The 119,267-nt window shown below is 44.5% G+C and overlaps 2 protein-coding genes across 3 annotated transcripts; both read right to left on the minus strand.

Annotated features, from left to right (window-relative positions):
- Window positions 1-1,676: 1,676 nt before the first annotated feature.
- CMTM4 (CKLF like MARVEL transmembrane domain containing 4) lies at window positions 1,677-67,943 on the minus strand. 2 transcript variants are annotated; one of them, XM_055305987.1, is made up of 4 exons: window positions 67,691-67,943; window positions 12,362-12,538; window positions 3,950-4,048; window positions 1,677-2,355 (listed from the first exon to the last, which is right to left on the minus strand). In XM_055305987.1, the coding sequence occupies exons 1-4, from the start codon at window positions 67,787-67,789 to the stop codon at window positions 2,191-2,193; spliced, it is 540 nt and encodes a 179-aa protein (XP_055161962.1). In that variant the 5' UTR covers window positions 67,790-67,943; the 3' UTR covers window positions 1,677-2,190. The 2 variants fall into 2 exon arrangements, with proteins under 2 accessions (XP_055161962.1, XP_055161961.1); XM_055305986.1 differs by having other exon boundaries at window positions 67,604-67,942.
- A 21,236-nt stretch (window positions 67,944-89,179) lies between these two features.
- Window positions 89,180-115,554, minus strand: DYNC1LI2 (dynein cytoplasmic 1 light intermediate chain 2). Its single transcript, XM_055306207.1, has 13 exons — window positions 115,415-115,554; window positions 115,223-115,296; window positions 113,175-113,291; window positions 107,900-108,130; window positions 102,175-102,344; window positions 100,663-100,756; window positions 99,515-99,650; window positions 97,239-97,350; window positions 96,364-96,423; window positions 95,389-95,430; window positions 94,875-94,992; window positions 93,452-93,568; window positions 89,180-92,146 (listed from the first exon to the last, which is right to left on the minus strand). Exons 1-13 carry the CDS (start codon window positions 115,519-115,521, stop codon window positions 92,046-92,048), a joined length of 1,479 nt encoding a protein of 492 aa, XP_055162182.1. The 5' UTR covers window positions 115,522-115,554; the 3' UTR covers window positions 89,180-92,045.
- Between the last annotated feature and the right edge of the window lie 3,713 nt (window positions 115,555-119,267).

The raw sequence follows: 119,267 nt of genomic DNA on the forward strand, positions 1-119,267 counted from the left end.
TATTGCAGTGACTTGAGAAAACTTGGGCAACAATCCTGCCTGAGTGGTATTCTTTTTTTCAATCTCACTTCAAAGGCGGCTTTTTATTGAGGCCAAGTAACATGATTCCCAGCAGATTTCTGATAAAGTTCAGGGTGGTCCTTCCATGTGGGCCCCACTGAATGCAAGCTGGAGTCTTTGTGACCCTGTTTCTAACTGGAACTCTCAGAGGGAGATGAGCCCATTTTTGACTATGCAGACACACTCAGCAAATGCAAAATAAATACATAAAATGAACAGATATAAAATCTAGATGTCACAATCTCCTCAGAAGTCACTACATACTCTAAGTCTGCGAAGCATGATTAGTGCTGCCTCGCAACACACACGGGAGGGGGCTCAATCGGACCGGTGTGGGAGCAGTGGGGGGAGGGGTGACCACCAGACCTGCGGGGCTCTGCACCTGCAGCCCACCAGCCCGCCGCCCCCGACGCAGACAGGAGCTCACACCTGCCACCAGGGCTGCTGCTCCTGGAAGGAACCACAACAGAATTGAGATGGTACCAGAGGGCTGGTCCAGGGGGCTAAGCCGTCGCCCCAACCCTTCAGACACGGATTCACCCGCCTAGCAGGGCTACCTGCCCTGGGAAATCAGGCGCTCTCTTCCACAAAGCGGGCGATGCCACGCACGGGGGGCCGGATGCTTTCCCAGCCACACTGCGCCCAACACACACTCACGATCTCTGCCCGACAGCGCCCGGCTGCAGCTGCCATCAGCCACCACTAGGCGAGGTCCTGGGGGATCCCTGGGCTGCAGGCTCGTTCCCCCAACAGGACGGGTTTCCTCCCTGGGGACAGCTGAACACAGAATAGCAGAGCGAGAAGGAGGTTTGTAAACATTAACAACAGTTCAGAGAGCGAAAACCCCACAACTTAAAACATTTTTCCCATGACAGACACAATTGGTCTCCCACAGGAAAAATGCAAAGAACAAAAACACTACAGCATCACAGGGGCTCGTTTAACATGTCCACCACATAACCTTCATGTTCTCAAGCTTCCATTCGAAACCTCACAGAACTAGAATCTTTCCCCAAAACTTCCAAGATCCATGTTCATAGCTATGACCCTGAGGCACACAAAAGCTACAATCTGTGCCTCCCGAAACATCAGTGAAAGGATGTGTCGTGGTGGAAATTCAAGTATTTTCAAATCCTGGACAAACCTACTCAGAATCACTTTAGAGCTGTCCTCAGGCATTCAACACTTAGCACACATCCCTAAAGGAGAGGTGTGTCCCGACCTGTGGTCCACGAAGCCAGCAAACGGGCAAGCATTCTGGCTGCTGGAATGGATTGTATTTTTTGTGTGGCTTTTACCTGAGAAGGTAAAATTGCAGGAAGTCTGCAATTTGGCCTCCAAGTAGTAAGGGTGGGTAGAAAGCTGGAAAACAAGGTGGTCCCATACTCCTGGAGGAGAATGTGGGATTCGGGGAGGTGAAGCATTTGAAGAGCCATCGAGTGATTTCTCAGCAGGGTAGGAAACAAAAGGCAACCTTCCCACCTGGCAGCAGTCCTGCCAGGCCGCCCCAAGAGGACAGCAGCTCTTCCCAGCCCCGTAACGTCCAGACCCAGCAAACAGCTCCACCAGCACGCCGGTTGCCAAACACTCAGCATCTCACGGCGCCGGCGTGTCGCAATGCCCCAGGCCTAGAGGACGAGGAGCAGGGGAAAGTCCAGGCAGCAAGACGACACGCCGCCCTGGGGCTCGCAGGGGGCCTGCCCAGCGATCGCTGCTGACTGCTCATTCCTTGCTTTTTTACCCCTCCCGGCAGCTCCCATTAATCCAAATTCTTGACTTGTCACAAAAACACATGACAGGGTGGCTCAGAGTCAGATGTGAAGCCTGTGCTCGGGGACAGTGAAGACCTAGAAGAGACGCGGCAGCCAGGGAGGCCAGCTGCCCCCACAGCCGCCAAATGCTGGGCAATCTGCAGGCCTCTCCCGCCCGCCTGTCTGAACAGCGGGGTACAGGGGGCTCCCTGCCTCACGGACCTGCCACCAGGGCCACTCTGAAAAACTTTCCCAGAATGAACTTTTACCAAAGAGGACAAAATTCAACTTAATCACAGGAAAATCTGACGTGATGAGGGAAAGAAAACTTGGTTGAAAGGATGGGCATGAGGAGAGGGAGGAGGGCTCCGGCAGGTGCTCATGTGTCCAGGCGCTGGATCTCGGGGCGACCGTCCACATCTCTGGACTCTGTGCGTGCTCGGATGTAGTCACTGGCGCTCTGCTGGTGGACACTGACCCTCCACTTCTGCACTGCCAGGAATGTGTTCACCGCATACACCGCGGTTGCCAAGAAGCCAAATATCTACAAAACACAGGCACCAGTTAGTCCTCAGACACGTCAGCTGTCTACAGGGTGTCTGGGCAGGACCTGCCCTGCGCAGCTCACGCTGACCCGAGCTGTGTGCAGCTCTTCCAGCTGTACCACGACGCCAGGCCCACTGATATCTGGCTGTCAGACGATGGCCAAGTGTGTAGTTAAACATGATCCACATAAAGTCCTGCCTGACCTGAAGACAGCCTACGGCTTCTTTTGAAGTGTTCTGGATCTATTAAACACACACAGACACATACAAATCATGGGTTTGCCTCTTTTTCATGGCCACTGGTCCCAGATAAGAAAGCACAACGTAGCCAAAATATTATATAGACAGGGAATGAAGGTCTCATGTGTGAAACCCTAATCAAGCCACGAGGCCTGACGTTCCAAATCATAGCCCCCGAGCTCCCGCCTGCTGCCCGGCTGCCTCTCCCTTGGGCAGCTCCAGGTGGGCAGCTCTGGGGTAAGCAGCAGCAGAAATTTAATGATTTGCTAATGACTGACCGATCTACTGAGTGACACTTGGGAGAACAGCTGGTTTAGTGTTTTTTACAAACCCTTTAAAGTGCCCTTCCCCATCGCAAAAGTGCTACACATTCGTTATAAATACAGAACAATACAGAAATGCAAAACACAGAGAATCAAAGTCTACATGACCTGGTTCCCACCCTACTCCCAAAGGCATTCTTCCTTGAAAAGCAAAAAAAAAAAAAAAAAAAAAAAAATGTCATTTGACTGCTAAATGGTGTCAAGACCGCACTCTTCTTAAGACCCCACACTGACAGGCCCTTAAAAAAAAAAAAAAAACATTGTATTTATTTATTCATGAGGGACGCAGAGAGAGAGGCAGAGACACAGGCAGAGGGAGAAGCAGGCTCCCTACAGGGAGACCGAAGTAGGACTCAATCCCAGGACCCCAGGATCACGCCCTGAGCTGAAGGCAAACGCTCAACCACTGAGCCACCCAGGGGCCCCCAGATAAGGCTCTTAAAAGCAACTGTCAGAGACATCCAGGGCTCTGCTGGAAACAGGCTAAAGGAGTGATTCCCAACTTTAAGTGTGTACCTGAATCACCTGGAAGACTTTTTAAAACATATTTCTTCTGGTTCAGGGGCTCCTGGGCAGGGAAGTTGGTTGAGTGTCCAACTCGGTTTTTGGTTCAGGTCATGATCTCAGGGTTGTGGGATTGAGTCCCACGTCGGGGTCCACACTCAGGGCAGAGTCTGCTTGGGACTCTCTCTCCTTCCACCCCTCCCCACTGTGCTCTCTAAAACAGATAATTAATCTTAAAAAAAAAAAAAAAAAAAAGGAGGGAGGCATATTTCTGATTCAGTAGCTCTGGGGGAGCCTGGGAATGGCATTTCTAACAAGTTCCTCCACGATGTGGAGGCTGCTATTCTGGGGACCACAGTCCGAGAACCACGGCCCTGAAGGAACTGGGCCCGCTACTGGCTCGGTAACAACATCATTAGCAAAGAAAAAGCTGAAGAAGAATGAGCAGGACACACACTAGGGGACAGAGGAGGGTGAGTCAGAGTGTACAAATCAGCCTGTGTTTTAACCAACTGAGTTCACTTACCACGGCAGCAATTTCTGCTCCGGTTTTGTGGTTTAAAGCAGCCAATACAATCGAAGCAATAAAGAAAAAGAAAGTGCTGAGTCCAGTGTTGACCAAATCCTAAAAAAAAAAAAAAAAAAAAAGGTAAAGTCACTTGAAAAGAATTATTTCATGCTTTGCCCTAAAAGCAACTGAAGGATTTTCAAATATGAAGGACAATATCCAGCCTCTCTGATGGCCCCACATTTTAGTCTTGATGCCCAGGGGACTGGACCCATGAAGAAAGGCAAAGATGGTATCAGTGTATGATGCTACTTGGTGTATCACCACAGCAAAATTCACACTTTAACCAACCATGCTGTCGTTTCTAAATTAATTATTATGGAAACCGAAACTGCTAACCCATCAAGGACATGCACATTAATTACCACTTAGGGTTCTACTGTCACCTTTAAGAAATACATTCAAATCACCTTGGCGTGGACAATGCTCCCCAGGAGTCCCGAAACTTGAAACTGGTGAAATCCCCTCCAACATCCCCTTGTTCATGTGTGACATTACAAGCGCACGGTTTTCAGACTTAGAGAACACACTTAGCCCGACCTCATGTTCTTTCTCATGCATGGTCTCTCAAGGATCTATGTGCCTAAAACCTAGAGGATTTTCTCCTTAGCTTTTTGAAAAGCAAATGCAGTCACATATGCAATGCTTCCAATATTTAACTCCTGTCTTAGCTGTTGGGAGGAACGTAGCACAGTGATTAAGTGTCACAGCCTGACTGGGTGCTAGCCAACCATGACTTGGGACAAGTCCAACTTCACTTCTTGGGTCTTACGTGGGAAGAGTACCCCTGCCCACAGAGTTGTTCTCGGGGTCAGGTGGAGCCACCCATGTGAAGAGCTAAGCACTGCACCTGGCTCACAGGTAGGGGTCCCTCTGCATGTTTATTGATGCTTCTGTTATTACCTATTTTTTTTCTTTTTTTTTTTTTATGATAGTCACACAGAGAGAGAGAGAGAGAGGCAGAGAGAGACACAGGCAGAGGGAGAAGCAGGCTCCATGCACTGGGAGCCCGACGTGGGATTCGATCCCGGGTCTCCAGGATCGCGCCCTGGGCCAAAGGCAGGCGCTAAACCGCTGCGCCACCCAGGGATCCCGCTTCTGTTATTACTAATGTGACAATGCACCCTGACTGCCTGGGTCATACCAGGGTCCCTCTGGTATGTATTTCCCTCTACAAGGGAAAACACAATCCCGGTGCAGGCTTCTGCAGGCGCTCATGGAGAAAAGCAAGTACCAACTACAAAGCTCTGACCATAAACGTCTGCCAGCAGGACAGTTTTTAGCTGTGACCAATGGTAAATAAGCAAAGACAAATTTCTCACAAATTCAAACCCAGAAGCATTTAGTTAAAATGCTCAGTCCTGGGTAAGGTGCTGTAGGGATAAAGAAGAATATAAAATGAACTTTCCAAAGACTATTCAGAAATGGGGGAAAATTTTATGACACAGTGCTGAAGCCAAACATCAAACATAATTCTATGTACATTAATGGTGACTACGTAAAAAGATAAATTTGGTCAAGGGCCTGTATGCATCAAAGGTTTTAAAGAGGTTCACGTTGTTTGTCTATGATTTCCACATTTGGAAATTCATCTTAAATATCATACTCGTGCAAAAAGGTTCAAGTATATGAGGATGTTTGTTACAGAACTTAAAATAGGAAAAAAAAAAAAGGTAAGCAAACAAAATGCTCACCAACAGGGGATGTGTTAAATAAAAATGGAATACTATGGGGTCATTTAAAATAATGATGTAGTTGTACATTTAACACGGAATAAACTTAAAATAGTTTAAGTGAAAAAGCATGATTCTAATGGTTCTACAAGGTCCTCCCTCCTCACACATCACAACCTACACGCAGAAGGGAAATCTAGTCTATCTCGTCTGGAAGGTTTCATCAAGTATGACAAGTGGTTACCCCAGTGGGTTGCATCGCTCGAAGGGCTTTTTAACAGCTTTACTGAAATAGAACTCATATGCCTGATAGTACACCCAATTAAAATATACAGTTCAATGACCACGACTTATTTTAGAACATTTTCGGCACTCCCAAAAGAAACTCATTAGCAGTTAATTCTTCATCCTTCCCCTAATCCGAGGCAACTACTAAGCTGCTTTCTGTCTCTCTGCGGATTTTCCTATTCCAGACACTTCATATAAATAGGAGGAGATATTTTGGGGTCTTTTGTGACTGCCTTCTTCCACTCAGTATGAGACTTCTAAGGATCACTCATGTTGGAGCATGTATCGATGCTTCACTCCTTTCTATTACTGTGTCGTATTCCATTGTATGGATGGGCCACATTTTGTTTACCTTTTCATCAGTTTTTGGACTTTCCAGTTCTTTTGAGCAGCTGTATTAGGAGCTTACAAGCTTTTGGGTAGACATATGCTTGGGTAGACTCATTTGTCTTGGATAATCACATGATTTTATTTTGTTCTTTTATTATTATCTGTATCTTCCAGTTTTTCTCTAACAAACATTGCTCTGCTCTGCACAGCTCAAAAGGCTGAAAAGTGGAAGACAGCAGATACTCATCGGCATCACCTACTTGAGCTCCTTGTCCATGAAACAAAAGTCAAGGCTCTTAGGTTCATCATTCACATCATGGGAAACACACACACACATGCCCTCAGGCTGGGCTCTGGGAGTTTTTAGTCAACAATGGTGCTTATTATTATTATTTTCTAACGCTTTACCTGGGACATGTACTCGATCAGCCACATGCTTTCCAGCCTGCCACAGCCGTCCCCGTTCCCTACTGTCTCATACCCGCCACCACTTTATGTTTCCTGTCTGGTCCCTAGAACACCCAAGGCTGCAGCACCTCCTTGTGCTCAGAGATGAGAAGGAAAACCACCCTCACATACACATGCCCACAGGTGTCTCCTTCAGTGTGAAGCCCTGGAACTCCAATAACAGATCAACAGGATGTGGCCTAGAGGGTGCAAACCTGAGGCCGACTGGCCACAGCTAGCCCACAGACAGGTTTGACTTGCACAGCATTCAAAACAAATGTGGACATGCCAACATTTAAATACCAGAAGATTGCACACAAAAAACTAACTTCTTTAAAAAAAAAAAAAAAAGAAAGAAGAAAAGAAAAAAGAAAAGAAAAGAAAAGAAAAGAAAAGAAAAGAAAAGAAAAGAAAAGAAGAAGCTTCTAGATATACTCTTGAAAAGCTGTTCCAAGAACACCCTGAAGCAACTGCACAGTCAGCTGGGGCTGAGGAGGAGAACCACCTGCCCCGTCTCCCCGTCTCCAGTCGTCTTCTTACCTGCCCAGCCCCAGCAGGCCAAGTCCGCAGCCCTGCTCCAGCGCCAGAGAATGGGCCACCCTGCAACGGGCCCCACGAGTGGGGGCCAGTGGGCACCCACACCTCTCTCAAGGCCCAGCTGGACTCTGGCTTTTTCTCTGAACATCCCCCTGCCAGCCCCCTCCAGGCTTCTGCCCTGAGGAATCTCCTGCCTCCGGTCTGTTCTCTGCCAGGCCTCCCACGAACCTGGATCTCACGGAGCACACTTACCAAGGGCAGGCAGCTTGCATTGACCTGCCCTGGGCTTTCAGTTCCCAAGCCCTAGCACACAGCGGGTGTTCAATACAGGTCTGCCAGACTGAGCACAGGTGAGACAGGTAAACAGGTTCAGCCCCGGGCTGTCACTGCAATCGCTCTCAAACCACTGGGGTCTGTGGCTGGCTCTGGTGTCAGCTCTACACATGGATGACAGGGGGGCAGTTCACGGCCACTAGTCCATACCGTGCACGGACTTGTGCTCAAATGGCCCTAGTATCAAAGGGACAATCATACTATGACGGTGGTGCCAAATACCATCCATGGAATCCCTATTGTGCCAACCGTGTGTGTGTCTTTATAGCATCACCAATCCTAACCTGATTATGATCTACAATACATTATAGAGCAGGAGACGTTATTTTGTTTTACTTTTAGGGGTAAGGAAACTGAGTCCCAGAAAAGATGAGCATGGTACGATAAAGATTACGTATTTGGTCTTTGTCCCCAGTTCCTTGGCACTTCCTGAGTGATAGGAGCGTCTTCTGGGATTCATAAGGAACCCCTCTCAACCATGCCTGAGTTTACGCTAATGAAACGACTCCCTGGAGCCCCTGGATAGTTTCAGGGTAGGAGCTGGTTACCGGAAAGTCCAAAACCAACCAGGCTGCTAGAGGGCTGGAACTTTCAGCCCCACCCCCACCAACCCTCAAGGAGAAAAGAGGGGCTAAAAATTGAGTCTAAACGGTTAATGAATTTAATCAGTCGTGCCTACATAATGAAATCCCCCATGAAAACCCCCAAGCAACAGTGCTCATGGAGCTTCCAAGCTGGTGACTACACACCTATGCTGAGAGGGCGCTACACCCTGACTCTGAGGACAGAGGCTCCAGATCGTCGAGACTTTTCTGGATCCTGCCCTATACACACACACCTCTTCCATCTGCTCCTGAGTTGTACCCTTTACAACAAACTGGTAATCACAAGTCGAACACTCTGCTCTCGTTCTAGAAGTTCCTCTAGAGATTTACGAACCTGAGGAGGCAAACCTGCAGTTGGTGCAGATCACCTGGGAGCCCCATTTAGGGCTTGTGGGACCAAGCCCTTCTCCTGGGGGTCTGTGCCAACTACAGTAGTCAGTGTCGGAACAGAGCTGAATTTCTGGACACCTCGTTGGTGTCAGAGAATTAGACAACTACTTGGTATGGGAAAACACAGATGCGATGTCAGAAGAAAAGACATACATTTAGTGTGAAAAGTGGTGTCAGAAAACACTACACCATGAGTCATGGCCGAGGCCTTAGGGCTCTGCATGTGGCCCCTCTGGGTGACCCAAACTGTCCCAACTCAGCACCCAACATGGGTTCTTGATCACGAGAGGTCTGTGGGTTGAGCAGGGGCCACCGAGGCACTAAGAAGGAGCACCGAGGAGGAAGAAGAAAAGCCAGGGACAGTGCGATGTCACGGCAGGCCAGAGTGGAGAGCACGGTGGGAAGGACAGAGCACTCCGTGGCAGTTCGGCTCCCATGTTCAGTGTGGGGAGAGCTGAGGAACAGCTAGGGGATCCAGGAACAGGGACGTCAGGCCTATCTCTTGACCCAGGTGGTAGCTTCACAATCTTGATCATTCTTCAGTCAACTGTACATTTTTTATGACTTTATCTGAATAAGCTATATTTGACAGTAAAAGGTGAGAAAAGAGAGATGGGGAGTCGGGACATAGAGAAGGTCAAGGTCCCTCCTTGTTGGGAAGTTCAGCTAAGCAGTCGTGACGGACTCAGAGAACCGGCTAAGGAGACTGGGAGCCCCTGGTAGGCGTTCAGTGGTTAGCAGGGGCTGGAAGAAGAGAGGGATGGAGTAAGGGAGAAGGCCCAGGGCACTAGCCACGGTAGACATGGGTGGGACACAAGTGTACGAGCCCCTAATACATGGAGAAAACCAAGCACCGCAGGAGGAGTCCCACAGATTCATCAAAAACAAACAAGTGAACCCAGAGCTATCAGAATCTTTCTGCTGGCATCAAATAATGCTTGTATGAAGTATGTACTTTGTATCCTCCTCCTTATTTACCCTTTTCCAGGAGTACTTTTGTCAACATAGGCTCCTGAAATGACCATTTTCCTAACTCTATGCCAATCACATCCTATTTCACTCATTAGTTGGCTCTACTGAGGACAAAATATTCTCACCATGTTGTTAGAGAAACACAACACGGCCAAGGCCAGTCCTCTGTAGCGACTCCATGAGCAATGCCCAGCCCCAAATAACTCACTTTTTCTCTTCTTCAGAGAACAGATGACCTGAGAACCCCTCAGTAAGTACCATCTCCTCAAGTGCATGAACTCACATACGCTTCTGTTGAATAAGCATACACCTTCATCTACCCCAAAAGTGTGGAAATTCTGGAAAGGATCCCAAAGGATTGAAAGTGTTCTCAAGGGACCACATCACACAGGCGTCTGCCCTACCCAACTCCATCCAGAAGAAAAGGACATATGTTAACTTTCCAGTGAAAAAGATGCACTTCAGTATGACCAAATAATGTGGTAGTCAACATGTAGAAAGCCTTTCGTGTTTAGAATAGAAAGATCAGAACTCCAGAAAGCTCACTGAGGAGGTATTTCTGGGGATAAAGGGCTGTATGAATTAATTATTAAGCTGCAGTATGAAGTCTTAACAGATTTATAGCTGTCAAATCAGTAGATAAGACTGAATTAAGGGAGTAAAGCCAAACCTGGCAGTAGTCTGTAGGGGAAACATGTGGTTGATAGGAAACAACGGCCCCTTGCTGGCAGTAATATTAGTATCTCTCAGACTGGCAGCAGCGCACACTGGCTTAAGGTCCCCTTATATACACTGTCTCGTTTCATTCGTAAAACAAGCCTGTAAAATACTATTGACTCTACCAATGGTGGCCTTCAACATGAGGCCCTAAGTGACTGACCTGCCCAGGGTCACACACAGCCCTTAAGAGCCACCTTGCACTTGAACCCAGACAGGTCTGACTCAAAGCCCTCAGTCTTCACCTTCCCGGCAGCCAACTCTATGTCAGGTAGGCCTTCCAACACTTTGCATTTTGGTTGGAGGAAGTCTAGAAGTTGGAGGAAGTTTATGAGGTTCTCCTATGCTGTCAACTCTGTGAGCACTTTTTTAAAAGATTTTATTTTTAAGTAATCTCCACACCTAACGTGGGGCTCGAACACACAACCCCTTAGGTCAAGAGTCACACACTACCAACTGAGCAAGCCAGGTGCCCCGAGAGCATTTTTTTTTCGAGAGCATTTTTTTTAAGGGAAAACACAAACTTTATCTCAAAAATAGTTGAGGTGCTGTGGGGCACCTGGGGAGCAGGTGGGTTGAGTGTCTGGACTCTGGGTTTCAGCACTGGTGGTGATCTCAGGGTCATGAGATCGAGCCCTGAGTCATGCTCTGTGCTCAGCAGAGAGCTCTCTCTCTTTCCCTCCAATCCCCTGACCCTCTCTCTCAAATATATAGTCTTAAAAAAAAAAAAAAAAGAGATGATAAAATCTGTCACAAAACCAAGACAAAACCAACTGAGTTTTCAACTGACATCAGCTTTTCTAGTTCAGCTCTGCTTTTATTTTCCCTCCTAGGAGTTTGAGTAACACACAGAGTATTCCTTCAGGAAGGTCCACTCCTCTCAGTACCACGCCACAGGATCACCACGGGAGTGGCCCCGTCAGGCAAGGTGACCAGCTCCCCCTCCTCCCTGGCTCCAGCACACACGGGCCACACTTTCCATGGTGGGGCACACACCCAGCACTGGGCATCAGGAGAGGAGCATGCTCAAGGGTAGGTGGTCTGCAGCGCCCCCTCTCCTGCCACCCTGCACCCTCTCAGGAGTGGCGGCTCCACGGGGTTCTCCTCCCACAGGCCCGTAAGTGTGAGGCAGCTGACTGTGTTTTCCTGTGACTTCCCTGATTCCCTTCCAGCTCTTGCACATGCTTATTTGTAAAGAAACATCAAGAAAACCGAGCACTATTAAGTTTCCTTTCCCATTTAGCAGGGTAAGGAAAAGTGACACGAGTCCAGAAGAGGGGCCGGGGAGTGACCAGCCCTGAGCTTCCCACGCCCATCTGAGGGGAAGGCTGTCAAAGGGGGTTAAGAACCCAAACCACTGAGAGCACACGTTTCCACTCGGGACTCTGATCAAACCACCGAATCCTCCGTGTCCTCCCAGTTGCTTTGAATGTAATGATAATCCTAGGCTTTGCGAGTCACTGGCATTTTCACTTGTATTTCCAATTCTTCCTTTTTTTTTTTTTTTCAAATTTTTATTTATTTATGATAGAGAGAGAGAGAGAGGCAGAGACACAGGCAGAGGGAGAAGCAGGCTCCATGCACTGGGAGCCCGACGTGGGATTCGATCCCGGGTCTCCAGGATCGCGCCCTGGGCCAAAGGCAGGCGCCAAACTGCTGCGCCACCCAGGGATTCCCCCCCCCCCTTTTTTTTTTCCAATTCTTCCTAAAGAGATACTTTGTAAATGGCTTTTGGGCCCAGGGTGAAAAATATGCAAATATATTAATTTCATTTTCTTTCCAGATTCTGCAAACATCAATATTACCAATCTTCTCAGAGGATCGTAAAATGGAAATAACATCTTCAAAGGGGTCAAAATAATTCTTATATGATGGTTCTCCCACTAGGGAAGATTCAGTTTACTTTATCTTTCATTCAACCCAGCAAAGACATTTAAAATTTCACTGTTGAATTACAATAAACTGAGTATCGGGATGAACCAGCACCAAACAAGATGACGGAGAGATCCCAGCTTCCCTCGGGGCTGAGTGGCACCTAGTCCTTTCAAAGTCAGAGACAGGTGGTGACTTGTACTCACTGTCAGGTTCCAGTTGATCTGGGGGATCCTCATGTGCAGGTTCAGACTGAACAGAATCAGCAAGACTCCAGTTACTACAAATGCACTACAGCTCACGAACTCAAAAAAGTAGAGGCCTTCACACGGGGAGCACTCCATGATGGTCTCTATGCAGATGAACGCAATCAGGGCCAAAATCTAGGAAGAAAATTGGAAACACACATGTGCGTGTATATTTAGTACACATCCGTGGACATATGTGCCTGCCGCGTTTAAATAAAACCCACCACCACCACCATATGTGGCCAGTTTTCCTCCGGGGATGGAAGGATCACTGTCAGGAATATGATCTGATGAAATTCTTATGGAACAACAGGTAGAGGGAGGCCTTAATGAAAGGATCGAATTCCTAACGTGAACACCTACACCCTAGCACAGCCCCCCGACACCGTGCGGGTGCGGGTGCGGCTCAGCCCTCGGGAGGAAACAGACAGGACCAGCTCATGTGTTCAGTTCTTCCTCGGCCACTAGTAAGTGGACACTGCCAACACACGTTTCTAATTTCTAGTCCCTACCACAATTATGCCCAACACTGAGAGGGCAGGGTCCCAACAGCGTCCATCTATGCCATCTGCAGCTACCCTGGTGGTTCGGGCAGGGGGCACGCAGGCTGAGGACTTTGAGACAGGGCTGGGTATAATCCCCTCTTCTCCCAATGACAGGCGCCTAAAAATGAGGTCCACCTAATTAATTCGCGAGCTGTGCTTTTTAAAAGTTATCACTAGACTTGGCCATAAAAAGTCAGAATGGCAGTCTATAAAAACATTGGAAAAAATGACCAATAATGGCACCAATTTGTTTCTAAAGGACCACAGTAACATTCTAGCACTATGTCCCAAGAGATCAGAGGTCACGGTCAAACAGGTATCAATGGAAATTACCAGGTGAGCTTTTAATTTTTTTATTTATTTTTAAAGATTTTATTTATTCATTCATGAGAGACACACAGAGAGAGAGAGAGGCAGAGACACAGGCAGAGGGAGAAGCAGGCCCCAGGTAGGAAGCCCGATGGGGCACTCGATCCCGGGACTCCAGGATCATGCCCTGGGCTGAAGGCGGCGCTAAACCATAGAGCCACCTGCTCTTTTTTTTTTTTTTTTTTTAAGATTTTATTTATTCATTCACCAGGTGAGCTTTAAAAGGAAGATTTCAGGAAAAGGAGGAGGCCCAAAGGCTGAGTTAATGACCCAGCGATCAAAGAAAAGTCAGGTGGTCTTGCACCTAAACCAGATCAACCTTAGGCTCCGGGCCTCTGCTCTAGCACTGGTCTAACCAAACACCTCGCAGCCCACCACATGCAAGCCTGGGCCAGGACATGGGCCAAGCCCCCACTGCAAAGGTCCAGGCAGTGTAGGCAGGTGCTCTGTGGTCCTAGATTTGGCTTTAGAGCCAACACCATCAGCAGCACCAGAGAGCCGGCTAGAAGTGCAGAGTTTCTGCCTCTCCTCCTTGACCTATGGAGTAAGAATGATTGCTTTTTGGTTTTGGGGTTTTCTTTTTGACAAGATCCCCAGATGATGAAAGTGTGGGAAACATACAAGGCACGGGCTGTTCTGTGGCCCTCCTCTGCCTACTGGAGTCCCACGCATGTGCCACTCAATGCCACCTCCTCCCCATGCCTTCCCTGATTGTCTCTCTCCCTGCCAGACATGTTTCCATCCTCTCCCAGGAAAGCTTGTTCATCTGTGATTACATTCTACCCCTTTTTATAATTGTCATTATGCCTCCCTTTGCCTCCTGAACTTTCTGAGGGCAGGGCCAACCCACCCCTCTCCACTCCAGGTACCAAGCAGAGGTACTAGCACACCACCAGCAAACAGGGGGATGGAGAGGGGCCACTAAAAACCCAGACCCACAATTGCTGACATGCTTGGCAGGGTCTCCATGTAAAAGGCACACAGGGCAGGGCAGCTCTGCTCCATCCATTATCAGTACTTCCGCACAGCAATCATAAAAGACACCTCTCCTATCAAAACAAGGTTCACACTTTTATTTTAAGTCAATGCATTAGAGATAGGGGTCTTTAAGCACACACTTTGTGCTTTTCCTAATGGCTCTTGAAATTTTCTATAGAACCAGAGACTTGAATTCTCCATCTGAATTACATGCCTGACTTGCAATCAATTCACAAAGGAGCAGTTCATATAAGGGAAACTCCTAAACTTTTTCTTCCCCTGTAATTGGATATAGTAATCTTGGGCAAGAAATAACACACTGTACTGATGAGTTACAAATGTTTCTGGTATGCTAACTTCAACCATATTTGTGTGGGAAGGTAACACCTACATTCTTAAATATTAAAATGAAAACAGTTTAAGAATATGCAAATCTAATAGGCCTCTCAATACAGCAGTGAACGAAACAAAAATCTGCTCTCTAGCTCATAGTCTAATGAAGGAGAAGCTTTTAAAAATTAAAAGTACAGTATGCTAGGCAGTGTGAAGTGCAAAGGGGGAAAAATCAAAGCAGGGCAGGAGAATGCAATGTAACTAGGGCAAAGGTGTTTGAAATTTTAGGAGTGACATGGAAGGCCTGAGAATGTTCTAGATTTATTACAAAGTTTATTACAGTCTATTACAAAGGACAATCAAGTGAAAGAGAACTTCAACTGCCTCTATTCTGACCTCAGGCTGTAGTCTGAGTTCTTTCAAGCTTATCCCTCAACTCAGGAAAAATACCCTGCAGCAAAGCATGCCCCTGATGGAAACCGAAACTACCCCTTCAAGCAACAGGGACTGCCCAGAGCCAGCGAGACCCCGTGGGGTGACCCCAAGACAATGGTCAACCTGACCTTTATGCCCCAGCTGCTTGTACCTACAACCTTTGGCCCACATTTTCTTTCTCTCTCTTTTTTTTTTTAAGATTTTATGTATTTAAAAATAAAATAAATAAATAAATAAATAAATAAATAAATAAATAAATAAATAAATAATAAAAAAAGATTTTATGTATTTATTCATGAGAGACACAGAGAGAGAGGCAGAGACACAGGCAGAGGATGAAGCAGGCTCCATGCAGGGAGCGGGACTCGATCCCAGGATCCCGGATCACGCCCTGGGCTGAAGGCAGACACTCAACCACTGAGCCATCCAGTCATCCCTGTCCCACATTTTCCTCACATAAACCCAGAAACATTTTCGGTACTTGAGAAATACCTTTGAGATGCCAGTCCTGTCTTGCTGGTGTCAGCCTCACTGAAATAAAGTCCTTTCTAGTTTCACCACCACTCTTTGGATTTTGTCAGTGGTGAGCAGACTAACCTGGTCCGCGGGGAACCCTGGAGCCAGGTGCTCTTGCACCCTGGTTACAAAGGGATATACCTGAACAGCCTATGAAGAGACACAGGAAGCAAGGTCCAAAGGGGCCTCCGACACAGGAGCTTCTGTCCGGGAGTCTGGAACGCACCACCCTCCCCCGCACGGAGATACATTTTGGTTTACCGAACCCGGGCGTTCAAGTTTTTATAGAGCTCAGTCTGTAGCCCCTTCCCCTTCCAGAGATGAGTGGGGTTGAAAGCTCCAACTCTCTGATCACACGGTTGGTTCCCCTGGCAACCAGCCCCCAGCTCTAGTGCTTAGCAAAAGTCCTCTCATTTACACAAACTCCGATGTGGCTGAAAGGACGTTGATGAGAATTATCAAAAGACACCTCTTATCATGGAGGAAATTTCAAGGATTTTAAGAGCTCTGTACCAGAAATGGGATGAAGACCAAATATCTATTTTCTTATTATAAATCACGATATCACAAGTATTCATATGTAAACAGAGATCCAGACAGAGATGCATAAACACCCAACTATACACATACAATAATTTAATCAGTTCCCATTCGATAGGCATTCAGGCGGCTTCTAATATTGCTTCTAATAAGCAGTACACTTTTTTGCCTCCCTTTTGACACAGTCAATATCAAATTTTCCTCCAGCACAGTGAAGGCTGACTAACAATTGTTGCTTAAGTAAAAGCTACCTATTGACCAAAAAGAAGAAAATAAGGGTTCAAAGTTACACTGGAAGCCAACTTCAAGGCAAACAAAGGAACACTCGTAAAACAATCAATGTGATTCATCATATCAGCAAGAGAAAAGCCAAGAACCATATGATCCTCTCATTAGATGCAGAGAAAGCATTTGACAAAACATAGCATCCATTCCTGATCAAAACTCTTCAGAGTGTAGGGATAGAGGGAACTTTCCTAGACATCTTAAAAGCCATCTACGAAAAGCCCACAGCAAATATCATTCTCAATGGGGAAACACTGGGAGCCTTTCCCCTAAGATCAGGAACACGACAGGGATGTCCACTCTCACCACTGCTATTCAACATAGTATTGGAAGTCCTAGCCTCAGCAGACAACAAAAAGACATTAAAGGCATTCAAATTGGCAAAGAAGTCAAACTCTCCCTCTTCGCCGATGACATGATACTCTACATAGAAAACCCAAAAGCCTCCAGCCCAAGATTGCTAGAACTCATACAGCAATTTGGTAGCGTGGCAGGATACAAAATCAATGCCCAGAAATCAATGGCATTTCTATACACTAACAATGAGACTGAAGAAAGACAGATTAAGGAGTCAATCCCATTTACAATTGCACCCAAAAGCATAAGATACCTAGGAATAAACCTAACCAAAGAGGGAAAGGATCTATACCCTAAAAACTATAGAACACTTCTGAAAGAAATTGAGGAAGACACAAAGAGATGGAAAAATATTCCATGCTCATGGATTGGCAGAATTAATATTGTGAAAATGTCAATGTTACCCAGGGCAATCTACACGTTTAATGCAATCCCTATCAAAATACCATGGACTTTCTTCAGAGACTTAGAACAAATTATTTTAAGATTTGTGTGGAATCAGAAAAGACCCCGAATAGCCAGGAGAATTTTAAAAAAGAAAACCATAGCTGGGGGCATCACAATGCCAGATTTCAGGTTGTACTACAAAGCTGTGGTCATCAAGACAGTGTGGTACTGGCACAAAAACAGACACATAGACCAATGGAACAGAATAGAGAACCCAGAAGTGGACCCTGAACTTTATGGTCAACTAATATTCGATAAAGGAGGAAAGACGATCCACTGGAAGAAAGACAGTCTCTTCAATAAATGGTGCTGGGAAAATTGGACATCCACATGCAGAAGAATGAAACTAGACCACTCTCTTACACCATACACAAAGATAAACTCAAAATGGATGAAAGATCTAAATGTGAGACAAGATTCCATCAAAATCCTAGAGGAGAACACAGGCAAACACCCTTTTTGAACTTGGCCACAGTAACTTCTTGCAAGATACATCCACGAAGGCAAAAGAAACAAAAGCAAAAATGAACTATTGGGACTTCATCAAGATAAGAAGCTTTTGCACAGCAAAGGATACAGTCAACAAAACTCAAAGACAACCTACAGAATGGGAGAAGATATTTGCAAATAACATATCAGATAAAGGGCTAGTTTCCAAAATCTATAAAGAACTTATTAAACTCAACAGCAAAGAAACAAACAATCCAATCATGAAATGGGCAAAAGACATGAAGAGAAATCTCACAGAGGAAGACATAGACATGGCCAACATGCACATGAGAAAATACTCTGCATCACTTGCCATCAGGGAAATACAAATCAAAACCACAATGAGATCCCACCTCACACCAGTGAGAATGGGGAAAATTAACAAGGCAGGAAACCACAAATGTTGGAGAGGATGTGGAGAAAGGGGAACCCTCTTGCACTGTTGGTGGGAATGTGAACTGGTGCAGCCACTCTGGAAAACTGTGTGGAGGTTCCTCAAAGAGTTAAAAATAGACCTGCCCTAGGACCCAGCAATTGCACTGTTGGGGATTTACCCCAAAGATTCAGATGCAATGAAACGCTGGGACACCTGCACCCCGATGTTTCTAGCAGCCATGTCCACAATAGCCAAACTGTGGAAGGAGTCTCGGTGTCCATCGAAAGATGATGGATAAAGAAGATGTGGTTTATGTATACAATGGAATATTCCTCAGCCATTAGAAACGACAAATACCCACCATCTGCTTCAACGTGGATGGAACTGGAGGGTATTATGCTGAGTGAAGTAAGTCAATCAAGGAGAAGGACAAACAGTGTATGTTCTCATTCATTTGGGGAATATGAATAATAGTGAAAGGGAATATAAGGGAAGGGAGAAGAAATGTGTGGAAAATATCAGAAAGGGACACAGAACATAAAGACTTCTAACTCTGGGAAACGAACTAGGGGTGGTGGAGGGGGAGGAGGGCGGGGGGTGGGGGTGAATGGGTGACGGGCACTGAGGGGGACACTTGACGGGATGAGCACTGGGTGTTATTCTGTATGTTGGTAAATTGAACACCAATAAAAATTAATTTATTAAAAAAAAAAAGGCAAACAAAGGGACGCCTGGGTGGCTCCACAGTGGGGTGTCTGCCTTTGGCTCAAGGTATGATCCCAGTTCTGGGATCGAGTCCCACATCGGGCTCCCTGCTTCTCCCTCTGCCTGTCTCTCTGCCTGTCTATGTCTCTCATGAATAAATAAATAAAATCTTAAAAAAAAAAAAAAAGGCAAACCAAGAATCAAAAGTAATTCAACTTATAAAAGTTTTGCAGGGGCACCTGGGTGGCTCAGTGGTTGAGCATGTGTCTTTGGCTCAGGTTGTGGTCCCAGGGTCCTGAGATTGAGTCCCAAATCAGGCTCCCCACAGGGAGTCTGCTTCTTCCTTTGCCTATGTCTCTGCCTCTCATGAACAAATAAATAAAATTTAAAAAAAAAATAAAGTTTTGCAATAGACAAATGTCACAATGTAAAACAGCACAGAGATATTTAAAAAGATACAAATAAGTAACAGTTACTGCTTTTGCTAACTGGAGGATCATGCATGTCCTTGGACAAAGAGCCCTTTCCATGGGGCACCTACCAAGGAACCAGGAATATTTTCATAGTTGGTAAGTAAGCTGATATTAAATGGTTGTCAGGTTTCTAATTATGACTGACAACATCAGAAAGCAGGAAGGGAAGGAGAGAAAAAGATTTGGCTGATTAAGTTACTATTAAAACTTTTTAAAATTTCATAACACCCCATGTTTCTATCGGTGGGAGTGTTAAGCGTCAAGACCCTTCTGGAAGGCCCTAGTAATCAATCAGCAGCGCTGTTCACCAGTACTCCTCGCTCTCCTCCTTCCAGGCACACCGCAGGGTTGGAGGCTTGTGATTAAGAGATGTTCCCCAGGCAGATTTATTCTCAGGATGACAGACTTGATGCTCAGAACTCCCGACCTGCAGCTCTGGGTTCCTATCACAACTCCTTTGGCCAGGTGGCGATGGAATAACAATGGGAGTTTTGGGGATTCGGCTCACTGGAAGCTGAATGAGAGACAGGTTACACTTGGGTTCAACTGTCACCTCCACCCATAGTTACTGTACAGAGTTACATAGTTGTACAGTTGTACATACTGTACATAGTTACTGTAGCTTTCCCACTGCAGAAATGGCTTCCAGATATGCTCTGAGCTGACTCGATGAAGAAGAAATGAGCCCTAAAACTCACAAGGCAGATCAGGATTATATTCAATAATACAGAGTATGCAATTATAAACACACTACATATTTTCTCCCTTTTTGGTGGAAATGAAATAGAATTGATCAGCTGTTCTAGGATGTGTATGGCAGAGGCCTGTAGCAGTATTACCAAGCAGGAGCACACGTGTGTGAGAGACTACAATTCATGCATCCCAGTGAGTCAGATGGCATCTGATAAACCTTGAACTGACAAAGTTGGAAAGCCCCTCTAAAAAAAAATGGCACACAAAACTGCCTCCAGTGCACTGAAACAGACTGAAGAAATAAATGTGCCAGTGACAAACTGCTACACACTCATCCATAAATTGATGCACGTTAGCATAACAGCACGTTGATCGCAAAGTGGTGTTGCTCAATACCAAACAGTGGCAATCTAAGATCCGAATTGTTCTGGCGTATACCTACATTTCAGACTGATTGTGTAGACTTTTTCGGTATTAAACTGATCGTACCAAAAATTCAAATATGACCTGTATTAGCGTAGGCCAAAAACAAAAACATTTTTTAAATTCGTAATTTTGTGTGTTTCTCATTAAAAGTACTCACTCTCGGGATCCCTGGGTGGCGCAGCGGTTTAGCGCCTGCCTTTGGCCCAGGGCGCGATCCTGGAGACTCGGGATCAAATCCCACGTCGGGCTCCCGGTGCATGGAGCCTGCTTCTCCCTCTGCCTGTGTCTCTGCCTCTCTCTCTCTCTCTATCATAAATAAATAAAAATTTAAAAAAAATTTAAAAGTACTCACTCTCATACCTAGCTTTCTATTTTTAATTTTACATATTTTCCCTTAAAGTGGGCCTCCCAAAATCACATCAGTCTCAGGCCACTTAAAGCCTGGATCTACTTCTGGGTTTGGGTAACAAAAAGTCTGAGTGGGTGAGAGATCTGTTACTCTTGGCAGTGGCCGGCAGGCAAGCTCCCTTCTCCCTGCCACATGCCAGCACTACTCCAGGAGCAGGTGGCCTGAGTACGGCTCATCAGAGAGGAGTGTATTACGTGCCAGAGAAGGAAGCCTCTCTTGTGTTAAGCCATTGAGATTTTAGCTTTGTTTGTTGCTACAGCATAATCCAACTCATACTCACTAGAAAAGAGCACTTTTGCATACTGTTAAATTTCACAAAAAAAAAAAAATTCACATGTCCTAGGTATCTAGTACAAAACTGCCAATTTTATGGGAATATGTCACTCACTCATAAAGACACCAGACCCAAATTGTTTTATAAACTTACTAGATTGTCAAAATAAAGATGTAGAGATATTAACCATGTTATTTATAATTTTAAAACAAAAGAATAAAATATCCGGAATTTCATTTCAGGAATCCATCTGTGTGGTAGGACTATGGACATTTTTTTTTAAGGCTTCTTTTATTTTCCAAAATGTCTACAATGAGTATGTGTGGTTTAAAAAAAAATTAAATATTCTCTATATTGAAGCATCCAGGTTTATTATGAGTTAAATGTTAGTGACCTCTAAGAATCCATCCTTATTTGTTTTTAAACTATTCATGAATATTTTAAAGTGACATTGAAAGCTCTAATGGAAAATGAAAGTCACTCTGCAAGTCCATGTTGGTCCCATTTCTTTATCAGAAGAGTTCATCATTTCTAAAGCCTTCTTGCGAGCATAATCCTATTTCCTGGCTGCCATTGCACTCTTACGAGCAGAGAGTGGGCACAGTGTTAACAGCCTAGAGGCCAGCATGTAATAACTCTGTGATGGCAAGGACCCCGGAAGAAACTGTGACCCTAATATCTATGAGGACATCTTTGAAGATGAGGCAAAATCCAGGATCCCTGGGTGGCGCAGCGGTTTGGCGCCTGCCTTTGGCCCAGGGCGCGATCCTGGAGACCTGGGATCAAGTCCCATGTCGGGCTCCCGGTGCGTGGAGCCTGCTTCTCCCTCTGCCTGTGTCTCTGCCTCTCTCTCTCTCTCTGTGTGTGACTATCATAAATAAATAAATTAAAAAAAAAAAAAAAAAAGATGAGGCAAAATCCTAACCTTCCTTCAGCACCAGTTTCTTAATGGATCTAATGAAACTTATTTAAAGATACACATGTAAGCAAAAATCACAATATTGAAAAATAACTTTAAGGAGCCTTAAAATCACCAGATGCAAAAATGACTGTCCATATGAAGACTGAGGATCTGCAGTGACTGCTATGTGGCCGGACAACTTCTTCAGCGACCCTGATCTCTCTGCACCTGGAAGTGGGCTGGGCTTAGGGTGTCAGTACCCACACAGTGAACACACCCCATTAGACACACAAAGACAGATAACTATCCATGTACAAAGGCTTAGTGTCCGGAGAGGTATTGAGGTTTAGGAGACAGAGGGTGGCTGAGGGCTTGAGAAATCTTTCCAGAGGGCACTGGACTCAGGCTGTCTTAGAAGAGAAACAGGAGAGAGCCCTGTGAGGTGGTGCCTGACGTTCACACTGAGATTCTTGGTTTGGGGTCACGTGCAAGGTAGGCACAGAACCTGGTCCCTGACCAAAGTACCTCAGTTTTCATATTTATATTCCCATAAACGGTGGGTCCTGAACTTTGCTGACCAAAGAAGAGAACAGCTATTTAGACACCCTTCTGAACTAATGCTCAAGGAAGCATGCAGAAATCAGCCTGGTTTATACGCTGGGAAAATATGTGTCATGCTGTTTAAAAAAAGTTTTTTAGGGAGGTGCCTGGGTGGCTCAGTTGGTTAAGTATCTGACTCCTGATTTGGGCTCGGGTCATGATCTCAGGATTGCAGAGTCGAGCCCCACAACAGGCTCCTCACTCAGCTGGGAGTCTGCTTGGGATTCTCTCCTCCTCCCTCTTTCCCTCCCTCCACTCATACATGCAAATGCTAAATAAAACGTTTTGGGTTTTTTTTTGTTTTTGTTTGTTTTTGTTTGTTTGTTTTTAAAGAAAAGTTGGGATGCCTGGGTGGCTCAGTGGTTTAGGGCCTGCCTTCCACCCAGGGTGTGATTCTGGAGACCCTGGATCGAATCCCATATGTGGCTCCCTGCATGGAGCCTGCTTCTCCCTCTGCCTGTGTCTCTGCCTCTCTCTCTCTCTCTGGATCTCTCATGAATAAATAAATATAAATAAATAAAGAATGAAAAGAAAAGAAAAGAAAAAAGTTTCGTTAAGTTTGAAAACTAACCAGTCTGGCCCTGTCAGCGGCAGAGAGGCGGCCCTCTGCAGTGGGCCCCGCAGCCCCGAATCTCTGGGCTTCCTCCCGTTAGGCCCCAGACTATTCCCGTCCTGACCTATCCCTGGTTTTGGGGTACCCGGGGCACATCGACGTAGGGACGGTTATCACAAGCCTCACAGTGAAAAATCCGGTTTCCTTTATTCGACGCATGGCCTGTGTTACCTGAACGCGGAGGATTTTTTTCCCTGAGCGCTTCTATTAACCCCGCAGAAAGCTGGGCCGCTCAGCGCTGAACCTGGTCAGGCGGCCACGCCGTGCGCCACGGAAGGTCCCCGGAGCCCCCTCCCCCGAGGGCCTATCACAGGGGTGATGCGCACAGCAGCGGGGACCTCCGTGCTTCAGAACCAGACCAAGCTCTCGGCAAGTCCTGCGCGTTCAAAACCGTGGAGTGTGTCTCTCTTCCCAGTGAGACTGAAAAGGTGCTTCAAGATGGGACAGGGCCCATCCAGCCTCGCGGACCCGGCCACTGAGGGCCGCGGGGGGCCGTGGAGGGCCGCGGGGGTCGTGGAGGGCCGCGGGGGGCCGCGGGGGTCGTGGAGGGCCTCGGGGGGGCCGCGGGGGGTCGTGGAGGGCCTCGGGGGTCGTGGAGGGCCTCGGGGGGGCCGCGGGGGTCGTGGAGGGCCTCGGGGGTCGTGGAGGGCCGCGGGGGTCGTGGAGGGCCTCGGGGGTCGTGGAGGGCCTCGGGGGGGCCGCGGGGGTCGTGGAGGGCCTCGGGGGGGCCGCGGGGGTCGTGGAGGGCCTCGGGGGGGGGCCGCGGGGGGTCGTGGAGGGCCTCGGGGGGCCGCGGGGGTCGTGGAGGGCCTCGGGGGGGCCGCGGGGGTCGTGGAGGGCCTCGGGGGTCGTGGAGGGCCGCGGGGAGGCCGCGGGGGGTCGTGGAGGGCCTCGGGGGGGCCGCGGGGGTCGTGGAGGGCCTCGGGGGGGGCTGCGGAGGCCCGCGGGCGGGCGAGCGCAGGGGGGGCGGACGCGGTGCCGCCCCGAGCCCAGCCTCCGCGCCCAGCCTCCGCGCCCAGCCTCCGCGCCCACGGGCAGCACGCGGCCCCCCACCGTCTCGCCGCCCCGCGCGATGGGAGCTGCTCCCCGCGGTCCCTGCAGCCGCCCGGAGCAGCAGTGGGCCGCGCGGAGGGCACGGACCACGCGAGGATGCTCTCCCGCCCCGCGCTGCGCAGGGGCCGCTCGCGGCCGGACACTGACGCCCACTCAGGAAGCGGGCGGTCCGAGGCCCCGAGGCTGCTGCTCCGCGTCGTTCTCCTCCACCAGGTCACCAGGTCTACCCCGCCCCAGCTGGTGTAATTCCTCGTCGGGGCCCACACTGCGACCCGGGCAACCAGGGCCACCGGGGCGCTGGCAGAGCTCGCAACTACATTACTCATTCTCAGAGGGGCCTAACTGCAGTAACATCTCAATTTTTCTCAGAAAAGTAATCCACGAGTCGCTCCTCTCAAGGGGGCCATCCATCCCCTAAGGAAAGTAGATTCAAAATGTGTCCCTCCAGGGGCGCCCGGGTGGCTCAGTGGTTGAGCGTCCAGCTTCGGCTCAGGGTGTGACCCCGGGGTCCCGGGATCGAGTCCCACATCCAGCTCCCCGAAGGGAGCCCGCTTCTCCCTCTGCCTGTGTCTCTGCCTCTCTCTGTGTCTCTCATGAATAAATAAATAAAATCTTTAAAACACTAAAAATAAAAAAAATAAAAATAAGATAAAAAAAAAACAAAAATTTAAATTTAAATTAAAAAACTAAAAAAAAAAAGTTTCCCTCCACTCCCCTGAGACAGTAGAGCAATGAGTAAAAATTTTTTTTGGTTCTCAAAGGAGCTAACTGCCATGCCACGGGGTGTGAGCTGTGGAGTTGAGAGAGGTGGGGAATTAAGAGAACCACCTGCTCTGGAAGGGCAGAGCTGCCCTTAGGCGCTAAAGCCACCCAGGCCCGCAAGGAGCACGATTCAGACAGAAGAATTAGGTAAGCGAAGGAGCCAAGGGGGCAGGGGCAAATAAGTGCCTTATTGTTGAGAAGGGAGAGCACAAAAGGGGGAGGCTGCCAAGGACTCAGGGCAGAAAGAAGAAAACAGGGGGCCAGGGGAGGTAACCAGCAGCTCCACCAGGTATGCCCCACGGGCAGCCACATTCCGGGGCCAAAGGCTTCATTTTCGTTTGCAAAGGACAGAAAGCATCAGGCTGTCACTGCTCCGGGGAGCCGTCGGCCTGGTCTGACCCAAGCTTGGCCCACGTTACAAGGCCAGTTTGACCAGGGCTCCGGACGTATTTTCCAAGCTGGGTTCTACTGTGCAAATAATTTTGCCGTTCTGAAATCCTAAAGCCATACGTAAGTTAGGAGCTGACTCAAGGGATTGTATTTCAACCTCTTTTTTTGGCAAGACTCTCACCTTTAACATAAATTATTATACTAACAGCGTAAGCGAGCTCGATCACACACACACACAGTAAACCCACAGGTCACTTGTACACAATGGCTGGCCACAGCATACCACAGTCTCAGACAAATTAAAACAGGCTTATTTTTGGATATCCAACTACGTAGAGCACACAAACAGTGTTCCCAATGAAGTGCAAAACATTTTCTTTCTTTAAAAAAAAAAAGTTTAGAAAAACTTATTATGTGGTTTGATGATAGAATTGCGCATGACTTCAGAAAACCACAGGACGGTCAGCATCTTTCTTGCCAAAAAATGCCCACAGCATTTTCCTGCAAATGCCACCCTGCCCCAAAAGCTACATTTTCAGACCGTTTAAATTAGTAATGGAGCAAAAACAACGCACATGTAGCGGACACAGGAAATAAGCCGCCTTCAAACGATACACATGTGAAGATGGTTAACTATGCTGCTGGCATTCGACTTCCTTTCCCCACTCCTTTTCTCATGTCCTTGCTTCATGGATGAAGCTGAAATCCCAGGAAGTGGTATCACATCCCTACATGATTCAAAAGCAAAACCTGTCCCCTTTTCTGTCTCTCCCTTGCTTTAATTCTCAGGCACCTCCCCACCCTAGCGTCCCTGACAAACCACTTTTAGCCAAATACAAAGGACACTGTTTTTCTCATTGAACAAGAAACGAGCAGTCCAAGGGTAGCTTTTTGCTAAAGATTAATTTAGGCCACAATAGCGAACTGCATATCCTAAGAGGCCAGGCGGCAGCCCATCGGAAAACCCAGCACAGCCCCAAACCCCAGAGCCTAATAGCCCCAGAACCCCTGTATCATCCACCTTAGGGAGGGTCCAGGAGGAGAGGAACCTACTTAAGTGGTCAAATCCATGATCCCCAGGCCCTTGCACACAGATTCAGGGATAACCTTTCAGCAGGCTTTGTAAATGGTCTCCCTAGCTCCAGAGACAATAAGGATAGTGGCCTTCCTAAGAAATTCAACATTTGCTGAGCACTTCTACTATGGGTCAAAGGATACAGTCACTGCCACAAACCTTCTCTCATCTTATTTAATCTTCATTCCACTCTGTGAAGAACACATGATTGGTTTGCTTGTTTTTTTATAAAAGATTTTATTTATCCATTCATGATAGACACAGAGAGAGAGAGAGAGAGAGAGAGAGAGGCAGAGACACAGGCAGAGGGAGAAGCAGGCTCCATGCAGGGAGCCTGATGTGGGACTCGATCCCGGGACCCCAGGATCACACCCTGGGCGGAAGGCAGGCGCTAAACCGCTGAGCCACCCAGGCGTCCCTGGTTTACTTGTTTTTAATCAAGATATAATACACATGCCATAAAGTTCACCATTTACAGTATACAATTCAGTGGGTTTTAGTATATTCAAAGTTATGCAACCATTACATTATGTAATTCCAGAGCATTTCATCATCCTAAGAAAAATATTGTTTATTTGTTTGTTTGAGGGCAGGTACGAGAGAGAGAGAGAGAGAGAGAGAGAGAGAGAGAGACTCCTACGCAGGCTGCACATCCAGGAGCCTGACCTGGGGCTCAGTTTCACAACCCTGAGATCATGACCTGAGCCAAAATCAAGAGTTGGATGCTTAACCGACTGGGCCACCCAGATGCCCCATGGAACATGGGTTTTTAATCCCCATCCTATTGATGCAAAAAAAAAAGGGGGGGGGAGATGTTAAGCAACCCATTCAAGATCACAAAATCTCCAGCAGAACTAGGTTGAAACCCATCCCTGAACCTTTTACAGCACTGGTCACTGTGAATCACCCCTCCAGCCACCCTTGGCCTCCGCTGCTCTCTTCCCATCCTGCCTCCTCACAAAAGGTGGAAGCTCCCCCAAGGCTGTGGTTCTGCTGCTTTCTCATCAAACGTGTGTACCCAACAGATTCCCCTGATCCAACTCCTACTTCCACATGTGCTTCTCTCGTCTGAACTTCTATGTAAGCTCCAGATCCAGGCTGTCACACCACTGGCCCCCACAATGGGCATCCCTACCTAAATATCCCCAGGCATGCACAAAAATCCCCTTCCTGAATCAGTTAATGGCATCTCTGGCCATTAGCACAGCCACTTGGCATAGCAGTTCAAGAGCTAGGACTCTCGAGTCTCACAGCCCTATGTTCCGATTTTAGCTCTGCCACCTAGTTCTACAGCTCTAGGCATGTTATGTCCTTCTCTGGGCCTCTATTCATCCATCAGTAAAATGGATGGGGACAATGCTTATCTTGCAGGGTTGCTGCAAAGATCAGCTGTAAAATCCTTAGCACTGTGCCTGGCACATAGTGAGTGTTGAGTGACGAAGAGCCATTGCCATTACAGTGTGAAAGGTGCAAGAGAACTCAGACTGCCTTCACTGGCTGAGTCTGGTGAGGAATGAGCACATGCTGGTATGTATCAGAATGTTCTTCCTTTTGAAGGCTAAATAATATTCCACTACATGTACATACCACATTTTGTTTCTCCATTCATCTGTCCGTGAACACTTGGATTGCTCCCACCTTTTGGCTATCATGAATAATGCCGCTGTGAATGTGAGTGTGCAAATCTCTGTTTGAGCCCTGCTTTCATTTCCTTTCAGTGTACACCCAGAAGTGGAATTGCTGGATCATATGATAATTCTACTTTTAGTTCTTAGTAATCAAAAATTTAAGCATAAAAGAGATGAAAGTATGAAAATCAAAATCATAAATAAAACCCTTAAATCATAAATTTGAATGAGCTTTTTGCTTAAAAAAAAAAAAAAAAAGCTGTATTCACTGAAAAGACCTAGACATGTAAACCCAGTAATAGTGGGCAACCCTGGTGCCTGGACTGAGTCTCTAAGAATTATTTTACACTAACAGGAACAAAAACATCTAGGAGAAATGACTGATTTCAAGCCTGGGGCAGGACACACACAAGATAAGCCTATGGGAAATCAAGTACACTGTCGAAGACTACTGAGGTTTCATCAGAAGGTCACAGGAGTCAACCTGGAGGGGCTCCCAATGGCCAACAAGACAGTACAAATAGATGTATGTGTGTATAAATGTGCACATTTGAATAACATTCAAATCTTGGTTTCTAAATACTATCATTTTCCAATGAAAGGAACCAGGGTTCCTTGGAGAATTCCAGGGCTGAGGCAGAAGAATCTAAGATGAGCCTGGAACTCTCGTGTCTGAGAATGAAGGGAGCATATCTGAAGAATATCTTCCAAAGGGACTCCCATTGGCCAAATCTGGGACAATTTGGGCATCAAAATAAATAATAATTATTAAATAATAAAGCCCATGAATAAGGGGACCTGGGTGGCTCAGTGGCTGAATGTCTGCCTTCAGCTCAGGTTATGATCCCAGGTCCTGGGATCGAGTCTCGCAGCAGGCTCCCTGCTCAGCAGAGAATCTGCTTCTCCCTCTACCCTTCTCCCCCTGCTTGTGCTGTCTCTTTCTCTTGCTCTCTCTCTCAAATAAATAAATAAAATCTTTTAAAAAAAAGTCTGTGAATAAAAACATGAACCCATACTGACATAAATAAACAGGGAAGAAGAAAAAATTCTTCCTTACAGTTGAAAATCTAACTAATAAATATAGAAGAAATGACAGATCCATACAGTTGCCATTTGGCAACCATCACAACACTTGATTCAAGCAAGAATCATCAATGGATATTAAAACTAATGAGTGAAAGTTGAGGAGTTACAGGATATTTACATACTCTAAAAGTATCTCGCCACAGAAATACTAATTATACCAAAAAAATAGTAACTTGAGAGTGGAGAAGCCAGGCAGACAGCACTTTAACCAAGTTAAGATCCCCGGTAAGAGAACAAATATCTACGTCATCTGCCTCGGATAGGAGGCAATGAAAAGAATGCATCATTATTTCTGTGGTATTCCTGACAATACCACAAAATAACCAGAATCCAAACATGAGAAAACGTCAGACTAACCCAAATTGAGGGACGCGTTACAAAATAACTGGCCTGTATTCCTCCAAAACGTCAATGTCACGAAACACAAAGGCTGAGAACTATTCCAGACTCAAGGAGATTAAAGAGAAATGACAAATGAATCCAACATACGATCCAGGATGCTCTTGTACTACGCAGAACAGTTCTGAGACAACCAAAGAAACATGAAGAAGGTCTACAGTGTAGCTTCAGTATTCTATCAGCGTTCATTTCCTCACTTTGATCATGGTACTGTGGTTTCATAACATGGTCTTGTCTTTAAGGTCACTGAAGTATTTAAGGATAAACAGACGTCAATTCTGTACTACAAAAGACTTAAAAGACTCAAAAGACTAAAATAAATTTTTTTAATTTTTAAAAAGACTAAAATATAAATATCCACATACATATGAGTATGTACACATAAAGAGAAAGGATAATGTGGTAAAAAGTTAACATTTGGAGAATCTAGGAGAATGTATGGATTACTGTGTACTACTCTTGCAACCTTTGCTAAGTCTGAAATTATTTCAAATTCACAAGTCTTTTTAAATGACCACAAAATATTGAAATACATTAAACACATAAAAGCCATGAGTTTTCAATGGACATTTCAAGGGGGAAAACGCCACTGTTCACCTTTGAGGGTTGCTAAAGCATCAGTTTGTATTAGGAAAGCTGAGAAAGGACAAGAACCAAGTAGGTTCCTTGCTTGTCTTTCCCGTACAAACTGTATTTCAAGGCAATGAAACGGATGAAGAATCCTTAGAGAATCACAGCCAGTAAATGCAGAAGGAAAGACGGAATTACAAAATCAACAGTTGGTAATGGATCTGGCCCAGAGTTTCTCAGCCCACCTGAAAGCTTGAGGTTAACTTGGTAGGATTCAATCAAAAAATATTCTTTTTTTGCCTGCCAATTTATTTATTTTTTATTTTTTAAAGATTTTATTTATCCGTTCCTGAGACACACAGAGAGAGGCAGAGACACAGGCAGGGGGGAAGCAGGCTCCATGCAGGTAGTCCGGTGTGGGACTCGATCCTCGGACTCTGGGATTACACCCTGGGCCAAAGGCAGGCACCAAACCGCTGAGCCACCCAGGGATCCCCTTGCCTGCCAATTTATCAAAACCATCCTTCTAGCTCTCATTTGTGCCACCCTCCACTAAGGCTTTCTCTGGCTCTTGAGGCACCTAGCTGGCTGGGTGTAGAGCGTGTAGCACTTCATGCTGGGGTTGTATAGGTTGAAGTCCCACACCTGGTGTAGAAATAAAAAATAAAATCTTGGCGGGGGGCCGGGGGAAGCTTCCTTTGGCTTACTCTTATCTTACCTCACTCAGACTTCCTGTAGCTCTTGTTCTAACCACTGGTTCACATACTTGGTGCACATGAGGATCTTTTCAAAATTCTGATACCAACACCATACTCCAGAACAGTTTCCCAAACTCGGCACTATTGACACTTTGGACCAGATAATCATTTGTTCTGGGGGCTGCCCTATGCACCATGTGATGTTTAGCAGCATTCCTGGCCTCTACCAGCTAGGGGCCAGAACTCGATCCAAACTCTGTGGTGGCAACAAGAATGTCTCCAGACACTGTCAAATGTTCCCTGAGTGGCAAAATCTCCCTCCTCCAATCACCACTGATCCAGGTTGTGATCATCATAGCTGTTAGGCTATTAAGTAAAAGGCCAATGAGGAATTTTAAGCAGCTGGATCAGGCTCAAAACACTTGTACCCACCAATCAATCCTAGTGTCACTAGAAGTGAGATAATCAGACACTACTGCCTCCTGATGTCAGTGCAATAGGATGTACACAGCAGCACCTAAAAGCTTTCTTACCATCCCCCAAAATCAAGCCTCCTCAGTCAACTAGTTTACAGGAATTGGAAGAGTTAGAGAAGCATGTTAAATTTACACTGAGGAAGGAGCTCATCAGCCAAATTCAAAATGTGGGCAATTCGACACAACAAATTACCTCATCTCATCAATAAATAAACAGCATAAAAGGAAGAGGGGCTGTTACAGATAAGAGAGATTAGGAAACATACTGAGTAGAGGCAATGCGTGGATCTTGCTTAGATCCTAATGCAAACAAACCCAAAAGGCACTTTTGTGATCCCTGAAGAAAAAAAAAAACAAAACACATACTGGTTATTAGATAATGTTAAGGAACTATTAATTATTTAGATATGATAATATGTGAATGTATCATTTAGGGGAAAGGTCTTTAACTGTTAGAGATGCATACTAAGTATTTACAGTTGAAATGCTATGGTATCTGGGACAAGTTTTAAAATACGGACAGCCAGGGTGGGGGTAGTGGTTTAACGCGACCTTCAGCCCAGGGCGTGATCCCAGAAACCAGGGATCGTGTCCCACATGGGGCTCCCTGCACAGAGCCTGCTTCTCCCTCTGCCTGTGCCTCTGCCCGCCCCCCCCCCCACTCTTTGTGTCTCTCATGAATAAATAAATAAAATCTTAAAAAAAAAAAGTAAAATACGACAGCCAGAAAAAGGCAGGGGGTGAAGGGGAGTTGATAAAAAGAGACCATAAAATGTTCGTTAACTGTTGAAGATGGGTGAAGAGGATATGGGGATACATTATACTATTCTCTGTACTGGGATGAAGATTAATTTTATGTGTCAACCTGAGTGGGCCATGTGGTGCCTGGATTAAACACTGTTTCTGGGTGTGCCTGTGAAGGTGTTTTCAGGTGAGATTAGCATTTGAATCTTAAGTAATCTCTGTAAAGTAGATTGCCCTCCCCAGTGTGGCTGGACACCATCCAGTCCACTGAGGGCCTGAATAGAACAAAAGGGTGAGAAAGGAAGAATTCGCCCCTTTCTTCCTGCCCCACTGCCCAGTCCCGTCTTCTCCTGTGCTTGGGTTGGAGTTTACATCATCAGCTCTGGGCGGATAGTGCTCTGAATTACATTACTGGCTTCTGGGGATCTCCAGCCTGCAGACAGCAGATCACGGGACTTCTTAGCTTCCACAGTCACGTAAGCCAATTTCTCACAATAAATCTCCTTTTATATCCTACTAGTTCTATTTCTCTAGAAGCCTGATTAATACAACTAAGTTAATGTCTGTTAAGTTTCCATAATAAAAACCTTAATTTAAAAAGAATGTCAAAAAATAAAATAAAAAAAAAATAAAAAGAATGTCAAGGGCAGCCCCAATGGCTCAGCGGTTTAGCTCCGCCTTCAGCCCAGGGCATGATCCTGGAGACCTGGGATCAAGTCCCACGTCGTTGGGCTCCCTGCATGGAGCCTGCTTCTCCCTCTGCCTCTGTCTCTGCCTCTCTGCCTCTCTCTCTCTCTCTCTCTCTGTCTCTCATGAATAAATAAAATCTTTAAAAATAAAAAGAATGTCGAGGGCACCTGGGTGGCTCAGTTAGCTGGGCTTCATCTGCCTTTGGCTCAGGTCACAGTCCCAGAGTCCTGGGATGGAGTCCCATATCAGGCTCCCTGCTCAGCTGGGAGCCTGCTTCTCCCTCTGGCTGCCACTCCCCCTGCTTGGGCTCTCTCTATATAAATAAATAAAATCTTCAGAATAGAATAGAATGAAATGAAGTCAAGGGATTTATACCCAGAATATACAAAGAATTCTCCAATCTTTACAGTAAGAAAACAATCCAATTAAAAATAGGTAGAAGACACCTCATGAAAGAAGGTACATAGATGGTGAATAGATACATGAAAAGATCCTTAACATCCTTAGTCACTAGGGAAATGCAAATTAAGATCACAATGACATACCACTTCACACTCACCAGAATGGCTACAATATAGAAAATGGCAATACCTAGAGATGTGGCAAATGCAAACTTGGGGCACGTGGGTGGCTCAGTAGTTGACTGTCTGCCTTTGGCTCAGGTCATGATTCCCCCCACCCCCACCCATCAAGTCCCACACGGGGCTCCCTGCAGGGAGCCTGCTTCTCCCTCTGCCTGTGTCTCTGCCTCTCTCTCTGTGTCACTCATGAATGAATAAATAAAATCTTAAAAAAAAAAAATGCAAAGCCACTAGAATTATTGGTGAGACTGCAAAATGGCATGAAGCCACTTTGCAAATGGTTTGGCCAAACATATACTTAGGCCATATGGTCCAGTAATCCCACTCCTAGGTGTTTGCCCTAGAGAAATGAAAATTATGATCAGACAAATACCTATATGTAATGTACAATCTAAGTGGCCTTCAATGAATGGATAAGCAAATAGTGGTATATACATAAAATGGAATACTATTTAGCAAAAAAAAAAAAATCAAACTATTGATACACAGCAACATGCATCATGCTAAGTGAACAAAGCCATACTCAAAGGCTACAACATTGTATGGTTTTACTTATATGACATCCTGGAAAAGGCTCAAATATAGGGATAGAAACAAGATATATTGTTTGCCAAGGGCTGGATGAAAGTGGAGGGAATGATTAACAAGAACATGGCAGCTGAAGAAAATTCTGAGGGTTGGTGAAACTATTCTGAACTTCGATTGTAGAGACGGACAAATGACTACCTATTTGCCAAAACTCACAGATTGGTATACTTTAAAAAGTGAAATTTACTGTATTCAAATTAAAAATAAAACTGAAACACACAGGGCAGCCCGGGTGGTTCAGTGGTTTAGCGCCACCTTCAGCCCAGGGCCTGATCCTGGAGACCTGGGATCGAATCCCACGTCAGGCTCCGGGTGCATGGAGCCTGCTTCTCCCTCTGCCTGTGTCTCTGCCTCTCTCTCTGTGTCCCTCATGAATAAATAAATAAAACCTTTAAAAATAATAATAAAATTAATTAATTAATTTTGAAACAAGCCCCTAAAATGATAAACAAACTCTTCTGGTAAGCTTTTCCTGAGCCCTCCACAGTTAGTCTTTCTTCGTCCAGGCTTCCCCATGATGTCCTCCAAGCAGGGTGCCCTGAGCCTCATTTCCTCCTTAGCCATTAGCCTCTCCTGCTGACTGAGGTGAAGGAGGAAATGCCTCCAATGGGCCTTGCTCCTGTGTTTACACGTTTATTGCGTGGTGGTGCCTGCCTCAGGAATTATGTCTATCTGGTTTCCTGCTCTATCCTCCGAACAGGCCCTCAGTAAACAGCTGGTTAATGACTGACTGACCAATGAGAAATGAACAGGTACCTAATAAATGACCATTAAACCATACCCACAGGTAACTGGACACTATCCAAAGGGTGATAATTAATATTTCATGTCGGCTTAGAACACAGGTTCAAGTGAAAGGCTTTTGGGATGGCCATTGCCCATGTAAATTTCTAGAAATTATTTAGCAGAAAACATGCAAAGCTGGCTTATCACTTGCCATATGTGTGGATAACAGCCTTGGGATTGTTAATACATAAGATAATAAGCTTCAAAATTATCCTAACAGGATAGAGGACCAGGCCAACACAAGGTGGACTCTAGCATACACTTAAGGGTCAAAGATTTAGCTACAGAAATAAGGAGGAGAGCAGATGTGATAAAAGCAGTCAAGTGAAAACAGAATTTAGGTGATTTTAGGGGATGGATATCAGTCACATTAACGCTAAATGTCAGTAAAAGATGAAATAAAAGACTTTAATTTTCATGGCAGGGTTGAACTGAGTCATCATAAATCTTTTCTCATCTTGGACATTCCATTTTCACATCTATAGGCTGCAGTCTGTTCGTTGGTTTGAAAAGATACTAAGACCAAACTCATTTAAATGTATATTTTTGCGAGGCGCTTGGGTGGCTCAGTTGGTTAAACATCTAACTCTTGATCTCAGCTCAGGTTTTGAACTCAGGGTCATGAGATCAAGCTGAGTATGGAGCTTATTTAAAAAAAACAAGGGATCCCTGGGTGGCGCAGCGGTTTGACGCCTGCCTTTGGCCCAGGGCGCGATCCTGGAGACCCGGGATCGAATCCCACGTCGGGCTCCCGGTGCATGGAGCCTGCTTCTCCCTCTGCCTGTGTCTCTGCCTCTCTCTCTCTCTCTCTCTCTCTCTCTCTCTCTGACTCTCTATCATAAATAAATAAAAAATTTAAAAAAAATAAAATAAAAATAAAAAAAAACAAAACAGGAGGGATGCCTGGGTGGCTCAGCAATTGAGCATCTGCCTTTAGCTCAGGACATGATCACCTGTCCAGGGATTGAGTCCCACATCGGCTCCATGCAGGGAGCCTGCTTCTTCTTCTGCTTGTGTCTCTGCCTCTCTCTCTGTGTCTCTCATGAATAAATAAGTAAACAAAATCTTAAAAAAAAAACAAAAAACACAATACAGGAGTGCCTGGGTAGCTCAGTCAGTTAAGCATCTGCTGTGGGCTCAGGTCAAGATCCCAGGGCCCTGGGAGCAAGTCCCACATCAGGCTCCCCACTCAGGCGGGAGGCTGCTTCTCCTCCACTTCTGCCTGCTTCTCCACCTGCTTGTGTGCGCTCTCTCTCAAATAACTAAATAAAATCTTTTTAAAAATTAAATAAAAATAAATGTTTGTGATTCCCTGCACATGCCAAGAATATCCAGAGTGATAGTTTAGACATTTCCTTACTTCTAAAACAGAAATAAACAGAAAAACAAAAACACCACAGCACTATGATTTATCTCTAGCCTCAGCAGGCCAAGGTCCCTGTAGCCTGCGAGCTAATAGCCTATTTGCTATACAAAATAAAAATAGGGCGCCTGGATGGCTCGGTCAATTAAGTGTATGACTCTTGGTTTCAGCTCAGGTCATGATCTCAGGGTCATGAGATTGAGCCACATGGAGTCAGCTTGAGATTCTCTCTCTCCCTCAACTCCTCTCCACCCCCACTCATGTGTGCTCTCTCTCTCTCTCAAGTAAATAAATAAATCTTAAAAAAAAAAAAAAAAGAAAGAAAGAAAAGAAAAAAAAATTAGAAAGCTTCCAAATAACACAATTTGGGAATTCCAGTTCTAGTTAAAGGAGTAAGTACAGTGCACCCTGTCCCTCTCACTGAATGTGGCTATAAAATCTGGAAACAATCCATGCAACAACTACTTCAGGATGCTGAAAACTAATCAGTAGTAGGCAGATGAGGGAAGAAGACCAGAATTCAGAGTTCACTGAACCAGCGGCCAGTTTCCTTTTTTTCCCCCTAGTTTTGCCCTACTTGAACTTGAGGCAACCTCAAAAATCAGAAAAGGGAACCAGGTGTGGACAGAGAAAGCACCAGGCCAATCCCTTCAGTTCTGGCTAGAGAAGTGCTCAAGGGGATTCTTAACACTATAAATGTTGGGGAGGATATCCTGTTTTTAATTTTCCTTAAATTTTTTTTTCCTTCATTCTCATATTCCAGATTCCAGGCAATCCTGAAGTGACAGAAGCAGCTGCAACAGCAGGAGCCCATAGATGCCTTCAACTCTGAGGAAGGGAACCTTTCCCATCTGATCTGAGAAAACAAGAGTTCCAAGAGGAGTGAGTTCCACTTCTTTTTCCTTTCCCTGTCCTCCTACTGCTTGCCACTGGGTGTGGGTACAGCTATGAGAAGAGGACAATAGCAACTAATGTGCCAGCTTTCTGAACAGGAGCCAGGAAAGGAGGGTGAGGGGAAGGCTTCAGGGAACTGGAACTGAAGCAGGTAGCAGAAAGGGAAAGCGATCCATAGTCGCTTGTAAACTTGGGGGCTCACCCCAAATTGTACATGTGTAGACATGACCTTAAATAGCACAGTGAAGACTTTTGAGAACTGAACTATGTGGATCAGGTCACCACACAGGTCTCAGACTGACCCCTGGGTAGCACACACAAGGGAATGATCCAAAGAGCATCACAAAGGCTCTGAAACAGAACTGATATGGAATCCTCAACCCCACAGAATGCTGGCTTGCCACCTGAATCCAAGCAGGCGGACAGCCTTCTAAAACAAACAAAACAAGGATCAACATTCTTCATAGGATTTAAACAAGACCAGAGTCTCAAAACATAATAATCAAATGTCCATGATATAATCCAAAATTACTTGGCATACAAAGAACCAGGAAAATCTCAAATCACATGGAAAAAGACAATCAACAGATGCCAGTGCTGAAATGACACAGTGCTGGAATTATCAGGTTACAAACCAGCTATAGTAAAAATAATCCAAGGAAAAGGATGGATGAGTACTCTTGAAACAAATAGAAAGTCTCAGCAAAGAAATTGAGATATAAAGAACCAAGGGGTGCCTGGGTGGCTCAGCTGGTTAAGCATTTAACCTCTGGTTTCAGCTCAGGTTATGATCTCCTGGGTCATGATATCCAACCTGGTGTCAGGCTTCATGCTCATCAGGAAGTCTGCTTGAAGATTTTCTCCCTCCCCCTATTCACACATACATATGCATGCTCTCTCTCAAATAAATAAATAAAATCTTTTCTTTTTTTTTTAAGATTTTACTTACTTATTCATGAGACACAGAGAGAGAGAGAGGCAGAGACATAGGCAGAGGGAAAGCAGGCTCCCTGTAGGGACCCCAGGATCACGACCTGAGCCAAAGGCAGATGCTCAACCACTGAGCCACCCAGGCACCCCAATAAACAAATCTTAAAAAAAAAAAAAAAAGAAGAAGAAGAAGAAGGGATGCCTGGGTGGCTCAGGCAAAGATGTCTGCCTTTCGCTCAGGGCATGGTCCTAGTGTTCTGGGATCAAGTCCCACATCCAGCTCCCTGCATGGAGCCTGCTTCTCCCTCTGCCTGTGTCTCTGTCTCTCCCTCTCTGTGTCTCTCATGAATAAATAAATAAAATCTTTTTTAAAAATTAGATGTAAAGTATTATAAGTATGGATTTCAATTAAAAAAAAAAAGAAAAAGAAAAAGCAAGTGGAAATTTTAGAACTATAAAACACAATATCCAAAACAAAAAATTCATTGGATGGGCTAAAAGCAGAATAGAGCTGACCAAGTAAAAGAACCTCAAGATAAATCAATAAAAATGACCAAATCTGAACAATAAAGAGAAAAAAATGCACAGACCTTCAGGGACCTATGGGATTATACCAAAAGGTCTATTTATTTCTGTCACTGGAGTCCCCAAAAGTGGAGGAGAAAAAACGTGAAATCAAAACAAGCATTTGAAGAAATAATGGCCAACAACTTCCCATGTTTCACAAAAGACATAAATTTAAAGACTCAAGAAGCTCAGCAAATCCTAAACAAAAAAATTAAAGAAGTCTGTGCCTGGATACATCATAATCAAAATGCTGAAAACTAAGAAAAAAATTCCTAAAAGCAGTCAGAGAAAAAACATGCATTCTACATAGTGAAACGATGATTTAAATGATGCAGATTTATCATCAGACACCATGAAGGCCAGAAAGAAAAGGAATAGCATTTTTAAAGTACTGAGAAACAAACTGACAACCCAGAACTCTATATCCAGCAAAACTATCCTTTAGGTTTAAAGGTGAATTAAAGACATTCTTAGAAAAAAAAAAAGAAAAAGAAAATTGAGAGAATTCACAGCCAGCAGACCTGCTCTGAATGAAATGCTAAAATTTCAAATCTTCAGGGAGAATGGATCCCAGAGGAAAACCTGGAATGTCAGGAATAAAAGTAGCACAACAGCAATGGTAAAAATCTGGGTAAATACAATGAACAATTTTCTCAAGTTTTTAAAAATATGTATAATAGTTAAGAGCAAATTTCTTTTAAGATTTTATTTATTCATGAGACACAGAGAGAGAGAGAGAGAGGCAGAGACACAAGGCAGAGGGAAAAGCAGGCTCCCTGCAGGGAGTCTGATGCAGGACGCGATTCCAGGTCCCTGGGATCACAACCTGAGCCAAAGGCAGACGCTTAACCACTGAGCTCCCCAGGTGCCCCAAGAGCAAAATTTCTAACATTGTTTGATAGAGTTTCAATGTATTTAACAATTAAAATGAGGGAAGAGGGTAAAGAGGTAAATGAACCTATGTGATGGTACTTATTTTACCTGAAGTAGTAAAATAGTAACTATAATTAGACTGTAAAATGCTATGAAGTAATTCTTTATATTCTTAGAGCAAACACTTTACAAAACTACTGAAAGATATATACAGTCAAAATTCAAATCAATTATAATGAGACACTAGCAAATATACCAATAATCCAAAAGAAGAGAGGAAGGGGAAAACCAAGGAACAAAGCATAAAGGGAACAAACACAAAATAAATCAATCAAAACATACGATTAATAACATTAGATGTAAACAGTCTAAACATACACTAATTAAAGATGAACATTGTCATAATGGATTTAAAAAATAGGATCCGGGATCCCTGGGTGGCGCAGCGGTTTGGTGCCTGCCTCTGGCTCAGGGCGCGATCCTGGAGACCCGGGATCGAATCCCATATCGGGCTCCCGGTGCATGGAGCCTGCTTCTCCCTCTGCCTGTGTCTCTGCCTGCACTCTCTGTATGACTATCGTAAAAAAAAATAAAAAATAAAAAAAATAAAAAAAAAAAAAATAAAATAAAATAAAATAAAAAATAGGATCCAACTATATGCCATCTTTAAGAAACTCCCTTCAAATATAATAAGATATGTAGGTTAGAAGGAAAATGATGGAAAAACATATGCTATCCAAACACCAATAAGAGAAAGCTGGAATGGTATATTAATAACAAAGGACATTCAGTGCATAGAAAATTACCAAGGATAAAAAGGGAAATTATATAAAAAATAAAAGCTTCAATTCACTAAAAAGGTATAATAATCCTAAATACATATACAATGACAGAGCCTCAAAATACATGAAGCAAAAACTGACTCAGATGAGAGAAGAAATGAACAAATATAGTTGAAGACTTCAACATTCCTCTCTCCATAATTGATAGAACTAGCAGACAAAAAAATCAGCAAGAATATAGAAGAGATTATGGATCAAAGATTGAGACATAAGATGTAAAACAATAAAACTCTCTTTTTTTAAGATTTTATTTATTTATTCATGAGAGAGAGAGAGAGAGAGAGAGAGAGAGAGAGAGAGAGAGAGAGAGAAGCAGGCTCCATGCAGGGAGCCAGATTCAGGACTCGATCCCAGGTCCCCAGGATCAGGCCCTGGGCAGAAGGCAGCGCTAAACCGCTGAGCCACCTGGGCTGTCCCAATAAAACTCTTAGAAGAAAGCATAGGAGGAAAGCTTCATGGCACTGGGTTTAGCAATGCTTTCTGGGCTATAACAACAAAAGCACAGGAAACAAAAGCAAAAAACAGATAAATTGAACTACATCAGAATGTAAAACTTCTATACATCAGAGGATACAATTAATAGAATAAAAAGACAACCTAGAGGATGGGAGAAAATATTTGCAAATTATATCTCTGATAAGGAGTTAATATCCAGAATACATAAAGAACTCCCAAAACTCAACAACGGTAACAAACAACTAGATTTAAAAATGGGCAAAATAAATAAATAAATAAAAATAAAAATGGGCAAAGGACTTAAATAGGCATATTTCTCCAAAGATATACAACAAATGGCCTCCCAAGCACATGAAAGATGCTCAGCATCACTAATCATTAAGGAAATCAAAGCCACAATGAGATGTATCACCTCCTACCCATCAGGATGGCTACTATCAAACAAAACAAGCAAAACAAAACATAGAAAATAATAAATGCTGGGGTACCTGGGTGGCTCAGTCAAGTGTTTGTCTTGAGCTCAAGTCATGATCCTAGTGTCCTGGGATCGAACCCCACATTGGACTCCCTACTCATTGGTGAGCCTGCTTCTCCCTCTCCCCCCTGCTCATGCTCTCTTGCTCTCTCTCAACTTATTAAAAAAAAAAAGCTTAAAAAAATCAAAACTGCATGAAGTATGTCAATTATAATTCAACTTAAAAAAACAAACTGACATAAAGTATGTTCTTTGACCATAACAGAACTAGAAATTAATAATGCAACAGAAATTAGAAAAATCTCCAAACCCTTGGTAATTAAACAACATATTCTTGAATAACTGATATGTCAAAGACAAAGTCTTAGGAGAAATTAGAAAATATTTTGAACTGAATGAAAATGAAAGTACAACTTATCAAAAACTTGTGAGATGCAGCTAAGTGCTCAGAGGGAAGCATGCAACACTGGATGCTCATCTTAGAAAAGAACAGAGATCTCAAATCAACAATCTCAATTTCCAACTTAAGATTCTTTTTCTCCGAGGATGGAGACCAATGTGAGGCTTGAACTCTCAACACTGAGATCTAGACCTGAGCCAAGATCAAGAATCAGATGCTCAACCAACCGTGCCACCCAGGCACCCCTTAAGAAACTTTTCTTAGAGCAAGGTAATTCTAAAGTGAGTAGAGAAAGGAAATAATAAAGACCTAAAATCATTAAAATGAAAAAATAGGGAAATATCACTCAAACAGAAAACAGGTTTAGTTCATAAGCCAGATGGATCCGGAAGCGGGGGGGAGGAAAAAAATTACCAATTACCAGGAATAAAAAAGAAGCTTTATCTATATATCCTCACAAACATTAAATGAATAATGCAGAAATACTACAAACAATTCAATACACATAAATTTGGCAGTGATAGGGATCAATTTCATGAAAGCCACAAACTGCCAAAACTCATCCAGGAAGTACAAGACAACCTAAATAGTCTAATTAATCTATCAAATAAATTGGATTAGTAGTTTAAAAACTTTCTAAAAAATAAAACTCCAGGCCCAGAGGGTTTTACTGACAAATTCTACCAAATGTTAAAAAAAAGTAATCCCAACTCTACAAAAATCTCTCCCCAGAAAATAGAAAAGGAAGGAATACTTCCCAACTCATTTTATAAACCCAGCATTACCTTGATAACAACCAAAGACAGTTCAGGAAAAGACAGCTAGACCTATATTCCGCATGAACACAGATACAAAAATCCTTAGCAAAATATTAAGAAATCAAATCCAGCAATTTGTAAAAAGAATAGTACATCACAACCAATCGTGATTTTATCCAAGAATCCAAGACTGGTTCAATTTTCAAAAATCAACAGATGTAATCCATCATATTAACAGCTTAAATAACAAAAAACACATGATTATGTCAATGGCTACAGAAAAAACATTTCACAGAATTCAACATTCATTCATGATAGATGCTGCCAGCAAACTAGGAAGAGAAGGGAACTTCCTCAACCCAAAATAGAGCATCTACCAAAAATCCATAGCTAACATACTTAGTGGTGAAAATGTACGCTTTCTCCCCAAGGAGACCAAAGCAACAATCTCTACTCTCATCACTGATATTCAACATTGTACTGGAAGTGCTAGCCAGGGCAAGAAAAATAAATAGAAGGCATACAGGCTGAAAAGAAAGAACAACTGTCCCTATTTGCAGATGGCATGATTGTCTATGCAGACGATCCCATGGGAATCTCTAAAGTTGCTCCTACAACTGAGTTAACTAGCACAGTTGCAAGATACAAGGTCAATACACAAAACCAATCATATTTCTTTTTTTTAAGATTTTATTTATTGATTGATGAGAGCCAAAGGCAGATGCTCAACTGCTGAGCCACCCAAGCGCCCCACTAATATTTCTATAGCCAAGCAATAAATCACCAGAAACCAAATTTAAAACAATAACAACAAAAATATATTTCAGTTACAAGGGCTGAAAAGTATGAAGCACTTATGTATAAATCTAGCAAAATATGTATAAGATCCACATAGTGAAAAACACAAAACACTGAAGAAAGAAATCAAAGATGACCTGAGGGGCACCTGGGTGGCTCAGTGATAGAGTATCTGCCTTTGGCTCAGGTCATGATCTGGGCTCCTAGGATCAAGTCCTGCACTGGGCTCCTCGAGGGGAGCCTGCTTCTCCCTCTGCCTATGGCTCTGCCTCTCTGTGTCTCTCATGAGTAAATAAGTAAAATCTTAAAAAAAAAAAAAAAAAAAAAAGAATCAAAGATGACCTGAATAAGTGGTCAGATGTACTACATTCATGGATTGGAAGATTCAATCTAGTTACAATGTCAATTCTCGACAAACTGATCTATAGGTTTAACACAATCCCAAAATCTCAACAAGATTTTTTAATAGAAACAGTTGATTATAAAATTTATACGGAACTAAAATAGTCAAAACAATTTTGAAAAAAGACCAAGGTCCACACTACTTGATTTAAGAATTACTATAGGGGGGGATCCCTGGGTGGTGCAGCGGTTTGGCGCCTGCCTTTGGCCCGGGGCGCGATCCTGGAGACCCAGGATCGAGTCCCACGTCGGGCTCCCGGTGCATGGAGCCTGCTTCTCCCTCTGCCTGTGTCTCTGCCTCTCTCTCTCTCTCTGTGTGTGACTATCATAAATAAATAAATAAATAAATAAATAAATAAATAAATAAATAAATAAATAAATAAATAAATAAATAAAAGAAGATCGACTTCTAAAAAAAAAAAAAAGAAGAAGATCGACTTCTAAAAAAAAAAAAAAAAAAAAAAGAATTACTATAGGGGTACCTGCGTAGCTCAGTCAGTTAAGCGTCTGCCTTTGGCTCAGGTCATGATCCCCAGGTCCTGGGATCAAGCCCCATATGGGGCTCCCTACTTAGAGAGGGGAGTCTACTACTCTCTCTCCCTCTGCCCTTACCCAACTTGTGCTCACTCTCTCTAACGCTCTCTGTATTTCTCGCTCTCAAATAAATAAAATCTTCAAAAAAATTACTATAAAGCTATAATAATCAAGACAGTGTAATATTGATGAAAGGATGTACACACAGATCAATGGAACTGAGTCAAGAGCCCAGAGAGAGACACACACAAATATTGCCAACTGAAAGAATAGCCATTTCAACAAATCGTATTGGAACAGCTTCATATCCACAGGCATACATATGAACATCAACCTACATTTTTCACCTTGCATAAAAACTAACTCAAAAGGGATTATAAAAAGGGGATTATAGATCTAAATGTAAAATATGAAACTATAATTCTTAGGAGTAAACATGGGGAAAAAAATCTTCATGACCTGAGATTCTCAGATATGACACCTGAGGAACAATCCATGAAAAAAAATTGACAAACTGTGGTAGCCCCGGTGGCTCAGTGGTTTGGCATGGCCTTCAGCCCAGGGTGGGATCCTGGAGACCTGGGATCGAGTCCCTGCATGGAGCCTGCTTCTCCCTCTGCCTGTGTCTCTGCCTCTCTCTCTCTCTCTCTCTCTCTCTCTCTCTCTCTCTCTCACACACACACACACACACACACGAATGAATGAATAAATAAAATCTTAAAAAAAATTGATAAACTGAAATTCATCAAAATTAAAAATTTGTTCTGCAAAAGGCATTGTTAAGAGAATGAAAACAGAAGGAGTTAAAATATTTACAAGTCACGTATCTAACAAAGGCCTTCCATCCAAAGTATATACAGAATTTTCAGGGCAGCCCGAGGGGCTCAGCGGTTTAGCGCCGCCTTCGGCCCGGGGTGTGATCCTGGAAACCTGGGATCGAGTCCCACGTCAGGCTCTCTGCATGGAGCCTGCTTCTCCCTCTGCCTGTGTCTCTGCCTTTCTCTCTCTGTGTGTCTCTCATGAATAAATAAATAAAATCTTTTAAAAACAAACAAAAAAATAAGAATTTTCAAAGTTCAATAGAAAATAAAATGTCCAATTAAAAATGGGCAAAAGACCCGAACAGATTCTTCACCAAAAAGAATATACAGACAACAAATAAACACAAGATGTTTGACATCGTTAACCATTTAGGGAAATGCACATTAAAAGCAAGCACTATGAGAGGTCACTATACACCTATTACAGTGGCTTTAAAAAAAAAAAAAGACAATAGTGCTGGCCGGGATACAGAGCAACTCATACACTGCCAGCAGAATGCAAATATAGTTACTCAGGACAACTGTGTAGCTGTTTCTTAGACAGTTAACATATAGTCACCATATGATCAGCAATTCTGATACTCCTAGGTATCAACCCCAGTGTAATAAAAATCTATGTGTGCACAAAAACTGCCTATGAATGATCATAGCAACTCCATTCATAATCCCTAAAAATTGGCAACAACCCAAATGTCCTTCCACAGGTAAATGAATAAACAACCTGTGGTAACGTACCTACAATGGCAAACTGCTCAGCAAGAATAAGGAACAAACTATGAATAAAACATAGAATGAATGTGTCTCGAATGCATTGCTATGAGTGACAGTCTCGAAAGGTTGCACACTCTGTGATTCCACTTACATGGCATTCTGGAAAAAACAAAACTACACTGATGGGGAACTGATGAATGGTTGTCGAGGGTTGAGTGTGACTACAAGGAGGATGACAGTTTTGTGGGTTGGTGAAACTGTCGTGTCCTAATTCTGGTAGTGGTTACATGAATGTATATATGTGTTAAAAAATTGTAGAACCGTACACTGAAAAAGTCCATTTCACTGTATTTTAATTGAAAAAACAGAACACGTGGAGACCATCAAAATCGTTGGCATGTGCCCAAACCTCCAGAGCTCAAACTTCTGTCAGTTTTCTTATGCTCTAAGAAAGAAAATGGTGTGTGCTCCCTAGTTAAAAATTTTCTTGCTGATTTAATTCAAAACCATAATAGGACAAATTCTAACTTAGCCTTTTTTTTTTTCAAAGATTTTATTTATTTACTTATGAGAGACAGAAAGAGAGAGAGAGAGAGAGAGAGAGAGAGAGAGAGAGAGAGAGGCAGGCCAGAGACACAGGTAGAGGGAGAAGCAGGCTCCATGCAGGGAGCCTGACGTGGGACTTGATCCCTGGTCTCCAGGATCACACCCTGAGCTGAAGGCGGCGCTAAACCACTGAGCCACCCAGGCTGCCCTTAGCCTTTAAATGCTGTTTTTCCAGATTTAAAATATAGAATAAAAGCCTTCGATCTTGCCATTCAGGCATTAAACAAAACAAAAATAATTTAAAGAAAGAAACAAATCCGGGCACTCAGTTAAGTGTCTCCCTTCAGCACAGGTCATGATCTCAGGGTCTTGGGATCGAACCCCATGTTGGGATCCCCACTCAGCAGGGAATCTGCTTCTTCCTCTCTTAAACAAACAAACAAACAAAAAAACAAACTTTAAAAAAATCCATTAAGAAAAAGGATGAAACAGATCAATTTCCAAAATGGCAACCAAATAGCAAGCCAGAGTCTACTGGATAGGGCCAACCAGAGACAGTCTAAAGCATCATGAAGCATATGCTCAGATAATAGCTGTTTTTTTGGACAGAGTGTTAAATGCTCACATGTTCAATGTTCAGAGTGCTAATATTCAGATGGAGTATTTTATGGAGTCATAAATATATCCAAAAGCAAGTTATGGAATTGCATGTGTAATACCCCATTTCTCCAAGTGTGTACAAAGGAGCAAAGTCTACAACAATCTATACAATCTCATATTTTTAAATTTATTTTGTAAAAGATTTCATTTATTTATCTGAGAGCGAGCGAGCGAGCACAAGCAGGGGAGAGGAGTGGTGAGAGAGAAGAAAACTCTCCGCTGAGCAGGGATCCTACACAGGGCTCGATCCCAGCATCCCCAGATCATGACCTGAGCCGAAGGCAGTCGCTTAACTGACTGAGCCACCCAGGCACCTCTGATCTTTTTTTTTTTTTTTTAAACAAAAGATACAAAATAAACTTATTTTCTGATTAAGGTTTTTTTTTTTTCATTTTGGAAAACAACATGCAAGTTAAAAATGTGGTATTCATATCACAGATCAATTCACGTATGACTTAAGGCTGTGTGCTTCTTGACATAAAGGAACTTTGTCAGCCTCATTCAGTACCAGATCCCAAAAGACACTTTACTAGATGGGCAGCTGGAGAATGAAGAACAGAAATATAGAAGGCTTCTTGAGAGAAGTGGTCCCTTCTCTGGCGTCTCGAAATAAAGAAGGAAGAGGGGCTCAGGCCAACGGCAAAAGTGCTCAGATGGGCGTGAATACGGTGAGCAGGAGCAATGGATCCTGACATGGAACAAAGGCAGGGGGGCAGAGCCAGGGGAGACCAGGAATTTCAGAAGAGGTACGAAGGAAGGTAGAGTTGAAGGAAGGCGTGTGACGGAGAGTAACAGTAGTTTCCTAGGACAAGGTACACTGTCTGTGCTCACACCTGCCTCAGAGATCTAACTCTTCCATCCCTCTCTCCTCCCCGGGAGAAGTGACCCCAGACTGGCTCCTTACACACAGGTGTCATGCTCAGGACCCCGAATGCCAAGAGGTGGCCAGGCACCCTTAGTTTGGCCTGGCTGGGAAAGCCCTACCCAAATAAAGTCAGCGGTAATCAGGCCCATCCGATGCTCTTGCTCTCTGCCATTCAACCGCAGTCAGCAAGTCAGTGGCAGAGAAAGCAGACAGACCTGGGGTGAACATTTTCAATGACCTATCAGAACTGGGGCGCCTGGCTGGCTCAGGTGCTAGAACATGCAACTCCTGAACTCAGGGTTGTGAGTTCAACTCCCATGGGGGGTGTAGAGTTCACTTAAAAATAAATAAATATGGGGATCCCTGGCTGGCTCAGCGGTTTAGCGCCTGCCTTTGGACCAGGGCATGATCCTGGGGTCCCGGGACTGGAGTCCCGCATTGGGCTCCCTGCACGGAGCCTGCTTCTCCCTCTGCCTGTGTCTCTGCCTCTCTTTCTCTGTCTCTCATGAATAAATAAATAAATAGAAGAAGAAAGAAAGAAGAAAGAAAGAAAGAAAAAGAAGAAAGACCCCATCAGAACATATTTATAATAGGTCTAACCATATCTCTAGCAGAAAACCACATGACTGCAACTTTCCTAAGCATTCTTTCATGATTCTTCTGACCTCTAAGAGCTGCTTTTTGCGTATGCAATCACAGAAAATACCTAAGTGCACACACCGCAGAGCCTGAATGTTGCCCTGCTCCTGTGCGCGGCCGTTTAACAGTGAAATGTGGGTTGTCCCATGAGGGCCTCTCACTAGGGCATTCCTGACAGCGGAAGATGGTTTCCCACTGCAAACAAGTGAGGCCGCAACGTTCTCAACATGCTCTCCCTTGCAGCCTACTCACTTTAAAACAGTATTTTCTTCAGCCAGTGTTCTCTCTTGGAAGCAACCAAGCAGAGCGTCCGCTTTTATTAAGTCAACTACCTTCCTTCACCATGGTTTTTGACTTCCCCTCGGGTCCTGGACCAGACTTGCTCCTGGAATTCTTTTGGGTCCTTGGCTATGGGAGACGGACCCAGGTGCCACATGCTGCCCTGCACGGCGGGGTCACGACGGCCCCTGGGCCCTGCCAAGTTTTGGGGCCCAAGTTCTGAGGCTTGGTCAGTGCTCTGAAGTCCCCACCAGCAAAGCCCATCGGACTGTACCTGTCCACGAGCAGGCCCAGGTGGCAGAGGCTGAAGCACTCGGCAACCTCGGGTCAGAAAGACGCCAACATGAACCTAGGCAGAACTCAGTCCTCTTCCAGATGCGATTTGTTCACAGTCCAGTCTATGAAGGGAGGGCACGGGATGCCCTTGACTGGGCGGCTAGAAAGAAAAGCTGAGTCCCATATATTCAGCTCAAGTAAAACCCCCGAGATTCACGAGGCCCTGCCGCTTGGCTCCCCAGGGTTCCCTCCAAGGCCTGGCTTACCCCTCTTGCTGCAGACCCACAAGAACCCCTGGGTCTGCTCCTGGCAACTGAGAGCTAACCAACACTGCAGGGCTGGGTGCAGCCTTGGGAGCAGCCCACCCAGCCAGTCACACAGGCAGCTCGGTGCACCCATCCCGACGGGAACTCCTAGACGGAGGCTGTATCAGGTTATCTCCACCAACCCCTACTACCCATCACACATCATCAATTGTTTGACAGATGCTCTGAGCGGGGCTGAAAATTTTTAATTTCAATGACATGGGAGCTCTTGTCAAAATGAGTCAGCAAATTACCTTTTCATCTGTCTTCATTCATTCAGTCATGTAGTACTGAATACATCATCATCTGCATACCTCACAGAGGACCACACAAGATGCTGGGAGGCTCTGCATACACATGTGCTTATTAATTCAAAATAAATCCATTTAAAACACTGTATCTGGAAAATTGAAGTTAAAGTTTACATTTTTTTGCTCTATTTGGTCTTATTTAAAAATACACGTTCCCATCTAGCTTAATATCACAGCTAAGCCGTGTTGCAAATATGTTTCCCAATTAAATAACCGAGACATACACTGCTGCATATAGTACTTTTGTGCCAGTTAGAAACAGATCTAGTCTGGGTGTGGGCTTGGCCTGGTAAGAGGACAGCAAATTAAAACTGGCACGCGCACACACACACACACCCAGGGCTGATCAATTGGAAAGAGGCAATCTTCCTCCCGAGGGGGGCACTGCCCAGGGCCAGGGCATGTGTCTTGGCAAGCGCAGCATGCAGGCTGGATCTCAGCCCCGCTAAGCTTCTCAGTTAGATCTACTGTGCAGGACACAACCTGCCCAAATGTACAAAGTAGCTCTGGACAATGGAGATTTACAGCAGGACGATGAAGACTTTCTTTGTTGCTCCAGGACAATAATATTGCTGAACCAATCTGGCTAAATCCCATATATGGCTGGTCTTAATAATCTGTGGGTTAAGTATTAAGAAGTTAACTGTTGCAGTCAGGGTCATGATCTCATGGGTCGTGGGACAAGTCCTGCGTCTAGCTCTGTGCTCAGAGCAGAGTCTGCTTGGAACAAACTCTAATAAATATATTTTTAAAAAGAAAAGGAGTTTACTGTTGCAAACAGGTACAATTTATTTTAAAATTTTTAACTTTGTTTTCATTTATATTGATCTGGGCTGAGACACAATGGCAGATTTTACAGTCCATCAAAAAAAAAAAAATGGGGATCCCTGGGTGGTTCAGCGTTTTAGCGCCTGCCTTTGGCCCAGGGTGTGATCCTGGAGTTCCGGGATCAAGTCTCATCTCAGGCTCCCTGCATGGAGCCTGCTTCTCCCTCTGCCTGTGTCTCTGCTTCTCTATCTCTCTGTCTCTCATGAATAAATAAATAAAATCTTAAAAAAAAAAAAGTGCTGCAGTCCTCTTACAGAATTCTGTAGAACTAGAAACAGAAGGGGCTCCACAAAGCACTGACCCTATTGGGCACCCCCAGACTTACCTCAATCTGGTAATTTGTCATTCTTTGTGGATTTCACTCATTTAGTTAGCTTGGTAGCCCCTGGGGCCCCCAAAGTCCCACCCCAACAGCTGAGGCTTTTCCAAACCATCTAGTAAAGGTGAGGCACATGCAGTGTCTCCTCAACTATCTCACCAAAACCACCTTGAGCACCACAAGACCAGTAACACCCTCATTACTCCTCCAACATTCACCATCACACATTTCAGGACTGTGCAAAAGAGCCATGCGTGTGTGTTCTGTTCCTCTGTGACAAATGGGGGGTCTTTTTTCCCAGTTTCAGCTCCAAAACCATACTCCAAAAGAAGACAGACCAACTTGCTAGCAGATTTTCCTAATCTCAGTTTATTATCAGAGAATTTAAGGGATCAAAAGGCAATTTTATTTCTACCAACATTTGGGTTTTGTTATAATTCAAACTTTGGAGCCACCAAATAAACTGCATGTCCTAGGACGTTCACTTAGGCAGTTTGCCTGGGCTGGTTAGGTAACCTCCACCTTATTGTTTTTTTAAGATTTTATTTATTTATTCATGAGAGACAGAGAGAGAGAGAGAGAGAGAGAGAGAGAGAGAGAGAGAGGCAGAGACATAGGCAGAGAGAGAAGCAGAGAAAGAAGCAGGCTCCACGCACGGAGCCCAATGTGGGACTTGATCCCGGGACTCCAGATCACGCCCTGGGCCAAAGGCAGGTGCTCAACTGCTGAGCCCCCCAGGCATCCCAATAACGTCCACTTTAAACAGGACATGGCAGGCAAAGACCTGATTTGTCCTATATCGGCTTTACTGAACTACTGGCCTAAAAGTGCCCGAGGGTATTTACTACTCATCCTCTCCCCCATAATCACAGAAAGGGTAAGAAAGATCATCGGAATTCAAAGAGCTGTTACACAACGGTTTTCACAGAGGGGAAGCAGCTAAGTCAGGAGGAAAGAATGTCAGCCTGAGGCTCAGGTCCCAGGGCCACCAATAAACTGGGTAGCCACAGGTAAGCCACAACTTCTCTAGGAGTCAGATTCATCACCCATAAAACAGAAGAGGGGCACACACGAATGGCTTCAAGTTCCTTCTAGCATAAAATTCTGCTTTTTCTGAATCTTAAGGTGTTTTGAGCCACCTTGAACCTCTATTATTGATTTATATATCATGCTCTCACCTACCTATGGATTTAAGTGTATCTATCTCTCTCCACCAATTCATATGCTAATGATGGTATCTAGAGATGATGCCTTTGGGAGGTAATTAGGGTTGATGAAATCGTAAGGATGGAGCCCTCATGATGAGATTTAGTGTCCTTTTAAGAAGAGAAAGAAAGATCTCTCTCTCTCTCTGTCCAAGCATGCACAAAGAGGCCAGGTGAGCACACGCAAGATGGCTGTCAACTACAAGCCAAGAGAAAAGACCTCAGAATGAACCATATTGTAGGTACCCTGACCTTAGTTAGCCCAGCCTCCAGAACTGTGAGCAATAAAACTGAAGACATACCCTCAACATGAATTAGTTGTTTTTAATCTCTTCCTGGATCTGGGGTTGGTTCCAAATTCACTAATACATCAAATTGAACTTGGATAAATTGGTAAGTGCTTACCAAGCAACCGAGTCTTTTGGCTTGCAGGTGTTTATAGACTTATTACAATAAACTGTAAGTATACCCAAATCCGTTCAGAAATTCAGAGTGTCTGGCTAGGTCAGTCAGAGGAACTTGAGACTTGATTTCTGGGTTGAGTTTGAGACCCACATTGGGCACAGAGATTACTTAAATAAATAAAACTTAGGGCACCTGGGTGGCTCAGTCAGTTGGGCATCTGCCTTTGGCTCAGGTTGTGATCTCAGGATCCTGGGACTGAGTCCCGTATCGGGCTCCCTGCTCAGCAGAGAATCTTCTTCTCTCTCTAATCTTCTCACCTGCTCATGATCTCTCTTAAGAAAGAACATCTTCTAAACTAAATAAATGAAACTTTAAAAAATAAATTTTAAATAAATTTTTAAAAGGAATGCCAGAGGGGCATCTGAGTGGCAGAGTTGGTTAAGCATTTAACACTTGGTTTCAGCTCAGGTTGTGATCTCAGGGTCATGAGATTAGGCCCCACACTGGGCTCCGTGCTCAGCTCATGGAGTCTGCTTGAGATTTTCCCTCTCCCTCTGATCCTTCCGCTCATTCTCTCTCTCTCTCTCTCAAATAAATACATATTTTTTAAAAAGAAAAGCAAGCAAGCAAGCAGAAAGTCCGGAGAATGAGGGACACACATAGAATGAGCTGGTATTTCATCCCAGGGCATCACAGGATATCACAGGACACCAAGCAGAACAAAGAAAACCCAGTGGGAACGGCAGGACCAGGAGGAAGGGTAGGGGAAAGGAGATAGGGAAAAGGATATAGGACCCTCCCTTACCCCAGCCCACTCACTGCTGGGGTATCTTCTGGCTGGGCAAAGGGCTAGAGTGCCTTTGCAGTATCAATGCATTACTGGGGAGAACGAGGAGCTTCCAGCCAGGATGAGGTGGCTGACCTAGGTAAAGAGAATCTGAAATGCAAGAGTGACTCAACTAAAACCTAGCTAGATGAGTGAGGACCTGTGGGTGCGAAGGAGAACAGCTAGCATTCACTGGGTGCTTCTCTCAGGCAGGTTCCACACTAGGCACTTTCCATTCAACCTCACACCAACACTGTGGTGGCAGGTAGTCCTCTTACCTGTACTGCTTGCTGCTCTGGCCTGACTCAGGCCTCTAAAGACCAGGCTGAGGACTAACGGGCATGGCCCTAAGTGTAGGTGATCAAGATCTATTTCTCTGAATGAAAGAGACCAGAGAAAAACAAAAAAACAACAAAGAAATCCAGAGTGCAGTACAGAAAGCCGTAAGGGATGCTCTTCCAGAGACCCCACAGCGCAGCTGGAGGAGGGGAGGACATGGAGAGAAAGGGAAAGGGCCTAACATGCATGGGCTGGATTCTTAGGGACCAAAAGGGTTAGTGAGTATTTTCAATGCAAGAATGGGCCTTGTTAAAATATAACTTTCCAAGTTATACGATTCTATGGGATTTGTGCCTTTTATGGCCTTTGATATATTCTGCAACTCTATTAAGTTGTACAAAACTGATACACAGTGCAAATGATTCTTGTCTTTAGACAGGCAAATTGTCTGGTGGAGAGACAAGTGATCCAGTGATCCCCCTCAAAGCCAAAGTTGTACCTGTTTTGTTTTGTTTTTTAAGATTTTATTTATTTATTTATTCATGAGAGACAGAGAGAGAGAGAGGCAGAGACACAGGCTGAGGGAGAAGCAGGCTGCATGCAGGGAGCCCGACGTGGGACTTGATCCTGGGTCTCCAGGATCATGCCCTGGGCTGAAGGCGGTGCTAAACCGCTGAGCCACCCGGGCTGCCCCATTCTTTTATATTTGTATGTCCAGAGATTAACAATTGTTTTAACCCCAAATACTTTGACATGATAGCTCAAGCAAACAGGAGGATAATCAAGCCTTGATTTTTACCTGTCTACCCTTCCTCCACCAGCAAACAGCCTCCAGCTTCCTCACGACTTTTACTGGTTCTGATCTCAGAAATTCCTAAATTTCAGTGGTAATCCAAGGAAATAAAAGAGAGGGCCTAAGAGGCTCCCTTTTATAATGACACCAACACCTCTCCAGGCTCTGACTGAGGTGATCCATTCACTGTGGAAGAATCGGGAACCACAGGGCCTGTCCAGGCTGTCTCACCTACCAGGAGCAGCACTAGCAGAAGGGAAATAGAAATGGACTAAGTCCCTGCAGGATGGGAAAGATGAATGATGTTGGAACAGGCCTCAAAACCTGCCTAATGGCTACAGAAATACACACACACACACACACACACACACACACACACACACACACGAGGGGGTTCCAGGTATGGTCTCTGAAGGTTGGCTGCATAGCTCCCCTTAACTAGCCATGAGGACTGTGAGTGAGTCAGTGATATCACAAAGCCTGTTCTCTCATCTGTAAAGCATCTGCTTCCTAGGACTGCTGTGGACGTTAAATGAGAGAACACATGTAAAACACTGAGCAGTCTGGCACATGGTAAATGCACAATAAATGTTAGCTTAGATAGTTTTCTGACTGAGAATGAACTGAATATAATGTAAAATAAAAACAAGGACTATAATAAAACATAATTGCCACCTATAAATCCCATTTCTCCCATCCTTTCCACTCCCATTGCCAAGAGGCCAACTGGGTCTTCATTTTTCACCTGAATTACTCAATATCTCCTATCACCCAGCTGGTCTCATCTCATCCTTCTCAAAGCCATTCCTCACCCCCTTTAACCTAGAGACAGCAAGGAGAAATATGAGAACCACACAAGTGATTTTATTTTCTAAAAGCCAGATTTTTTAAAAGTCAAAAGAAACAGGCAGAATTTTTATAGTATACTCAATTATATCCAAAGTATTATTTTGACATGTAATTAAGATAAAAAAATTGAGATTAAAAAAAATCTTTTAATTTATTCATTTGAGAGACAGAGCAAGAGAGCTCAAGCAGAGGGAGGAGAAGCAGGCTCCCCACGGAGCAGGGAGCCTAACATGGGGCTCGAGCCCAGGACCCCAGGATCACGACCTGAGTCGAAGGCAGACGCCCAACCACCTGAGCCACCCAGGCGTCCCCAAAATTGAGATATTTTATATTCTTTCTTTTCCTGTTACAGCTTCCAAATCTAGCATGTATTTTACACTTACGCACATCTCAATTCATACTATCCACATTTCAAGTAGCCTCAGGTCCAACCACTCCTCATCTCTTTCAGAAAATCCAAATTCATTGGTGTAACAAATCAGGCCCATTCCAACCTGGGTCCTCGTCCCCTTGCATACCTGTGCCGGGGCTTACCCCTCCTCCTCACCTTCCCTCCTTTGCTGGGATTTGCCTCCCAACTCCCAGCACCAGGACCACAGAACACACCACACCTTACGCTGGCCACTGGCTGGCTATTCAACACTCAACTTGTGAAGTGCCCGTTCCCACAAGGGCTCCCTTGCCAAACTGTCCCAAGCCTCTAGGAGAGAGTCCTTGGCTCTGGTGGCAAGAACAGTTTGTGTGCTTTTCCACTCCATACCAAGCCTCACTCCTAAGCAGGCTGTGAGCCCATCGGAGGCAAGGATTTTAGTCCTGTTTATGCATAACAGTCCCTGACCCAGCTGAGGATTCCAAATATACATAAAGCACACATTTTTTTTTTAAGGGGAGAATATGTTAGGACTTTCACCATTTAGCTACTGCTCTTGATCTAACTCTACAGTCATTCAGCCAAGTCTGTAAGCATACACATGTACCAGGTTTGAACCACAAATGGTTTAGACAAAGTAGGCAAGCTGAAGAAGCAACTACCGCTGGGACAGCCATTGTTCCTGGGGCTTGCATTGTTGATTTTTTTTTTCATTGGCACAAAAATCTTTTAGCCTTAAACTGTTTTTCATAGCTGTGCTGGAATAAACGGGAAACCACAAAAATGAAGGCTTCCACTGCGCCAGTCATCAAATTGTAGTGGTAAGAAAGAAGCCATCCAAAACTATCCACATCTGATTGAACTCTAAACATTTTAAGTGTTTATTAACCCATATAATTCCCAAATTTAACCAATCATTTGAAATGCTCAAAGACAAAAATTCTGGGTTTCAGTATTTCCTATGGCCCCCTCCAGCCTCCAGAAGATCCAGGCCTCCCTGCCCAGGGCCCCATGGAACTGCTGTTCTTTTATTTTAATCAGAGAGCTTCACGAAGACAACCACTAGGACCCTCAGCTTCAATCCTAGTTACAACTTTTTCTTTATACATGTTAAGTGTCTGCTCTGAGGGCTCTCAAAGGATGCTGACTTGGAGGATCCTGAGCGATCCTCCCTCTCTCAACATGTTTATCAGAAAGTAGACAACTTCGATAATAATCGGAGAACCCCTGGTTTTCATCTTACAATTTCCTAAGCTAAAAGCTTGGCAAGGTCTCTTATGGTTTCCCCTCCTTTTACAAAAATCTGCCTCCTAAGCAAAAGCTTCTGTTTCCTAGTAGCAGTAGATACCCTTTTAAAACTCATGGTTTAAAAAAAGAAAAAAGAATTACAGTGGCATTTTGTTTCCATACTTTTCTCCCCAATATTTTCCACTCAGAACCAAGTCCAGAAGCTTATTTATGAATACACAAATATAGGTTATTTTTCCCTTGTAGAGTCTATGTTTTCAAATAGTTTGACCTTATAAGCTACACTAAGTAATACTCCCTTATTTTCCTCTTTTTTATTAAATGGGTATGCATATGCAACGGGCTGCTCAGTGTCTTGCTATGTGCCAGGCACCTTTTTTTTTTTTTTTTTTTTAAGATTTTATTTATTGGGATCCCTGGATGGCTCAGCGGTTTAGTGCTTGCCTTCGGCCCAGGGCATGGTCCCAGAGTCCCGGGATCGAGTCCCACATCAGGCTTCCTGCATGACACAGGACTTGATCCCAGGACCCTGGATCACAACCTGAGCTGAAGGAAGATGCTCAACCACTGAGCCACCCAGGCATCCCGCAGGCACTGATTCAGACCTTGGGGATATAGCAGGAAACAACACAAACACTGCTACTGTCATAGAGTTGAAGTTCTAGTTGGATGGTAAAAGCTACAAATCAAAAATGAGCAGAGAGGGGATAACGAGTGGTCAGGGAAGGTCTCTTCTGAACAGAACAGAAGAACAACAGTGCTGAAGAACAGAGCTAAGTGACATTTTTTTGGCAGAGAGCAGAGGATGGCAAGAATAAGTCTCAAATGCAAAGACTCTGAGGCAGGAGTGTTACTCAAAATGTCAATCAAAGCTTCTGATCAACATAAAATAATCAGGACCATAAAACCAATCCAAAAATAAATTGGCCTGATTACTATTTAATGCAGTTATATGAGTCTTTTGGAAATATAATTAGTACCTAGCCCCATAGTCTCTCAATCCCCCATTTCTACGTTAATAAACTCTAGGGCTCCCGGGAGACCCCACTCTGAGAAACAGTGACAGACAAACACCACTATTTCACATGTGGACACAAGACCGCACATGAGAGATGCTGAGATGAACACTGGCCCCCCCCTTGAGTGAGAATTTTTCACACAAAAATCTTCCCCATCAAGAAGATAAATTGCAAAAAAATAAAGCAAAGTTTCCCAAAGGAGGTATTGCTTTCTCGATGCTGTACCCTTCCCCTCATCTGTCCCTTCTTCAGCCAGCTGCAGGCCTGCTCCAGCCCTGGACCACTTTGAACGGAGCCTTTGAAAGTTTAAATTGGCTTTCAGCCACCACACAAGATGCTGAGGCCATCCCCTTGTCTGGGGGTGCCTTGTTCTTTCATTCTCTACTTCTCCCGGTCTATCCTTCTTCCTCCTGGGCCCTCTGAAGTCCCACCTCGCCAATGAATCCAAATCCCAGCTCATCTCGCCCTGCTTTTTACTTCTCTCACACAAACACACAGCCTGTCCCCCGGGATAATCTCATTTTCCAAACAAAAAGATCAGGACCCGTTGTTTAAGTACATGGGTACTTATGGGAATCACTCTAATTCCAATGCTTGGAAGAGCTCATAATTTCAAGCAATCTCAGGGTGCCTGGGTGGCTCAGTTGGTTAAGTGTATGCCTTCAGCTCAGGTCCTGATCTCAGGATCCTGAGATCGAGTCCTGCATCAGGGCTCTCTGCTCGGCGGGGAGCCTGCTTTTTCCTCTCCCTCTGCCTGCTGTTCCCCCTCCTTGTGCTCTCTCTGCCAAATAAATAAATAAAATCTTCTTTTAAAAAGTAATATCAATTTTTTTAAACTTAAGATGTACTTCTATATCATCTGATGGGACAGCACAGGACATTGAGACCATCTGGAAAAATCCAGGATCTGTGATCACAGTCACAGGCCTTTCACTACAGCTCTATTCTCTAACAAACAACTCAATTTTCCATAGAAATCGGACATTATCCTACAAAAGGATTTGAAGCTACTTCCAGCAACGAGGATACAGAGGCAGTGACAGCTGAGGGGCCGAAGGCCAGAATGCTGCCATTTCCAGGTTATTTCAAGAGCATATGGAGCTAGCAGGACCACTGTGCAAAACAATCAGCCTTGGCTGCCACACAGACCTCAGCCCTTTGTGCGGTGGACTACACATGGGCCATAGCTCAGGTACTTCCAGAACTCCCTCCAGGCTGGAAAGATGCCTCTCCTGAGCATCCAAGTCAGCATCCATTTTACCAGGAGGGAGAGCATCACATATTGGGCAGGGCATATCCACTCCCGTCTTACCTCCATCCTCTGAAGTGCCATAACCTGGGAAAGGCTCAGACAGCTTTCCAAATATGAAAAAAAGGTCCTCCTCCAGGGCCATTGAGGAAGAATTGATTTTGCCCTGTAACTCTGGAGGATCCAGAAGGTCTTACTGCTTACTGAGCTCACTGTTCCCCAATGGTAAGTACTTGGGGGTCAGCATGCTGGAGAACTCAGACCTTCAGGCATATTGTAGAGAAAGGCTGACCAAGAACATAGTTTTTTTAATCTTCAGAAATTTAATGATACTGCCCTTTTTTCTTTTTACCAAGGAGATCTGTTTTATTTCTTAGTATGACTTTCCTGCCACAAGTAAGCATCATTCTACTTTTAAAATCATGCTTCCAATACTTGCCACTTCCTGGTTTCCTGGGCAAAGATTAACTAATATTATCTCAGTTGTGACAAGCTTTTTTTTTTTTTTTTTGCATATTTTTTATTGGAGTTCGATTTGCCAACATATAGAATAACACCCAGTGCTCAACCCATCAAGTGCCTCCCTCCATGCCCATCCCATCCCGCTGCCCACCTCCCTTTCCACTACCCCTGGTTTGTTTCCCAGAGTTAGGAGTCTGCCCTTTGATCCAGTAAAAGCATTCCTTAAAATGAGACAAAAAATAGTAACAAATCAAAAGAAGGGTGCAGGACATTTACTGAGCATTCTTCTTCACAGCCAAAAATTGGAAGCCATGGTCCTATTGAGCCTTTGGAAGAGAGAAACTCCAAAGATTTTTTCATTTGATCTGTCATACTGAGATTTCTTTTTTCCTCATTCCTTCCATGTTATAATTTTTTTAAATGGAGATATAACTGACATATAACAATTTATCAGTTTCAGGTGTACAAAACAATGATTTGATATTTGTTTATATCGGGAAATGATCACCACAATAACTCTAGTTAATATGTGTCACCATCGGAGATCCCTGGGTGGCTGAGTGGTTTGGCACCTGCCTTTAGCCCAGGGCACGATCCTGGAGTCCCAGGATCGAGTCCTGCGTCAGGCTCCCGGCATAGAGCCTGCTTCTCCCTCTGCCTCTCTCTCTCTCCCCTCTGTGTCCATCATAAGTAAATAAATAAATCTTTAAAAAAAAAAATATGTGTCACCATCGTGGCTCAGTCGGTTAAGTATCTGCCTTTGGCTCAGGTCATTATCTCAGAGTCCTGGGTTGATACCTTCATCAGGCTCTCCCTCTCCCTCTGCCCCTCCCTACCGTTTGTGCGTGCTCGCGCTTGCTCTCTCTCTCTCTCTCTCTCTCTCACTTGCTCTCTCAAATAAATAAAATCTTTTAAAAAAAAAATGTGTCATCATCCATAGCTGTAAAATTTTTTTCTCATGATGAAAACTTTTAAGATCTACTCCCTTCCACCTTTCAAATAAGCAATACAGGATTATTAACAATAACCACCATGCTATAGCACATTACAACCCCATATAATGTTTTTACTAATAAAATGAGGGTAAATGCCTCTCAAATGAAAGAAATTTTTCCTTTAGCAAATAAATAAATAAAGTGCCTGCTATCATGCAGAATGCTTGCGTTTTTCTAACAGGAAAAGCTATTGAAAAAATGTTTAAGCTTTAAGTTTTTTCAAGAGTTCTTTGTTATCTTAATCATTCTCCCCAAGGGCCTCCAAATTACAAGGTAAGTAAAAGTAAATTAAAGGTTATAGTCAGTATATTAGCGTTCAGGTTAAGATATGTTAAGGTAGAGCTAATAACAGCTAACGTTTTAATAATTTTTGAATAGAAGATATTTGCATGTGGCATACAATTCAAAAGTATGAAAAGTCATACAGTAAAACTAAGTCTCCCTTCTACCCTGGCCCATCAGTTTTCCCAACTTGTGTCATTTCAGACATTATATATTCTATAGTGCCAACATGTTTGTGACACTTTGTTCAGGATTTTGTATGCTAGGCTCATCAGTGCAGGTAGTACTATCAGTCCCAATTTATATGTGAAGAGACCTGCTCGTGGCATGAAGTGAACAACTGGCCAAATGTCTTCTCATACCATCAGAACCTGTCCCCATCTTCCCACTCCCCAACACACACACACACACACACACACACACACACACACCTTTTTTTTTTTTTTTTTTTTTTACACACACACCCTTAAACAAAGGTCACCATTGCTTTGCCTGGCTGATTTGACTTTCCATATAAACTTAAAAATCAGGGGCACCTGGCTGGCTCAGTCGGTAAAGCATGGTACTTTTGTTTTGTTTTTTTGTTTTTTTTTTTAATTTTTATTTATTTATGATAGGCACACAGTGAGAGAGAGAGAGGCAGAGACACAGGCAGAGGGAGAAGCAGGCTCCATGCACCGGGAGCCCGACGTGGGATTCGATCCCGGGTCTCCAGGATCGCGCCCTGGGCCAAAGGCAGGCGCCAAACCGCTGCACCACCCAGGGATCCCAGCATGGTACTTTTGATTTTGAGGCTATGGGTTTGAGCCCCCACAGTGGGTATAGACATTACTTAAAAAAATAAAATCCTTGGGGAATCCCTGGGTGGCTCAGTGGTTTAGTGCTTGCCTTTGGCCCGGGGCATGATCCTGAGGTCCCCAGATAGAGTCCTGCATCAGGCTCCCTGCGTGGAGCCTGCTTCTCTCTCTGCCTATGTCTCTGCCTCTCCCTCTCTCTCTCTCATGAATAAATAAAATCTTATAAATTTTGTTTTTTTAATCTTATAAATTAATAAATAGATAAATAAAATCCTTTAAAAAAACCACAACAATAACAACTTAAGAATCAGTTTGTCTCTACCTAAAAAAATCTTGCAGGGATTTGGGGATTGTGTTAAACCTACAGACCGCTTTGTGGAGAATACAAATACCGTGCCTTCTAAACCATGAACAGTCAATAAATAAAATCTTAAAAAAAAGAAATATGATTGGTTTTGTGTATTGACCTTGTATCTTGCAACTGTGCTAGTTAACTCAGTGTGTAGGAGCAACTTTAGAGATTCCCATGGGATCGTCTGCATAGACAATCATGCCATCTGCAAATAGGGACAGTTGTTCTTTCTTTCCAGTCTGTATGCCTTCCACCTATTTTCCCTGCACTGGCTAGCACTTCTAGTATAATGTTGAATATCAGTGGCAAGAGCAGAGATCACTGCTTTGTTCCCCATCTTAGGGGGAAAGCTTTCATTTTCACCACCAAGTACGTTAGCTATAGATTTTTGGTAGATGACCTTTTTTTGGGTTAAGAAAGTTCCCTTCTCTTCCTAGTTTGTTGGCAGCATTTAGCATGAATGAAAGTCGAGTTCTGTGAAGCATTTTTTCTCCAGCCATTGACATAATTATGTGTATTTTGCTATTTAAGCTGCATATGGTGGATCACATCTATTGATTTTGGAAAACGTAATCAATCTTTTATACTTGGGATAAATCACAATTGGTGGTGCCTTACTATTCTTTTTACATAATATTGCTGGGTTGGATTTCCTAGTATTTTGTTGAGGATTTTTGTGTCTGTGTTAATGAGAACAACTGGTCTGTAGTATTCTTTTCTTGAACTGTCTTTGTCTGGTTTTATAAAATGGATGTGTACTTACACTTTCCTGAGGTCTGGGATGATAATTTTACTATTTTGAACATCATAAAAGTTAAAAGAGTAGTTTTAACTTTGCCTTTCCATTAGAATTAATTTGCTTTTAAGTCCTTGGCCCAGAAGACAACTTCCAAAGCTAACCATAATTTCCTAAGTAAAAATTAGACTGTTTTACAAGGAGCCACATTAAGGCAGATATGAAAATCCAGAGCAGTGAAACCTACTACTTCACCTGCAGGCCCTGTCATATCCTCCCCAAGAGCAGGAATGGTGAGGGGCTGTGTCCAATTGGCTTGAAGTAAAATAAAAGATAAGTCATTACTCAGCCCTGAAATGTAAATACTCCTGTTTGCCTTTGAAATACATAGGAAAGCACCTATCAGACATTGACTTCCTAGTTCCTACAATTCCTAAAATGCCTGGTCATTATTACCCACATGATACTATAGAGGAAACCAAGACAAGGAGAGGGTTAAGAGATTTTAAGATCAGCAGAACTAAAATTTGAATTTAAACACCTCCTATCACACAATTTGGTCATAAAAAGTTCTAAACAAAGGCAATGTTTAGAAAATAATCAGAAGGTCAATCAGGCATGGGAGAGGCTTAAGAAAAGGATCTGAGGCAAAAGGACTCCCTGAGAGGTCTTTTTAGAACTGAAATGCTAAGGGTATCTCTTGAGGCCCAGCTGGTTAAGCTTACACATCTGCCTTTAGCTCAGGTCATGATCCTGGGACCTGCTTAGTGGGAGTCTATTTCTCCCTCTCCCTCTGACTCTGCCCCTCCCCTCACTCGTGCTTTCCTCGCTCTCTCAAATTAATTAATCAATTAATTAATTAAATCTTTATTTAAAAAACAACTGAAAGGCTGAATCTCTTCTTGGCACTTCTGAGAACGCCCATCCCCTAATTGAGGGAAGTAGACAGATCTGCTGGGTGAGGAGCAGGACAGCATACAGGAGTTGCACACTTGCACAATGGCCACTGAGAAATCGAAACCCTTGTAAGTCTCTTAAGCTTACAAAGTCACCCAAACCATCAGCAGGCTGCCAAAGACCACAGAAATGTCCTTTGACTCAAGGTCGCCTGCTCTGTAGAACTCAAAATGATGTGTTCAAGGAAGCAGTAAATAGCACCAGACTGCCTGGGTTCAAACCCCAGCACTACCACCACCGACTAGCCATGAGATCTTGAATGAGACACAAGCTGTGTGCCTCAATTTCCTCATCCATAAAATGGGGGTAATAACAGTAGAGTAAGCTCTCATTAAATGACACCTGCTGTTATTATCATTCAAAAAGTCTTGGCCAATCCAGGGCCTGTCCTCTTCTGACCCTGTCCCTAAATCATGGTATAAATGACAGTATGCCATTCCCCAAACATCCATCCCCCCAACCCAAGAGCAAAAGACTGCTTCGACCAAGCTGAAGAAAAAAACCAAAAGGCCTATATTAACTATTTCATTAAATGATGTTTGGGAGCTAAAAACCAATAAGCACTCCAGAATCCACATTCATAGGAAAGAAGTATTTACATCAATAGCTTAAACCAAGTCTTTTTCCCCAGAAAGAAGTATATCTTAATGTTTTATATAACTAGGAGACATTCTCCCCAACCAAGAGACAGGCATAAGTTCCATTTTTAAAAATGTAATCTATGAAAATACACTAATTTTCATATTTCAGATTAGTTTTACTATCAAAAACATTCCATTTAAAATATCAATTTAACTTTTAAATTACTAGGAAGTTGGGGTGCCTGGGCGGCTCAGTCAATTAAGCGACTGACTTTGGATTTTGGCTCAGGTCATGATCTCAGGGTCGTGAGTATGTCTTCGGGCTCCAAGCTCAATGCGGATCTGCTTCTCTCTGTCTCTCCCTCTTCCTCTGCCCCTCTCACTTTCTCTCTCTCTCTCTCAAAAAAAATAAATCTCTAAAAATAAATAAATAAACCACTAGGAAGTAAACTACCTTTAACTCAAATATATAATTGTAATTTGGGGGTGGCAATTTCATCAAGTTTCTTTAAAGACAGTAAATATTAATTAGCAACAATGATAGCTACATTTTATTACACACTAAGCACCTAATATGCTAAGTGCTAATTTCTACATCACCTCATTCTCTTAATCCTTTTAGGAGGTATAGGCTCTTTTTATAGAAAAACCTCAACCCTGAGGTTGAGTATTTATGGTTCTGATAGAGAACGGACTGCTAGCACCTGTATGAGGCTTTAACATTAAAATGATGTAGAAAGGAGGATGCCTGGATAGCTCAGCGGGTGAGCGTCTACCTTCGGTTCAAGTGTGATCCCAGAGCCCGGGAATCAAGTCCCACATTGTGCTCCCCGCATGGAGCCTGCTTCTCCCTCTGCCTAGGTCTCTGCCTCTCTTGCTGTCTCTCTCATGAATAAATAAATAAAATCTTAATAAAATAAATAAATAAAATAAAATGGTAGAGAAAGGTGAAGTCCAGAGGGTGGCTCAGCCAGTTAAGCATCTGTCTTCAACTCAGGTCATGATCCCAGGATCCTGAGATGGAGCCCCACATTCAGCTCTCTGCTCATCAGGGAGCCTGCTTCTGCTTCTCCCTCTCTCCCTGCTCATGCCGTGTGTGTGTGTGTGTGTGTGTGTGTGTGTGTGTGTGTGTGTGTGTGAGAGAGAGAGAGAGACTCTCTATCAAATAAATAAATAAAATATTAGAAAGAAAGCAAGCTAAGTCTGAATTACTGGGGGAATCCTGTTAAACTGCAGATTATGATTCAGAAGGTCTAGGGTAAGCTCTCTGATGCTGACAATGCTGCTGTTCTATGGACCACACTTGGAGTAGCAAGGATCACTACAGGTTTTAAGAGGCCACAGCCACAAAAAAAAAAAAAAAAAAAAAGTCCATTAAAAACTAAAACAGAAAACTCACATTTTTCTCGAAAACAACACATTAATACATATAAGCTCTAATATAAGAATTATAACTTATCCATATTTCCTGATGGGATTCTAAGCTTTGTAACATCTTAAAAATATCTTCATAATGACTTCTTGTTTAAATTTAGAGTCCAATTTCTTGGAGCTTTGTGGAGGGTTTCCACCCTTCCACTAATAACCCTGACTTATATCAAGGCTGAGAAGCCAATACATGATAGATTGTTTCAAGTTGTCATACTTTTCTTTTTTAAAAAAAGATTTTATTTACTTATTCATGAGAGACACACAGAGAGAGAGAGGGGCAGAGACACAGGCAGAGGGAGAAGCAGGCTCCATGCAGGGAGCCTGAAGTGGGACTCGATCCCAGGTCTCCAGGATCAGGCCCTGGGCTAAAGGCGGTGCTAAAACGCTGAGCCACCCGGGCTGCCCTCAAGTTGTCATACTTTTCAAGGAGGTCCCTTTCTTTCACTCATCCACTCATAGCATCCTCTTGCTGCTTAAATTCAAACACTAGACAAATGGCAGAGTTACGTGAGATTTCAGGGGCTGGGGCCCCAAGTTTCTCCAGATGAAAAGCAAATTTCCACAACCAAACAGCACCTTACCAAAAGGCAATGACAAATACCGCCGGCTTCCATTTCTTTCCTTAGGTGACAAAGTTCCAGCTATGAGATGGCAATTAGCACTTTATACAAACTGCTGATTTTCATTCTTTTACCGGATCCTTTGAGTGGCAAGTTCTATTTACTTTCAAAAGTCCACAGAATAAACAAAGCAAGGTACTTGACGAGGCCCTATATTCCACCTGGGGACCAAGTTCACGCCTTGCTCTTTTTTTACTCATTTCTGGTTATCCGTCCTGTACTCAAACATTGGCTAGCTGCCTCTTTTAAAAGGCAGCTATACACCATCACCACCCTCCCCGCCCCCCTCCATTCTCTTTGCTAACAGCAATGCCTAACTACAGAACCAACATATCCCTGAGAACATTCCAGCTTACTGGATAAGGTCAGTTTAAAATTCTAGATAGGGATAACCTATTCCATTTGTCTTTCTTTAGAGCCCTTCAGAAATATCCTCTGGCAATCAGCGGAACAAGATGGAGAGGGAGAAAATAGCCTATGATTCTGCAATTTACAAACACTGAGACCTTTATTTAAAGGGTGTCCACATTTTATATTATTCCCAAGGGATGTTTATCCATGTACTCAAGTAAGCGTAAGCCCAGTGCTTGGAAGAAACAGAATGTACATACATTGCAGCCGCATGCAAATGGCTTCTCTGGCTAAGAAGGCTATGAAGTTTTGCTGCCGGGCCTCAGAGGAAGGCCTACCTGTGGCAGGGAACGTGGGGACACAGTCTTTTTCTGAACTGGAGCATGCCCTGTCCACAAGAGAGCTAAGCAACTGCCCAGAGAGGCCTATTACAAAACCATTCAAGAGGGTCAGGGCTGGCAGGCCCCAGCCCCGAATACCCTGGAAGCTGAAAATAAGAATTCTGAGAAACGAGCCCTACTGTGGACAAGTCTGACAGAAAGTTCTCTGTTTCTGCTGCCTCCGAAACTGGCTGCCCTCCTCGAGTGATTGAACTCTGGGTACCAACTGGGCAATGCCGGCCACTGTGCTGGGGCAGAGGATTCAGGGATGCTGGCGGGGTCTTCTAGGTTAATCAGGGAGAATCCAACCTCGGCGGCATAAGCTGGAGACTCTGGGGGGCAGGTCTGGGCGCCCCCAGGCATCTAGGCTGCAGGGCTCCGTTCAGCAAACGTTTCCTGAGCGTCTACCGTAAGCTCTGCACTCGGCTGGGTGCGAGCCACGGTCCCCCGTGCTGGAAGCAGACACTCGAAAGGGCCTGGGGGGGCGGGGGGCAGAGGCTGTGCGGGCCCCGGAAACCTGCCACACACACACCGCTGTGCCCAGGGCCACCCGGGGGCGCCGCACGACCTCCGCGCCGGGCTCCGCCGGCCCCAAGCTCCGCAACCAAAGAGGCTCGCGACGGCGGGGGCGGGAGTGGAGGGGCAGGCCCGGGGGCAGGTGCTCAGGTAGGAGCACGCGGCCGGGGCTGCGGGGCTGCGGGGCTGCGGGGCTGCGGGGGCTGCGGGGCTGCGGGGTCCCCGGGGGCGGCCCAGGGCCCCGCGGCGGGGAGCGCGAGGAGCGGCCGGGCCTGCGCCCCCGGAGCGCGCGCGGGGCGGGGAGCAGCCGGCTAGGCCGCCCGCCCGCCCGCACCTGGGCCCCGCCCGGACCTACCACTTGGGCGACCTTGAGGCAGCCGAGCGCGCCGCGCAGGTAGTCGGGGTCGCAGCGCAGGCCGGCCAGCCCGCGGCGCTGGCTCACCGGCTCGGTGGTGGGCTGGTACGGGCTGCTGGCGCCGGAGATCATGGAGGTGCTCGAGGCCTCGCCCTCGAAGCCGTCCAGCTCCTCGCCGCCCCGCATGCTGGCGGCCGGCCCCGGGGCCCGCAGCTGGGGCTCAGCGCGGCCGCCGCATCGCCGCCTCCTCGGCGCCCGCCGCCCGGCTGCAGCCGCGGTCGGTCCGCTCGGGCTCGGCTCCCGCCGCCTCGGCAGCGGAAAGGGAGGGAGGCGGGAGCAGGCGGAGGGGGAAGGAGGCGGGAGCCGGCGCGGCGAGCCGGGAGGGGGCGGAGCGAGAGCCCGGCCGCCGGCCGCTCGGCGGCGCTCCGCGGCGGGGGCGACTCGGAGGCGGCGGCCGGCGCCTGGGGCGGGGGCGGGGCCTCGGGGGCGGGGCGGGGCCTCGGGGGGCGGGGCGGGGCCTCGGGGGGCGGGGCGGGGCGCCGTCCGCTCGGACCCCGCCCTCACCTGCCCGTGCGCGGGGGCCGCGGGCGGGGGCGGGGCGGGGAGGGTCGCGGGGACCTGCTCCGCGCGGCCTCAGTGCGGGTCCCGGAGGCAGCGGGGGTCCGCGCAGGTGGGCCGGGAGACTTCCCCGTGAAGACCGAAAGGTGCCGCGCGACCCCCTCCGCTGCGGACAGTGCTGGTCCAGGGTGGGCCCGACCAGAGGGGGCGACGGCTCTGGGCTCCCGCCCCGGAGCCGACGCCGGGAGTGGAAGAATGAGCGAGGGGGTCGCTCCGCGCCAGGTCTGCGGGACCGACGCGCTAAAGGTCCGTAACTCCCAGTGTGAGCCCTGGATCCCCCGGCCTGACCGAGGAGGGGCGCCCCCACGTTGTAGACGCCCCCCACACACACACACCCGTAAGCAACGTTAGTTGCCTCGCAGCTGAAAAGATTTTGCGAGCTCTGTCTAATCGTCGTCAGGTTAAACACAGATTTTTGTTCTGACGGGCATTAATCAGGGACCAATTTGCAATTCAAGTGTGAAGGCTAATTTTAAGCTGAAGTAAAACACTGACTTTCTAAGAATTGTCGCTTCGGTTGGTATTGAACTCTCACACACCGCACATATGCAGAGCTTCCAGTGCTCCAGGCACTGAGCAAGACGCTTGAGGGAGATATTGTTCCCATTTTACAGAAGGGCAGATCGAGGCTCAAAAGAGGTAGTAGCTTGTCCTCAGCTTGCCCCAGCTTTTCATCACACAATATAGCCTAACATGTAATGTAAGCAGGCTGGTGAACTCCAAGCTAAGATGCAGTAAGCTCCATAACTAGAAAGATTTCCTGAGCGCCTGGGTGGCTCAGTCGGTGAGCGTCTGCCTTCGGCTCAGGTAGTGATCCCGGAGTCCTGGGATCCAGTCCTGCATCAGGCTCCCTAAGGAGCGCCTGCTTCTCCCTCAGCCTGTGTCTCTGCCTCCCTCTGTGTCTCTCATGAATAGATAAATAAAATCTTTTAAAAAGAAAAAACTAAAAAGATTTCCATTTAAAGGGCTTCCACTCTTAGGTTACCAAAGATGGGAAAGACGATCTCTCATGCTCTATTCAACCAACAAATCTGTATTGGGCACTTACTATGTGTTAAGACATATACTAGGAACTGGAGATAGACTGCCAGGTAAAAATGACAGGTTGGATATAGGCTTTGGCCTTTGTTGTCTCCCAATATCCCAGTAAAATGACAGTGATGGAGATATTTGGGGTGGGGAGGGGGAGCATAAAACCACTGGGACAAAGAATGAGAGCCAAGGGCAACAAAGTATTGGAAGCAAAATAGCAAATGGGCAAGTGATAACTGACAGCAGACCCAAGAAAGCTAAGCCCTAAACTGGCACAGGGAAAAGCTAAACTACAACGTAGGTTATATCACAGAACAAAAGGCTCCAGAATGGGCAGCACCAAGCACATGTAGAAGTGGATCACTAAGGCACAGTTTAGGGCAGGGGTACCATACTGAAAATTGTGTGTGTGTGTGTGTGTGTGTGTGTGTGTGTGTGTGTGTGTGTATGCTGAATAATGGGAAAGCAAAAGACTTAAAAATTCAATAGAATGATTAAAGAAGGGGCGCCTGGGTGGCTCAGCAGTTTAGCACCTGCCTTCAGCCCAGGGCATGATCCTGGAGTCCTGGGATCGAGTCCCACATTGGGCTCCCTGCATGGAGCCTGCTTCTCCCTCTGCCTGTGTCTCTGCCTCTCTCTCTGTGTGTCTCATGAACAAATAAATAAAATTTTAAAAAAAGAAGAATTAAAGAAAAGGAAATCTTATGGGAAGTATAGCCAAAAGACAAAGACATTGGAAATAAGAAAAAAGAAAATTAGAGGAATAGTACAACAGAATAATAGAATAGTAAGACCTGCATAAAATTAAAACCAAGAAAATGGAGGAAAGAAACCATTAGATAATAATTGAATAACATTTTCCAGAACCAAAGGACATGAGTTTTGGACAGTGCCCAGGACAGTGAATGAACGTGGACTCGCACCCAGGCGCACGGCACTGGCAAGGAAAAGATCCTCAAAGTTACAGAGAGAAATACAGCAGGTTTCACTATAAAGAATCAGGAATCAGAAAGGTATCAGACTTTTCTACAACAGCTTTGGGAGCTACAAGGAAATGAAGCAAACTCTCTTCTACATCCTGAGGAAAAATTACCCCCACCCTGAAATCTGGTTCCATCTGGAGTATCAATCAGGTATGAGAGTTGATGTCTCTTTTGGAGAACATTATGTTCTCATGCAGAGAACTCCCTTTGTCCTTTTCTCCCAAGGCTGCTGGAGGACACCACCAGAACAAGGATTTAAACCAAGGAAGCAAAGGACAAGAGATCCAGGAAAGAGTGGCTGCAGCGTAGAAAGAGGTGGCAAGGATCCCAGAGTGAGGGGGGCAGAGGCCCCCATACATCAGGGCTGGGAGTCAACCAGCCCAGATTGGAGCAGCCAGAGGCTTTGAGAGACTTCTTCAAGATGGAAATTAATATGATGAATATACAGAAAGAGAGATGCATAATTTCAGGAAAGTTTTGAGATAAGTTGGGGATAAGTGCATGGAGAATTAAGTGAATATTCATATATATTTATTAACTGCAGGGAAAATAAAATGATGCATAGAAAAGTATGGTGAATCTCATGGCTCAGCTGTCAATAATCTTTGCATAACTATAATAATGTGAACAATGAATGCTGATCTAACCAGAAGTAACCAGACAGGATGTGTGCAGGTGTGATAGAGAGAAGGGGAGGGTACGCAAGAGATCTAAATACTCATCATCTATCATGAGAGATCAGTAGATGCTTAAAACTGAAAAATCCAGAGGTAGCAGTATATGCATGTTAATTTAAAATATAAAGATAAGGGGACGGGTGGCTCAGTGATTGAGCATCTGCCTTTGGCTCAGGGTGTGATCCTGGAGTCTCGGGATGGAGTCCCACGTCGGGCTTCCTGCATGGAGCCTGCTTCTCCTCCCTCTTCCTATGTCTCTGAGTCACTCTCTGTGTCTCATGAATAAATAAATAAAATATTTAAATAGATATAAATATATTAAATATAAATATTTATATTATTTATTAAATAGAAGTAAATAAATCTTTAAATATATATTTTATATATATATAAAGATAAGTACACAAATAATCAGTTGAAAGTTTCAAAGTGTTGCTTCTGGGGAACAGGAAATTTAACAAGGGTTCTAGGCCTTGTAGAACTATCTGATTCTCTCAACTATGTGCACATATAACTTTAACAAAAGTAAAAACTCGTAGCTGACTTAGTAGATCCTGTGACTCTGGATCTTGGGGTCATGAGTTCAAGCCCCACATTGGGTGTAGAGATTACTTAATAAAATATTTAAAAATTCTTCAAATATCTAAAAATAAAAGCTAAGTTAAAAACCATTTTTTAAAAAGGAACTTGAGAGTCAGTGGTGAGCAAGGCAGATACAGTCCCTGCCAGCATGGATGTGGAGAGCAAGTATTGAAACCTATAAGTGTAACAGAGCATGTGCTGAGTATTGTTCATGGTGCTATGGGAATTTCCAGCAAGGATTTCATTGAATCTCTGGATCAGAATTTCAGCTGAGATTTGACATGTGAATAGCAGTTAGCTAAGCAAAGAGATAAGGGTTGATGGAAGTGTGTTCTAGGCAGAGGGAACAAGATGTGCAAAGGCCCAGAGACAAGCAAAATCAAGGCATAGTGAAGAGGCTCAAACGCAGAATTCATGGGGAGGAAGACACCAGACAAGACCTGCAGCTGGAAGGAAGCCTCTGGCTGGTCCCTACGGGAGTCTGGTAGGCCGTGTGACAGGGTGGACTCTGAACAGAACAGTGCTAAACCGAAGTGTCCCGGGGAGGCCTGACTTTTAGAGCTTACTCTGACTTCATTGAGGGAGAAGGATTGAGCGGAAGCAAGATTAGAGGCTTTCTCCAGTACTTATTAACTGTTCCCTGGTCCTGGACACTAGCCTAGGTTTATTTTTAGTTCTAGGGACAGACTCAAAATTTTTACTTCTGGTTTTTAACAGAAGTTAAACAGACTTCCAAAGGATGTTGTTAGGATCCCACATAGTAATGGTAGGTAAAACTTGGTATTATCGTGCCTTCCTCAGTTTCAAATTGTAATGTATCATGAGTCTGTGGCTGTAACTGTGTCTCCAAGTGTCTATCGGTGCTGAGATCAAGATGAGGATGATAGAGAAGTGGGCAGCCTTCTGACAGGTTCCTAGGTTTCAAGGTCTGATTCACATATCCAGGGCTGACTCAAGGCAATCAGACTCAGAAGAGCCTGATGGATAAACCAGATGTTACTTTATTAATTGCTGTCAGTGGATAGAGACTCTGCCAGCAATCATAATGCTGATTCATATCTCAATCCCTGAACTTGTCCTGAAAGAGCTTCTTGGAGCATAGCATCCTTCAGTATGGGCTATTCCCCAGAATCCCACGGCTCGCTGGATCAGGCCTGGCCTGGCCAAAGTCCCTCAACCTCTCATTTAGCCCTGAGCTTATTTCCCTCCGGGGGCAACCACGTCCAAGTCTGGGGGTCTCCTCACTCTAGCAACCCTAGCACTCTAACACTCTGGCACCCCTCCACAAACACCATGATTCCATGGACTCTTGAAAAGTTCTAACCTCAAGAGCATTGGTCCTACAGGGACTTCAGATTCTAAATCCCACGAAGGACTGGGAGCAAAGCACCTTCCTGAATGGTGGTCCCTGGTGCTCTATACCTGGAGGTGGTGCCTGTGTTGTTGAGGCAAAAGGGAGTTCACATTTCATTTCTTTCTGAGGCCTCTCCCTAGTGCATCTCTGTGGGTGCTGAAGGTGCGGGTAGCTTTTCCTGTAACTTCAATTAAGCAATAGATCTAATCTGCATTTAATAAGCTCAGTAATTGTAGCAGGATCTCTGGAGACCTCTCCTTCAAACAAAAATACAGAGGGTGGTAGGGAAATAGAACGGTTCAAGCATCAAGTATATAGTGGGGAAGATGAATTCAGTTTATCATGAACAGTGATCAGTGTTTAACATCAAAATGAACCAAATGCCCAAGAAAATCTTAACCTTTACTGTCATATGACTAACAAGTTAGTTTGAAAAGATTTCACTTGTAAGAGGCCTTTCAAGGAAGAGTATCCATACAAATTCCTTATGTCTGAAGGATTAGACTCGAAGATGTAAAAATAAACAACCCACTTTTGCGTTCGAAAGCAGCAGATGCCCGTGTCCTGCGTGCGGGACTGGCGGCTCCTCCAGCCTGCATTCCCACACGCCTGGCGACGCTGGGCCTGGGTGAATTCCAGGCGGGAGCAGTTCAGGGCTTGGAGTGAACTGCTGCTTCTGAAAAAACTGGTCTCTTCAGCCAGAAAAATGCTCTCCAAGTCTTCTCTAAAAATAGTACTTGCTGGGATTTTCCAGTTTGACATTCCTGCAGCTCCTACCACCAAGGACCACGCGAGCCAATCCATCTGTGCCTCTTCCCAGAGACGCCGCCGGTGGAATCCCCACCGCCCCCCCCCCCGTGGGATGCCAGTTTGAAGGTCCTGCTGCCGTCAGCCCCCGAGGGCACTTGATGATTCAGGGAAAGATTTACCTGCTCAGCATCTGCCTCGCTTCTCCCTGGCTGCCCTCCACCTTCTCTTCTCACGGCAGAGGAGGGGGAATGGTTTTCTAGGGAAGGGAGAAAGTGTGACCATAAGGAAATGTGGGTGCTGTCTTCACTTGCCTCCAGTACCCATGGCCATGCCAGGCCCGAGGCTGACTGCAAACTGGGAAACTCGGGGAGCTGCTGTGGTGGCCAGGGGGCGACATACATAAACCAAACCTTTGCCGATGGTCCACTTCCACGTGCCAGCCAGTGGGCCACGTGCTGCAGCCTCAAGGCTCTCACAGAAGAACCGTGGGGATAGTGGGACCGAAGTGGGCATGCTTGCTTCTGTCTGCCTAGCAGCCACCCCCCTGCTTCCAATGACAGCATCCCCGCCTTGTTCTAGAACTACTCCTTTTCCATACTGACACCCACCTCCCACCCCCCAGGTGATGCCCACCCAGGAAGAGTCAGGCCCCAGACCCAAGTATGACCCGTCATGGTCCCCTTCTACCCTAGATTGGCTAGGGAGAGCTTGGGACATGAGTCAAGCCAATGAGACTCCTACCCTCGAACACCGGGCTATGTATGGGAATCACGCAAGGGGTAGATTTTTCAGGACCCCCTCCAAGACTCTGATGCTTAAGCCCAAGGTGGGGACAGGAATCGGCTGCTGCAGATCTGGGCAGGGCTGCCAGACCAGGATGACCGCCTGTGGGAGGAGAGGGCAAGGGAAGCTTCAGGGAGCTAAGCTGGGCCTTCTTTGAAGGCTAAATAGGGATTCACTCAGAACCATATGATCCTACCAACAGTTCTGCCTTCTTGAAACAGCCTCCTTGCCTGGTATATACGGCCGCAGGCTCTCCTGATTTTTCTCCTACCTCTCTGGCTGCTCTCTCAGTCCTCTTCATAGGTTTGGTCCCCGGAGTTCAGGGTTTCTCGGGGTACTGGCTTCACCACCTCTCCTGACTCCACACCATTCTCCTGAACTCCAGCCACTTAGATCCACTTGCCCACTAGACATTACCCTTGAGGGTCCTGAATTCCATGAGGCTAAAACGTAATTCATAATCCCACTTGCTGGCACCCCCACCCCCAACCCTGCAACCCTGCCCATTCCTCTATGATGCCAATATGAGGAAGAGGAGGAGGAGGAGAAGGCATTTTTTAAAAATTTAATTTAATTTAATTTTAATTTTATTTTGAGAGAGACAGAGAGCAAGAGAAGGGGGAAGGGCAGAAGCAGAGGGAGAGAGAGAACCTCCAGCAGACTCTGGACTGCACATAGAGCCCAACGTGGGGCTCAATTTTGTGACCCCAAGACTATCAGCTGAGCTGAAACCAAGAGTCGGACACCCAACTGACTAAGCCATCCAGGCACCCTGAGAAGGCATTTTAGAAATACATTCCGTGTGCCAGACACTGCTCTACTTGGTTTTCATGTATTAACTCGCTTAATCCTCAAAATAGGCCAATTAAGAGGGCTAACTCCTAGGTATCCTGTAGGGCTCAAGCTAGATGCCCAACTCATCGGGATCACCTTCCTGAGTCTCCAGGCTGGGTCAGGTGCTCCTGCCCTGGCTTTCCCAGCCCCTTGCATCAAAGTATTTACCCATCAGTCTTCAGCCCTTCCAATGATCCCCGTTGTATCCCTTGGGCCTGGCCCAGGGCCAGACTTGGGGTAGGCATGCAAGGAACCATGTGAGGAACACAGGACTATATTCACTGGCTGTGTCATCTCAGACATGTTAACATCTGTGGGCCTCAGTTTTCTTGTGTGTAAATTTTGTTTTAAGATTTTATTTATTGGACAACCTGGGTGGCTCAGCGGTTTAGCGCCGCCTTCAGCACAGGGCATGAACCATGGAGACCTGGGGTCAAGTCCCGCGTCGGGCTCCCTGCATGAAGTCTGCTTCTCCCTCTGCCTGTGTTTCTGCCTGTCTCTCTCTGTCTCTCTCTCTGTCTCTCTCTCTCTCTGTCTCTTGTGAATAAATAAAATATTTTTTAAAAAAATTTATTTATTCATGAGAGACACACAGAGAGAGGCAGAGACATAGGCAGAGGGAGATGCAGGACTTGATCCCAGGACCCCAGGATCATGACCTGAGTCAAACACAGATGCTCAACCACTGAGCCACCCATGCGCCCCTCCTATGTGTAAGTTGAAAAGGGTTTAGTATTGTGTCTGAGACAAAATAGATACTCTGCAAATGTTCAGTCATTGTTGTCATTATTCTGAACAAGCAGGACAAGGCATTCTGGAAAGAGGAGCTAGCCTAAGCAAAGGCCTGACAGAAGGGCCTCAGGGGTTCAGAAAGAGGTGAGCAGTCTGAGCTTGTGTTCAGACGGGGAGGGTTAAAGGGTATGTGAATGGTAGGGGCAGGGACGGATGGGCAGGGAAGGTTGGGAACACGTTCTGAAGGCCCCTGCACTCAGAAGAGCCATCAGAGTTGCCCTGGGCTCTTTAAGCAGGGCACTGACATGATCAGATTTGGGTGAAAACAAAAAGTAGAGATGAATAATTCAAAGTCTTATCTTCTCTATCAAATGGGTAGCAGACTCTGTTACCTTAAATAATGTATAGAGCCCTTTATTTTTATTTATTTATTTATTTATTTTGTATAGAGCCCTTTAAAAGTAAAAAGGTCTCAGAGCCCTCAAGAGGCCATCTGCAGATGCCTAGGGAGCCCCAGGCCAGTTTGGGGAAACCATGGTACAGCCAGAAAGCCCCAAGAGTTCAGGGAGCCTGATTCTTGAAGAGGGGGCTGGAGGTACCCTGGATCTGTGGGCACCTGAGCTAAGCCTCAAGTTATGGACAGGTCCTAGGCAAGTGGTCAGAGTGGGCAGGAAAGTATGATAGAACAAGCCAAGGGCAGAGTCCAGGAAGCCAGATTAGAGGAGGGAATGAAGTAGTAGCTGAGGGACAGATTTACTAAAAAAGTGGGGGTGGAGAGGTTTTAGGAGCTATTGTCAAAGGCATGAATGTTACATTGCTTTTGCTCTTTAGCTTGTATATGTGGACAGACTTGAGGGTTGTTTTAATTAAATGTGTTTACTTAGTGGCACCTGGGGGGCTCAGTTGGTTGAACATCTGACTCCTGATTTTGGTTCAGGTCATGATCTTGCGGTCATGGGATCGAGCCCTGCATCAGGCTTCACACTCAGCGGAGAGTCTACTGGAGAGTCTCTTTCTTCCTCTGCCCCTCCCGCTGCTTGCAAGAGTGCTCACTCTCAAATAAATAAATCTTTTTTTTTATAATGTATTTACTTGGAAACAACTTCAAAATTAAAAAAAAAAAGCACATAAGTACAAAGAACTATTTTTTCCCTCGACTATTTGAAAGTTAAGTTTCCAACTAATATCCCATCACACCAAATATTTTAGTAGCACATTATGTCCTACAAACAGGGACATTCTCCTCCTTTACCAGAATACAACCATCAAAGCCAGGGAATTATTATTGATATATTTCTATCATGTAATCCTTGGATCCCATTCAAATTTTGTAGCAAAGTGATCCCATTAAGGGTCATGTGTTGCCTTAGCTGTCCTATTTCTTTAGTCTCCTTCAGACTGGAACAATTCCTCAGACTTGTCTTGACTTTCACGACCTTCATACTTTTGAAGATTCAACCAATTATTTTGCAGGAATGTCCTTCAATTTGGGTTTCTCTGATGTTTCCTCAGGATTAGATTCGGGTCATACATTTCTGGCAGAAATAGCCTAGACGCGATGTTGTGTTCTTCTCAGTACAACGTATCAGGAGGCACATGATCGCTCTCTGTCCTGTTACATCAAAATGATGTTCATTTTGATCAGTAGATGAGGCTGGTCTACCAGCCTGCTCCACTGTAAGTTACTCTTTTTACCCCTTGTAATGAACAAACCTGAGCGCACAAATAAATATTGATCACAGTGGATAATCCTTTGAATAAATCATATAAATTGAAATGTTGGTGAAGAATGGAATGTTGTTTGTGATTAAACTTCCAATTTATATCAAATATAGACTCATGATTTCCTATTTTTTATGGGTTATAATCCTTTTACAATCTTTTTTTTTTTTTCTTTCTCAAATTGTGTCTCATTTGACTATGGATTCCTGTGGGGTCTTTTTTACTTTTTTGACATGTCTCCCTATTTGAGCCCTTCCTGACTTTCTGGCACAGATCTCCCAAGCTCACTTACACTTTCCCTGCACCAGCCCTAGAATCAGCCATTTCTTTAAGGATCCCCAATTTATTGTATCGAATACCATTGTATTTAGAAACCAAAATCTAGGCATGAGCTGTGCTCACTTGGACTGTTGCTGCTCCCAGGCCCTCTTGGTGCAAATGGCTAAGGACTATACATATGTATATAAACACACACATATGCGTGCCCATTGATATGTATCTGTGTGTGTATTGAAAACCATAAGTTCACACTAATATCTCTAACTCCAATCCAATATTCTAGCTTTTTTTTTTTAATATTCTAGCTTTTTTAAGAAAGATTTTATAGGGTGCCTGGGTGGCTCAGTTAGTTGAGTATCTGCCTTTGGCTCAGGTCATGATTCTGGGGTCCTGGGATCAAGTCCCACATTGGGCTCCCTGCGGGGAGCCTGCTTCTCCCTCTGCCTGTGTCTCTGCCTCTCTCTGTCTCTCGTGAATAAATGGATGAAATCTTTAAAAATAAATAAAGAAAAAGATTTTATTTGAGACAGAAAACATGAGTGGGGGGGAGGGGCAGAGGGAGAGGGGTAAGCAGAATCCCCACAGAGTGGGAAGCTCAACCGGGAAACTATTCCAGACCCGCGAGATCAAGACATGAACCAAAGTCAGATGCTTAACGAACTGAGCCACCCAGGCGCCCCTCTAGTTTTCTCTCTTTCCAATATTTGTTACTCCCTTCTCTGGCAGTGAGAAACCTGGCTATTATCTTTCATGCATTAATTTACATGGTCAATGCCCCTGTATGTAACCACTTTCCAAACTCCATCACTCCCGTCCCCGCGCAGATGTTCTTCTACCTACCGTATGACCCACACTGGGCCCTTCCTCTCACGTGGAGACTCACTTTACTCACTTTATTGGACTGATAACCAGAGTTAGGCCAGCCCCCCATGGGTTTGCTGACCTCACCCCACTTGGGCTCTCTCTGAAGCCCTAGGCTCATCTCTTCCTATAGATTCCATCTTCACCCTGAGAAGAATGAGAAGGGTGTTTTAATGCCAGGCCATTCCCCCATCCTCACCCATAGGGACATTCTCTTCACACTGTTCAGCTTCCAGAAACGGGCTTTGGGTCACCATAGCTTCCCACCCCAGTCCCAACCACCTACTGTGCTCTGCCCACCTAAAGACTTTAGGGTCCAATCAGTGGGGAAGAGGAAAAGCACCAATGATTTGGGGTTTTATTTTGAACAGAGAAGCTGCCAGTTGTGTGACACGTTGCTTGCCTTGATGGTTGCTCCCAGGAGACCACCAGTCCTGGGGGTGCAGAGCCTACCTTGTTTACCTCCCCATCATCAATATCTCAAGTGTCACCCACTCATGCCCACGGTTCCTTGGAAGATAGCAATGGTTGCTGAGAGGCAGGGGAGGCCCCCAGAGGCCACATACCTCAAGCACGTATTCGAAAGCCCACACATGCAGATGGCGGAGAGCTGCCTTGCCCAAGAAATCAAGCAGTTGCCCAGGTGATGGAATTTATAGTGTGCTGAAAGCTTGTCTGCCCTAAAATAGCTCTCTTGCTCACTGTCTAAACTAGCAATTTATTTCTTCCTATTTAAGGCCTGGTGTTCAGCACTGCCCCCAGGGGCTGGGGAAAGTGTACAGATTAGGTAGAGGAAAGCAGCCGGGCAGCAGCAATGACACTTGGATTCGCAGTCCCCGCTCTGTGACCTTCTGCGTGACAGTGACCAGTAACTTCGTTCCCTGGCCTTTTTCCCCCATCTTGAAAGTGGTGATCTCAAGCACTAAGGTCTCTCTCTCCCACCAACAGTTCAGGGCTCGTTCTGTTTCAGGACCATCTGCACACTTGGCCCTGCACGAGGCATTTGCCTCAATGCATCCAGGCTTCCCATGAGGTACGAGCTGGATTCTCCTCACCACTTTCCAAATGAGGATGCTAAGATTCAGAGAGGTTATGTGACTCACTTGTCCACAGCTACACAACTCTCAAGTTCCGGAGCCAGGACTCAAAACCCAAGCCTACCTGACAGCCCATGTGTCAGGGCTGGGGCTGTGGGCTATGTTTCTCCTTCTATGTCGGAGCAGTTCCGGTTCAGCTCAATGCCAGAAATACTTACGGTTCCAAGCGTGGGCGAGAACCATCTGGCAGAGAGGCTGGTTTGAGGCTGTGTTTGGTGATGCCTCCCTTGAGGACTCGGAGCCAGGAGAAGCGAGGCATTCGCTGGATTGCCCTTTGCACCTGCGACCCCACAGCCGCTGGTAGTCGCAGAAACCTGCTCCCAGGGGCAAAACCACCCAGGGGTGTTGCTATTATGGCAAACCCACCAATTTACAGATGCTGGTTTCCCCAGGGGCAGGGGAAGTGAGAAGGAAGAGCAGGTGGGGCAGGACAGAGGAAACTGAGAGACACGCAGAAGTATCACCTGAGTCTAAATTCCAAGTCATAAAAATAGGGATCCTGACCAAGCCTCAGTAAACCCCACAGGTGAACGTTCTCAAAGGGCATTCTGTGGGACGGAGAGGACGTCCGTAGTCACAGCTAGCTGGGAGGGCTCACAGTTGAGCCCTTCTGAAAAGTCACACCTACCCAAGTCATCCATGAAACAAACCAAATAATGTTTAATCTCGCCTTGAGTCTTCCAGTCCCACTTGACCGCCTCCAATGATATGCCCAGAACACAGTGGGAAACCTAGACTCGGGCTTTCATACATGGGAAGGGAACGTCAAGAGCAAGGCTGCCCAGGGCGGGGCAGAGCCTGCAGCAGGCTGCGGGGCATTCTCGCGCAGGTACAGCAGCGCGAAGCAAATCCCTCCTCTTTGGTCCCTTCTGTGCTGCCCCGAGAGAGAACATGCCCTCTAGATGGGTTTTCAGGGTGCGGACCCCCTAACGGTAACTGGGACCCCTGAGATACCGTCGCAACATGCACATATTATCATTTGTATACAAAGTCTAACCAACCACAGTGTTTAGTTTCCTATATATGCCGAAGTCTGATTCCAGGCTAGCGTTTGTTGGCTGATTCTGGGTACGTAAAAAATGGATTCACAGTAAAATGGCGCCAAATATTTTAAATATCAGGGACAGATGTAACATGCCACAGACTGCTGACAGATGTACCAAGCACCCTCACTCTTTAAAATAAATTACTGCCTTAAAAAAGGAGTGTTAAATAGTTGAATTCTTCCCTAAATAAAAATTAAGATGCTTATAGTCTGAAATTCACATCTTGCTTGCCTTTTCTAGAACTTTAAGTAGCTCTTTCAAGAAGCTGACTGGGTGAGTTGGGTTTGGAGGGGAGGAGGGAGGGAAGATGGAGGAACGTGATGATCATTTCCGAATGTTAATTCAGTTCTATGCAAGCAATAGGTTCAATTAAATGTTCTAGAAAAACATCATCTATAAAGATATCTCGACAGTCCTGTGATTTATCTTGAGTTGATGAAAACAAGATGGAAAACAAAGTTAAGTGCTAACAGTACTGGAAAAAATTTTAACTTTACCCACATTGGAATTCCTTTTTTTTTTTTTTTAAAGATTTTTATTTATCTATTTACAGAGAGAGTGTGCAAGCGGAAGCAGGGATGAGGGCGGAGGGAGTGAGAATCTCCAGCTGACTCCACACTGAGCAGAGCCCAACAAGGGCTCAGTCTCACTACCTGAGCTGACATCAAGAGTCGGCTGCTTAAACCACTGACCTACCCAGGAGCCCCAACACGTTGGAATTTCTCAGGAACGGAAACACTAGAAAGGTTAGGCAATTCCTGCCCAAGGTTGGGGAAGATACTTCATGACCTCAACCCTCCCACACAGAACCCCGGCCCCCAACTCCTGGCCTCTCAAACCCCTGCACCTTAGATTTCCTCAGACTCCAGAGCCGGGGGAGACTTCTGGGCTGCAGCTCACCAATGTTCTGGCTCTTTGTACCAGCAGGGTGCACTGTCCATCCACATGGGCATTTTGGCTTCTTCCTTCCTCCTACTTTCAACCACAGGGCTATGGTCCTGTTGTTTCTGTCTCCTAATCAGAACACAATACCTGTGCCTCAAGTGGCAGAGCATCAGGATGGCACTTAGCATCCTCGTGGCGATCTGCAGGCCTTGCAGTACAGTACTCAACAGCAAGCACAGTCCTTGACTCCAGAATCCAGGGTCAGGTGTGGCACCCCATGGGAATTGCACCAGGTGAGCGATTACAGATTATCCAACCCTTCAACCTCTATTTTATTTTTTATGTTTTTTTTTATAAAATATTTTATTTGGCAGAGAGAGAGCCAGACAGCACAAGCAGGGGGAATGGCAGAGGGCAAAGGAGAAGCAGGCTCCCACTGGGTAGGGATCCCAATGCGGGGCTCGATCCCAGGACCCTGGGGATCATGACCTGAGCCAAAGGCAGATGCCTAGCCAGCTGAGCTACCCAGTCACCCTTCTATTTTCTTTATAGATGAGCTATTAAACTACGAAATGTAAGATACCACAAATGGAAAAGGTAGATTACACAGGTACAAATGGGGTTGCAGGAATGATGTTTATAGTTTCCAAGGCCAACAGAGCCAACAATCACACTGAAGACCAACCATATACCAGGCACAGGTGTACCTCCTCTACTGGTCACAAAGACTGGAGAGAAATCTTATTCCTCCTTTACAGAGGAAGGAGGCCTAAGAAGGGTGTGAGGTTCCTCAATTTGGGTTGCTTTCTTGTTCTGCTGTTTTTTGTTGTTGTTGTTGTTGTTTTTTAATTTAGATTTTAGAGAAAGAGGGAGAGAATCTCCCTGCTGAGCCTAGAGCCCAACACAGGGCTTGATGTCACGACTCTCAGATCATGACCTGAGTCGACACGGAGTTGGACACTCAACCAACTGGGCCACCCAGACACCCTTCTTGTTTTGCCTCTTGATCAGTTCCACATCTGTCTAAAGTGTACCTGCCTGTTTCCGAAGTAGTGAGACGTCTGTAAGGTCAGATGGAACCCAGCAGAGCCCATGCCTGTCCCATCGTGCCAGCTGCCTCCCACGTGTGCTGCTCCCAATCTAACGTGACAGCACAGGGAATCTAGAGTGGGCTGGTAAGTGTGTGTGAGAGCCACCGAGCAGGCAAACAGGCAGGCTGGCCTTGCACACACACTCGGGGATATCTACACACGTGAAGGTCTGTTTCTTGGGGCCTGACAAGAGCCCTTACCACACAGGTGACCCCGAAAACTCTTCATGCCTTAAATGACAGAGGTTCCAAGACAGAAGAGTGGCAGGCCCCTCAACCCATGTTCCTCAGTAAAGTAACCGTGATTACAGCTCCTTCTTCTCTGTATAAGCATATTCAATACTTTCTCTTTGGGTGCATTCTCTGCCAGTTTCCCCACCTAACAAGAATGACTTCTCCATTCATGTCAGAAATGGAAAAAGGTTAAAAAGCAATATACATTCGTTTAGCACCATCAATGAACACACTTTCAATTGATAAATTTGCCTCATCTACCTTTTAATGGTACAACGCACACCAACATAGCACAATTAGCTCATACTCCAAAGCTAAACGACTTGGGTTCAAATTCTCACTCTGACCTTCATAGCTGCTCAGCCTGTGCCTGTTTCCTCTTCTGGAAACTAAGATAGAAATCATGGCAACGCTTGCCTCATGAAGTTGTTGTGAAGGCTAAATCAATTTATACAAAACATCTAGAGGAGTCACTGGTATACAGTGATCTCTAAAATATTTGCTATTACGTTACTGCTAGTATCATGAAATTAAATAATCCCCCATGTACTTCTTCATTCACCAAACTCCTAAAATCAATTTCAAGGCAAAATATAATTATTAATGGATTAATAATTTCTACAACTGATAGGTGTTCAGAACGATGTAACCTTAAAAAAAAAAGATTTAACCTTCATGGAAGGGATTCTGATAACATCTAACAAAAACTATAGATATACATTTACTTTTCTTTTTTTTACCGTTTTAAAAAACATTTGTATTTATTCATGAGAGACACAGAGAGAGAGACATGCAGAGACACAGGCAGAGAGAGAAGCAGCCTCCATGCAGGGAGCCTGATGTGGGACTCCAGGATCACCGCTGAACCACTCAGGCTCTACATTTACATTTTGACTAAGGAGCCACACTGTTAGGAATTTACCCTGAAGATAATCCCCAAAGGTACAAAAAACATATACACAAAATTATTATTATTTGAGTTCATAGTTGCTTTATTCATAATAGACCCAAACTAGGAACAGCTCAATGTGCATCAATGCGAGAGTGGACAAACTGACATATATTCATGCAATTAAATAGAATTCAGCAATAAAAAAAACTTCTGATACACAGTGGGAAGTCTTAGCTAGGGGGTCAGAGAATAACCAGAAAACGTTCCTGCAGGGAGCCCATTCATTCACTCAGGGCGCTGGGATGAATGAATGTTCCCTTGAATCCAGGAGGTGCCAGGAGAGTAACCAGTTGTGCGAGGGGAGGGTGCCGAGGAGCTACTATGTGCTTCAGCTGGAGCGTGGGTCAGTGGGACACCACAGCCCAAGTACTTTTCAACTGTGCCACACTGCTTCCCTGTGGCCCTATCTCTCTGGTGTAAGAGTGGACTACCCTACCCTTGCTTCACCATAATTTCAGACAGATCTAAAAATGTCCCTTCCACGAGGGTGGGGACTTTGTTCACTGCTTGGTATCTGCCACCAAGCACATAGGAGACGTTCAGTAAGTCTGTGCCAAAGAAATATAAGAATGAAAATTTGTGGTTTCATTGGCCTCTCCACTCTCTGAGGCCTTTGAGCTTGCTGCTGGCTGTCTGGCCCACTTGGTGTCTTTGATTCTCGCACCCTCTATTTTCATCATTTCCGGTTCTGCTCCAGCATCACCTCCTGCAAGAGGCCTTCCCTGACCACCCTGTCAGTCTCCCCAACTCTCCATCATCACGTCATCCTGCTTTTATTTTTCCTGTTTTTTTTTTAAAGTAATACCAGGGTACAAAGCAATATATATATATATGTATAGATTTATTTGAAAATCACCAGTATTAAGGCTTTCTGATGTTTGCAAGGTACTTATTTGTCCACTAACATCAGCTTCTTCCCAGATGTTCCCTATAAAGCAGGGAGGCTCCCCATCACCCTGTTTTGGTCTCTTCATATGATTGTCATCCTCTGAATTTATTTTTTTTGGGGGGGTACACAAAATTATTAATTGTAGCAGTATGTAAAAATAAGACCAGAAATGTCTTAAATGTCCATCTATGAGATTGGTTGAATAAGCTATGGTACATCTGCCTGAGAATTACATAGCCATGAACAAGGATAAAGACTTGAAGACAGAAGACTGAACTCATATAAATCAACTTTTAGGTGATGTTAAGTGAAAAAAGTACGTATTGTATGTCCACTGAAAGAGTCTAGATCCAACAGCATCCAGTAATGTTAAGCATGCCTACAGTCTAGACCTTAATTCTGAATACCCATTCCCACTAAAAGGAACCAGGACTCCTTAGAAAACAGTTGATTCCAGGTCAGAGACAAGGGAAATGCAAGGTGAGCCTAAAAACACCTTTTTGTGCCAGAAAACAAGGAAATGCTCCAAGAAAAATGGGGGCATATTAAAAGGACAGAGCTGGGGGATCCCTGGGTGGCTCAGCGGTTTGGCGCCTGCCTTTGGCCCAGGACGCGATCCTGGAGTCCCGGGATCGAGTCCCACGTCGGGCTCCAGGCATGGAGCCTGCTTCTCCCTCTGTCTGTATCTCTGCCTCTCTCTCTCTCTCTCTATCCTAAGTAAATAAATAAATAAATATTAAACAAATTGTTTAAAAAATAAATAAAAGGACAGAGCTGTATCTGAGTCTTGTATCTAGTATATATAAAGAACTCTTACAATGCAACAAATACTTTAAAAACGAGCAGGGATGCCTGGGTGGTTCAGTTCCTAGAAACCAAGAACGTAAAGGAACACCACTTGTTAAATTTAAGCCCCTTCCTGTGTTCTGACAGCCCACTGTTTCTCTCTGTAACAGCATTTATCATATTTAATGTAACTAGCTGGGGTTTTTTTTTTAACCATCTTCCTCAGAGGAGTATAATCTTTTCAAGGGTAGAAATGAGGCAAAAGCTGCTTATTATTCATCTCTGCGTTTCCAGTTTGTGACAGAGTACGGGTTCAATAGTGAATAGAGCAAGTTCCCTAAGTCATATACTTTTCTGTATGATGTGTACATGAAAGGTAATTAATCGGGGCACCTGGGTGGCTCAGTGGTTGAGAGCCTTTGGCTCAGGGCGTGATCCCAGAGTTCTGGAATGGAGTCCCATATTGGGCTTCCTGCAGGGAGTCTGCTTCTCCCTCTGCCTGTGTCTCAGCCTCTCTCTCTTGTCTTTCATGAATAAATAAAACCTTAAAAAGGGCAGCCTGGGTGGCTCTGTGGTCTAGCGCCGCCTTCAGCCCAGGGCGTGATCCTGGAGACCCGGGATGGAGTCCTACATTGAGCTCCCTGCATGGGGCCTGCTTCTCCCAATGCCTGTGTCTCTGCCTCTGTCTCTCATGATTAAATAAAATCTAAAAACAAAACAAAACCAAACAATAAATAAAACCTTAAAAATAAATAATAAAAAATGGGCAAAGGATTTGCATACACAATTCTCATAACATATACAAATGGCCAATAAGCACATGGAAAGATGCTCCACCTCATTAGTCACTGAGGTACCACTTTATACTAAGAGGCTATAATTTTTTTTTTTTAAGATTTAATTTACTTATTCATGAGAGACACAGGCAGAAGGAGAAGCAGGCTCCATGCAGGGAGCCCAATGCGGGACTCGATCCCAGGACTCCAGGATCACGCCCTGGGGCCGAAGGCAGGCGCCAAACCGCTGAGCCACCCAGGGATCCCCAAGAGGCTATAATTAAAATAACATCAAACAAAAACAATGAAGAACTCCCAGAAAACAAATGTTAGCCAATATGTGGAGAAATCAGAAACCTTATATATTGCTGGTGGGAATGTAAAATGGTTTAGTTGCCATGGAAAAACAATTTGGTGGTTTTTCAGTTAAGAGAACTGCCATAGGTATGTGCCTGTAGAACATGTTTACACACAAACTTACTTATGAATGTTCCTAGCAGCATGATTCATAATAACCAACAGCTGAATACAACCCAATTGTGTATCAACTGATAAGGGGATCAAAGGAAATGTAATTTTATCCATGCAATGGGACACTATTTAGCCATTAAAGGAAATGAAGTACTGGTACAGGCTACAACACTGATTAACCTAGAAAATATTATGCTAAATAACGGGGAGCAGGGAAATCTGAGCTAAGAGATATGAGGTTTCTTTTTAGGATGATGGAAATGTTCTGGAATTTGACAGTGGTAGTGGGTACACAACATGGTATACTAAAAACCCTTGAACATTTTAAAGTGGTGAGTTTTTTAAAAAAGATTTTATTTATTCATGAGAGACAGAGAGAGACACAGAGACATAGACAGAGAGAGAAGCAGGCTCCATGCAGGAAGTCCGATGTGGGACTCAATCCTGGACCCTGGGATCATGCCCTGAGCCAAAGGCAGGCACTCAATGCTGAGCCACCCAGCCATCCTGTGTATTTTATGTTGTGAATTATTTCTCTCATCAAATCTGGGGCAATTTGAGCATCAAAAAGAATGAGTAATTATTAACACTGAATTAAAAAATTCAGTGAAAACAACCACCCAAAGAGGGAGAGGGGAGAAAAAAAACCTCTTTATAAATGAATCCCAGCTAATTAATGCAGGAGGAATGATGGGATAAGAAAATGACCACTTAATACTCCTGATAACTGATTTAGGCAAGGATCATCAGTGAACACTTATAACCGATGTGTAAAAGGAGGCTGAAGACCAAGATACTCAATGGTACCACCCACAGTTTATTGGGTATATCTGGGGGACACCTTAACCAAAGAATCAAACCCAACATCACCAATATAAGGACAACCTGATGTGATGCACCAGAACATAAACAACTGTACTATGTAGCATCCCTGAAAAAACATTTAACCTGAATTGAATCATGAAGAAACAGTAAGACAAATCCAGATGTGGAGTTTTCTAGAAGACAACTGACCCGGACTTACTAAATATATTTAGAGGTAAAATGCCCTGATGTTTAAAACTTACTTTAAATGGTTCAGGGAGGGCAGCCCGGGTGGCTCAGTGGTTTAACTCCGCCTTTAGCCCAGGGTGTGATCCTGGAGACCTGGGATTGAGTTCCAGGTCAGGCTCCCTGCATGGAGCCTGCTTTTCCCTCTGCCTGTGCCTCTGCTCCTCTCTCCCTCTCTCTCATGAATAAATAAAATCTTAAAAGAAATGCTTTCTAAAAGAAAAAAAAAAGTGATTCAGTGAGCAAAAAGTATATGCGAGCATGTATCTGTGTGTGCATGTGAGAGAGGAAGAAATGGAGAGAAAGAAAGCAAATGTGGCAAAATGTTAAAAACCGGTGAATTTATGTTAAAAAAAAAAAAGAACATGGATATTCAACATACTTTCAACTTTTCTCTAGGTTTACAATTTTTCAAACTAAGTTGGGAGAAAATGTGTATAATCAGCCTTAAAGAAAAAAAATTCCACGTGCTTAGTTAAGTGTAATAAATAGAAACAACGTATCTATAATACAAATCTGATTTTCTTGAACATATTTTACTGTTCCTCATTTATTTTTTTTTAAAGATTTTATTTATTTATGTATTCATGAGAGACACAGAGAGAGAGGCAGAGACACAGGCAGAGGGAGAAGCAGGCTCCATGCAGGGAGCCCGATGTGGGACTCAATCCCGGGACTCAGGGATCACATACTGAGCCAAAGGCAGATGCTCAACCGCTGAGAAACCCAGGCGTCCCTGTTCTCCATTTAAATAGGTAAAAAAACATTACATATAGTTGCTCTGAAATTCCTCTGTGAAACCTGATGGCTTCTGAATTAATTAATGTAAAAATTACTTAGGCCAATTCAGCTGATCAAAAACTTACGTAAGAGGCAAGAAAATATGTTGGATAACTCACACCCACTGTTCTGTACCCACAGCTTAGAACTCCATATACTTCAACGTATGGCTTCAGTGCTTCTTAACAGAATTTCTGTTAATTTTTAGTGAGAGGTATACATTTTTTGCTACATGGTAGATATGACATATGATTAGCAGATAATTCAACTTATCTTCAGTGAGATTATTTGTCATAAAGAAAGTCACCAAAAGTTGTAAGCAGTCTGGATTCGTATTTATTGAAGCCAGTAATTAGAGACATCTTCTTTTCCAGCACTAGAAAGCAAGGTTCCACATGACTGCATAACTGCATCCGGTTAGAGCCACACCCCTGGACTAAGGCTGGTGGGGGAATAATCTGCAGTCCTAATTTTAAGTTAAAAACACTAATAAACTTAGTATAGAGACGACAGTGAACTTTCACTTACAGCATCAACATTGTTAAAGGTCATGATGTACAGAGCAGTCACTTTTCAACTTTGTTAAACTAATAAAACACGACAACGTCTTCAGTTTAAATAGTGATTTTAAAATGCCAATCAAAAAAAAAGTGCAAACAAAATTAAATAATTCTAGCAGCATACCCGTTGCATTTTTAGGAAAGACCAATTCTGGCCCATATTGGGGCCACATCTTCAAGGTTGGGCTATTTCTTTGATTTTTCCATTTCAAAGACAAACAGCAGATGTAATCACTATAATATATATAAATAGTCATAAAATTGTCTTTAACAGTCTACCATACAAGTGTATTCTGCAAACAAAAAGAATTTTACTTTAAAAAGTAAAGGCTGTTTACTGTTCGGCCTTTGGTTCCACTGCTTGAAAACCCCAAAATAAGAAAAAATATCTCCCCTCCCCCCACCCCCCAAAAGAACCCTGCAGCTCCCCAAAGTTGGTAGACTTTGGCAACCACTGAGCACATGACATTATGTGCACCAGTGTCTTGTTACTAGGAGCATCCACTTGTCATAAGAAACTAAAAGTGATCTCCAAGAAACCTTTCCTCACAAGACAGGTGTCTTAGCATTTCATCAGTTTTAGTACATTTTATACTGACACAAAAGTGCTTATCAGTTTAAATGACAAAAAATTTTTAAAAGTAAAATTTTGCATTAAAATTTGAAATCACACTGTATCCCCTGTAGGCATGTGCCTTTCCAACAATTCTTTGTTTCTGAGGTCACTCATTTTGTCCCCCACCCCACCCTAGCTGCTATAGAGGGATTAAGTGACCCCACCATGAACATGGTCACAATCGTTTGGGCATCTATTGGTCACTACACCACAACTATCCTTAGTACAGTCAGTTTACTGTCATTATCTAGACAATCTAGTCATTGGAAGCCACAATACATTTAAAAACAAAAACTGAATTTAAAAAGGGGTGAAAAAGTATAATTTTAACAATAAAACTGGCACAAGAAACTTATTTTTGTCAGAAAGGCAACTAAATACTCAGCTTTCTCCTTAACAGTGTTCAGACCTTTACAAAAAAGCAATTCAAGACAGTCTTAGAGTCTTGTTATATAACACAGGATATTAAGTTATGCCCAGTACTATGTTAGTGGTCAGTCGAATGTGGTAGGTAAAAGTAATGACATTAGGGAAGTTATGCTCAGACACAGTACAACAAACATTCACATAAAAAAAGTAAACTCCACATAAGTGAACTGTGGTTTTTTTTTTTCCCCTTGGTTTGACAACAAATGTTTTATACATTAAATTAATGGTAGTGTTTGCATTCAAATATTCTGTGTCACATATAAAATTAAAAGTGCCATTTCAAATCCACAGAAGTCATTCCAGAATAGTGGTACGACATGACGATGTGAATAATTTGCCCTAAATGGAGACACTGAAACTCATTTCCATTAGGAAAAAAACGCTACATTTTATGAAAAACACAAACAAGAGAACTGTATCATTTCCATTTTCAATATATAACGTTCACACTTATTTGTCCATCTGATAGCACTGATCAGAGCAGAGAGCTAGGACAAGACCCTTTTGCATCAATGGAACTCTGTGAAGGTTTCCACAGACCGTAAGGCAGGGATTGGTGCAAGCCAATTCATCAGAGTGCAATTACATTATAAACCTCCCTCAAACTTTCTGTAGCACATTGCATTATGGTAAAATGAGAGGTTGGTTATCCATTCTCTATTAGTAGGCCAGCCTGTGGTAGTATAAAAACTTTTTTTTTTTAATTTAAAAAACAAAGCAGGAGCTATTTAGAAAACACAATTCAAAGTAAACTAATTTTGTAACTGCTGACTTTAAACACGTCCCATAGTGACTGTCTGTCAGGACACACACGCGTGGAGCCCAGCACATTCCACGAGGACATGGCCTGGGCCATATACGAGTCTGGAGCAGCTGCCATCTTCCCCACCCCTGTGTCAGCTCCACCTGACTCAGGTACCCCCAACAGTCTACAAATCTGTCTGAAGTTAAAGATGCATTCAGAACAAGTCTAATTCCCTCTTTCTTAGTGTTTAGTTTGGAAATGCTTTTGATTTTAAGTCTTAAAAATGATTATTCGACTTTCAACTGAACACACAGTATTTACTCACACTGCTCATCTCCGCCTTCCTCATCTCCTTCAACGTTCAGCTTCCCCACCATCACTTCTCTCATTCCTCCTTTCAGTCTTTCTCTTTCCTGGACTTGCTGCTACTTAATCTGCTTCCCAAGAACAAGTGAATTCGCTAACACGCAACTGGTCAGACTAACCACCCTCTGATCAATGATTTCCTGGTCTCATTTGCTCCACTCTGAAAGAAAGCGGGCCCTCTTTCTCTCATCTACCTTCCCTTCCACCAGAAGCCAGCTGCACTTGCTTCTCATGAGAGAGCCGCATGCCTGAGAGTCCAAGGGTTATCCTTAACAAAGGGGTCTGACACATAATCTTCCTAAATGTGCATTTCATACTCGGACGAGTCACTGAAGTATATTTTAAGTTCATCTCCCCTGCCCCAAAAAACTGATAGCATGTGCCATATCAGAAAAATCCTTGTCTTAGCAGATCAATATACATAGTTATTTGGTCATTTTACATATGCACTTTTTAAGGAGGATCAGGCTTCATTTTCTGTTGAAGAGTTTGTTACCATGGAGTCTGGTTTTCGAGTCATTCTATCCAGTTCTTCCTGAACATTTGTCAACACAGTCTTTTGTCCTAAAAAAAAATTAAAAAAATTAAAAAAATTTAAAAAAAAGAAGGCAGCAGTGATGAGAAAACAGCAAATAATTTTTTTAAAAGGAATATTTAAAATTAAAAGACTTTTTTTTTTTAACTAAAAGACTTCTATAATTACTTATGGTGATAACAAACCTCAATAAGAATGAAAGCAAGTCTTTTTCATTGCAATGATTATAAGGAGATACCCTAATTTAACCCTTCCTTAATTCCTAACATCACAGGTCTGTGTTCCCTGAATACATAACTGCCTGGGCATGCATTCGTGCCAAATTTATAAGGGCCTTTCAGAGAACACTCTCACCACCCAACCCCAACCTCATGCACTGTCATCACCACCTTCTCAGAGGTGGTGTGTGAGTTTCTGCTCAAACTACTTTCCGTGCCTCAGACACAACAAGTGTTTGGTTTTGTTTTTAATTATAAACTGCAACTCATATAGGTAGTCTGGAAATACCATGTTTCAATAATCATATAAGACTAAAGTCAGACCTTTCAATCCTGCACAAAGTCAGTACTCATTCCTTTGTTATCAAGTGCTAACGAGGCCTGGAAATGACCCTTATCCCCTGTGAGGGGTTACTAGCCCAGAGCCTGGGCCACTAGACCAGATTGAGAGTCTCCAAGAACTCAGGAGCCCCTGAAGGCCTGGCTGACCTGAGGATGGAGTGATCTCCTGCGGGCCTTCTTTCATCTGAAAACACCAATTAGGGAAAACACTGTATTAACATTCCTTAGAGTCACTGAAAAAGTAAAAGCAAAACCCTTTTTAAAAGGGCCCCAAGCTTCCTAGCAAAATGGGTAATTCCCAAGGAACTTAGTTCTTTTGTTTCAGAGGCCTCCAAGACATAGACTTGCCCTATGGCCCACATGGAAGGACAGGAGGTGGGCTGCCAGACAGGAGTGTGACAAGGGGGGAGCTTCATGGAAGAGGAAATGATGCCCCTCTGGTGAGACCAGGAGGGTTCACAGGCTCCAGCTCATGGCAAGACTAGGGACAGTGAACAAAAATCTTTATAAAGGATCACAGAAAATTAAATATAATAAATAAAATGTCAATGTTACATGCTAGACAATGACCTCCAATCAATAGTTCTGACACCAGGGTCACATGTACAGTTTAGAATATACCTCAATTCACCCAACTGCTCAGTATAAGCTGGAGATGTGTTTACTTGCTTGGCTGTTCAGAACATGTCAGGGAAAAGCAGACACTCTTGTCCATCCCCCACCCTCAACATTGCTCAGCCACAAGATCAAAAGTCTCCAAGGACCCTTCAGTACCTGACTTCTTGGCTGTGCTCTGCACACCACCAGCACCAGGACTTCCAGGAGAACCTGTTTTTTTACTCAGCAGACTGTTGAAGAAGCTGGCCAATACACCTTCACTTGCTGCATTATCTATGGAAACATTAACAAAAAAAGCATCACATCACCACAAAACTAGTTTTCGGCATGGAATTATCCATTTGTGGCTATCATCGTCCCCAGACACTGAGCACATTCATTTACCATGATTCCTTTTATACTGCCTCCGCCAAGGCTAATTACGTGTTAGCATGATTAATTAAGAGCAAACCTGTTTAGAATTCCCATCTGTTTGGGGACATAATATAACTCATGCTCCACATCATCTCCCTGTCTACAAGGCAGTGTTTTTCAAAATTTTGTAAGCCTTTAACACTCCAAAGCTGCTGTGAAAAGCTCTCATTCTAAATAGGAGATAGTTATCACACATGCAAGGATTAAATAAAATTTTGTTTTGAGAGTTTCATTGCAGCCAACATCTTTGGGTATTACTAAGTTATTGGGATAAGGGCTACTTAAACTAGTAAGTAAGTGACCTTGACAAGAGAAGTGAAGAGGGAAGAAAATCCCATAATTCATAAATGGTAATTATATAAAAATGAGAAACAAAACCAAGGATTCAAAATATATACTTTACTGTATTTACTTTATTTTTAAAAGTAATCTCCACACCCAATGTGGGGCTTGAACTCATGAACCCTAGGATCAAGAGTCACATGCTCTACCAACTAAGCCAGCCAGGCACCTTTCAAAATACATGTTCTAAAAAATTTACTTATTTAAGATCTTTTATTTTTGGGGGCGCCTGGGTGGCTTAGTGGTTGAGCATCTGCCTTCGGCTTGTGTCGTGGTCCCGGGGTCCTAGGATCAAGTCCTGCATTGGGCTCCCCAAGGGAAGCCTGCTTCTCCCTCTGCCTAGGTCTCTGCCTCTCTGTGTGTCTCTCTCATGAATAAATAAAATCTTAAAAAAAATTGAATAAATAAATAAAATCTTAAAAAAAAATCTTAAATAAAAAATTATTTTTAAGTAATCTCCACACCCAACACAGGACTCAAACTCACAACCTTGCTATCAAGAGTCACATGTTCCACTAATTAAGCCAGCCATGAGCCCCTAAAAACACACATTTTAAAATGACTTATGTTGCATTCCTCTCTGCATAGCCTGAGGTCTTACACAGAGCAAGATGCAAGGGCCACTGATTCCAACTAAGGGATAGGCCCTGGTCTCTGCCAACGGTGAGCCCCCTCCCTTTGAGTGAGGCAAAATGGAAAATAGCCCTGTTTCCTGGGGAAAAGAACCCAGCTGTCATGAGTCTGCACCTTCAAACCCAGTAACCCAGCCCCTTCACGGCTCAGGCCTAAGACTAAACACTCTCCACAGAGACAGGATACATACTTTTGATGTTTGGATCCGGCTTCTTTACTGACGTGCCTGGGGAGGCGCTAGGTACACTGGCTGGCCCTCCCCGGCCCTGAGTTCTTGGAGAGCCAGAGGGTCCTCTCGCAGGGGATTCCTAAGTCCAAAACCAGCCCAAGTTACATACAGGCATAAAAAATAACAGGAAATACATACTCCAAAAACGAAGACATTCTCTGAAGGATATTTTTCAGTTTTGGGAGAGGGGTGGCAGGACTGGGAGGTTTTTCCTCAGCTCAGTCTCTTTCTAGACCTTGTTTCTCCTTAGAGAACACGTATCAAGATAAAAAGGCCTGCTCACTCTATTTCCCAGAACTATATTCCTTCATCATTTTCTGAAGTCCCTATTATGTTCCTGGCCCTTTAGGGAAACCAAATTCTCTTCAAAAATATAAAAGCCCACACACATATATGCTCCTAGAAATAATGGCATAAAGTTTGAAGACGCTTACAACACTGGGCCTTGACCCCCTGTTTAGTTTAAGGTACTCACGGAGGCTCTCGTGGGCGTGGCTGGCTGCTTGGCAAGGAGTGACTGCAAAGAGACAGACACACTGGCCATTAACCAAGGCCTGCAGAGTGCAGGGAAGGTCTGCAGAAACACTTTCCAGTATTCCACTAGGGGGCACCAATAACAACAACTAAGTCATAGATTTATATCTACTATGCATGCAAAAAGTTTAAATTTAGCAATTTGGTATATGGCGAAAAAAATAATCCAAATAAACAGTTTTGGAGCTAAGAAAACAAGGAGACCACAGGAGGCAGGATCAATTGGCAAAAGAACCACCAACATTCCAACCTGCTGAGCTGCCTGCACCATCAGGCAGACCCATGACACGTCTAAGAGACACGCCTAACAGTCCTAGTAGAACAGAAAGGTGAGAGTGGGTTTGCATTCTGAACTGTCAGCTTGGGGAAGTTACTCTCCTATCCAAAATGGATATGTCAGCTGACCTGCTGTTTGGGGCTATGTAAAATAATGGAAGTGAGGGAAAGGCACTTGGTAACTGCCAGGAAACCTAATTTCCAGAGAGAAAGGCTACTTAAAATAATACTAAGCCTCTCATTGTTAAGACTTTGCAAACAGGGGCAGCCCGGGTGGTTCAGTGGTTTAGTGCCGCCTTTGGCCTGGGGCGTGATCCTGGAGCCCTGGGATCGAGTCCCGCATTGGGCTCCCTGCATGGAGCCTGCTTCTCCCTCTGCCTGTGTCTCTGCCTCTCTCTGTGTCTCTGATGAATAAATAAGTTAAAAAAAAAAAAAGACTCTGCAAACAGGCAGGGGATCACCTGAGGCAGACAGTCTAACACCTACTCTGTACCAACACTAGAAATGGGAGGGAACAAGGAGACCTGGTTACAACCCCTTTAATGCTAGAGGCTCTTTGTGTTGCCCTCAACCTCACCCCAGGGGACTGGCATTTCATGCAAGAGAAGGCCTATGCTCTGGCTTCACTGCTGCTTCTTACCTGTTGCTTCATCAGGAACACCTGCTCATCTTCCGCTGCCAACTCTTTGTCATGGACCAGCTGTGAAGTGAAGTGACATACTCATTTGTGGTCACAGGCCAAGAACACCCAACCTGCTGTCAGAATTCTCAACTAAAGAAGAATCTTGGGTTCAGGTCTCAACACAGGCCTGAGGAAGAGTCCCTGCTGCAACTGCACAGTTATGTTTCTCTAGCCTGGAACAAACTCTTTTCCAAGACAGGCTTGGCATGTCACCAATTGACATTTTAAAGTCTAGTAGATTCTATATAACACCTCCCAGATCAGGGCCTGCAGATCAGAAGAACACAGAGATCTCCTGACAGTTATCCAGAGGCAGTGCTGGCACCGTCAGGACTTAGTGGGAAACCACAACCCAATCCTATGTGGGCACTCCATCACTCATGGCCCACCACCCATAACATAACTATGTTATGTACATAGTTACATAGTTAACTATGTACTTAACACTAGACTTGAGCTGACCTTTTTTTTAAAGGCCGTCCAATTACTTTTTTCTTCTCCCGAAAATGGGTCAGTGTGTAAAACATGTTATCTCTTAAGATATTATTTATTTACCTTAGAGAGAGGGGAAGGAGGGAGGGAGAAAGGGCATGAGCAGTGGGGAGGGACAGATGGAGAGGGAAAGGCGACTCCCTACTAAACAGAGAGCCCGATGCAGAGCTCAAGCCCAGGACCCTGGGATCATGACCTGAGCCAAAGGTAGGTGGTTCAATGACTGAGCCACCCAGGTGCCCCAACATACTTTATAGGTTTCTTTTCCCATACCCTCCCCCCCAAAAAAAAACAAAATATAAAACACAAACCGTACAACTCAAAGTGACTGACTTGGGTACCTTTCTCACAGGTGGCTTCACAATAAAATCTTCATATGCATCTTCTGGCTTCACAGTTGTGAAGTTTTCATGTAAAATGGCTATTTTCTTTTCATTGTCCCAGCCTGCAGGTCTAAAAGGAAGGCAACAGGGATTGATTTCTCTTGGGACTGCCTCACAGCACACTTTAGAGCACATTCTGGGTTAAAGAAGGCTCCTCAGTGAGAGAGCCTTTCCCACAAGATCTGATCTGTAGTTGCTGGGGCTGCCTTGTAGCTTGTGGCAGACAAGTCAAAGTTTAGTGCTGGCATAACCTATCAGCTTGACATCGCAGGTCCTGCTCTAGACTGAGCTCTTGGGGCCCAAGATCTAAGGAGCCAGAAAGAGATCTCACGGGCTACACATGCTGACCCACAGGAAGTGCTTAGAGTTTCCACACAACTCCACCCAGAAGAGCAAGGATACAATAGGGGCCCTGTTCTGACAGAGCGGAGGATGCAGAAAACAGCACAGAGGACAGAACCCAGGACGAGATGGTTTCTCTTGGGCTTTGGTGTACAGGAACTCTGAGAACTCTTCTGAAAACAGTTTTTTCATGGATTGTTTCATTAATGTTACTGGTGTGGGAAGATGTAGAGCAAAGCAAGGCATCAGGACCCGCACTTGCCTGGGCCCCAAACCAGGGGGACACTAGGAGTCCTTGAGGCTCTTTCATGGGTGCTGCCCTAATTGGTATCACTAAGCAGGATGGCACCCAGGTTCCATTAAGTTAAACTACAGTAACCTACATTCCCACCAGACTCTCCTCAAAGAGCAACTGCAAAATGTCCTACACAACACACTCGCGAACTCTACAAGCTGTAAAAAATGGCAACTAATTGTTCTCAGAGGCCTCCCTTTCCCTATGTAACTTCTGCTTCAGAGCTCTATGACCCAGATGGCATTTTTAGCCAAGGTGCTCCACCCAAATGGTTTTGCAGACTTCAATAGCTCCCAAATAGCTAAATCAACAAGAGGATCAAAGATGCAAAGGGAGAAGATGTGATCAAGACATCAGCAGGACCCAGGCATTCTTCAGAAGCGGTGAGATGCTTCTCTTCTCCAGATCAGCACCCATCCCCAACCCGTCTTCTTGGGATTCTTATTCTTCAGGATCCCAAGTGATTTGGGCACACACATCTACTCACTGAGCTTGTGTCTTTGATGCCTGCTTGACTGCTCTAGACAACAATTCTCTAAAAATCCATCCAAGGCTCTAGCCCTGCCATTTGTGAGCAGCCCAAATGAGGCTCTCCCTGAATGTTCAGGAAGCAACCCTATTCAGTCCCAAGAGCTCTTGGCTTTCTTATCTTCAACCCTCCCAGAAACCATCCCTCCCCACCACCCCAATTACTTCTGGCCTGCCTAGCACACACACACTCAGCTTTCTGGCATCAGCCCCTCTACCCTCCCTGTCACACTGCCCCCACCACCCCATTACTGCCCTAGCCCTGCCCCCCAACACTATATTCAGGGACCATATGAACATTCATTTCTGTGTCTTTAGCATAGAACCTGGGTACCTAGGAAGTGCTCAGTAGTTGCTGAATGAACTGTAATTCCCAAATCAAGAGAAAAGAGAAAAAGCCTACAAACACTGATCTACTAGCACAAGTTCTCTCAGAGATCCCACAGCTTCAACATTAACTCATGCATCCAAAACACTCATCATTCTCCAGGGACAGAAAGACACCAACTGGAACAAACAGGTACCTAAGTCTCTGCCCAGAACCATCAGCCCGTGGCTCCTAAAATATGAAATGCCAAAAACACAATAAGCATTCAATATAGCTAAAGCCCATGCTGATAGGTACACCAATGATGGTGCCTGTACCATCCCTGCCAACGGGCAGAGAAATCAGATGCTTCAATGGAAGACATCAGGGTTCCCAAAGCCCAACTCCCTACATTTCAACTCCTTCCTCCAGCCAGTGTTCTATCAGAGCTGACAGTAAATGGCAGAAATGGCTGGCTTAAGTTTTGGCACCTTGCTCTCAATGAAGAAATGCAGCACTCCTGACCTCACTCAACCTACTTTTCTTAGACTAGAAGCAGGCATGTATCTGGATGGCAAGTAATTTGGAAAGAAGCTGGGTGTATCTATCCCCTGTGAGGTCCAGCCCAAGCACTTCGCTCCAAGGCAGTAGAAACCTGGCTGTGTATGACAGAGACAGAAGGCACCTTACTTGGAAGGATAAAATGTGAAGAGCAAATGTACTATAAAGGGTAGCATTTGAAATCACCTATAAGGAACTCACATAAAAACTGCATCCTTTTCCACAACTAAGGCAGGTGTGACAAAGTGGAAGCCATATGTTTTATGAACAATGTACTTATACAACAAGTCGAGGTTTTTCTCCTCCTTCACTGATGTGTAAATCAAGGCTGCTCCATCTAATCAATTTGCTTAAGGAAAACCAATTCACTGCAGGAGACAAAAGCAAACACATACAAGCATAATCCTCAAAGAACTACTCACAGGTTAATCAGTTTTTGATCAATACAGGATCAGTAGAAAATGTTCAAACTTTTAAAGCTAAAACAATAATAGTAACAGATGAAGTATGTCAAAAGTGAAAAGCATGTCGATGCTGGCACAGGCCACATGTTTCATTTTTTAACACAGACTGCTATCTTTTGACCCATAAGGTTATGTTCCTAAGCAGTCAAGTTAATGGCTCTAAGGTCAGCCCAGGAAAACACCCTCAGCATATCCAAGGTACACAGATTTGTTCCTAGATAGATGTTCATATGTGACCCAGCTTATTGTTAGGCGTATCTTTTACAAAAGATGGGTACCTCATACGTATCAGCTCTCTCCACTGAGCTGGACAAGATAAAAGGCCTAGATGAAGTGGTAGGAACCTATCCCTCACTCCCATATCCCAGGGTATAGGACTATAGCAGCAACAACTGCTATTGTATTTTTACAGAAATAAGACTCAAAAGACTGCTAACACAGTATCTCTCTCGTGGGCAGTACAAAACATAAACAAGAAACACTTTGTGGGGGAAAAAAAAAAGATACACTTTATGGTATCTAAAACAATATTGTGTTGGGTAATTACTCTTTTATGCAAAAGAGCAAAGTTTAAAAGATTTCTAAAATAGAATAAAAGCAATTTGGCAGTAAGACTACCCATATCTGCTTTCTTAATATGAAAGTCTTATCAAATGCACAGCATTAAAAATAAGAAGTGATATAAGACACAAATTAGTAAGTCTCAAATTCTAATACAGTAAAATATAAAACTAGTAAAAAGATGTATACAATTTCTCCCTGATGGAAGACTGTTCTGGATTCAGGAAGTACTTTAGCTTTCCGAAGTCGCCCCATCTGGAGAGAAGAGATTAGCAGAGAAGGGAGCCTGTATTCCCATGCCCTGACACAGTGCTCCAAGGATACACTGAAGGCAGAACCTCCGTAGGTGTGACTGGATGAAGTCAAAGTGCTCGTCCCTATAATCATGCTCCTTCTCCAGGACACTCACCGCATCACACTGCAGGAAGACAGAAAGAGAAAGAAGTCATCTTTTGCTTCTCCTCCTGCTGAGGATGGGAACTGCACCATAATTCCAAGGAAGAAAGCCATAGCCAAAGGTCTGAGCATTATTAATTAGCAAGAGCCAAAAGCAACTGGAGACTTTTCTTTCATCCTGGGCCACAGTTTCCAGAGCTATAAAGTAGGGATTTTTTTAAAAAAAGGATTGTATTTATTTATTCATGAGAGAGAGAGAGAGAGAGAGGCGCAGAGACAGGCAGAGGGAGAAGCAGGCTCCATGCAGGGAGCCTAACGTGGGACTCGAACCCAGGTCTCCAGGATCACACCCTGGGTTAAAGGTGGCACTAAACCACTGAGCCACCGGGCTGCCATAAAGTGGGGATGTTAACAGTCTGATCACTTCACCGTTGTTGGTTTTTTTTTTTTTTAGACATTTTATTTATTTATTCATGAGAGACAGGCAGAGGGAGAAGCAGAGACACAGGCAGAGGGAGAAGCAGGCTCCCTGTAGGGAGCCCAACATGGGACTTGATCCCGGGACCCCAGGAACACACCCCAGGCCAAAGGCAGTGCCAAACCACTAAGCCACTGGGACTGCCCACTTTACAGTTGTTTTAAGAATCAAATAGTCACATCAAGAAGCAGGCCCATGGACCATAGCTGTGCACTGTACAAACCATAGAACTCTTGTCTCACAGAATATAATGCAAATGGCACACTCTGTGGTTGGGAATAAAGTACTTTTGAAACCCAAAATGTTGTGTTTTAAATTTATTTCTTTATTTAAGTAATCTCTACACCCAATGTGGGACTCAAACTCATGACCCAAGATCAAGTCCCATGCTCTTCTGACTGAGCCAACCAGGCATCCCAAAAATGAAAAATGTTTTTAAATTTTTTTTTTGTAAGAGAAATAATTTTATTTTTCTATGACTGAACTTTTCATTCCCATATATTCATTCTACAGGATAGAACAAACTGAAACTTTGAGTTCCCTTCCTTCTGTTTTTAGCGTTATTTCTGAAAATCATCTCAAATCCCACAGACTTTAAGACATCAAAACCCTAAATAATTCTGCTCTTCCATATTATTTTTTAACCATCAGCTTAGGCAAGAACAACTGGTTCACAGAGCCTTAAGAAAACTGCTCTTAGTTCTGAGTTTGACTCAATAAAGCTGACAGTGCTTCACAGAAAAATTAACTCAAACTATGAACAAAGTGAGTGATGTCATGTTTCCATTAGCAACATTATATGACAATAGTTTCTAGCCTGACCTAATCAATGTACTTTAATGAATCCCGAATTAGTACAACTCTCCCATAGGAACACATACAAGTAAAGCCTCTTAGTTTCTTTTAGATGGTGACTGTTCACTGGCCAAACCCAGCCAGACATAGAATTCCTGGGCACATACCTTTGTGCACACCACCAACACTGGGATTCCCAGATTATGGGTTAGCATATTGTCACCAAGTGGCAGAGCAACATTTTCTTCATCAGGACCTGAGGTCAGAGGCCCTCTCCTCTGTGGGGAACCTTGACAACCTTCTTCAGGCTCAATATAGTCTTGAAAATCTTTCACAACTGAAAAAAGGAAAAGAAAATCACACACAAATAAAAACCACACAGGTCAGTTCTAGAAAACCAAAAAGACAGTAATAAGCACAAAACATAAAGAGAGGTGACAAAATTCCCAAATCTGCCCTATTGCAAAATTAAGGATTTGGATGTAGTGATGCAAAATTCTGACATTCACTTTGAGCATTGTAACTTCAGAGTAGCAGTCATACCTCTGTTGGACAGCTTTACTTATATCCAGCTTTTACATCAGTTTTAATTTTTTTTTGGTTTACCTTTTTTTTAAAGATTTTATTTTTAAGTAATCTCTCTAACGAATGTGGGGGCCTGAACTCACAACCCTGAGATCAAGTGTTGCGTGCTCTACCAACTGAACCAGCCAAGTATCCCTTAAACAGGTTTTAAAAATTTCTAAGGTTTTGGGATGCCTGGGTGGCTCAGCCATTGAGTGTTTGCCTTCGGTCCAGGGCATGATCCTGGAGTCCCAGGTTCGAGTCCTACATCGGGCTCCCTGCATGGAGCCTGCTTCTTTCTCTCTATGTCTCTGCCCGGCCCCCCATAAATAAATAAATAAAATCTTAAAAAAAATTTTTTTTAAGGTTTTAATAGTTTCTATTAGGAAAAATAAACCACATTTCTTATATACCTAACATTAAAAAAGAAAAAAAAGGCCAAGTAAAACCATCTGAATTCCACAAGAACATGCTGTTTCCATAGAGCCGACATAGGTCCAAACCAAGGAGCGCACAGGGCTTGGCTAGCCCATCCACTTCTCATCATTCTCTGACTCTCATAGACTATCTCATCTTTAGAAGATCCTGAGTCACTATGCGGTGCTGACGGACCTCTTCCTGCCTAACATATGAAGAAATCAGCAGCATAATGCCCAATTCTTGGCACACACAGTCATTACTTCAGGCCAAGAGTGCAATCCCATGGGGAGGCCTTCTTCAAGGTGAAAATGGTCCATTGCCCTGGTTAAGCTAAGTGAACACAAAGTCCATGGACCCATAACTTTTTGTGGGTATTTCAAGGCTTACATGTAGGCCAGAGAACAAGGACATAATAATTAAAGCTACTCTGAGCCAGAGCAGCAAACACACAGCTCTATCCTTCTACACCCAAAAGGACAAAAGGACTAAAATACCTTTTGGTCCCATCTACAACATGCTCATTAAGAAAAGGAAATAACAAACAAAAAAAAAAAAAAAAAGAAAGAAAGAAAAGGAAATAACTGTATTAAAGAGAATCTAGAGAGAGGTGCACATACTCTTCATCCACAGAACAGGTTTCAAACATTTTTTTTTTTCAAACTTTTTTTTTTTAAGAGAGGGAAAGGGGATGGCACAGAAGGACAGGGGGAGAGGGAATATTGAGCAGGCTCCACACCCAACGCAGAGCATGACTTGGGGCTCGATCTCATGACCTAAGCTGAAATCAACAGTTACCTGGACGGTTAGCCGACTGAACCAGCCAGGAACCCTACAACTTCTCTTTATTAAGCTCATTCATGTAATTTCATTGTCAATATAAACACTCCAGTCAAGAGATCTTTATTGTATTAAAAAAAACAAAACAGGGATCCCTGGGTGGCGCAGCGGTTTGGCGCCTGCCTTTGACCCAGGGCGCGATCCTGGAGAGCCGGGATCGAATCCCACGTCGGGCTCCCAGTGCATGGAGCCTGCTTCTCCCTCTGCCTGTGTCTCTGCCTCTCTCTCTCTCGCTCTCTGTGTGACTATTATAAATAAATAAAAATTTATAAAAAAAAAAAAAAAAAAAAACAAAACAAAACAGAGAAGGGTTTTCTGATGAACTTAGCATGGTTGTTGAAGGATTTTAAGGAAATCACAAGTTCTCAAATTTTATCCTTGAAAGCATTTCAACAAATCTTCAAATCAATAGAAGATACAATGGCTTAAGTCTGGGTAACACCTATCACTGCCCAACATCACATGACGCACTCAAACAGGAATTCCAAGACAGGGAGCATGGCAGAGCCTGGAGCAAGTTACAAGTTGGCTAAATGGCCATGGGAAAGTGAGGCGGTGGGGTGGTGGGGGGCGCAGCTCCAGCAGTATGCTCCAGGAAACTCTATCACCCAGTGCCCTGAGTGAACTGCTGTATTCTACTTATGCCAGGATGTAAAAATAGTTGGGAAACCCTGGGTTAGACTAGTCAGTCTAAAGGAATGACTTAACTATGACTATCTAGCAACCACAGGAAACATGCATGTGTTTTTAAGAAATGAGAATTTTAGAAAGTTGGAAGGCAGAGTTAAGTATGCATACATAGAAGTTGGTATAAAGGGAAGATAAATACGAAGAATGTGTAATTCAGATAATAAAATGTGCATTTCCCTTAGGCTGAACACATACCACATTAATAATTTCTCTCTAATGGTGGGATGGCCAACATTTCAAAGTACACCTGGGGTCCTCCTTTAGCATCTTGCGGAAGTGGGTAGGGGAAGGAGATCAGAGTGTTGTACCCTAGCTGCTGCCACCTCTCATCTTTTTCCTCCTACCTCATTGGTCACCCACTAGTTCCACAGTCCTGGAAAGATCCCACAGACAGTACCTAATCTTTTTTTTTTATATAAAGATTTTATTTATTCATGACACACACACACACACACACACAGAGAGAGAGAGAGAGAGAGAAAGAGAAAGAGAGGCAGAGACACAGGCAGAGGGAGAAGCAGGCTCCATGCAGTGAACCTGACGTGGAAATTGATCCTGGGACCCTGGGATCACGCCCTGATCTGAAGGCGGTGCTAAACCGCTAAGCCACCCCCAGGCTGCCCCCTAATCTTTTTTCTATACTTGATAAGCAAGGGAAGCCCCAGACATAAAGCAAGAAAGACTAACCTACACAAGCACCACATTCCAGCAGCTCTGGTGCTACTCTGCCCTCCCCCATTACTGCCACCCAAACAGCTGTCAGATTCAGGACCACTGGGGAACCAAAATCTGAAAGAGCGGCTCGCTGTGGAGCAGCATTCCAAACTTAAAAGACTAGAGACTGGTGTTGGATTGGGAACTAGGCTGGGTGACAGCCCTTCACCCATTCAATACAATACCTAGAGTCCAATTAATCTGCAAAGCAGGACTCTGATGAGCAAGAAGATGGCTGACTGCTTTATGAAAATGTAACCTAAAGCCAGCACTAACAAAGGCACTCCTTCAACAAGCAACACAAAGACATGATTACCCTCCAAACATCTCAGAGGAAGGGCGGTGAAAACAAAGGCCTTCAGAAGGTTAACCAGAGTCATGAGGCACAGACATGGTTCCAGCAATCGCTAGTTGCCCTCCCGTGTCCTCTCCTCTTCTTCCTCATAACCAAACCCAACCCTGATACACAGAACACATGGCTATACAGAACTACATTTCCCAGCCTCCTTAGGAAGACTTGAGCATGCACCCTTCAGCTCTTCTTTCCTCTTCCTCCATGTGCTGCCTGGAACACGGATGTGAAGGCTACAGTTCCAGCTGTCCCGAAGAAGAGAACCACACCCTAGAGATGACAAAGCAATAAGCAGAAAGAAGCCAGGGTCCTTGACCTGCCTTCCCAGAGCTGCTTTCCAGGCCTGAACTGCCTACCTCTGGATTTCATTTACAGGACAGAGGAATCAACTTCATTCTTAAACCACTGTTAATTTGGGTTTTGTGTCACAAGCAGCTGAATCTAATCCTAAGTGACAGACACCAATGACTAAGCACAAAATAAATTCAATAGTTTATGGGAATACAAGCTCAGAAGAGCAGGCATCTTATCAGCTGTGTACATCTCCAATTCCTAGAACAGACCTAGTACAAGACATATACCTTCCCTATCTGGGAAAGAATAATATCCTTAGCTTGATCTTTGTTTTCTGCTTTAAAAATCTTCACAAGGTTATAACAGAAAACAGATTCAGAGGCTGAAATCTCCAGGGCATTAACCGATTAATATGGGTAAGATGCTAAATGTGCAGTGAGAAACAAACAGCTCTTCAGCCTCAGAACTATTCTAAGAAATAGTCTTTATCGTCTCTATTTCAGGGAAAAAAGAGGCATTATCTAGAAAGGTCAGTGGTTGAAGACAGACGAGCTGAGCTGCATAACAACCACTGTAGCACACATGCGGGTGACCCAGGAAACACACATGCACGCAGCAGACCAAAGAATTAGATGTTAAATAAACTCTGTTTTAGCTAATGTCAGACAGGAACAAGAGGAATTTATGATAGGAAGGCACACAGCAAGAGCTCTGATTTGGAAAGCACATCAAAATTTCTGAACCTTTCTGCCAGTAAGCGTGAAGATCCAGTGTGTCATGCCCTAGAAGTCCTCATTAATTCACTAAAGGCAATGATGTCATCCTGTGGAAAAAAGCCAGCCCTGCCCAAGCCTGCTACTGCTGAACACTGCCATAGCTCTAGCCCCTGCCCCTCCCATTTCCCTGGCGAGTAGACAGAAGCTGATGTAAGTGCACAGAAGCAAGGGAAAGGAAAAGTAAGTTTCTGAATCACATTAAGGAAAACAAAACAAACTTCGTTTAATTTGAAAGTTCTCTGCTGTCAAAAGGACCTGGGTGTCCTCAGTCTTAAAATAGTTTTCCGTTTTAATTAAAACAAACAAACAAACAAACAAACAAGAGCAACAAAAAAACCTTCTATTTCTAACTAAAATCCTATTTGCTGGATCCCAAAATGAATGAAGGTAGAAGCTGAAAGATTTGTCTTTTACAGGGCTTCCTTTAAACCTGTCAAAAAGAGAGTCCATAGGGCCTCAATGGAATCCCAGCGCAATGGACTCAAGTTGCAGATCCCACAGTAAATCTCCACACCCACTGATGTTAACTCAGCAGCCAGACTAACACAGAAGTGTAAAGACCCACAAAACTGATCCAAATTTGAGGGGGACGGAAGAACTCTTACTTTAAAAAAGAACCAATGAAGATAACAAGGAATATGGACTCATTTACTTTCTTCAACTGTGATGCTTAAGAATAAGACTGCTTGGGGCAGCCCGGGTGGCTCAGTAGTTTAGCACCGCCTTCAGTCCGGGGCCTGATCCTGGAGACCTGGAATCAAGTCCTGCGTCGGGCTCCCTGCATGGAGCCTGCTTCTCCCTTTGCCTGTGTCTCTGCCTCTCTCTCTCTCTGTCTCTCATGAGTAAATAAGTAAAATCTTAAAAAAAAAGAATAAGGCTGCTTTTTTTTAATAAGATTTTTATTTATTTATTCACGAGAGACACACAGAGAGAGAGGCAGTGACTCAGGCAGAGAGATAAGCAGGCTCCATGCAGGGAATCCATGTGGAAATTGATTCTGGGACTCCAGGATCACACCCTGGGCAGAAGGGAGGCGCTCAACTGCTGAGCCATCCAGGCGTCCCATAAGACTGCTTTAAATACTGACTACTGAATTTGTAAGAGCAATTTTGAGGTAAATGGTGCAAAGAAAACCAAATATTCTGTAAGGGAAGCTTTGTAACCTCTTGACACTGAAAGGAAGGTGGCTTGAACCATTCAAGGGACTAGTGAATTTTCCAATTAAGAAAATTCTATTTTACTTACACTTGCGTTCCAGCTCCCTCATTTCTTCTGGTGGAATTTTCATTTTATCAATGTGCTCACGTAAAACACTAGCCCATTTCTGTAGAGATTCCATCACAGTCCAAGGCCTCGACATGTCTGCAACAAAAATGACCAGGGTCTCCGGCAAGGACTCAGCAGAAACTGCAAACTTCAGCAGGCCTTTGTGGTATAGGTCTCCATCCAGAATCCACACATTGCAGCGCGTGTGATCTAAAAAAAAAAAAAGAAGTAAAGCTAGGTTACTACCTGACAATGACCATCAGCACAGCTGAAAAAAGCCACATCAAGAAGAACCTGAGGGCACGGTATCCAGATGGCTCAGTTAAGTGTTTGCCTTAAGCTCAGGTCATGATCTCAGGGGTCCTGGAATGGAGCCCTGCCTCAGTGCGGCAGGTTCCCTGCTCAGTAGGGAGCCTGCTTCTTCCTCTCCCTTTACCCTTCCCCACTCTTCTGTGCACACTCTCTCTAATAAATACTCTTTAAAAAAAAAAAAAACTTGAAGGTGACAACCATAGAATTCCACACAAAACACAAAAAGAAATCCTCATTGGAAAAGAGTCCAAGTGCTCAGTGGGCAGTAATCCTTGGTCAAAGTGTCTTTAAAAAATTTTAATTACCATAATACATTAAATCCACATCTAAATAAGACTCCAGCCTGAGGAATAAAGGGTGAAAGCCATTTTAGCTTTCAATAAGAAAAAGCTAAAATTGGGACTCCTGGGTGGCTCAGTGGTTGAGCATTTGCCTCTGGCTCAGGGTGTGGTCCTGGAGACCCGGGATCGAGTCCTACATCAGGCTCCTTGCATGGAACCTGCTTCTCCCTCCGCCTGTGTCTCTGCCTCTCCATCTCTCTGGGTCTCTCCTAAATAAATAAATGAAATCTAAACAAACAAAAAAAGCTAAAATGTTCACTGGTCAACTGTACCACAGTCTACATAACCCATTTTCCTCAGCTATCAACAATCAATGGGGCAGCAAGCTGTGATGAAGAGCCCGTGGTTAACAAGCTCTTCTTGTCAGGCACACCAAGCAGTGTGTTCACATACTACAGAGGGTGCCAAAGAGACAGGACCTTTGTGTTTAAATGCCAAGATAAAATCATAATGTATACAAATTGAGGTATGAATTACTGGGTGCCTGGTGATATTAAGGATTTAGTTTTTTTGGTAAAAGAATATAGTTATGTTTTTAAAAATCATTATCTTCCAGGAGTACCTGGGTGGCTCGGCTGATTAAGCATCTGCCTTCAGCTCAGGTCATTATCCCGGGATCCTGGGATCAAGCCCCGCGTTGGACTCTCTTCAGCGGGGAGTCTGCTTGTCTCTCTCTCTCTCTAACCCTCCCTCTGCTTGTTCTCTCACACATTCTCTATCAAATGAATAAAAACTCTTTTAAAAAAATTCTTATCTTTTAAACATACAAATGGAAGGATCTGCAAACAAAATGATATAATGTCTGAAATTTGCTTCATCATAATCCAGTGTGGAGAAGCAAGTGAGTGTATGGTTGAAATAAAACTGATGAAGAACTGTTTAAGGTAACTGTTTAAGGCAAGTAACACATCGGAGCGTATGATCCTAAGTCTATGCTATATCTATTTTTTGTTTTCCATAATAAGAAGTTAAACATACACACAAATGTGCAACTGCTGTCATTTAACGAAGCACAGGGCTTCAAAATCACACCTAGATGATCAAATCATAAAAAATAATTTTCCACAATAACCTACTTTAAACAATTTTTAGGGGCTTAGCTAGGGATCCCTGGGTGACTCAGCGGTTTAGCGCCTGCCTTTGGCCCAGGGCGTGATCCTGGAGTCCCGGGATCGAGTCCTGCGTCGGGCTCCCTGCATGGAGCCTGCTTCTCCCTCTGCCTGTGTCTCTGCCTCTCTCTCTCTCTCTCTGTGTGTGTCTATCATGAATAAATAAAATGTTTAAATAAATAATAAATAAAAAATTTTTAGGTATTTTTGAGAAATATTTTTCTCACGAAAGTGCCTTGAGGGAAAACTCCTACAATCAAAAGTATCATTTCACTAACTTCTTTCCCAATAAATTCCAAAATACTTTAAAAACCTATATTTTGTTAGCTATCTTTTGTGTAACTGATTCATTAAAACATAATGCTGTTAAAAATTTTATATTCATGACTGTACTTCAACAATATAATAAGGCATCTACATCTAGCTACACTTTAAAATTTCTAATACATTTTACTTTTATTTTTTTTAAAGATTTTTTTTATTTTTTTATTCATAGACACAGAGAGAGAGGGGCAGAGACACAGACAGAGGGAGAAGCAGGCTCCACGCAGGGAGCCCGACGTGGGACTCAATCCCGGGTCTCCAGGATCACACCCCAGGCTGCAGGCAGCGCCAAACCGCTGCGCCACCGGGGCTGCCCTCTAATACATTTTAGACTGGTTTTGGTTTGGATTCTGTCGATGTCTTTAAAGATACTACTCTGTACCTGGAACCCACTGATTTTAATGTCTTCCCCTCACCACACGTGGTTCCTTCAGCTTCTCTTCCCACTGCCCACCACACATCATCAGGCATGTGCATGGAGATCACACACACCACATGTGATGTTAAACGGATGCTCACAACCCTAGAGGCAGTGCTTCTTTGATGTGTCATGCCCTACCACAAACGAGGGACAAGCCAGAGACCATTAACTCTACCTGTGTGATTGTCTGCAAAATTTATTATTTGTAACCCACTCACATCACACAATAAAATACTGCTGAAAGATGTATAATTAGCCATTGGTAAGGGCAACTCCTCCATTAAAAAAAGACCTGCAAGTAGGTCTAAATGGAGAGACAACCTTAAGGAATCTGAAATAAATGTTGACATGTCCTTCAACTCAAAAGCAAGTGAATCGTTAATATGATGCTTTGGCATGATACATGGTTATGCCATCTTAATACAAGTAGCTACCAAAATTCACAGAATATCTACATCAAGTCTTATACTTAAAAATTCATTCATTCATTCATTCATTCATTTATTTATTTATTATTTATGAGAAAGAAAGAGAGACAGAGGGAGACAAAGACACAGGCAGAAGGAGAAGCAGGCTCCACGCAGGGAGCCCGATGTGGGACTCGATCCTGGGTCTCCAGGATCACGCCCTGGGCAGAAGGTGGCACTAAACCACTGAGCCACCCGGGCTACCCAAGTTTTATACTTTGATAAAGGTACTAGAGCTACCGCTGTGTCTCAAGTAGTCGGCTATACCTAACACACACCACCTCTCATTCCGTCAACCTACAAAATAGTTATTGTTACTCAATTCTACAAACAAGAAAGCTGAGGTGTTGAGGGCTTAGGCCAGTCACAACTAGTGATTATAGAAGTAGGACTCTGAATCAGTGCCGGTGGCTCCAAAACCCAAATGCTTTCCACAATAACCATGTTGCCCAACAAAAACAGGATGCAAAAGACTCAGATAATATGAAGCCCTCTAAGCCTGGCTCAGTGGCCCCTCAGTCCCAGCCCTACTCACACTGACGCTGGTGGGTCCAGCTGGGCACCTGAATGCCTGTCTTCCTTATACAAGAAGAACCCTAAGCATCAAGCCTACCTCCTATCTCTCTCTTTCTTGTATCTTTCAGACAAGGTTCTGCACAGCAAAGGAAGCCAGGAGAGGAGAAGCAAGAATCAAATCCCTGGGGTTCTAAAATGACCACTCAGTTAACATTAATAAAATGCAGGTGTCCAAGGTTTAGTAAGCGATCCTTATCCATGACCTCTATTAAATGAGTCTTGGAGATCAAAAAATTATACTGCTGGAAAGGACCTAGGTCCATCTTCTTCATTTTAGCAATAAAGAAATGGGGAACCAGAGATGGTGGGATTTGCTCCCTTACATAATCATCCTCACACTGTGATCTTTACCGTTTAAATGGGTAAAGGGCAAACATAAAGGAAGTAATCTAACACCCTTAAGTGAACGAAATCACCCTTAGGCTACACAGATAACCCTTCTACAAATGAAACTTAGCACCAATGATTATTTGTTCTGGAGCCATTCATAAAGCTTAAGTTTATAAAGCAGGCATTATGAAGTAGCGGTAACCAAAAATGATTACTCCAATCCAATTCATAATTATAAGAAAGAATTTTCTTTTTTAAGATTTTTTATTTATTCCCGAGAGACACAGGCATAGAGAAGCAGGCTCCCCACAGGGAGCCCAACGCGGGACTCGATCCCAGGACCCTGGGATCATGTCCTGAGCCAAAGGCAGACAGACGCTCAACCGCTGATCCACCCAGGTGTCCCAAGAAATAATTTTTAAGTCATATCTAATCCTTATAAGAGTGCTTATGGGGATGCCTGGGTGGCTCAGCGGTTGAGTGTCTGCCCTCAACTTAGGGCGTGATCCCGGAGTCCAGGACTGAGTCCAGCATCGGGCTCCTTTCGGGGAGCCTGCTTCTCCTTCTGTCTATGTCTCTGCCTCTCTCTCTCAAGAATAAATAAACAAAATCTTAAAAAAAAAAAAAAGAGTGCTTAACCTATTTTCAATATTTCCAACTACCCTGTAGGTGGAAACTTACTACCCATATTCTAGAGAAGGAATTAAGAGAGAACACCTCCAAGCCTCTATTTCCTCCACTAAAAGAAACACAGGAAATTAGCATTTCTACATTGTCACAAAAAGACTCAGAAAACTCTCCTGTGAATATTTATTAAGCTGTTATTCTCTGAATCATACCAATTTTAGATTCTCCACTAGAAAGTGGCAGAGTAACAATGTGCCCAATCAATCTGCCAAGCATTTCCCCTCATAGAAAAGTCCAAAGCTTTTATAAAAGTATTCATTTTTTTCAGAAGCTTTTAAAAACATCTTTCTTACTACCTTTATGTGCATCTGAAACTCTACCTTCAATATCTCCTTTTAATTAGGGGCTACCCAGAGCAATAGCTAACAGCCCCAATTCCTCATTTTGACTAACATACTATAAAAAGGAAAAGTGGGTAGAGGCGCCTGGCTGGCTCAGTCAGAAAGAACATGTGACTCGTGATCTTGGGGCTGTGAATTTGAGCCCCATGATGAGTGTAGAGATTAAATAAGTAAACTTAAAAATAAATGGGTAAAGTCCTGCGAAGACATACATTTCCTCTATTTCCATGACTGACTCTCTTAGAACTAAACAGAAAATTGAGAGTGCCGAGACACAGCACAGAGCCAGAACCACAGAGTCCAAGGTGTGCACATACCCCTTACCATGGACCAACACCTCACTTACCATCTCGGTCCTCATCATGGACGCTGAGGTAGAGATACTCTAGGCCTCTTCCTTTTTTGCCATGCTCAGCTCCTTGAAGTTTAGTCATGAGGGTTGTTTTACCAGAGCCATCTTCACCTACAAACAATATATATATAAGGAAAAGTGTACCATTTATTCTGGGCAAGGATGGGGAGTCTTGACACTTATACAAGTGACAAGTAAGAATTTCATGCAAAGCCTGCTGCTGAGGTCTCACCTGCTTTCATCATAAACAAAGCAGGCTTTGCTGTAAGAGCAGTTGGGGGTGGTGGTAAAGGTGGCAAATTCCAAGATCTAAAATGATACTCTACTGCAGTCATCTTTATTTTTAAAAAAAGGAATAAGGTAGATTGACAGGCCCTACCTACAATTGGGGAAGTTAAAGGTGGAGTTAGTTTCTCACAAAATAAACTTTTACCGTAAGAAAAGCAAAATTTTCAAAATACAATTAACCTTAAAGCCCAGGAAATTTGAACTAAAAAAAGTCTGATCCTGCCTCACAATCATGAAGAAGAGAAGCTATTATTCACTTTTGATTTTAGTACCTCTCTCTTTCATAAACATCCTGAAAGCTAAGATACTGATGAAAATAATTACAGACCTGAGCAAAACTCTGTGAAGCAGTCTCAGTAATTATCAAGCGCCTCTTCCTCCCCCTCCAAGTAACAACCACCCCCACCTCTGAAAAAAATCTCTTAAACGTTCAGATCCACCATCCAGAAACATTACTAGGGACCCTTAGGATCTAATAATACGGAATTACAGGACATGAAAAATGAGAGGCACTCTACAGGTCAAAGGCGCCCTCCCATCCCCAACGGCACTACTGCTTTCAGATACTCCACATCCCACCTGGGCCATGGTGAACACTCGTCAGTCTCACTTCAATACCTGCTCATTTTTGCCACCTGCAACGCTGCTGCCAGAATTCCCTAAAACACAGACCCCATGACCTTGACGCCCCAGTTGTTGAAGATCTCTAAAGGTTCTCTATGACCTTCTGTAGCAATCACTTAAAGACCATAATTCCCTTCAAAAACACTGAGAAAACCACCTAACCAGCGATTGCGAGGAGGGTTAGGGGATGGAAGAGAAACAAAAGGCCCTTGAGAATCAAGAGCCTCCAGGAAAAAGCATCAACTCTTCAGCCTTCCACAATGTGCCCCAACTTACTTCATTAATCATCTTCCACAAGGAGCTTCTGGCAACTTCCAAACCCCCACACCCTCCTGTCACCTGTGTTCCTGCCAACACTAACCTTCTGTACCCCTGCAGGTTAACACTTATCCTTCTGGACACCTGACCCCAAAAGCATCCTCTTACACAACATCAAGCAAGGTGATGCTCCCACATAATCGGGCCACGCCAGCACCATGTAGCGCGGCGACCAACGGATCGTCCCTCATTCGCCTGAGATTCCTGTGCAGTGTCTGAAGGATGTCCGTGCTCAGTCGCCCAGCCTACAGGAACGGCTCCACAAATGGGTTCTCTGATCAATGGACCCGATCAAACGCCCTCACTTGTAGAAGGAAACTGAGACCAGACCCACTAAACAACCTGACCCGGGTAACCCAGCAGAAGCGCTGGACTAATGCGGGAAAGTCCCTGGTGAGGACTCCCGGGAACCCCCGTGCTTTGCAGGGTCTCCCCGACCCGGCACCCCTCAGGGAGATGAAGGAGTGACCCCGGTGCCCACTCCCCATAGCCCTGACCCCGAGTCACTTCGCTCCCCGGCCTCGTCCCCTAACCTCATGCCCTCATCTCCCACCCCACACCGGCGATCTGGTGAACCTCGCGGCGACCGCGCAGCACGTCAGGGACGCTTCAAGCAAGGCTGACGCTGCGGCCAAACGACTAAGGAACGTGCGGCAGGTCCAGGCCGGCGCCGCCGGCCTCCGCAAAGGGCACCTCCCAGAGTCTGTGGCGGGGCGCGGGGGGCTGGCGCTCCGGCCGCGCCCGCTAGCCCCGGCCTCCCGGGCGGCGGGCGGCCCTCCGCGGCCCCGGCGACGCCCCGCCCCGGCGCTCACCGAACACCAGGATGTTCTTGCCGGACGGCAGCTTGGACCTGGCGCGGGTGGACACCTCGCTCAAGATCGAGGACCTGCGGGGACAAGGGAGAAGCGCTCAGCCCCGGGGCGAGCCGGCCCCCCGCGCCCCGCCCGCCCCCCGCCGGACCGCGCCCCCGGGTCGGCGGCTCGGCCTGGCCGCCGCGCGCTCACCACAGACTCTGGCCCTCTTCTTCCTCGCTGGTCAGGTCGCCGGCGGCCGCCACCGCGGGCCCGTTGGGGCCCAGCAGCAGCTTCTTCTCCACCCCCACCGGCGCCATCTTGCCAACTGCAGCCACAAAGAGGGCCCTCCCCCGGGCCCGCCGAGGACCCGCGAGGACCCGGCCGGGCCGCCCCGCCGCCGCCGCCGCCCGCGCCGCTCCCCGCCGCCCGCCCTGCCGGGCCCGCGCCGCCCTCCCGCCCGCTCCGCCGGGCCCACGGCCCCTCAGCTCCCGCACGGTCGCGCGGCCGCCGAGCTGCCGGAGCGTGGGCGGCGGTCAGGCGGCCGCCGGGGCAGCCATGCGCAGACAGGCGGCGGCGGCGGCGGCGGGAGCCGCCCGGCCCGGGGCGCGCGCGGCCTCTGCTGGCCAAGGGGCGCCGGCGCACGCCAACTGGGGTCCCCGTCCCGCCGCGCGCCCGCCGAGGGCCGTCGGGGGCCCGGCGGCCGAACGCGAGGCCGCGAGCCGCGCGGGCTTCGGAGCGAGGCCGGTGGCCCAGTGCCCCGCTCCCACGTCATCTCACCGAAGCCTAGCTAAGGAACCTGAAGTCTGCAGAGCTCAAGAAACCTGCCCGAGGACCCCCTACTAAAGATGGCACCTCAGTACTTAAATCTTACTCACTGCGCCTACATAAACTGTTGTAGCATGAACTTTGCCTCATGCTCACCAAGCCCCGCGTGGAGAGGACCTTAAGCGAGACCCTCAAATCCTTATATTCCCCTTTCCACCTCCTTTCCTTGACCCTACCAAAACCGCATAGTAGTGCCTTGCCGCCGTAAACAAAACACTCGAGTTTGTTCGTGGGTTTGCAAAAACGGCACTTCCAGGTAGCCAGCATTTCACACCAGAAATAGGCTTTCATTTCCTTTCTAGCGGGCAGCAGGAATGGGGGTGCGGGGCTGGAGGAAAGAAAATGAAAGAATAAAGGTCAAGGAGAGACAATCATAAAGTAATGGCGGGGGGTGGGGGACACACGCATTTCACCTTCTAGCATAATTAGGTGTGGCCTCTGAGGGCTCTTGCTACCCTCTGTGGAAAACAGCTCACTGTACAAGGCATTTCTAAATATCACAAGGAAGTGGGATATGGCAGAAAAGTAACCACCTACATGAGCTTAGTAGAATTCTGATCCAGCTCTGCCAAAAATGTTGGCAGCAAGAGTTACAGGATCCAGCAAATGGGCATAGCATCTGCCAACCTGAAAGTAAGGTTCAAACAAGACAATGAGAGTCAAAACCCATTAAGGGTTACATCCTTGGAAATCCAGCAAGTGTTAAATTGTAAAAGGGCAAGCAGTGTCTAAATTTTCACAAGACTGAGATGGGAGTTTGCAACTATAGGTCAGTGAACTTCATCAGCCCTAGGTAGAACACTCCAATGTGACCAGTTGGAAAAGGAAGAGATAGGACCAGATTTACAGTCTTTCTCTTTTTTGCAGGAATACCAGGCAAGAGGATGCTGCAGGCGTAGCAAATGCAGTTTTCAGCAGAGCATCTGGCAATTCACATCATAGACAAGAAAGTGAGAATTTTAAGTTGAGTGATAACATTGAGACAGGTTAAACACCAGGCCCAGAGCGGGCTGATGAGCAGGAACAACCAGAGACTGCTAGGAACCTGACCCAACCAACTCAAGTTGCCATCAGTGACTTGGATGAGAATGCAGCAGCACACTTAAGCTGTGGATGACCTGAAGCAGGAAAGGATGCCTAATATACTGGATGACAAACTGGGTACAGATTATATCTAGCAAGATGAAATTTAACAGACTACTAAAGTAGTGGGGTTAAAAATAAATGCCTAATAACAAAACAGAAATCAGTTAAAACTACGATCTGTAAATTTTAACTATATTGACTACAGTCTGAGAGATGGTCATGTAGAATAAACAGAAGTATCTTAGGTGAAGTCCATGAAACCTCATTGGGCCCTGCAAAGCTGATTCCTTACTCTTGCAGTCAAGCCACATTACTTTCTGGACACAGTTTATAAAGACAAGTGTCCAGTGGTCAGTGAGTAAGCTCATAAGAGAGGACACTGTTCTGCTGAGGTAAATGGGGCTTATCAGCATGAAAGATAAAGAAAGAGGGAAAAGAAGTGATGGATACCTATTCTTTACCTTTCTCAAGGACTGGTATGCAGAAAAGAAATTCAACTTCTGTGGTTCTACAAAAGGTACTTGAGGAAGGCACATTTCATTAAGTATAAAGAAGAAATGACCATCAATTATCATCCTTAGTAAATTCCATGTTTCTGAGGATTTACATAAAATTAAAGAGCCACCAATGTCCAGGTTGTTGTACAGCAATTCATGCCTCTTGCAACAAACTATAACTGATATCAGTTCCAACTCCAAAGGTCTGTTATTATTAAAATAATTTTTATTCCCTGTTGATTTGGCCAGGTCTGAATTCCTAAAGTCAAACAGTTCAAATATATGCCATCATTCCTTGGCTTTCCTTTTGATATGCCTTCATTTATTTTATTACCAAATATTTCTGTTTGAAGGAAAAAGGAGCAGCTCATGTTAACTAAAAGTTAGTCAAGGGTTAGGATAAAATTCCAACGGTTCAGAAGGCAATATAGTATTGGTTATTTCCTTTTCTTAATTCTTATTTTTTTTATAAGTGGGGAAGGGCAGAGGGAAAGAGAGAATCTTAAGCAGGTCCACACCCAGCATGGAGCCCAGACACAGGATTCAATCTCACAACCCTGAGATCATGACCTGAGCTGAAACCAAGAGTTGGACACTCAACCGAGCCACCCAGGCACCCCAATATTGCTTAAATACAGCCTCAGTAACTGAAACAAATCAGTGTCTAAGCTATAGAATGTCATATTTTTGAGGATGCTTCACTTAAGCAGTGTTTGGTTTTTCTGTTACATACATCTCTTCCAATCAATAAAAGAACTATTATCTGGGACCCAACTGAAGTGGAAAAATATGTTTAAGTTGTATCTGAACAATTTAGGAAACAACTTGGTTATCTAAACCAATACGGCTGAAACAGACAAAATATTTTCTCCTTTGACCTAAAATAATTTTCAAAAATCCTGAGAAGTACAAATCAAAATAACCCACCAAACTATTTAAATAATCCCCATAGTGCTTAGGAAATACTGATAATGGACTAGGTTCATTCATACTTTATAAGGAATTTTCCTAAATGAAAATTAATCTTTTGTTTAAAAGGACATTTTAGATTTAAATAGAAAATTTTCTGCATATTGGCTCTCTCTGGAACTTTCATTGTGGATCAGAAAACTAAAAAATAAAAATTCTGAGTTTATCAAAGTAGAAATAGTTATGATGTGAAAAGGTAAAAGAATACAAACTTATAGGGAAATACATTTTGGGAGTGAAGAAATAGTATTTCTATCATTAAGTCAGAGACCTACAATGACATGAAGCAGTGAGCCAATGGGTATATACCCAAATACCTATAAGCACAGGTGAGCTTTGAGGCCCTGATACTTTTGATAAAATAGACTACACACTTAAGTCTTACTATAGTAATCTGAGGCCCTGATACTTAATCACTTTGCCACACCAACAGCATTTTAAGTATAATACAGGCTGCAATAGCATCCTTTAGGGATCATGATAGGAATATAAAAAGAATAAGAAAAATAGGAAATTGAGGTCAAATAATTTGGTTTTCCACTAGAGGAAAACTAACTTAAAAACAAGCAATTCAGAAAAATGTTCCAAGCTTTTAAAAAGCAAAAGCGGGGGATCTCTGGGTGGCTCAGTGGTTTGGCGCCTGCCTTCAGCCCAGGGCGTGATCCTGGAGTCCCAGGATCAAGTCC

This window comes from Nyctereutes procyonoides, unplaced genomic scaffold (assembly GCF_905146905.1).
Source record: "Nyctereutes procyonoides isolate TBG_1078 unplaced genomic scaffold, NYPRO_anot_genome, whole genome shotgun sequence".
Classification (NCBI taxonomy): domain Eukaryota; kingdom Metazoa; phylum Chordata; class Mammalia; order Carnivora; family Canidae; genus Nyctereutes; species Nyctereutes procyonoides.

Bases quoted from the DNA above. Each gene is read 5' to 3' on its own strand.
- CMTM4 (XM_055305986.1), bottom strand. From the start codon at position 67,789: ATGCGGGGCGGCGAGGAGCTGGACGGCTTCGAGGGCGAGGCCTCGAGC. The intron at 12,539-67,603 runs GTAGGTCCGGGC...TTTTCTTCCTAG, and splicing joins GCCTCAAGGTCGCCCAAGTG to ATTTTGGCCCTGATTGCGTT. The intron at 4,049-12,361 runs GTGAGTACAAGT...TTTTTTTTTTAG, and splicing joins AGATCAACTGGAACCTGACA to GATTTGGTCAACACTGGACT.
- DYNC1LI2 (XM_055306207.1), bottom strand. From the start codon at position 115,521: ATGGCGCCGGTGGGGGTGGAGAAGAAGCTGCTGCTGGGCCCCAACGGG. The intron at 96,424-97,238 runs GTACCCAAGTCA...TTCACTTCACAG, and splicing joins TGAAGCCACCTGTGAGAAAG to CTGGTCCATGACAAAGAGTT. The intron at 92,147-93,451 runs GTACTGAAGGGT...ATTTTTTTTTAG, and splicing joins GAGCACAGCCAAGAAGTCAG to GACAAAAGACTGTGTTGACA.